Raw genomic sequence first — 141,849 nt, 5'->3', positions numbered from 1 at the left:
AGGCCCAACGGAGCCTGATTGTATTTTAAATTTTCCCCAGCACCTATAGATATTTAAATAATTATTTGCCACCAGATTCTGAGTCCTTGCAACTCCAGAATACCACTAGAGCTGAAATGGGTCAAATCCGATGTGTCTAGGTCCATCAGTGGGTTTTGACCAAAACCCACTGATGGCCCTCCCCTACTTGGATTTACATGAAATCAAGTCCCCAGTGAAGGTCTTGGTGGGGAGATGGTATATATGGTGTAAAACATAATTTATAAACCATGGATTAGGAAGTATGGCTCCGTGCCAGTTGGTACGGAACAGTGCCAAGGCCACTTTGGGCCTGATATGCTTGGATATCAGGCCCACGTTGGGCCTGATATCCAAGCATATCAGGCCCAACGGAGCCTGATTGTATTTTAAATTTTTCCCAGCACCTATAGATATTTAAATAGTTATTTGCCACCAGATTCTGAGTCCTTGCAACTCCAGAATACCACTAGAGCTAAAATGGGTCCAATCCGATGTGTCTAGGTCCATCAGTGGGTTTTGATCAAAACCCACTGATGACCCTCCCCTACTTGGATTTACATGAAATCAAGTCCCCAGTGAAGGTCTTGGTGGGGAGATGGTATATATGGTGTAAAACATAATTTATACACCATGGATTAGGAAGTATGGCTTCGTGCCAGTTGGCACGGAACAGTGCCAAGGCCACTTTGGGCCTGATATCCAAGCATATCAGGCCCAACGGAGGCTGATTGTATTTTAAATTTTTCCCAGCACCTATAAATATTTAAATAATTATTTGCCACCAGATTCTGAGTCCTTGCAACTCCATAAAACCACTAGAACTGAAATGAGTCCAATTAGAGGTGTCTAGGTCTATCAGTGGGTTTTGACCAAAACCCACTGATGACCCTCCACTACTTGGATTTACATGAAATCAAGTCCCCTGTGAAGGTCTTGGTGGGGAGATGGTATTTATGGTGTCAAACATAATTTATACACCATGGATTAGGAAGTATGGCTCCGTTCCAGTTGCCATTTATTTTTTCATAAGGAGCATGGTAGCACATTTTGAGTTTATAGAAAGGGGGAGATAGTATAAATTTATAAGAAAGGATACCATACCAAGGCCACTTTGGGCCTGATATGGTCTCATATCGGTCCAATGTTGGGCCTGATATGCTTGGATATCAGGCCCACTTTAGGCCTGATATACACTCATATCAGGCCATTGCCACCAGATTTGGAGTACTTGAAACTCCAAAATACCACTAGAACTAAAATCGGTCCAATCCGAGGTGTCTAGGTCCATTAGTGGGTTTTGACCAAAACCCACTGATGGCCCTCCCCTACTTGGATTTAAATGAAATCAATTCCCCGGTGAAGGTCTTGGTGGGGAGATGGTATATATGGTGTAAAACATAATTTATACATCATGGATTAGAAGGTATGGCTCCGTGCCAGTTGGCACGGAACAGTGCACAGCTTTTCTTTTCTACCGTATAGAAAGTGACTTTTAAAATTCATGTTATTTTATTATTTTGATCAGGCCCCTGTTAGCATGCTTGGAGTTTATATTAGGGGGAGATAGAATAATGCTTTATTAATTGATACTCATATCAGGCCCACGTTGGGCATTTATCTACTGACGTTCTGTCAGTATTATGTTGGTTGCTCTGAAGTTCTGTCAGTAGTTCCTCTCCTCAATTCTTGATCTAGTAGCTTCTTTTTTGTTTAAGAAGTAAGTTAGAAAGAGGTCACTGGATGCTTTAGCTGAATTCATCGGAATTGAAGCTCCTCGGTCTGCAATACCAAGCAGCAATGAAACGTCTCCTCTTGTGAAGCAAACCGGAACACCTGACCAAGTTAAATTATTATTAGACTTCTACCAACACATATAAAAGTATTAGGAACACCGTGGACATGATACGATGTCATATCAAGCACTGATACTCCATCGTATCAGGCCCATGTTGGGCCTGATACGATGTCGTATCAGGCCCACGTTGGGCCTGATACGGCATCGTATCAGCCCCACGTTTAGCAAAAGCTTACATTTTACCATACAACTACTTTGTAATTAAAATACAAAATTATAAATTGTACCTGAGAATCTAAAGGTTTGACTACTTGAATCCCAATTTTCAAATATATTTACCAAAATCTCACGGATGTGGTACATATCTTCTATGTCCAAAAAAATACGAAAGAGTGACTGTTTGATCAGCACTATGTGTCGGTCATGTAAAATAACAGAGCCTCCATGCGTTCCTTTCTTCGTGGATGGTTGAAAAAAACTTTTAAAGTGACCGAGGACACTGTTCCAATGCAGTTTCTGTCCAACATCAACTGAACCCTATACTTTATAAAAATAAAAATATTTAAATCATACTAGTTCAGCTTCTCAATATCACAGAGTTTGTAAAATGATAACCTTTACAGCTAATTGATGTGGAAAGGATGATGATTCACCCGATCGACGTCTTTGCGCCATTATGATACTAGCTGATTAATGTAATATAAACCCTAGAATCCTTCACTGATGGCTCACGAACACTCCTGGTTTTTAATTAAACTGAAATGCTAGCTAGATGTCGCTTGAGAAAAACTCGAACTGATGGCTCACGAACACTAAACTAGGGTTTCACAAGACCGAGCTGCACTCGCATGTCACGAAGGAGGGAGGTACCCTAATGATCGTTTTTTTTTAATATCAAAGTTTTTTAAAAATATGGTTCGGATGCCTGGGAAATGATGACTGATCAGAGGAGTTGGCGGTAGGGTTATATTCGGTAATAAATATCACTTACTTGCGCCTTTTGGTAAATACAAAACCGTGATGCGCTTTTTGGTAAATACATTAACCGTAGTACGCCTTTTGGTAAATTGCTAAATCTCTGTATTTAAACGGAGGTGGGTATGAGGATGTTATCTCTATCCCTGAATCCGTCCCGATATAACACGATGGGGATGTGGATGAAGATGAGGATGGAGATGGGGATTTCTTGATTAGTTTGGTAAATGTTAGATGAGAAATGGAAATGACTATCCTTTTAGGTTTGTTTTCGAGAATGAGAATTAGAAAACAGAGATGGAGATGTGAGATGGGGGATGATGATGAGTATTTAATCCCTACAAGTAGAGAATAGAGATTCTCTTATTATACATAATCGGAGATAGAAAAGGAGATATAATTTAAGGACAGGAATGAGGACAATAAATTTATTTTACCGTTCCTAATTGTAATGATGTAAATTTATAATAAAATTGAGCACTCTGTTTTTATTAAAACTCATTATTAGACTTAAAACACTCTAAACTAATTTTTTTTTTTATAAATTTAAGGAGATTATTTGAAAGTAAACAATATTAATTTGACAGACTTTTATATCCTTAATAAAATAACAAAGTTTTTATTTTATTTTATTTATTTATTTTATTTTACTTTTCTTTATTTTCTAATTAGATATTAAAAAAGTACTTTTTATTAATATTTTGTATTTTTAAATTTTTTTTTATTAAATTCTAAAATTAAAAAGGTTAAATTTAGAGACGAAAGTAAGTTTTTAAAATTTTTATTTGATTCGTTGGATTTAAATGGTTCAGTTTAAATAAAAAATGATTTTTTTTTAAATTTATGATTGATATAAGTGGATGGGTATTATTAAAATTAGGTGTACTTTTTTTTTTTTTTTTATAAAAATGGAAGTAGGATGTCCTAAGATAAATACCAGAAAATTAATATGTAAAATACCAGAAAATTAATATGTAAAATACCGATGATATCTTGATAAGGGTAATAACAATAAGAAGGAGAAGAAGAGGCGTTTTTTTTTCCCTAGGGTTACACTCTTTCCGGATCGACCTCTCCACCGCCGTCGAGCTCGCAGCACGTTACCGGAGATATGGCGTCGGAGTCTGACCCTAGCCTGGGTTTCCTGACGAAACGCGATACGGAGGTGAAACTACCGCGGTCTACTCGGGTGAAGAACAAGACACCAGCGTCCATACAGATCACCGCCGAGCAGATCCTGCGCGAGGCTCGCGAGCGGCAGGAGCCTGAGATCAGGCCGCCAAAGCAGAAAATTACTGACTCCCACGAGCTAGCGGACTACCGGCTCCGAAAGCGTAAGGAGTTCGAGGATCTCATACGGCGCGCTCGCTGGAATACTGGCGCCTGGGTAAAGTATGCCGCCTGGGAGGAATCTCAGGGGGACTTCGCTCGCGCTCGATCCGTCTGGGAGCGCGTCCTCGACGTCGACTATCGCAACCCTACCCTGTGGCTCAAATATGCAGAGCTTGAGATGCGGCATCGCTTTATTAATCACGCTCGTAACGTATGGGACCGCGCCGTCGGCCTCCTTCCCCGCGTCGACCAACTTTGGTACAAGTACATACACATGGAAGAGATGCTCGGCAATGTCGCAGGGGCTCGCCAGATTTTTGAACGTTGGATGGACTGGCAGCCCGACACTAAGGGCTGGCTTTCCTACATCAAGTTTGAGCTTCGCTACAATGAGGTCGATCGTGCACGTTCAATCTACGAACGGTTTGTTTTTTGCCACCCTCGTCCTTCCTCTTTCATTAAGTATGCCAAGTTCGAGGCCAAGCGCGGTGAAATTGCTCGCACCCGTGCGGTGTATGAGCGCGCCATTGAACTTCTCTCTGAGGACGAGGACGCGGAGCTGCTTTTTGTTGCCTTTGCAGAGTTCGAGGAATGGTGCAAGGAGACTGAACGAGCTCGCTGCATATACAAGTTCGCCTTAGACCACGTCCCCAAAGGGAGGGCCGAAGATCTGTATAAGAGATATTTGGCATTTGAGAAGCAATATGGGGACAAAGATGGTATTGAAGATGCGATTATCAGCAAAAGAAGATTTCAGTATGAGGAGGAAGTGAGGAAGAACCCTTTAAACTATGACTCCTGGTTTGATTACATAAGGCTGGAGGAGAATGGTGGAAACAAGGATATGGTGAGGGAGGTGTATGAAAGAGCAATAGCCAATGTGCCTCCAGCAGAGGAGAAGCGGTATTGGCAAAGATATATCTACTTGTGGTAAGCCATCTTTTAGCTTATCAGTGGGCACCATGTGATTCTTCAATACTAATAAACATCTACAACTTTTGTTTTTGTTTGCAATTGTTTGGTTGTTTAATCCATGACTTTTATCATATCATAGGATAAATTACGCATTATATGAAGAACTGGATGCGCAAGACATGGATAGAACGAGGGAGGTTTACAGGTAAGCATCAACCTCTACTAAGAACACTTCTTTTTGAATTCTTCATATGTACAAACAACATAAAATAAAACCTAATCTAAGGTATAACTAGTTTTATGGCAATGTTTTAGATAGAATTAGTTATTTAGATAGTGGTAGCCATGTTTACGATTTTTATGAGTATATATGGGAATGACTTCCAATATATTTCCTTCCATTATTCTACCTTACCCTCCATTCCCAAGTAAATGGTGGCAGGATTTTTTTAGTTTTTTAGTTTTTTTTACTTTTTCGTAGTAAACAAGATGAAACATAATTGAACTTAATTCCATTCATTATTATCTTTCTTTTTACTAAAATTAATTGCTTTGTCTGCTTATTTGTTCTCTTGAAGTATCTTCTTAGCAAAGTTCTGCTCTTGAACTTTTAATTCATCCATATCAGGTTTTGCATGCGATATTTTTATTCTTGATGATATGAAAAATGACTTAATAGTTAAATCATTACTTTTCATTACTTTTATTGCAATATTTATGATAGATAACATTATGATCGTTTGACAACATTCTGTATCATATGTTAATACATTTTCTAACATGTACTCTCTCCTTGTTTCAGGGAATGTTTAAAGTTAATTCCTCACAAGAAATTTTCTTTTGCAAAGATTTGGCTTATGGCAGCCCAATTTGAGATAAGACAAAGGAACATAAAGTCTGCACGACAAATCTTGGGAAATGCCATTGGAATGGCCCCAAAGGATAAGGTATGATGTTACTTGGAAATGTTTAGTAGATTTAGAAATGTTTATGGTGGTCATTTATCTAAGTATGTTTATTTATTTAACAGATATTTAAGAAGTACATCGAAATTGAACTCCAACTAGGCAATGTAAGTCGCTGCAGAATTCTGTATGAAAAGTATCTGGAATGGGCCCCTGCAAACTGCTACGCATGGTGTAAGTATGCTGAGTTTGAGAGGACATTGAATGAAACAGAGCGTGCTCGAGCATTGTTTGAGCTTGCAATTGCTCAACCTGCATTGGACATGCCAGAGTTGCTCTGGAAGGTATGCAATGTGAAAATTTTCTTGTTTAATGAGTGATTATCTCTTGCTTGAGTTGGTTGCATTGTTTAAAATCTCAAATCGTGCCCAGGTTTTGGTTTCGGACCGATACTGTATCGTGCCGTGCCGATATAGTTTTGATATTTTTTAAATCTATTATATATATATATTTTATATATATATATATATATATATATAAAGGGCAGCCCAGTGTACGAAGCTCCCGCTATGCGGGGTTCCGGGGAAGGATCCATTGTACGCAGCCTTACCTTGCTTTTTGCAAGAGGTTGTTTCCAGGATTTGAACCCGTGACCTTTTGGTCACAAAGTAACAACTTTACCGTTGCGCCAAGGCTCCCCTTCATATATATATATATATATATATATAATAGAATAATTTTATTAAGCATGGGGTGAAATTACATCTCCATTCTTATGATCCCAATCTGACAGCATTCCGGCCTATGACATAATGCAATCATATTAATTTGGACAATCACTATAGTTTTAAAGAGAATTGAATGGGTTGACTTTAGGATCTTTCATCTTCTTAAATCTTATAGAAGTCAAACAATAGGACTATGAAATCAATTAGAAAATGTTATAATTGAATCAGATTAGCAGTATGCTTGATTATTCATTTTTTCTCAAAATATGGTACTTTAATCCCCCGTTCATTTGAGAGAGGGGATGTGAGATTAAAATTATTGTTCGTGTGTTAGCCGCATGAACACTGTCAATGTATAAGATGTTATATAGTAAATAACATTATATATATACTATAAATAATGCATTTTTGGAATGGCATATAAACCTGCATGATGAACACTGTCAATATCAAAATTATTGCAAATAATTTTATTGAGAGAGATGTGGGAGGTTTATTTTATTGTTAATTTGTGAGCTGCTGGCTCTTTATAATAAGAAAACAACATTCTATATACATACAATAAATAATGCTGATATGGAATCACATATAAACCTGCATGATGAACACTGTCAAAATAAAAAATAATGCAAATAATTTTAACTCAAAACAATGGATGCGTGGTTATGTTACCTTCCCGTTAACACAAAATTACAACAAATATTATGGAAAAATTTTACAGGAACTTTAGCAATTTCAAATATAAGGAAATGATATACCAGATAAAGCAAAAAAGCTAATGGCAAAAAGTGTTATTATAAATTTACATGTACTTTTACAAGGACAGCTAATGAAATGGCAGTCGATCAAATGGGTTTAGTCCTAGTTTTTTAGGGTCAACAATATGAATTTTGTCCCTGCATTTAGTTCTATGCAAGGCTAAATGAAACCAAATAAAAAAATTTCAACATAAATTTTTTTAGAATGTGTAGATAATAGTAAAATAATTCTGGTCATTTAAGGCAATATGACTGATATGTTAAGGCAGATGAAAGAATTATGATATTATCAGTGGTTATTTTGAAAGTCATTTTTTGGTAAATTTTCTTTGAATTACATCTTGTTTTCTCTCACTCTTCTTTGCATCTTTTAAAGGTGTTGACATGTATCTATGTTACTATGTATAACTTTTTTTGTCCCTTGTTCTCAGGCATATATTGACTTCGAGATAGCAGAAGGAGAATTTGAGAGAACAAGACAACTTTACGATAGACTACTCGATCGGACCAAACATTTGAAGGTCTGGATTAGTTATGCTAAGTTTGAGGCTTCTGCTGGCATAGAAGATGAAGATATGGACAAGGAGAAGAATGATGATAATGAAGAGCAACACAGGGAGAGGATCAAACGATGCAGAGGTAACTCAATCCCCTCTCTCCTCTCTGATCAAAACTCCTTTGCAAGTGCATAGTTTTCTATTATGAATATAATCTTGATATTTATAATCTTACCATCATAATTTAATAAGTGATAACATCTATCTGTTCAACTCAAATAACCCATCATTTTACCATCCCAACAGTGGTTTTCGAGAGGGCATTTGACTACTTCAGAACGGGTGCGCCAGAGTTGAAGGAGGAAAGAGCAATGCTTTTGGAGGAGTGGTTGAACTTGGAGAGCAGTTTTGGTAATCTCGGGGACATTAGCGTAGTACAGAGTAAACTGCCAAGGAAGGTGAAAAGGAAGAGACCTATTTCATCAGAAGATGGAACTCCTGCTGCGTATGCACATCCTCTCATTGTTTTCATTTGTTTTTTAATCGTGGTGTGTGAAATTGAGCTAACCAAAGATGATGATTCTGGTACAGGTTTGAGGAGTACATTGATTACATCTTCCCCGACGACGTAGCTTTAGCGCCTAACATGAAGCTACTAGAAGCAGCTTACAAATGGAAAAAGCAGAAAATTGACGCAGATGAAGATTGAATGAGAACTTAAATTGAGAAGTATCATCCTATAGGAAGGACCTCCTCCTTAATGAAGTCTATTCTTCTATATGTTTAATTTCAGTTTTAGAATATTTTGGCTTTAGCTATGTATATGTATAACTTCCAAGGTAAATGTGCTGCCTTGTGGATTGAATAGCTGTTATGTTTGTGCTAGGGAACATGGAACATAATGGTGCCTGTTGTATTTCATTTTGTTTCATGCTATTTTCATGTCACTTTACTGTCATTTCGTTTTTTTCTTAATTTCATTTTCACGTTTGCGAGGATGTCGAATGTTAGATTAAAGAGGGAATTCGAACTGATTGTCATTTTAATCCAGTGCTGAAGGTGTATGATGTTTGAACTTGATCCATCAGTGTTAATTTTTTCAATTTAGTTGCCCTGTTTCTCTTTTGCCTAATCCCCTCACTCAATAATAACTTAGTCCTTAAACATTAAATTCTTATTCCACCATGTAGAGATATTTGTTGAGAATCTAACACAATCTTCCTTTGTCCGAAATTTGCACCGTTAAACATCATTTAAAAATTTATTTCCAATTATTTTTCAATAATTTTGAAAAATAAAATATAGATTTTTTTTCAGTTCTAAAATGATTTTAATTTTTTTAATGACTTGTTTTGTTTCGTGCATTTTTTTTCCTAATAAACTGCAAAATCATACAAATATTAATTTACTGAATTATTTAGAAATACGGTTCAGTTTACTAAGTTCATTTTTTATTAAATAATTTTTATTATATATATATATATATATATATATATATATATATATATATATATATATATATATATATATATATATACTTTTGTAGTTCAGTTATAAAAAAAATTCCATTACGTGGTCCGATTTTAATTGATTGTCCTCCATTTTTTTTTTGATAAAAAATTGATTGTTCTGGTAGGTTGTCCTGAGCAATGAGAACATCTTCCAAATTTATAGTCATTCAAGAATTGTCCGATAAATCAATAGATAATTTTTTAAAATAAACGATTGACAACGATAAGTTGATTGACCTAAGATCATGAGTTTAAAAAGATATAAAATATCTTTATTAATATGAGACTTTTAGGATAGAGTCTAAAAATAAAATTATAAAGATTTAGGTCCAAGATGAAAAATATTATGTCATTATAGAGATATATTAATTCTTTTTAAACACAATAAATGATATCAGAGCTATGATTCAGATCATATACCATGTAGGGTGACCTTGAACGAAGTTGTGGGGAGGTCCGGAGTAGGTCAGGGTGACCGGATACTTGTGGGGAGGTTTGGAGCAGATCAGGATGACCGGATGCTCATAGGGAGGCCGATACAGATCAAGAGTGACTGAACACGGATGCTTACGAGGAGGCCGGGAGCAGGTCAGGATGGCCGAATGCTTGCGGGGAAGCCTAGAGCAGGTCAAGGTGATCGGATACTCACGGGGAGTCTCGAACCATGAGAGTAATGATGATCCTTCATTTAAGGGGAGGATTGTTGGAAATGTAATCAAAGTCTCACATTATAAAGATATAGAAAAGAACATGAGTTTAAAACGATGTAAGATATCTCTATTATGGAGAGCCTATAAACAAAATCATGAGGACTTAAACCCAAAATGAATAATATTACGGTATTATGAAAATATATGAATTCTTTTTGGATACAACAACCATCCCACTATTTGTTTTGAGTATTCCCTTGGTTTGTGATCTCTTAGAAAACTTAAATTCCTTTGAGAATAGATTGGTTGAGATTTTATTCTACACCAAGTAATCATGTATATAAATTTGAACCCTAATTTTTTATTATAGAATTTTTGTTGTTGTTTAAGATTTTGTTATATATTTGTTGATTGTAGTTGTTAAGTTTTACTGTTGATCTCTCCAATTGATTGATTTTTTAAAATTATTTTGAGAGATAAGTTTAAATATTTTAAAAGAAAATGGGAAGAAGATGTATGCTCAAAAGGTAATGATTCTTCCAAAAAAAAATCATGTTAAATTCGATTTACCTGAACTTCAATCAGATTTAGAAAAGAGATTCAAAATTATTGATTTTGATCCAAATATTCGTGAAAGAGTCTAGATAAAATACTATTTAGATGGTGCTTTCCAACCTCACATACATGAATTTCTATAAACATTAATCCAAGGAACTTTTAGAAGATTTAATCATGCGTGGCTTGATGAATTTAAATGGTTGAAATATAGCTTAGAAAAGGATGCAACATTCTGTCTTTATTGTTATCTTTTTAAGAATGAGTTGGGTCACCAAGGAGGTGGTGATACTTTTGTCATGAGGGTTTCAGAGATTAGAAAAATAAAGATAAATTTCTTAAGCATGAGGGAGGACATAACAGTGCTCGTAAAAAAGCTTTGAGTAAATGTCAAGCTTTACTCAATCAAAATCAATATATTAAAACTAATTTAGCTAGATCATCTTAGCAAAGTAGACTAAATTTTAGAATTCAGCTAACTGTAGTAATTGATTGCATTAGATGGCTTTTGGCACAAGGACTCCCTTTTAGTGGGCATGATGAATCTCAAAATTCAATCAATCAAGGAAACTTTCTCGAGCTTTTAAAATTTCTCGCGCATCATAATGAGGAAGTGGGAAAAATTGCATTTGATAAAGCCCCTCGGAATGATAAGTTAATATATCACAACATTCAAAATGATATCATTAGAGCTTGTGCATTCGAAACAACCAATGTGATATTGTGTGGCATGCCTAAATCCATCAAATTCATTTGCTGCATTTGACAAACAACGATTGGTTAATTTGGCTTAATTTTATCCAAAATATATTTCACCTATTGAGCTTTTGTCACTTTCGGATCAACTTGAGAACTTTGTGATGGATATGCATGTGAATGTTGAAGATTCTAAATTACATGAGCTTGATGATATTTCTAGAAAGATGGTTCAAATAAGAAGAGATGTGGTGGCATATCCATTAGTTTATAAGCTTATGACTTTAACTTTGATTTTATCGGTTGCAATCGTTATAGTGGAGAGTACATTTTCTACTATGAAGATTATTAAGAATCGTCTTCACAGTCAATAATTACTTATATTGAAAAGGATATATTTTGTAGTTTATTAAATGAAGTTATTATTAATTATTTTCATAATATGTCAAGTGTAGGAGTCAATTGTAAGTTAAATTTAAAACTAAAAAATATTATTTAATTTTTGTTATTATATTTTAATTTTTGTTATATATATTGATCCTGTCCGAACCAGAAGTCAACGGACACTGGGCACGTGGCGCTCCCTGCTGGATCCTCGAGTGCTCCGGTTAACCTGCAGCAAAACCGAGCCGGGAGGGGTGTCCCGGCGACGGCCCTCCGACGCTCAAGTCAGGCGAGGAATAACAAAAAGGTGGCCTCAAGATGAAGACTTGCATAACTCCGGTGAAGAAATGGAGACCTTATATAGACCTCTCGAAGAAGCCTGGGCGCGCCAATCAAAGCAACCACCTGCTTTTGACCATGCCCAGGTATGGGTCTGCAGGACCATAGGATTCTGGTGCCACATAGAGACCGTCCATGAGGCCATACTGCTACTGTATCAACCTTTCCATGATGTGACGGCAAGATCCTCCATCGTGCACTCTTGTGTATGGCCTAATGCTCGAACACCTTTTCCCCTGTTTCCCTGTGGAACGGCCAGGCGGTCTAATCGCTTGGCCTCTGCCTTCTTTCCCTATGTCCCGGCCGAGCGGTCCATCCGCTCGGCCACTTAATTCCTTGCGTCGGAAACCCGAGCCCCTGGCCGGGTTATCTTTGGTTCCGCTCGGACCAGCCGGTCGGCTTAACCAGGCCATTAACCGATCGGCTTACCTTCGATTCATCCTCCAAGACCCTTCTTGAAGTGGATCCCCCTATTCTTACCACCGGATCACTTGCCTCCCTTCAAGTCTAGTCGAAGGAGGCGGAGTCCGATCGACTGACTATGTGTCCGAGCGGTGCCGCCGCCTTTCCGTAGCTTATAATATCCCTGGGGCCGTTCGGCCCTTCTGCCAAATTCAGCCGCTCGGCTCTTCATTTTGGTTGTTTTGTCGCTCAACGTGGATGTTTGCTTGTCTAAATCTTCTCGAAAATCACGCAAATCCTCTCCATTAAGCCGAAGCATGCGCGGTATGGGCGCCTTAATTGCACCTGGTGACAGAGCGCCACGTGGCTCCTCTTGCGTGGCGGTGATGATCCGTACGATGGGACGCCGATTGCTTTGAAATGGACGGTTAGATGATGACCTTGTCTCCCGTGACCTGCATCCGACGGCGGAGGCCGACCGACCTCAGCCGTATAAAGCCTCCGTCTCCTTCCTTCGCCGCATATTCGCTTGCGCGTTGTCCTTCTGCCTCTTCCTCTGTCGTGACCTCCGACGATCCAGTTCCTGTTTTTCGGCGGCTACCATCTCACCGGTGATCCTTTCCGTCCGTTTCCTTCTCAGTGAGTCTTCTCCCTTCGTTTACAAGGTCTTCCCAACTTGTTTTGCCTCTTTTGTTCCCATTCCTTCGATTTCTTGCTATCTTTTTGCTTCTTCGAGATGGCAAGCTCCTCCGAACCCGCTGTTGGTGTTCATGGCCCTTGGTACCTGACCATGGAGAGTCGATTTGATGAGGAGGGTGCTCGGCGCCTTGTTCGGACATATGGGATTCCTGATAACCATGAAATAGTTATAGCCGACCCGACTGACCGGCCCCATGACCCCCCGATCGGCACCATTTGTTTTTTTCTAGACCAATTCCAGGGCGGCCTTAGATTTCCTACCCATCCCTTTATTTTAGAGGTTTGTAATTATTTTCGCATCCCGCTCGGCCAACTTGTGCCGAATTCCTTTAGGCTGCTGAGCGGGGTGGTCGTCCTCTTTAAGCTGCACAGTATCCCACTCGACCCCAAGATATTCCACTATTTCTTCTATCCCAAACAATCCGAGTTGGGCACTTTTATTTTCCAAAGTAGAATAGGCTTCAAATTTTTTGATAATATGCCGACCTCCAACAAACACTGGAAGGAGTTCTTCTTCTACATACGACTTCCCGAGCGGCCAGCGTTTAGAACCAAATGGCAGACCACTGTGCCGACCCAGCCAGAGCTCGGCAAATTCAGAAGCAGTCCAGCCTACCTTCATGCGGTAAACTGGTTGTCCGGTCAACGGTACAAAATCGACCAGTTTCTTGTATTTTTGGATTATCTCCCGTTCGGGCCAACCTCCCCTACCGCATGGGTAAGGACTCTTTACTTCTTTCACCTTTTTTGTCTAACTGATTTTAATTTCTTCTGCTGCAGCTGAAGTCATGTGACGCTCCAAGGCTACCGACCATCTGAAATTGAAGGTCGTGGAAATTGAGGCGGCCACCAAAAGAGCTCACGAGCGGGTCTCATACCCACCGCCGGCGATGCGGAGAGGGGGGCGCATCGAAAGTTACCCCATCCGCCTAACGGAGGTTGAGGCGGATCTCGCCCCCGCCGGGAGTCCCTCAAGTCGGGATCCACCATCGGAAGTTCGCTAAAACGTCGAAGAGACTCCACCCTTCGCCGACCCGGGAGGGCGAGCCACATGAGCCAATCGGCGTCACTTCGCCTGCTCGGACGGGACCCCAGTGACCTCACCTACCGCACAACCCTCCGGCTCTCCTCCACGGACTCGCCGTCGCTACGGTTGGGTGAAACTTCCACCATAGGGAGTCCTCGTGTCAGCGAAGAAGCGCCACCGGCCACCCGACCATCAAGACCACCCTCCGATTCCCATCGGAGGAATATCTATTGTCCGCCGATCGGCCATCGAGCCCCGTTCATGAAGTAACCCTGACGGGTCCGCTTGCCAAGCTCTTCGAGGACGCCCAGATTCAGGTGGCCCTCATGACGCCCAAGCAGCTGGGCGATAACAACATGCAGCAGGCCACTCAGGTACGCTCATTTTTCTCCCCGTGCCATGTTACCGTTTGGCTCCTGATTTTATTATTTCCCTTATAGCGTTGGGCTGAGCAAATCGCCACTAGCCATCGGCTAGCCGAGTTGGAGGATCTCCTGGAAAAACTCCAAGTGTCGGGAGGTCCCACGGCCGAGTGGGAGAAACAAGCCCTCGAGGCCGAACAGAAGAAGGCCGCCGATCTGGCTGCAGAGGTAGCCCGACTCGAAGACTTGGTGAAGAAGCGTGACGGGGACGTGAAGCGCGCCAGTGGCCGGAAGAGGCGAACGATTGCTGATCTGGATAAGATGAAAGTTGAAGTCCGGGCTCTAGATCAGCAATCTAAAAAGCTGGAGTCCCAACTGGCTGCCGAACGGGATGGGCGCTCTGCTGAATGCACCAAAGCGGAGGTGGACCAGAAAGTTCTTCAAGATTCACTGATTGCCTCCCGAGCGGCGCTCAGACAATATAAGGAGGGAGAGTCGAGTCGCCTAGCAGCAGCGCGCCAAGAATACCTCCGCTCGGAACGGTTCGGCGCAAAGTTCGGCGGCAACGTTTCCTCAACTTTCGCCGAGGCGGTCAAGGTCACCATGGCGTACTTGAAGAAGGGTGGCCACCTTCCCGCGGGGATGCACATTCCCGCTTCCGACCTGGCGGCCATGATAGATGATATCCCGGATGCCTTTTTTAATTTTGAGGACCCGGAGTGAGGCGAGCTCTTCTAAGTACTTTCTGTATTTCATCCGCTTTTTGAATGTAAAACTTTTGTACATGCCGTTCGGCATAATTGCGTTCCTTTACTTGTATTTTTGGTTTGCCCTTCATTGCCCCTTTTTATTCTGTTTGATGCTCATTCGTAGAATCAATTAGGCTCCACGTGTTTCTCACTAGACGACCGACCAGGTTAATCAATTGGCTCGTTTTCCTCAAAATCGTTTAGCGATTGGCTGTACTGTTTGCATTCAGTGAATGCGAAGTATTGGCAAACCGATGGCCGATCGGACCTAATTAATTTAGTACTTGCGAACGCTCGTTATTTGGCGTCCTTAGTTCCGTCCAAGTTCACAGTCGCGAGTTCGGCACTCGATCTTTGACGGAGCTCGTCGGCCTTCCGCTCGGACGTTTATAGACGCCGGCTCGTCTCTCGATCTTTAACGTCGGAGCTCGACGGCGCGGATATTTATAGCCGATCGGCGGGGCTCTCGATCTTTAACGACGGGGCTCGTCGACCTTCCGCCGGATATTTATAGACGCCGGCGCGGCTCTCGATCTTTAACGACGGGGCTCGTCGGCCTTTCGCTCGGACATTTATAGACGCCGGCTCGTCTCTCGATTTTTAACGACGGTGCTCGTCGGCGCGGATATTTATAGCCGATCGGCGCGGCTCTCGATCTTTAACGACGGTGCTCGTCGGCGCGGATATTTATAGCCGATCGGCCCGGCTTCCGATCTTTAACGCCGGGCTCGTCGGCGCGGATATTTATAGCCGATCGGCGCGGCTCTCGATCTTTGACGACGGTGCTCGTCGGTATTCCGATCGGGGCTCGATCTTTAACGACGGTGCTCGTCGGCGGATATTTATAGCCGATCGGCGCGGCTCCGATCTCGACGGGCTCCGGCGCGGATATTTATAGCCGATCGGCGCGGCTCTCGATCTTTAAGGGGCTCGTCGGCGCGATATTTATAGCCGATCGGCACGGCTCTCGATCTTTAACGTCGGAGCTCGACGGCGCGGATATTTATAGCCGATCGGCGCGGCTCTCGATCTTTAACGACGGTGCTCGTCGGCGCGGATATTTATAGCCGATCGGCGCGGCTCTCGATCTTTAACGACGGTGCTCGTCGGCGCGGATATTTATAGCCGATCGGCGCGGCTCTCGATCTTTAACGACGGGGCTCGTCGACCTTCCGCCCGGACATTTATAGACGCCGGCTCGTCTCTCGATCTTTAACGACGGTGCTCGTCGGCGCGGATATTTATAGCCGATCGGCGCGGCTCTCGATCTTTAACGACGGTGCTCGTCGGCGCGGATATTTATAGCCGATCGGCGCGGCTCTCGATCTTTAACGACGGTGCTCGTCGGCGCGGATATTTATAGCCGATCGGCGCGGCTCTCGATCTTTAACGACGGGGCTCGTCGGTGCAGATATTTATAGCCGATCGGCGCGGCTCTCGATCTTTAACGACGGTGCTCATCGGCGCGGATATTTATAGCCGATCGGTGCGGCTCTCGATCTTTAACGACGGGGCTCGTCGGCGCGGATATTTATAGCCGATCGGCGCGGCTCTACGGTTTAACGTCTGGGCTAGACGGCTCTGGCTAATTTTGACGCTTCCGTTCGGCGAAGCTTTTTGCCCTCCTTTTTATCACTTTTGGTTCCTTTCACCCAACTTGGATAACGTACTCTTGGCCGAATGGCTCAGGGTCTGTTTCGTCGAGCATTTTGGCTAGGATAATATACCTCCGTCCGAATGGTACAGGGCCTTCAATTTTAGAGCGCTTGGCCCGACCCATTTACCTCCGGCCGAGCGGCTCGGGGCCTTCGTTCTTTTGTTGGCGATGCCTTATTTGTTCTCTTGATTTTTCGTTTATGCATTTCAAGTATTCAGTCGAAAAAAAGTACACAAGATGATTTACATAGGCACACCTTTCACCCCGCCCGGTAAGGCTGGAGGTGGTTCGCGCTCCACGGCCTATCTAGCTGCCGACCTTCCTCATCCTCCAAATAATACGCTCCCGAGCGGAGCTTCTCGATGATTTTGAAGGGACCTGCCCACGGAGCTTCAAGCTTGCCGACTTCGCCGACCGGCTTGACTTTCTTCCAGACAAGATCGCCAACCTGGAATGACCTGGGAATGACGCGCCGGTTGTAGTTTTGCTTCATCTGCTGACGGTATGCCATCAGCCGAACGGACGCCTTTGCCCTCTCCTCTTCTACCAAATCCAGCTCCATGTTTCTCCGTTCGGCGTTGTCATCATCGTAGCTCTGGATCCGGGCGGACTCAACGCCGACTTCAACCGTAATGACGACCTCGCCGCCATATACCAAATGGAACGGTGTGACTCCTGTCCCTTCTTTCGGCGTCGTTCGGATGGCCCACAAGACGCTCGGCACTTCATCTGGCCAACTTCCTCCCAAATGGTCGAGCCGAGCGCGCAGAATACGGAGAATTGGCTTGACCGTTGCTCTGAGGATAGGCCACGGACGTGAAATGTTGCTCAATGCCGTAGCTTTTGCACCAATCCTCTAACATCCTCCCTGTGAACTGCCGCCCGTTGTCGGACACTAGTCGGCGAGGGATGCCGAACCGACAAATGATGTGTTGCCAGATGAAATTTTTAACCATTTGTTCAGTGATCTTTGCTAGCGGCTCGACCTCCACCCACTTGGAGAAATAGTCTACCGCCACTAGTAAGAATTTCCTCTGCCCGACCGCCATCGGAAATGGACCGACAATATCCATTCCCCATTGGTCGAACGGGCATGAAACGCTTGACGCCTTCATTTCTTCGGCCGGTCGGTGGGAGAAGTTGTGATACTTCTGGCATGAAAGGCAGGTAGATACTGTCCGAGCGGCATCTGTTTGTAAAGTTGGCCAAAAGTATCCGGCCAAGAGGATCTTCTTGGCCAACGAGCGCCCGCCCGGATGACCCCCGCATGATCCTTGATGTACTTCCTGGAGGATGTAAGCTGAGTCCTCCGAGCTTACACATTTCAGCAACGGGCGCGAGAAAGCTTTCTTGTAAAGCTGATCTCCGATGAGTGTAAACCGACCGGCTCTTCTTCTGAGGAGCCGGGTTGCATATTCATCGGAGGGTGTGGTGCCCGAACGGAGAAATTCTATAATAGGTGTCCTCCAGTCGCTTGGAAACGTGAGGCCTTGCATCCGATCGACGTGCGCCACCAGCAGTACTTTTTCAATTGGTTGCTGAATGGCAACTGGCGTTATTGAACTCGCGAGTTTGGCTAACTCGTCTGCTGCCTGGTTCTCCGTTCGGGGGATCTTCTGTATAAGAACCTCTCGGAAAGTAGCTTTGAGTTTTTCAAAGGCCTCAACGTAGAGTTTAAGCCGAACACTGTTGATTTCAAAGGTGCCAGAAAGTTGTTGAGCGGCCAACTGTGAATCCGAATAGAGAGTCACCCGACCGGCACCCACATGCCGGGCTGCCTGCAATCCGGCTATGAGGGCCTCATACTCTGCTTCGTTGTTGGTAGCTTTGTAATCCAGCCGGACGGATAGGTGCATCTTCTCTTCTTGAGGTGAGAGCAACAATATTCCAATCCCACTTCCGAGTCGAGTGGAGGACCCATCCACATATATTCTCCACATAGCTTCCGGCTCTGGCCTTTGCACTTCGGTCACAAAATCAGCCAAGGATTGTGCTTTGATCGCCGAGCGGGGCTGGTATTGGATGTCAAATTCACTTAATTCTGTCGTCCACTTGATGAGCCGTCCGGACGCTTCTGGATTCAACAGTACTCTTCCTAGTGGACTGTTCGTCCGGACAATGATGGTGTGAGCCAAGAAATACGGTCGAAGGCGCCGAGCGGCTAGAACCAAAGCAAAGGCCAACTTCTCGAGCCCGGTGTAACGAGATTCAGCATCTTTTAAATTAGAAAATACACCGGCTGCTCTTCGCCGCTTGCCCTCACAAGTGCTGAGCCTACAGCATGCTCAGTTGACGACAAATAAATATAAAGTGACTCACCCCCGATCGGCTTGGCTAGCACTGGCAGAGAATTAAGATATGTCTTCAATTCTCCGAACGCTCGGTCACATTCTTCATCCCACTAGAACTTAGTAGCCTTGCGCAAGAATCTTGAAGAGCCCGCTCAAGCTGGTATTTCGAGTGAATTGGAGCTGTGGACTCTCGCACTTCTCTTGTATTCGGCATGTCTTGCCCCAACCTGCGGGATTTGCTTCATCTTTCTTTTTATGTCTAACAGCCTCCGTTTGCTCCGAACAGTTCGGGATTTAGCTTGACTCCATATTTGCGTAGCGTTCGGAAAGTTTCTTCCATGTCCTTAAAAAGCCGCCCGGACGGATTTGATAAGAATGTCGCCCACATAGACTTCCAGATTACGCCCGATCTGCTCCTTGAACACTTTGTTCATCAAGCGTTGATAGGTGGCCCAGCATTCTTCAATCCGAACGGCATCACATTATAGCAATATGTGTCGTCGTTACGAAGCTTACTTTTTCTTGATCTTCCCAAGCGGCACTGATGATATCCTTGATAGGCATGCAAATTAATCGCCGGCCGTAGAGTCCACCAATGATCTATCCGGCAGTGGATAGAAGTCCTTGGGGCATGCTTTGTTTAAGTCCCGAAAGTCGATAGACTCTCCACTTGCCGCCCGGCTTGAGACCAATACTACATTGGCCACCACTGAACTCGCACTGATGTGACCGCCTCCGAGTTTTTCTACTCCGCCAGATGATGGCATTCTCGCCGACATCGAAATCCCTTTTCTCCGCTTCACTTGCCGAGTCCCGGCCGGACATGCAATTCATGCTGCGCTAGGCTCGGCGAAATTCCGGGTAACTGTGTCGACGGACGAAGACATCATGATTTCGCTGGAGGCATTGGATCAGTTCCTCCTTCGCTTCCTCCGGATCGAGGCGATAAAGTTGTAGCCTCCGATCGGGTCGAATATCTCTTTTTCTTCATAAATTAAAGAGGGCGGCTTTTCGGTGATGGCATTTACCTTGATTCGAGGTGCCTTCCGAGCGGAGTTGGATCTCGGACCATCTCGATATAGCATCGCCGAGTTGCTAACCGATCTCCCCGTATTTCTCCCACTTTGTCTTGACGGAAACTTCATCTTCTGGTGGAAGGTTGAGACGACCGCCCGGAATTGGCCGTCCCAAAATGACGTTGTAGGACGATGGAGAGTCGACCACCACGAAATTTATTGTCCCGTCCTCCCGAGCTCCTCTCCGAGGTAGCCACCGGATCTGTCCGACCACGAACTTCGTTGTCAGTAAACCCGTAGAGGGGGTCGTTATGGTCGCGGCTCGATCAATTTACAGCTGATCGAACGCCTTCCTGAATATGATGTTGACCGAGCTCCCTGTGTCAACAAATACGCGGTGAATAGTGTAATTTGCTATTACCGCTTTAATGAGCAGAGCGTCGTCATGGGGCACTTCAACTCCTTGTAAGTCCCCGGGCCCGAAAGTGATTTCCGGTCCACTTGCCCGCTCTTGGCTACAACCGACTGCGTGGATCTGGAGCTGCCGGACGCCCGCCTTTCTGGCTCGGTTGGAGTCTCCTCCGGTCGGCCCACCAGCAATAACGTTGATCTCGCCTCGGGAAGTATTGCTTCTATTTTCCTCTTCCCGCGCGGATGGCCGGGATCGTTCTCTTGACGCTCGGCGATTCTCCTGCCTTGGAGATCGGTGCCGATCGGGCGTCTGTGGATGTCGCCTCTCGGTACGAGTTCGGTCGGCTTCATGGGTCCTTTGTCTCCTGTCGCTGGGAGGAGACCGTCGTTCGGCATTCCTAGGAACGGGGTTAGCCACGAAGGGAAGACTTCGACAATCCCTCGTGTTGTGCGTATCTGTCCGGTGAAAGAAGCAGAACATAGGGGTCCACCTCTTCTTCGGCTTGGGCCGAGCAGCAGCTACCTCTTATACTTGGGACCTCACCCGAATGGAGCGGATTGTTTTGGCCTTTGGTCCTATCGGCGGTTGATGAGTGGCGTGCTGTTTCCGTTCGGCATGAATAGGTGCCCGCTCGGTTGGAGTTTCCTTTTTCCGGGCGGCTTGTGCTTCTTCCACGTTTATGTATTCATTGGCTCGATGTAGCATGTGATCATAATCTCGGGGCGGCTTTCGGATGAGCGCCCGGAAGAAGTCCCCATCCACAAGGCCTTGTGTGAAGGCATTCATCATCGTCTCCGCTGTGGCCGTTGGAATATCCATCGCCACTTGATTGAATCGCTGGATGTAAGCTCGCAGCGACTCTCTCGGCTCTTGCTTGATGGCAAACAAGCTGACACTTGTCTTCTGATAACGTCGACTGCTGGCGAAGTGGTGGAGGAAGGCCGTTCGGAAGTCCTTGAAGCTAGTGATGGATCCGTCCGGCAGCCTCCGAAACCACCGTTGAGCCGATCCCGAGAGAGTTGTAAGGAAGACGCGACACTTTACTCCATTTGTATATTGATGGAGTGTAGCTGTGTTATCAAACTTACCCAGATGATCATCCGGGTCCGTTGTTCCGTTGTACTCGCCGATCGTCGGAGGCACGTAGTGCTTGGGTAGAGGGTCTCGTAGAATAGCCTCCGAGAATTGGCGATTGATCCGCTCGGGAGATGAGTCTGCCCGGGGAGCTTTCCCTTTTCTGTCATCCCGCCTTGGCATTTCGTCTGAAGAAGATCCTCTATCTCTTCGAGCTGGTGCGGCTTCAGGGGTGCTAAACAAGGCCCGATGGAATGCGACGGTGGCCTGAGGTGCTTCCGCTCGGCCACCCGACGCAGATGTTGCTTGTTGCTCCGGCCGCTCGGCCGCTGCTTTCTGTTTTTGCTCCACAAGTTTGGCGGCCCTCATCTCGACCAGAGCGTCGAGTTCTTCTGTTGAAAGCGCCACCGTGTGTTGTCGTCCAGCCTCGTCTATCGTTCCCGTTCGGATGCAGGAGCGTTCCCACAGACGGCGCCAATTTGATCCTGTCCGAACCAGGAGTCAACGGACACTGGGCACGTGGCGCTCCCTGCTGGATCCTCGAGTGCTCCGGCGAACCTGCAGCAAAATCGAGCCGGGAGGAGTGTCCCGGCGACGGCCCTCCGACGCTCAAGTCAGGCGAGGAATAACAAAAAGGTGGCCTCAAGATGAAGACTTGCATACCTCCGGTGAAGAAATGGAGACCTTATATAGACCTCTCGAAGAAGCCTGGGCGCGCCAATCAAAGCAACCACCTGCTTTTGACCATGCCCAGACATGGGTCTGTCAGAAAGACGTCCATGAGGCCATACTGTTACTGTATCAACCTTTCCATGATGTGACGGCAAGATCCTCCATCGTGCACTCTTGTGTATGGCGTAATCATCAGACATGTCGTTATTGACATCCCATATCCTGAGCCAAACGAATAGGTCGCTCGGCTAACCTTCGTACCCTCGCCCTTATCCTGGCCGAACGGACCACCCGCTCGACCCTTCGGTCCCAGCCGGGCAGACGCCCCGCTCGGCCATTCGGTTCTCCCGCCTTGGCGTCGGAAACCCCAGCCCATGACTGGGTTATCTTTGGTTCCGCTCGGACCTACTCAGCTGCTCGGCGCGGCCATTAACCGCTTAGTCAGCCCTCCATCTGTCCTCAAGCTGAGATGTGGATCTCCCATTCTTACCGCCGGATCATATATATATATATATATATATATATATATATATATATATATATATATATATATATATATATATATATATATCTTTGTCCCTCCTTGATAAAATTTTTGGATCCACCATGCGGTATATCAAAACTATATACACACACAAATGTTACCCTACATATATGCATGAGCACCCCTCACATGTTCGAGACGCCTTAGATGATCTAAGGGACCTCAATAATTTTTTTTTAAGTTTTCGGTTGTGCCAATAAGATTTTTCCTTTTTGAATTTAGGGGTTAAGTTATAGTATTACGCACAAAAAAAAATTGGATGTACACGGAGTGTATAGAATAAGATGTGTAGTGTATATACATATATACAGAAATGATAATATGCCGCCCAACGCTTTGTGTGTGACCGTGAGCGATGCGCATATGTGGCATTGCCAGCTCAATTTCTTTGTAAAAAAAAATATTCCAGCATATTCTCTCTCCCCTTTCGTCTTCTATTCAAAATGAGGACGAAGGAATTTTTTCAAATCTAAATTTCCCTCGCTCTCTCTCTCGCTCTCGCTCCTTCCTTCATCGTCGTCTTCTGTCGCAGCTCACTCCTACCGGGCAAGCAAAGTAAAGGCACTACAAGCTAAGCACAACTTACAGTCGCATGTTTGTTCTCGAGTTGGTTGGAAGCTCACCAAACTGCCACTGAACACATCTGACGTTGGTTTGTTTAACACCCCTCTCTATTCTCGATCGTAAGCCTTTCCACTCCGCTGTCTGTTTTTCAGCTTTGTATAATATTTTTTAACTCTGATATATCCTACAATGTACAAGCCCTAGCTGTTTTCTTACCAGTTTTTACTTATATAATTTACAGGAAACATACCAAACATCAATTCTCACATTTCATAACCAATGATAATGTTAGCTACTTCGACAGTTAGGTACTACAACATTATATCAGCTAATTAGAATGTTAGCTGCTACAACATTATGCAGTTACTTCGAAGGCTAGCTACTACAACATTGTAGCAGCTACTTTGACGACTATCTGCTACAACGTTGTAGCTACTTCGACAACTAGCTGCTACAACATTATAACAACTACTTCAATGGCCAATTGCTACAACGTTATAGTAGCTACTTTGACACTCCAAACAACCTTTTCATACCATTTTTTTGTTATATAATTTACAAAAAACTTGCCAAACATTATTTCCCACAAACCATTTGATGGTAAGTCTTTTCAATTTAAGTTATAATTCATTTTAATCCTAATATATATTATCATGCATGGTTGAAGAAAGTGAAATTATATCATGCAATTACTATTTTACCCTCATTGGCCAATGTTTTAACCCTAAACTGGGCGTGCGACAAATATTTTGAAAGATTTTCATTGAAAGTAGATTCGTGGAAAATGGTATCTTCGTCAATCAACCACACCATGACGAGTTATTTCTCCTCCAAAGCTTCGGCTCCATATCATAAGTATTTCATTAGGCTTTAATGTTTTGATTCTTCTCGTCTTGTTAAGGGGTTCATTTTTAGAGTTTTGATTCTTCTCCTAACTACTATAATGGTGTTTAATGATTATGTAGGTCCCTTGGCGGCCAGCTAGAGAGGAATGAATAGCCTGCACAATAAAAAAATGAACCTTTCTTGTTCTTTATAGCTTTATTAAACTAAACACTTGCATAAAAGAAATAATAAACTATTTAAAAAGAAGAGGGACAAAAGGGTCACTTGGTTTACAATCAGGGGATTGCTAATCCAAGGAAGTTGAAGCTCACTAAATAATCTCCTTCAGGCGGAAAAGCCTCTTACAACAGTTGAAGCACTTAATTACAGAACAAAACTAAAGAAGAGTCATTTACAAGTGTTGTTATGAGCTACTGAGACCAGGGTTATATTTATAGTCATGGTCAGGGCACCTGGAAGGGTTACAAGGGCCTGGAGGGGGGTAAACTTTTATCCCCATCGCAACGAAACATGCCACGTCGTGTTTGGATGAAGTTCCTAGTCTTGACAACCGGAAGGATTCCGGGCGCCCGGACTGAGACAGTCAACTTCCCATTGACTTCCGGTTTCAGCCTTCCGTTCCGATTTCTCTTGCATTGGTCTAGGTCTTCCGCTCCGGTTCCACTTGCTTGGGTGATTTCGGTCATTTGGAATAGGGCTCACCCCGAACCCATTTTCCGACCTTCGAGCAGTCTTCTACTCAGACTTCTCGTCCCTCATAAACGTCGTGCACCTCCTTCTCGTTCGCTAGCGTACTCTTCCACAGCGCCTTGTCCCTCAGACGCACCGAGCTTATCGGCTCTCTCTCGTACCGTCCTTCTCGCTAACTGTGCTTTCGCTCGACTTCCTGTACTCTAAAGTTCCTACACACTTAGACACAGAGGATAAATACCAATAGAACCTAACCTGATTTTGTTGATCATATCAAAACTACATTGGGATATTAATGATCTCCCCCTTTTTGATGTAAACAACCCAAGTTAAGTTAGGGAAAAAACATAAACCAATAATAACAAGGTAAATTTTGCAAATAATAATGTGCAAAAATTAATGATACCCTTTGATCCGGTCCGGAAGCTGAGTCGGACGGACCGTCAGGGGAGGTGGATGGAATGTTGACGAAGTCACGACGTCCCGGAGGGGGGGTGTGCTGAGATGGCTCCCGTGTTGACCAAGTCTTCAAAAGTCCTCTGGTCAACGCTACCTGCAGCCAGCGACCGGGTTAATCCGGCCCCGGTACCCCGATGCTCGAGGCAGATCCAACGAATGTATGAGTACAAGACTAAGCCATGAAATAATGAAAATGCATATGAAATATGAACGAGGAACGTACCCTGGCCCAGGGGGCCGCCCTCGGATGGGACGCGGATAGAATTGTCGCGACCCGGAAGAGTAGCTGACTCTGATCAGGCTGAAGAGCTGGATCTGACGACGAGAAGCTGAACGAAGCACGGACCCGGAGGACGATCTGCAGGTCTGGATATAATACCGGCACGCAGACTAGGATAAGACACCGACACGCAGACTGAGACACGACACCAGCATGTAGGTCGGGATATGAGGTCGGCACGCAGGCCGAGACACTAGGTCGACACGCAGGTCGGGAAACTAGATCGGCACGCAGGCCGGGACACGACACCGACGCGTAGGCCGGGATATGAGGTCGGCGCGCAAGCCGAGACACTAGGTCGGCACGTAGGTCGGGACACTAGATCGGCACGTAGGCCGGGAAACTTGATCGGCACGTAGGCCGGGACACGACACCGGCGCGCAGGCTGGGATATGAGGTCGGTGCGCAAGCCGAGACACTAGGTCGGCACGCAGGCCGGGACACTAGATCGGCACGTAGGCCGGGAAACTAGATCAGCACGCAGGCCGAGACCACAACAAAAGCAGAATACGATCAAATCAGTGATGCCGAAACATAACAACGACCGAAGGTCGGGAATGCCATAGTGGCCCACAAGTCGGAAGCACACGACGACGAGAAATCCAATCCTAAACAACGTCAGACTCTCAAAGATGGCCACAGCCAGCCATCATGTGGAAGAGGCAGCAGCTGCGACATGAAGGCGTCGACAGTGTCTGCACGACAAAGGGCATCTGGTCGGATCTGCCTAGCGCCAGCAGCGGCCCAAATCCAACGGCGTTGGCCGGGAGGTGGAGAGGAGGTTGCTGGTGCACCGAGAGGGAGGAAGGGGGACTGCTAGGGGGCGGCTCCGGCGAGAGGAGAGGCGAGAGGGGCTCATTGGCGGCAGTCGAGAGAACTCGAAGGAGGAGATGACATCGTCGTTAGTGAGGGAGGGCAGCGACAACGTCGACTCCGGAGAAAGGCGTGAGAAGGAAGAAAAAGAGGTGCGGCCGGCCGCGAGGGAGAGTAGAGGAGGAGAAGAGGAAGAGGAGGAGCTATGGTCGCCGACAGCCATCACTCGAGGGGAGGAGGAGGAGAAGAAGCGGTCATCGGCCGGCATCGGCAAGGAGCACGGGAGGAAGAAGGTCCTTCCTTCGTTCCTGTTGGCGGCGGCGGAGAGAAAACCAAAAAGGACCAGAGGAAAGGAGGTGGAGGAGAAGAAGTGAAAACTCGAGGCCGGCGGCCGGCGCCGGCGCCGACAGGAAGCAAGAGAGGGCGAGGGAGCAGATGCTCCTGTTGGCCGCGGCTCCCCCAACCCACGAACTCCTCCTCCCCCCTAAATCGTGTCCCCTCCTCCTCTAAATCCCTAAACAGTGCTTTGACGAAATTGCCCTTCCTCATCCCCCTATTTCCTCCTATACCCCTCAAGCCATATACGTATCACCCTCCCTTAGACTTAATCATCACTTTCCTCCTTTGATCACATTAAAAATGGAGTACTTGTAAATCCTTTGAAAAATAAATCTAAAACAAAGTTTAAGGGAGACACTATTTTCCAAAAAAATTAAAAAAAAAAAAAGTTGAAAAAAATCTAGAATCTTATAACGAATTTTAATTTTTTTTTAAAAAAAAATACTAAGGGTTGAGTAGACATAAAATTTTTCAAAAAATATCTTTTCTAGAAAGATGATATTTTTTCATAGAAAAATAAAGTTTGAAAACAACTCTGCAAATAAAAAAAATTAATAGAAAACATTTTAAAATTTTTATACAACTAAAAAATAAACTTATAAATAATTTCTAACAGAAATTTTGACAAACAATTTGTTTGAAAGCATTAAATCATTTTTAATTATATTCTTAACAGTTTGTCAATAAAATATTCATTTCAGTAATTGGCTTCCAAGCCGTGGTGAGACACTAGACCTTCTTAGTTATTAGAACAACAACCACTTCTAGACAAAATCTTTTAAAGAAATTAAATATTTAATTTTCTTTCTAAAAGCCCTAGGTCTAACTTTAAAACATAACAATTTAATCTAAACATATTTTTGGAACCCAATATAAATTCCTACCTAGTGGGTTAATTAAAATTTTTTTAGGGATATATTTCTCTAATATTTTTTAAAATTGGCCCCATGTGATATCTAAGATGTCACTTAAGTCCTGAATTATTTCTAAATTTTGAATAAATATAAGTGGTGTTGGTACCCCAAGGTTGTTTTGATGTGATCAAACAAGTTATGTTAGATCCTGTTGTGTTTAACCTTATCTCTAAGTGTACAGGAACTTAGGAGCACAGGGCGTTGAGCAAAAGACGCAGCTAGCGAGAAGGACAGCATGAGAGAGAGCCAACGGGTTCGGTACGTCTGAGGGACGAGATGCTGCGGAATACGCGGGCTGCGGAATACGCGGGCTGACCAGAAGGAGGCGCACGACGTTTCCGAGGGACGAGAAGCCAGGAGCAGAAGCTTGCTCAAGAAGGCCGAAAGTTGGGTTTGGGTAAGCCCTATTCCGGATGGCCGAGATCACCCAAGCAAGAGGAACTGAAGTGGAAGACCCGGACTGAGGTGAGCAAATCCTGAGCGAAAGGCCCGGACTGAAAAAGTCAACTTGGTTGAATTTCCTGGTTCGGGCACACGGAATCGAAGTTTATTCAGATCGCATTTGGCCGTAATCCATTGAGAAGGATATAAAATTGTATCCCCCTCTAAGCGCCTGGAACCCTTCTAAGCGCCCTGAGCAACGCTATATAAGCAGCCTTGCTCCCAAAGCTTTACAACAACGTGAAATACAAAGAAACAACACTTGTGCGCTTTAGTTTTTGTTTAGCTTCTTTTCTGTGAGTTCATTGTTGTAAGATACTTTCTTACAACAATGAAGGGAGGTATCCAGGAGCATTTCTGTGTCCAACAGAGTAAATGGATTGTATCTCAGGTTTGGGATGTGGAACGTGTTTTGTTTCTATTGTACTTTGATTCACATTATCTTTGCTCAGATATGATGATCTGATTAGTTTAGTTTGCTATGTTATTTCTGTTTTGAATTTGTCATTTCAGTTATTGCAATTTTTTTCTTAATTTCAATTGTCATTTTAGCAAACCCCTATTCTATGAAATTGATATGTTGTGATTGGATATGTGATCTGCATTGGAATAGGAGATTTAAATGTTTTGACTTGAGCTATTAATTATTTCAGTTGTCGAATCTAAAATCTTAGGTTCAAATTTAATGATGAGACGAATCTGAATTTTATTGTGTTAATTTGATGAAGTGATAGTAAATCATGAGATCTTTTGGATTTGATATTAGAGTTAGATGAAGAAAAGCTCGATACTGATTATAGACTTGAATCTAGAATTCACACTTATTAGTTATCCTTGGAAAAAAATACGACTTGAGACTCCTTACTACAACTCTTCTTTTTAGTTTAATGGGTTTCCAATCTTTATTAATTTTGAAGTACCTAATAACATGCAAAAAGGGCAACATCAAAATTTTGACGCTGTTGTCGGGGAACCATAACTAGTAGTGTGTGTTTATTTTAGATTGTGCATTGGTTGGTTTTCTTTGTTTAGCATCTCTATTGATTTGATTGTTTATCTTTTTATATTTTCATGTTGACTTATTTTTGAATTGTCAAGTTTTTTAATGCTCATATATTCATGTGTTTGAAACTATATGCTCTTAGGTCTTTTTAATATTAATTGTTAGTGTTGTAGTGTAAGAATAGGAGATTTCTTTTAGCATGGATCCATATTTTCAGTAATTTAGAGGTGGAATGGAGAATCAATATTTTCAGCTTGAGCATCAATTTTATCCAACCATGGATCAACAAAACAAGTATGAGCCATTTTCTAATACATATAATTCTAATTGGGTGGATCATTCACATTTTATATATGAAAATGCACAAGGACCATTTATTGAGCCAAATACAGCCTACCAGAATTCATATGAGTTTCAGGAGGTTTCAACATTTACTTGGTCATACTCTTTTCAACAGAACGATCCTCAATTTGAAGAGTCGACATGGAAAGTCAATGAGGTTATGCAACAAATGAAATAGCATCAAGAGCAATAATTTGCAAGGATACAGAATGTACAAAGTCAATTAGATCAAATTACATCAGTCATCAACCAACTACAAACACAAAACTCCAGTGGGGAGATGGAAAGTAGATATTGTATCAGGCCTGACCCTACTTCCATTACTTCACAAGATTTTTCTAGTATTTTTTGTGATGATGATGTAGATGTACAGATTTCTGATTCTACTGATATTGTTGCTGTAGATGTTGTGAATGATGCAGGAACTAAACATTTATTTGTTGATGATATAAGTATAGGGGATTGCTTATTGGAAGCAATACCCAAAAAATCACCTGAACCATAGTTTGAACCATTACTTGATGATGAGGAGATAACAATCACCATTCTAAAACCTACAGGTACCTCTCAACATGACAAGGTTAGTGCTTCTTGTGATTTTTTAGAAAATTTCTTTAAGGTACCAGTTTTAGAATTTATAGAATGTGATGCTCATTTTGATACATTTAGTGTAGACATTAATTGTGTTTTACTATTCTTTTATCATGAAAGTGCTCGGGAGGGGTTATTTTTATTTGCTTTTGCAGGATACAACAGATGTTTAAAATGGGTATTTAATTTGTACCGCCTTCGACCTCTAGAAAGAATTTTCAAAGAAAAAAAATGATAGATGAAAAGGATTTGATTGTAACCATAATTACTCTAATACCGAAGTGGCTTCTCTTACTAAATCTTCTTCAACCATTGGGAATAAAGGGAAGTTGGTTCCAATTTGGTTTTCTTTTGCATTTTAATTCATGCTTTGTGTTTAGTTTTTTCTTCAATAAATTCCTTATGTGAAAATGTTGATTTTGGTTTTGAGAAATTAATTCTTTACTGTAGGAAGTTTTTTTTATTACATTTAGTTTTGATTTTGAATAAGAAAATGACACCCCTTAACATTTTCCTATAATATGTTAGAAGTAGAGAAGGTGAGCTAGATTTGAGTATCTTATTTGGAGCTTAATGTCATAAATGGACTTTTAAGTTTCTCAAGGTTTCTACTTAATTATGGACACTTGATTGGTAAATTGAATTGATACATTTATACCTAGTAAGGATGATCCTTAATTGAGTGATGCACCTATGTTATTGTTACTCTAGAACTTGTTTTGCTTCTTTCAAAACCACAATACCAATAATTGAATCATGCTTATGAAGGTGAATCTATTTGTTTCTTTTTCTTCCACACAATATCTTGCTATATTTTTTTGTTAATCATCATATCTTTTTATTGTATTTCAATTCTTACTCTTTTGATGTTCTACATATTTTGGATGTGGATACATTAAGTGTTATTTGATGAATGATCCGGTCAAGACATACAAAAGTTGAAGTGTGGAGGAAGTGCATAATGTTTTGAAAGCTTTGGATTTTCCACAATTGATTTGTAACAAGTTCTGATTTCAGAAGTTGTTGAAATGCAAACTGTAAGTTGTTGAAATGTAATTGTAAAGCTGTTTGGAATCTGAATAAGGACTGGAATTTAATTTAGTGAGTACAATTTCATTCAAGAAGCACGTGGTCCTGATATTTTTTTTTCAAATCAGCAACCACATTAGGCATGATGTTATGAATATCAAGCCCAACAACAAAATCCTAGAAATTGAACAAATGGGTCTCTACTGGAAACCTTGTGATTATTTGAATTAACATGAAAATAATGAGATTAATTCCTGAAGCTGAAGTTAGATGGTGTAGTATAATAAATTAAGGAGCTATGCAAATTCAGAAATGGAATGGATAGATTGTTGACATTAGGCTTGATACGCAGTATATCAGAACCACCTTAGGCCTGATATTTTGCATATCAGGCCCAACATGAGGAGAATTGGAAAGAAGACATTAGGCCTGATATTTTATATATCAGGGCCATGTTAGGCTTGATATGCTAAATATCAAGCCCAGAAGAAATTTTACAAGATGTAAATGAAGGAGCATATAAGGTCTTGATGCTCAAAATTTTGGAAAGAAATGTCAAGATATTTCAAGTTTTAAACTGAGAATAGATTGATGAAGTGTTTAAACTAAGATTCTGTAATAGAAATTGTGATGTTTGAGAGCTGCTGTTTGGGAATTTAAGTTGAAGATTTCTCAATAACAACACTAAATGAGGATCATACTAGGCCTGATATGAAGAAATGAGATTAATTCAAGAAACTGAATGCAAATGAGGCTGAAATGGAGATAGGCCTGATATACAAGATATCAGGACCACGATAGGCCTGATATGTTTAATATCAGGCCCAAAGGAAAAATTCTGGAAATTGAAACCATGAAGCTAGAAGTGAGTGGAAAAGAGTGAAATTGAGTGTCAAGATGTACTCAAATGCAGGAGAAGCACCAGGAATCAATCTGAAACTTAAGTGAATCTGGAAAGGTCGGGAAAAAAAAGGAGGCATTTGAGACATCTGAATTGTATCAAGTTTCATTAATGCATTGAGGAGAATGCTCAACTAATCAAGCTTGCGTATTTTTGAAAACAAATGTGTTTATAGGTTTTTAATATCAGGCCCAACATCAAAAGTCTGGAAGTGAATTTATAGTGTAGTGTCAAGAATTTTGAATTTGGAGTGCTTAAATGGATTTTGTAATGTGCAGTAATTATATAGCTGAAGAAAAGAGTAGGTTCAGAATTGTTGTTGTGGAGGGAAATCAGAAATGTTGAACAGAAAAAAATGTAGAAAATTGAACTTTCAATGGATGGAAGGAAGATCAGCGGTTGAAAATTTAAAAGATGAGTTTTGGCACGTTAGGCCTAATATATAAGATATCAGGACCATGTTAGGCCTGATGTGCCAATTATCAGGCCCACCAGCAGATTTCCAGAAAATGTATGGTTTTAATCTGTAATGGAATCAGAAGTGATCGACAACCTTGTAGTTGTATAATTTTGTGAGAATAAAAAGCATCTAAGGGATTTTCTATCTTAATGTTGGTTGTATCAACTTGGAGTGATCTTGTTGAGTTTTATTGCTCGAGGCGACCAATGGCGTACAGTGAATGAAAAGCAATGTTTAGTGGAGAATTTGTTTTAACAAAGGCTAAAATGGAATGAAGGGAGGTGTCTACACTATAGGCCTGATATGCAGAATATCATGATCAATTTAGGCTTGATATGCTAAATATCAGACTCAATAGCAGAAAAGGAACTGAGCATAAGATTTGTGCAGTAAAAAAAAATTGTTGCTTAGTTTTCAGTAACAGTGAATTGTGATTTCTGAAATGTTTATGCTTCTATAAACGGAATCAGTAAAAAAAATAACAGTATGCAAGTTTTGGATTTTTGAGGCTGTGCACATGATCAGGGATTGATGAAGTCAAGCTCTTATTATGGTAGTGCTTAGTGGAACCATCTTTTTGAGTTGAATTTGTATAGAGCAAGCTAATTTTATGAGAATTATAGAGATATATACTGAGAATTTTGTGTTGGAATTTGCAGAGCTGCAGTAATTGCAGAATTTGATTGAATGTGGAATCTAAATTCCATATATAGGAGCTAAGATTTGAATGAATCTTAGGCATTATGATTAATAGGTGTTGTTGCCTTGATTCCCATGAGTTTACATATTGGATGGACGTATTTTTAAGTGTCGAATCTACTGAAATGCAGGACTGGGAAGTGAGGAACAATATATCATTTGAAATGGACTGGAATGTTGGAATGTAGAATTCAGAGTTACATGTAATATGTTTAATATTTTTCCATGTGTTCTTGAGTTGTATTGAAAAGAATTTTTGAAAATATCAAGTGTCTGAAAAGCTTACACAGCAGCTATATTTCACCATAGTTAGGCCTGATATACAAGATACCAGGACCACATTAGGCCTGATATTTTAAATATCAAGCCCACGTTGAAAAATTCAGCAAAATTATTCCAATTTAAATGAAGTATGCATTCAGTTTGCTACACTACTATTTAATATGTCCAGGATGGACAAGTCTTAAGTATGGGGGATGTTATGATCCAGAACATGCAGTTTCAGTAAGTTAAATAGTAAATAAAAGAAGTATAGTGAAGGTTAAGTTTTGAATATGTAAGTGTAGTTTTGTGCCAAGGTTTGGAAAGGGTTAGCACTGAATTGAAGTGAGAGTAAATGACATATTTTCCTAGGTTCATAATTAAGGAAATAAGAACTCATATTTTCAGAATAAAAAAATCAGTTTACATTGAATTTTGGAGAAGAGTTACTGAATGAATTTGAAGTTGAAATTGCCAAACAGAATTGATACAATTGTAGTTAAGTAAGGAAGAAGAGAAATAAGGAAGTGTGGCCGGAATTCATTAGATAACATTTTTATGTATCCATATCTTCCACTAGAATTTATTGCTATTTTTTTTTATTCCTTATCTATTCCTTGAGCCAATTTTCCAAATGGCATCTAATGCATGCCTTCTTTTCCTTTCTATGATAAACCTTCATAATTGTGTATTATAATGCTTTGGATAGTGGTAGAGAGTAGAAGATAAACAAATATATGGTAGTGCAAGAAGCATAAGTAGCATGAGTGCCCTCTATTTTTGTAATTACATGTGAAATAGGATGAGGGTCACCGAAATTAAATCTTGTGAGGTTTTAGTGTGAAATTATTTTCAATTTATTCATGAAGGATGGAAATTATTATGTAGTTAACCAAGAGTAAAGTTTGAGATCCATGAATGCTTGAGATTTTGAAATGTGATAATCTTAGATGATTTTCCTTCTTTATTTTTCTAATCATGTTTAAGATCTTATTTAGGGGTGTCATTTAAGTAGGATCTTTAGTTTTCCTGACTTGCACGGGACGTTCAAGACTAAGTGTGGGGGATTTGATAATCATAATTTTGCTACACTATTTTGATTCATACGTGCATGATTTGATGCCTTGTTTATAGATGGAACTTATATTTACATCACATTTTCATGTATTGCATTTATTCTTGGACTTATTTGTAAATTATCATATTACTGCATTATCTGATGCTAATATTTGATTGTTATTTTTGTAAGCATCAAAGGATCTTGGATTCAAATTAATTTGAACCAAATTTGTGCTCGAATCGGAGTTTAAACAAGATGATCAAGCTTCGGAACAGCTTGGACTGTCCATCCAAGATCAAGAGAAATATGAGCTATACATCGAAGATCTACTCCATCCGAGCCAAGAGAAAGTAGATCACAGCCATTGATGAAGATCTAGTGTATTTGATCCAAATCTGAGATATTTGGACCGTTGATCAAGATGGAAGAATTCTAGACTATCCGATCAGATTGGAAGTTGATTTAAAAGGCGTGAGAAGCTACCGTTAACAGGGAGCTTGGGCATTTTCTCTTCTCTCATGATTTTTCTACTGTTTATCTTCTTCCCCGATGCTCCCATCCTCATTCCAGATCCGAGAGTAAGTCTTATTCACCGACAGCGATCTCTGAGCTACCAGCGTTCATCATTCGAGGTCAGAAAGCGGCAGAGGGAGGTACCCCAATCCGCGAGTTTGGATTCTGAACACTGCCGCGTTCCAGATCGAGGGAGGCTCCCGATCTGTGAATTTCACCATCCAACGAAGCTTGAAGGGAGGTACCCGAGAGTTTCCGATTCAATTCCGATCTTCATTCCGCAGCGATACTCGATCAATTTGATCAATTGATCTAGTTAAGCGATTTACAGAATTCATCCTCTATTCTTCGAGTGATGAGATTGCCAATTGATTGTGAGCTTGAAGGGAGGTACCTAGGAGCTATGAGCGTCATCTAATAATAGTTGAGAGCTTGGACATTCTTTGTAGGATGCTTAAAAAGGAAGGTGCTCAGGAGCATTTATGTGTCACAACAGAATGAATGGATTGTATCTCGGATGTGAAACGTGTTTTGTTTCTATTGTACTTTGGTTCACATTATCTTTGATTAGATCTGATTAGTTTAGTTTGCTATATATTTCTATTTTGAATTTGTCATTTTGGTTATTGCAATTTTTGCTTAGTTTCAATTATCATTTCAACAAATCCCTATCCTATGAAATTGATCTGTTATGATTAGATATGTGATCTGTATTGGAATAGGAGATTTAAATGTTAAATGTTTTGACTTGAGCTATTAATTGTTTTAGTTGTCGAATCTGAAATCTTAGGTTCAAATTTAATGATGCGATGAATTTGAATTTTATTGTGTTAATTTGATGAAGTGATAGTAAATCATGAGATCTTTTGGATTTGATATTAGAGCTAGATGAAGAAAAGCTTGATACTAATTATAAACTTGAATCTAGAATTCACACTTATTAGTTATCTTTGAAAAAAAAAATATGAGTTGGGACTCCTTATTACAACTCTTCTTTTTAGTTTAATGGGTTTTCAATCGTTATTAATTTTAAAGTGCCTAATAACATACAAAAAAGACAATATCACAAGGGTATTAGGAAAGAATAGAAGAGGAAAGAGATCAAATTTGTGATAGAAAATTGAAAAGATGGGAGACAATTTACTTAAATTGCAAAGTTTGATGAATAACAAGATGAAAAGGAAAGGATAATAAAAGTGCAGATATGTTTTGTCCGATCAATTTGATACACGATCACCTATACACCTTTCCTTATTATATAAGGATGAGTAAAAGTTAGATTAAATTGAATAAATTGAATGATTTTAAAATTTTGATTTCTTTCTGTTATTATTTTCTAAAAAAGATCAATTATATCAATTAATTCAGTTTGTGTTCGATTTTAAAATATCTTATTTTATTAAATTAAATAAATTAAAATAAAAAATGAACTGATAAAAAGTTCTATAACAATGAATTTAATTTAAACGCTAGTGTAATTTATGATAAATGGTTAGACAGAAAAATTCAAAGTTAATGTGTATTGCTATCTAAAATTAGGTGTATAGTTTGTGTATGATTCATGATTTTTTTTTAATGAAGGCTTGTATTTGTATCTAATTGCACATCGAAAGGAAGAACTATTTATGAATACTATTATCTTATAGGATATCCAGTTGGTTAAAGGATAACCACTTTATTATAATAAAGTAAGAGGTCAATTTTCAACTGACACATGTCCATAAGAAAAACACATCCTCTCATGCTTTAGTCACTTGACGGTCAACTATAAATTGACCCTATAAGTTACCTCCTTTCACATAATTTGAAGACGGACTACAATAATTATGAATACTATTTTCCTATGTCTTAGTTTTATACTAGTACATAGCCTCACTATCCCAAGGAAAGTTCCTTTTGTCTCCCTTAATTACAAGTGTAGCCAGTTCAATGTATTCTGAGTATCCACTATCAATGTATTCTGAGCCCGTGGATACGTACATAGACCATGAGCATCCCAGTTGATCTAATTTCCACATCTTAAGATTCTGTTTTTCTGTATTCTAAAGTTCTTAAATTTTGGTTCAATTTAGTAAGTTTAGCAAATTAATTTGACGTGATCCTCATTTTTTTAGGTAAATTTTCTTTGAATTAACATTTATTTTTTCTTTTATCTTAATTTTTTTTATCTGAAAAGTAGGAGTGAACAAAAATTTAATTAAATCGAATAAACTGACTTAACCGACTCAATTTAAATTCAGTTTAGTTATTTTATAATTTTATATTTTAAAAAAATCAGTTATATTGGTTAATTCAATATTTTAAAATTTTTTATTCAATTAAATGGAATAAACTAAAATAAAAAAATTAATCAATATATTTCTACATAAGTGAACTTATAAATTTCTAACTAATCCACACATCTATCATAAATTCAATTAATTAGGTTAATTCAATTTTCGATCAAAATAGATATTTTATTGATTCGATTTATTTAGTTTTTATTAGAAATTCACCGATTCAAGTAGTCAATAAAAAAGTTTAGTTAATTTAAGTCAGTTCAATTTAAGTTTAACTAAATACTTAATTCTATTTGAAGTCATGTTGAAACATGTATTTGTCTATAAATCATCCATTATTTTTATGCATATATTGATTTTGAGATAGCAAGAGAATTTGAGAGAACAAAACAACTTTATAATAGGCTATTTTATTGGACTAAGCACTTGAACATCGAGATTAGTTAATGAAGAGCCACAAAGGGAGAAGATCAAATGATACCGAGGTAATTTAGTTAATTTTTTTTTTATGATTTCTTATCTTTAGTAATTGTAAAATCATAACAGCCGCTCAATTTCCTCTTTTATAAAAACCTCTTGGTAAGGTTTTTTATTATGAATAATTTTGATATTTATATACTTATGGACAAAATTTACTATACGAGGACATTTAGTTTTTTTTTCAACTTACCCTACAAGGAAAAGTTGGTTTATGAGTGGAAATTTTTTGTCCAAATTGAATTTGACAGATAATATTTAATTTTTTTATTGATAAAAGTTAGATTTCATCATTTTAATTTCTATATTAATAAATAATTATTATTTGATTAGTTTTCCTACCATCCAGAGGTGAATAAAAGTTCAGTTAAATCAAATAAATCTAATATTTTTAAAATTTCAATTTGACTATTTAATTTTTTTATAAAAAAATCAGTTCAATTCAGGTTTAATTTTAAAATATCTTATTTGATTTTGATTGAATTGAATAAATCTAAATAAAAAATAACAGTAAAAAGTTTAGTTACAATGAATTCGATTTAAGGTGATTTATGATAAATTTTTAGATTATAATTAGAAAATTTAAATTAGCAAAAGAAAAGCAAAATTAAAAACAAAAGTTAATTTGTATTGCTATCTAAAATTAGATGTACATTTTGTATATGATTCAAGAAATTTTTTAATGAAAGTTTGAATTGCTATCAAATGAATTGATTATGAATATTATTCTTCTATATGTCTTAGTTTTACAAGTAAAGTTCCTTTTGTCTTTCTTCATTGCAAGTCTAGCTAGTGCAAGGTATTGTGAGCCAGGGGAAACGTACATAGACTGCGAGAAATCATGAGTATCGCAGTTGATCTAATTGCACATGTTAAGATTGTGTTTTTCTATATTCTAAAGTTCTTCATTTTGGTTCAATTTTATTAAGTTTATCAAATTAATTTGATGAAGACGGATGGAAAAATTATGATATCATCTGTCCTCCTCATTTGTTTGTTAAATTTTCTTTGAATTAAAACTTGTTTTATCTTTTTTCTCATTTTTTTTTAATCCTTTGAAGTGGGGGTGAACAATATAAACTGATTAAATTTAAAATTTTAATTTGATTATTTTAAAATTTTATTTTTTTAAGAAAAAAACAGTTATATTAGTTAATTCAACTCAATTTTCAATTTTAAAATTCGTTATACAATTAAATTAAATAAATTAAAATTAAAATTAGTCGATAAATTCCTAACTAATTGATAAACCTCTCATAAATTTGATTAATTAGATTAATTTAATTTTTAACCGAATTAACGAATATTTTATTGGTTCATTTTATTTAATTTTTATTGAAAATTTGGTCAGTCTGGTTACTTCAAAAAAAATATAATGATTTATTCGGTTTCAACTAATTTAATTCAATTTAATTTAATTTTAATCGAATACTTAACCCTATTGAAAGTATGCTAAACATGTATCTATGTATAATTCGTTCATTATTTTCAGGCATATATTGATTTTGAGATAGTAAAAAAATTTGAGAGAACAAAACAATTTTATGATAGACTACTTGATCGGACTAAGCTCTTGAACATCTGGATCAGTTATGCCAAATTTGAGGCTTCTAATGGCACAAAAGACTAAGATATGCACAATGAGATGCAGAAGAAAACGATGACAATGCAGAGCAAAAAAGGAGAAGATAAAACGGTACAAAGGTAATTTAGCTTAATTTTTCTTGTTTGTGATTTTTTATCTTTAGTAATATCATTATTAATTGGAAACTCATAACAGTCGTTTAATCTCCAACATATAATTTTTTTTTCAACTAAGAAAAGTTGGGTTTATGGGTGCTTACGGGCAAAAGTTAAATTTAATTGGTAATATTTAATTTTTTACTAATTAAATTTAGATTTAGCAGTTAATATTTAATTTTTTACTGGCCAAATTTATTTGACCGGTAATATGTATTTTTTTAGTTACATTTGTAATATTTAACTTTTTACAAATCAAAATTAGATTTGGTCGGTAATATTTAATTTCTGATTGTTGGTTAATGTGACATCCTCTCCTATTTAAAGTTAGATTTGGTTGGTAATATTTAATTTTTTATTAATCAAAGTTAGATTTTACTAATATTTTAATTTTTTTAATTGAACAAAGTTATATTTGAGTGATAAATTATAATTTTTTTGGGACTAAAATTAGGTTTGATCTATAGTTTTTAAGTAGGGGTCTAATTGAATCGAGCCGAGTTGAACAACAAGAGATTTGAGCTCAACTTGGTTGGTTTTTCCCTACGCTCAAGTTCGGCGTAAGCTCGATTCGAACTTTAATTTTATATAAAGAGAGATTTAATAGCCTACATATCATCTCATGGTGCACACTTGAGACACCTCGGATTACCTTACTTATCTTAGGTGAGTTTTTTTTCTTTATTTTTATCAGTTTAGAATTTAGAATTTAAGATTTATATAGATATTGTATTTAAACTAATTTTTTTTAAAAAAAATTACACTTATTCTCATAAGATAATTAAGGTAACGACCCTCTAGTTTTATAACAGTAGGTTCATTGTCCCAAGTTATAATTTAGGTGGATCAAATCGGTTTTAGGTTGAATTGATTTTTTCCCGAATTTAACTTGAAATCTTTAAATTCAAATTTGATCCCAATTAATCTGAACCCGACCTGAATTATCTGAAAACCCAATTCAAAATGATTTTTCTAAATTATTTTTCAAATAATTCTTTACTTTTATTTCAATACTCCATCATTATCATACTAAATATTAATATATATAAAAGTATCTTAATTTTTAAAATAAAATTTAATTTAATCCTACAAAATCCATTAAACCCTAAATTTGGATCCCTGGTCAATCCTACCCGAAAATTTTCAACCCAAAATCCTTCAATCTGAACTCGACTAAAATATGAAAATATCCAATCCGAACCTTTTTTTTTTTTTGATCGACTTAGGTTAAATCATCAAATCGGATTTATTTTTGATACTTCTATTCTATTTAGGACGTAGAAAAATATTATATATCATTTGCATAAAAAACAATGCAAATCTTGGCTCCTCGTCGATTGATTCATTTTTGGGAAAAGAAAATGAAGTAAAAAAAAAACCAAAAAAGGAGTAGAATTCCAAATCGATGCAACTAATGAAGAGTATGTTGGTCAATCCATAGGGAGACGAACTCTAGGAAGCTTGCAACCTCAACAACTCCTAAAGCTTCCTCTTCTCACATCATTTTTAAGTGCAAATATTTCAAAATTCAATAGATGAGGTGGAATTCATTCCGATAATGTTGTTAAGCGAATTCAAAACTTTACATGTTTGGCCATCACCCTTCCTCTCCTTTAACGAATGAGAAGTTCAAATTGTACCTTCCCTTTGAATGCCTTCCTTACATGTAGAATCATCTTCCCTTTTGTCCTTGGTCCCTCCTAGCAAGAGGCAGCCATATACCAACCAAAATTGTACCATCAGCATAACCTAATGACAAGTCATGTTGTCACTCTTCGAAACACATTGATCTTAGCCTACCAAGCTCAATGCCACCCAATTGAGCATGGAAGGTGTAAGGATTTGGAGACGGAAACCGAGTAACTGACGTGGCTCTAAATTCGACTCCACCTCGCCCAAAACACAAACAAGATGATGTTTGTAGATCAAATGCTCGTGTGGGATGATTAGTGCCAAGTATAAGTGCAACAAAAAAAAAGACAAAACTAAAACACATTAATGTTGTGCTTCAAATACCCACTATTACACTATGATCATAATCCACCCGACGGGCACTCTTAAAAGTTTGCTACAACCACCCCTTGATAAGGGGCCACGGGGCAAGTCAATGCACACTCAAAAATAACAAAAGAAAACTACGAGTAGCTAGATTTTTGGGAGCTTGAGTTAAAGCTTTTAACCTGAATTTAAATCCTTAGAGTCCATTGAGCACTTGATGCAAAAGAATTACATATTGTTCAATAAATGTCGAGTGCTAAAAGCTCTACAATAACTTTTATAATAGAGGTTTCGACAACAAAATGGAAAAGACCTCTGATCCATTGGATGATTAGATATAGATGGGTAGAAACTTATGGTTCTTTGGTTAGTCAATTGGTCAATACACTAGTCTAGTCTCTAATTAATGAATTAGTGCAATAGATTATTATTTAAATAAAAATATTATATTCATCAAAACTTGAATTGAATCAAGTTCATATGATCAACATGTTCAAGTCTGTCACACATTTATTCAGCTTAAAATTATAGTAAATCTAGGTGGTCGGCAGAATATGAATTAAAATGAATAATTTCCTTGTTGAAGATTTTACAACCAACAACTCATTCCGTAGGCTACTTCTATGTTAGAAAACAATTTCATTTATAAATGATTTTGCTAGGGAATATAGAACATAATGGTACGTTTTATATTTCATGTTATTTTCATTTCATTTTACTGTCATTTCATTATATATTTTTTTCTTATTAGTTTTTGTATTTATTTATTTTAATTTTATTATAGACAACAGAAGATTGCGGTTGATCTAATCGCACATCTTAAATTTTACACTAAGTTTGTTGCTGCAGTTAATCCTATCGAGCTTTTCCGATACCGTTTTCATCCTCGGCCTCGCCTCCGGGTCCGCCTCCGCGCACGCTAGTGCCACGTGGAACGCCGCCGCCACCTCCTTCCTGCCGTGCACGTCGTGGACCGCCACCGTCGGGTCCACCAGCTCCGCCAGCGGCCTCGCCTCCTCCAGCGCCTTCCTCGCCCACTTCACCACCCCCGGTTCCCCCGACGATGAAGCCGCCTCCGGCGGCTTCCCGGTCAGCATCTCCAGCAGCAGGACGCCGAAGGAGTAGACGTCGGACTTCTGGGTGGGGCGGGAGGCGGCGGCGCGTGTCTCCGGTGCGCTGTAGGGGTTGGTTTTGTCGAGGAAGGGGGAAGAGGGCAGCCCGAAGAGGCCGCCGCCGCCAGCGGCGGCTGCGACGGAGGAGGAGGAGGGGGTGGCGGCAGATGAGGATGGGCGGGTGATGAGTGAGATTAGGCGGAGGAGGCCGAAGTTGGAGACGTAGGGGTTGAAGTTGGCATCGAGGAGAATCTTGGAGGGTTTGAGGTCGCCGTGGACGAACTTGCGGGAGCTGCAGTCGTGGAGGTGAGCGAGGCCGCGAGCGGCGCCGCGGGCGATGCGCAGCCTCACTGGCCACGTCAGTGCCGGCTGACCCGGTCGACCTGCCCATTTCCCGACAAAATCAATTATCAATAAATCCAATAAGCAAATTTTAAAAGAAAACATTCAAAAACTATTTTTCTATTAATTATCCATCAAAAGGCAATCTTGTCCGATGATAGAATCCGGATTTTGACATCTTCTTCACGGAAATGTCACTGGGCTTAGCTAAGCAATAAAAATCCGATTCTGTCCCTCGATGCCCTGTCCGAAGAGACTCACCTCCTTTTCGACCCCACTATAAAGAACAAAAACCAAAAGCCCCCAGTTTTGCCGCACACTTCAATCTTCCTAAAAGTTCCATTCTACATTTCTAAAAAATTCTTCGCACGCGTTGTAATTAAAATGATTCGTGTCATAGTCTTAACGCCGGACAAGACATGCACCTGCGTTTAGTCGCTTTTGTCGACTCAATTAAATGGCCCGTGTCAATCCGCTTCATAAATGAGAAAGGACCCACAGCCACCTTTGCCCTCACGACGAGGGCAGGAGAAGGACGAGGAGAAGAAGCCTGAGTCCTGACCCAAATAATTAATTGAACAGCCAAACTGTGTTGGTAGGTGCGGTTTCGTTTAATTGGTTTTTATGACGCGTAATTAACCAACCGTAATTAAATGGGAGTTTTGACCTAGAAGGTTCGGTTGCTAACCTCCAAGGGCGGTGGCCAGATTGCCGTTGGCGATGTAGTCGGCGATGAGAAGTTTCTCGTCGGGAGCCCAGTAGTGGGCCCGGAGTCGCACCAGGTTCGGGTGCCGGACTCGCCCCATCGCCCTCACCTCCGCTGCGAACTCCTTGGGCCGCCCCCCGCCGACGCCGCCCTGCCCTAGCCTCCGCACGGCCACCGCCGTCCCCTCCCCAACCACCACCTTGTAGACGATCCCCTTCGGGCCTTTTCCGAGCACGTAGGCCGACGCCCGCAGCAGCTCCTCTAGATCTACCTTGAATTCCTTGTCCATCGCCACCAGCTTCCCCTCCGCCGCCTCCGACGACGACGATGACGACGCCGAATCTTCTTCTTCTTCTTCTTCCCCCTTCTCTGCTGCCGCCTCGCCGCAGCACGTGCAGCGCTGGATCCGTCGGCCGGATAGGTCGCTTCTTAATTTGGCGCACCCTTCGTTCCGACCCTTCATCTTCCGGTACGCGCAGACCACCACCAGCCCCACCAGCGCCACCCCGGCCGCGTCCGCGACCGATATCAGCACGATCAGCCCCGCCTTCATTCCCCTCTCACCCTCCCTCGCTGCCTCCTTATCGGTGCTCATCGCCGCCGTGGAACCCTGCACCGGGCCGGGCGCCTCCGCCTCCGGCGCAGCCTCCACCTCGCAGGGGATCAACAGCGGGACGCCGCAAAGCCCCGGGTTGTTCAGGAATGCCGTCGGGCCCTGGTTCGCCAGCGATCCCCCACCGGGGATCTCCCCAGAGAGGTTGTTGAAGCGCAGATCGAGGCTGACCGTGGTCGGCAAGTCGCCGAGCGTGCTGGGGATTTTGCCGGAGAAGCGATTGTGGGAGAGGTTCAGCGTGCCTCCGAGGGAGTCCAACTCGCCGAGATCGGGCGGGATGGGCCCCTCGAAGGCGTTGGAGGAGAGATCAAGCTGGGTGAGCTTCTCCATTTCGCCCCAGATCCCGGCGGGGATCACGCCGGACAGCCGGTTCCCCATAAGAATGAGCCGCTGCAGCTGGCGACACCGGCGTAGCGCCGGCGGGAGCGGGCCGGCGATGGCGTTCCTGGAGAGGTCGAGATTCTGGAGACGAGGGACGTCGCAGGCAGCAGCGGGGAATGTGCCGGAGAGGAGGTTATCGTTGAGCAAGACCGAGCGAAGGGATGTGGCGTTGAAGAGCTGGGCGGGGACGGGGCCGGTGAGGCGGTTGCCATGGAGGTTGAGGCGTCGGAGGAAGAGGAGCGTGCCGAGCTCGGAAGGGATGTAGCCGGTCAAATTCTCGTTGAAGATGCGAATGCCGACGACGCGTGGGTCGGCGTATCCGGTCACATTGGCGCAGGAAATGCCAGGCCAGCGGCAGGGGTCGTCGTCGACCTCCGTCCACCCGGCCAGGGAGGATTCGGGGTCTTCGGACACGGCCGCCTTGAAGGCGAGGAGGGAGAGGCCGTCCGGCGACAATGCAGCTATGTGAATGGTGCAAAAGATGATAGTAAGCAGGTACGCTCTTATTCTCTTCATCTCGCAGTAGCACTTACCCGTCGATGCTAATGGTAATGGTGATGGTGATGCAGTAGAAGTTGAGTCGTATATAAGAATACTGAGTGCAGGCATTTTGGAATGGAAGGTGAGTGGTAGGTGTCGGCGTGGTTTTCAGCGCCAGTGGGATTTTATTGCTGGGGCCAGAAGAGGAGACGAAGGTGAGAGCGTGGGAATTTTGGAAGGGGGATCCAACTCAGGTATGTATAGTTTTTTTTTTTTTCTTTTAAAATATCTGATTAATATGGTCCGGTCCCACGTATTTATCATTGGTAAATTTGGGAAGTTTAGATGAGTCTTGGCGCCTTCGTAGAGGTATTGCATGTAAAAAATGATAATTCTTATTTTGGGTTTTTTTTAGGATTATCCAATCTAAAGGAAGGTAAATCACATAAGATTTTACCTTAACATCACATACAAGTATAAATTGTATTAACCCATGGAGCTTCTCCATAGCATATGTTTGATTAGCAGATGATATTGCTCATCTCAAACGGTCCAATATCACTAGCCTTATAAATCATGGAGTTAATTTACCTTAACACATCCGCTCTTTGCACGTGGAGATCAGACATCTAATAATGTATTTTACATTCGCTAAGAATTGACCCAGAACCTAAACATGTATGGATCAACTTTATGAAATAATAATAATAATAATAATAATAAAGCTATGGATTTATGGAGTCCAATTTGTGCCAATCAAATCTTGGCTGTTCTTTGTTAATCAACTGGTTGAGATTTGATTCGTCTGGATTGGCCGGAATGAAGAGCTTATAGAGGGAAATCATAAGGAGGAGCCATTTTCCTCCGTCTAATTAGTTGGATGAGCTTCTGGTGTAATTTATGTGTGGGTAGAATAACGGTATAATAAAGTGCAGACAAAGTCAAGGTTAGAGACGAATTTAAAATTATCTGGTAAGATACAGTAACTTTTATATCATGATAGTAGGTATACAAATCACAAGAACTTAGAAGAAAGATGCTTTTAGAAGTCTCCAGAAATGCAAGAAAGGATGAATATGGAATGATTGGATGATTCTATTGCACTCTAATTTATGAAGAGTTTGAGGGGCCTTTTTCATGAATACTTGAGTCTCTTGGATCAAGCAGGTTTGGTCATCCATCTTGAATCCAAGGATCACAATGTGTAGATTGTGCCCTTTCCTCTGGGCGAATCAAACGAATGCCTTGATCGTGTCCTTTCATCAAGCCGAGTCTGATATGCTCATTTTGAATCAATTCTAGGTAAAGAATGACTCCTCAAGAAGCTCCTCGCCTGCAAAGTGCGCTCTAAATCGCCCAATGCGGCATGCGCGGCCTAGCAGCCTATAGCACTTTGTCCTAAAAAACACAATCATTTACCTCAGCTTAACGTGGTGGTGGTTGGTGGGGTTTATTTTTTTTTTTTCTTGGTCGGGGATAAGTGGCTTTTTAGCCTTCATGAGTAAGCATCATAACGATACATTTTAGTAGCACGCGTTATATTTTATTGTCCAGAACGCAACTACTGAATGCCATGATCTACATTGCGTGTTCAGAGTCCTACTTTGTTATTTTGTTCGACCACGAGCTAACACTTGCAATGGCACTCGAATATTTATTTCCAATGGATTGAGGTTTTGGTGGACTTATCCTACGACAGGGGACAACATGAATCGAGTAAGAGTAAATGTCTCATATTCTATTTGTTGCATAGTTACAATTTCAATGGGGGTTGATCTTGGTCGGAAGCTAAGTCAGATGGAGCCGGTGACAAAGGCAAGCATTGACAGAGGGAAGACTCAGCTCTAAGACCTGAAGATGCGTGACGGACTTTAGGTTTTCGAGCGAAGCAAGGTAAGACGATCGAAAATGGTACTTATGGACTTACGTACACCACAAAGAGATCACATGAGAGCGTTAGGTCGAGAATCAGGGAAAGAGTCCCTAGTATAGATACTTCGATGCTCAAGTCAGTACGGTGGTCGAACAAAAAGTGGAGAAGAAGATGAACAGTAAAATTATAGTAGATGCGTATGTGCGAGCGTATTTGGCTAAAAGACAGAACCCTTTTTTATACTGCCTTTTATAATTTTTGCAATAATGAGGTGTCAGAGAATGTCGGGTGTTGGAGGATTACAATGGACTTCCATTGGACAGAGAATGTCGGGTGTCGAGAATCAGGGAAAGAGTCCCTGGTATAGGTACTTCGACGCTCAAGTCAGTACGGTGGTCGAACAAAAAGTGGAGAAGAAGATGAACAGTAAAATTGTAGTAGATGCGTATGTGCGCGCGTACTTGGATAAAAGACAGAATCCTTTTTATACTGCCTCTTATAATTTCTGTAATAATGAGGCGTCAGAGAATGTCGGGTGTTGGAGGATTACGACGGACTTCCATTGGATAGAGGAAGGTTCCGTGGTTTGTATGTGGCAATGTATCAGAATATTTTTTGACGAATATCTATTATTCTCTGATAAGTGGTGACGATTTCCTTACAGCGTTGTCCTCTGGTGATAGCATAATCAGCACTGGGGCCGACCAAGAGTACACTGAGAGTTATGCTTATGAAAAGTGATGGGTTGAGCCTTGGGGGTCCGGCTGGTGCTTGAGCCTCTTGGGAGGAAACTAAGAGTTGTGTCCATGAGAAGTGAATGGGCTAAGTCTTAGGGTTCGACTGACATATGAGCCAATCGGGAGCAAATTGGGAGTTGTGTCCATGAGAAGTGATGAGCTGAATCCTGGGGGTGCGACCGACGCTTGGACCGCCCGAGAGGAGACTGAGAACTATCCCCAAGAGAAATGATGGGTTGAGCCCTAGGGCTCGGTTGGCGCAGGCGTCGATCGGGAGTAGACTGGGAGCTGTGCTTATAAGAAGTGATGGGCTGAGCCCTCAGGGTCCGACATGCGCTTCGGCTGCCTGGGAAGAGGTTTTGGTGGACTTATCCTACAACGACAGAGGACAACATGAATCGAGTAAGAGTAAAGGTCTCATATTCTATTTGTTGCATAGTTACAATTTCAATGGAGGTTGATCCTGGTCGGAAGCTAAGTCAGACGGAGCCGTTGACAAAGGCAGGAGCATTGATAGAGGGAAGACTCGGCTCTAGGACCCGAAGATGCGTGGCGGGTTTTAGGTCTTTGAGCGGAGCAAGGGAAGACGATCGAAAATGGTACCCATGGACCTACGTACACCACAAAGTGATCGCATGAGAATGTTAGGTCGAGAACCAGGGAAAGAGTCCATGGTGCAGGTACTTCAACGCTCAAGTCAGTACAGTGGTCGAACGAAAAGTAGAAAAGAAGATGAACAGTAAAATCATAATAGATGCGTGTGTGCGTGCGTACTTGGCTAACAGACAAAACCCCTTTTTATATTGCCTCTTATGACTTCTGCAATAATGAGGCGTCAAAGAATGTCGAGTGTTGGAGGATATACGAAGGATTTCCATTGGATAGAGGAAGGTTTCGTAGCTTGTATGTGGCAGTGTATTAGAATATTCTCTGACGAATATTTGTTATTCTCTGATAAGTGGTGACAATTTCCTTACAGCGTTGTCCCCTAGCGATAGCTCGATCAGTATTGGGGCCGACTGAGAGTAGACTGAGAGTTATGCTTATGAGAACTGATGGGTTGAGCCCGGGGGATCCGGTTGGCGCTTGAGCCTCTTGGGAGGAGACTAAGAGTTGTGCCCATGAGAAGTGATGGGTTGAGTCCTAAGGTCCGACGGGAACAAACTGGTAATTGTGTCCATGAGAAGTGATGGGCTGAGCCCGGGGGGTCCGATCGACGCTTGGACCGCCCGGGAGGAGACTGGGAACTATCCCCATGAGAAGTGATGGGTTGAGCTCTAGGGCTCGGTTGGCGCATACGTCGACCGGGAGTAGACAGGGAGTTGTGCTTATAAGAAGTGATGGGCTGAGCCCTCAAGGTCCAACAGGCACTTGGACTGCCCGGGAAGAGATTGAGAGTTGTGCTCATGAAAAGTGATGGGCTAAGTCCTGGGGGTCTAGTCGACACTTGAGCTAACTTGGAGCAGATTAAGAGTTGTGTCCATGAGAAGTGATGGGCTGAGTCCTGTGGATTAAACAGACGCTTGGGTCGCTCGAGAGGAGATTGAGAGTTGTGCCCATGAAAAGTGATGGGCTAAGCCTGGGGGTCCGATAGGTGCTTGGGTCATCCGGAAAGAGACTAGAAGCTGTGCTCATGAAAAATGATGGACTGAATCTTGGGGTCTGATCAGTACTTAAACTATCCAAGAGGATATTGTGAGCTATGTCTATGAAATGAGGAATTAAATCCCGGAAAAATGATCCGCATATACTTTCCGACCTTAACTACCGTTTCTTGACTCTTAACAATCATATTTCCTTAATTATTGACCTCACATCATTATTCCTGGACCATCCATTACTCGTATAAGTGGTAATTGTGGAAACAGCAGCATAAAGGAAGATCATCATGCTTGTTGCCAGTGGAAGAAGGGAGCAGCCCTGGCACTGGCAGCTCCACTAGTTGCTTCATGATGAAACCTTGCTTGGGAATTTAACCATACATGTTAGTTCCTGATCCTGTCTGGAAGTTGAGAAAATGAATCTGTCGGTGTGACGTGTCTGGAAGGTTGACCGCATCCCCATGACCCGGTTGATGATCTGTCCGCTGTGTTGACCAAGTCGTCTGAAGTCCTCCTCCGGTCAACTGTACCTGTATCCAGCGACCGGGTTCCCCCGGTCTCTGGTACCTCGGTGCTCGAGGCGAATCCCACAAATGTATGAGTAACCACATAATAGTATAGCAGAATAATTAACTAAATGCAGAAAAGGTACGAGAACGTACCCTGGCCCAGGGGGGCGCCCTCGGATGGATGGATGAGCTGGTCGAGCTACTGATCAAGTCGTCGTGGCCCTGGATCCGGAAAGCGGCATGTAGGCCGAGACATAATGGCTCGTAGGCCGATACGCGGCACGTAGGCCGATACGCGGCACGCAGACCGGATCACACAGATAGCTCGTAATCATAAGAGAGATGCACAGAGTAAAACCCAACGACTCAATGGCCGGAACAATCTCGGCTCGATGGCCGAACCCAACCTCGGCGCGATGGCCGGAATAACCCAAATAGTATCGAGCTGCGGCTATCTGGAAGGTGACGATATCCACTAAAGACAGCGGCAGTAGATGCGAGAGGGGGAAGCTGCGGCTGTCGGCGGCGGCTGTGGCCGCGGGAAAAGGCAGCAGTGGCTGCCGGCGGCGGTTGTGGCCGCGGGGGAAGGCAGCGGTGGCTGCCGGCGACGATGGTCGCAAGAGATGATGGCGGAGCCCGCTGGGGGCGGCGGCGCACGCTAGCGGCAGCGGTGCTCACTGGCGGCGACGGCGCTCACTAGCGGCGACGGCGCTCACTGGTGGCAGCGGCGCATGCTGACGGCGGCCACGGGATTCTGCAGCTGTAGTCGCCGGAGGCGGAAGCAACGCCTGTCGGAGGCGGCGGTGCGTTCTGGTGGCAACGACGCTCGCTGACGGCGGCCACGGGATTCTGCAGCTGTAGTCGCTGGAGGCGGAAGCAGCGCCTGTCGGAGGCGGCGGTGCGTTCTGGTGGCAACGACGCTCGCTGACGGCGGCAGTGGTGGCGCTCCTCGTCGCCGTCCACCGGGTCTGTCGGGTGATGCCGTGAGGAGAAAGGAGGGTGGTGGTCGGAATCGCCAGGAGGAGAGGAAGGCAGTGGTGGCCGGCACCGACGAGAAGCGAGAAGGGCTGTTTGGCGGCGGCCGCTCTCTCCCACGAACCCAGCCCCCCAAAAACGCGAGCAAGCCCCCCCCCCCCCCCCCCCCGTTGCTGTGAACGGCGATTCCCAAAAAAACCCCTGCCCTAGCAATCCTCAATTACCCAAATGCCCTTTGACCTCCCATTAATTCCTCCCATGCCACATTCATATCCGGAACAGTTCCTTAGCTTCTTCATTTGCCAGTTCGTTAACCATCCTCACGGTACATAAGGCAAATCCTTAAAAATGTCCAGTAATTGTAGATACCTTTGGGGTTCGATCACTTAGACAGGAGATATACAATCGAGGAGTTAACAATACATACAGATACATAACATGGTACTTGTAGTCTCTAGACATGGAACTGACAACTGCATGCTTGTGCAGGGCAGAAAGCCATAGGTATAATGACATCCGATCTATCTTCTAAGAACAGAAGGCCACAGAATACTGCCTTTCTGACACCAATTATATGTCGAAGAATACTTTCCAGATTAGTCATGGTTACATACAAGAACTGAAGCTAATGAATACTTTCCAAAATTCCAAAGCATGATTTTGTGTATACCAAGATTTTGACAAACACTGATTCTGCCAAGGTTATGTCAAAGTGTAGCTCTAAATTGGTTTGGTAAAAATTTATTTATGAATAAGTTTAAATAATCAGTTAAATTAAATATGCATTCAATTCATTAGTATTCATTAACAAAATTATATATATATATATATATATAAACAAACAAATATTCAAACTAAATTTGAATTAAATTAGCTCTTATAAATCTGGAATATAATATAATTTATATACATTAAGAAGTTAATCTTTAAAATATTTATTTTATTTGAAATTCAAAGTCACTGGAAGGCTGTGTTCCAAAATTAAACTGATTGGGTGTGATTTTGAGCTGCCTTGTGACTGACGAGTTCTCCGATCGCTCATCAACCTCAACAGAACTCAACCGTTTCCAACTCTCTCCACGTCAGCCGTCACTCGGTTCAATTTGAGTTTATTTTGCCCCTTCGCCACACCAGAAAGAACGAGGAAGAAGAAGAAGCAGCAGCAATGGCGGCCTGCTCCTACCACCAGCACCTCGAAACCCTACCTACGTGGATCCTCCTCCTCGCCGGCGTCGGCCTCCTCGCGCTTCTCAGGATTTCAATCCTCCTCCTCCGTTGGGCCTTCGTTACCTTCCTTCGGCCCGCCAAAGACCTCCGCGGCTACGGCTCCTGGGCCCTCGTCACCGGCTCCACCGACGGCATCGGCAAGGCGTTCGCTTTCCAGCTCGCCCGGGAGGGCCTCAACGTCCTCCTCGTCGGCCGTAGCCCCGAGAAGCTCCGCGACGTCTCCGACGCCGTCCGCGCCGCGAGTCCGGACGTCCGCGTCGACACCGTCGTCGTTGACCTCGCCGGAGAGCTCCACGACGGCCTCGCTCGACTCCGGAAGGCCGTTCGGGGCCTCGACGTCGGGATACTAGTCAACAACGCCGGCGTTTCCTACCCCTACGCCAGGTTCTTCCACGAGGTGGATGAGGAGCTGCTGAGGGACCTGATTAAGGTGAACGTGGAGGGGCTGACCCAGATCACGCAGGCCGTGCTGCCGGGGATGCTCGAAAGGAAGAAGGGCGCCATAATCAACATCGGTTCTGGCTCCGCCGTCGTCATCCCATCTGATCCACTATACGCTGTTTACGCTGCAACGAAAGCGTAAGATTTGTTCCCGTTTAAATTCCAGATCTGATCTCTGTTTGCTTTGTTTTCTAGGCAAAATGCACATCTTTGGTCAAGCGAATGAAGATAAAAAAAAATATCATGCTGTGTTAAATGAACAACAAAACGATTTGAAGACTAGTTCATTCAAGATTAGTTTAAGGCATAATAATAACAAACGGTGCAAGGTGTAGTTCATCTTTGATTATTAGCTCAGTTGCTTTTCTTGGACTAACATGGAAATTAACTTCACTTTTTTTCTTCCTTTTTATTTTCTGAGTTTAGCTGGCTTGTAGCCTATATGGTCTTTTGCTTGAAAATGATCTTTGCTATATTGTTCAGGTACATTGATCAATTCTCAAGATGCTTGTACGTTGAATATAAAGGCAAGGGGATAGATGTGCAATGTCAGGTAGTATTCTATCTGTTTTGTATGTCCTAGATATATTCTTAAGACTAAATCATTTCATGCTCTTCTCTGGCCTTACCTTTTTACAGATGACATGATATGACTCTAAATATTGTCTATGATACTTGACATTATTACTTTTCCGCATGTACATTATACTTGTGCTCTTACAAACTTAAAGTAAGAATTATGGGATCGAGTTACATTTTAGTTAATGTTGGCTCAATGAAGGTTATGGTACATTCTACGACGACAATAACTTTGTGAAGTTTTCTGTTTAGAGAGTAACTCAGATGATATATTGTGAAGATTTGTGCCTCTACTTAGTGTAACTAGTATATAGTAGGATTCGGTATCATTAGTACCAACTAGCAATGTTGCTTTGACCAATCACGTCTTTGACAAAGTGATAATGGACGCAATTCGCTTGGTCTCTTCCTATGGAACATTTGATCCTCAGTCAAATGAATGACACTGACTATCACAGCAACCAACAGTCAGTTCTTAATTCCTCTAAGTTTACAATCTTAACCTCTAAGCCAAAACAGCCACTTTCATAGCCTCAAATACAGCCACTTTTGATTAACTGTATTAGTGCCTAAGGCAAAGTATATTACTCGCGACTCTCTTTGTCCAAATCTTCTGCAAATAACAAGGATTTGCAAAATCTTTCAAGTATCTGAAAACACATTTCATTATTCGCCATTGATTTTTCTCGAGGTTTGCCATTTATATCTAACTCATTGCATGGGGATATTAAGACAATTACATACCCTGACATACATGAGATCTCCTATAACATTGGAGTATATAACACAAGCCATGTAGTGTCTCTTCTCGTGAGTCTATATGGTGATAGATCTGCTGAAAGCCCAAAACGAATTAAAGTGTACTAACAGATTTGACATCTTTCATGTCAACGTGGCTCAAATCTTCTCAATGTATCTCTTCTCGGTCAAACAATACATAAATAATCCTTTGTTCAATTCTTGGAATAAACATAAATAGCATACCTAATTCTTGAGAAACTATGATTCAATATAAAGATTGCTTCAACCAGTAAAATGGTCTTCCTTGCCTTGAACAACAAATCCAGCAGGTTGTTGTATGTGAATGTGTTCTTTTAGGTTTCCGCCTAAGAATGTTGTTTGATGTCTAGTTCTAATTCCAAATCATGCATAGCTATTACAGATTGCAAAACTCAAATGGAATAGTGCTTTACAACAGGAGAAAACACATCATTAGAATCAATACCTTGTACTTGATTGTATCACTTTCCAATAAATCAGGCATTATATCTAAAATATACTTGATCTTGAACACTCAATTGCAGCCAATTATCTTCTTCCACTAGGACTTGGAACCAACTCCCAAATACTACTCTTATGCAGAAATGTCATATTTTCTTCAATGGCAACTAACCATTTCTCTGAATTATCACTTGAAATGGCTTGAGAATATGTATAAGGTACACCCTCTTCTCGATATCCTTAATAACATCAGTAAAATATAGACAACCAAACTTTGAATTGATGGTATATTTTCTTGGTTTCTTTCTTCTTTAACCCTAGTACTGTAATATGATTGTGGATTATATAAACTGTAGAGACCATTTGAACTTAATGAAGGACCAATTTGAGGAATGGATAATGTTGTAGAATGTATGTCTTGCTGTATGCCTTCTAACTCCAAATTTAGGAGACTTAAGATCATCACACTGCAATCGATAATCTTTTAACTTCTGAAGTATAACCTCAAAGCAAACATTATTTAAATCTGGATTATGTGGAATGTCTTTCTATCTTCCAATTTTTCTCAATTACAAATGCATGTATACTTTAGTGATATATGAGTTCCCAACATCTTTGTGAAAGGCCTGTAAAAAAAAAACTTGGAAGTCTAGAACACTATCCTTGTTCTAGAAGAGACAAGTTGTTGCGCATATCTTTTCACTGATTTTGGTCTGTGCATGATTTAGTTTCTACTATGAACAGGTGCCCTTGTATGTGGCTACAAAGATGGCATCCATCAGGAGATCTTCCTTGCTTGTTCCATCGGCAGACACTTATGCTCGTGCAGCTTTACGATGGATAGGCCACGAGCCAAGATGCACACCCTACTGGCCTCACTCACTCATATGGTGTCTGCTTTCACTGATACCGGAGTCCCTGATCGACCAATGGCGCTTGGGCTTCTGCATGAAGATTCGTAAGAAGGGGCAGCTCAAGGATGCTAATAAGAAAGATCAGTAGGAGAATGTTAGTGAACTTTTATGTGGTACTTCGTTTCACTATTGTTTCACCTTCATTTGAGGTTGCCTACTTCATATTGAAATTTCTATTTGTAAGTTATACAAAGACACCGGAAACTCCTTGGGCAACTATTCGATTGATATCCTTCAAACCAATTATTATTTTAATTTTTAATGTTATTTTTTATTAATTAAATGCCTTTGATGAATGTCTTTCTTTCTTCATATTAGAACCGAATATCAATTTCATAAATTATAAATTATAGAAAACAGTTCAATCAATTTACAGTCTTAATCTCAAGATTAGGATTTTATTTCATTATTCTAGATTTCATTCTGATTCTATTTAATTTCATTTTACCGTACCAAACGCCCCCTTTCAAGTTTCAACCGGTAGTAATTCACCTAGAAAAGTATTTCAAGGCCATGTTCAATAGAGTTGATCAAATGTAATATCAAAAATAGTTGACCTAGAAAAGCAATTGAATGTCATGTGTTGTAGTGTCGATCAAACGACATCATGACGGTCAGGATGGACTTCCGTATGCATCTTTCCGATTTATCCATTGTCAATGAAAATTAATTTATCCTATCAATAAAAATTTCTCTAGGATAAGAATGATCGTACCAGATTTGACGTTAATATATAAAATCATTGCCCTAGTCGATCCTGTGCTCAGCACGTGGTATTTAAAATCTACAAGTGGAACGTAATGTCTCGCCTACGGATGGGTTGTACTATTCTTATTGTTTCATGCCATCTAACGGATTAGAGAGTGAAATATTTATTATAATAAAAAAGAGATTAATTTCTAACAGGTACATATTTAGAGGAAAAACTTCTTGTACTCCTAACCACTTGAACGCAGGATATTCACTGTCATTATTACTTCATAATTCATATCCCTACATCCATAGTTGAAAATATTTTTAAGGTGGAATTTTACTTATTTCGTAAAAATGAAAGGAAGATTTTTTTTTTTTAAGCAGAGAACCACGATCTATCTATTTCAACTATTATTTATATAGATTTGTGCTATCATTCACCTACAATTATGTTTGATAATACTAAAGAAAACAATATTTAGTCAATATCCCTCTCATTTTGGGGAAATATTACCAGGGAAATCTTTTAAGAGTAAGCCGAGTATTATGAGTGATCAAGGTGATAATGATACTACAATTATTATGGAAGCACAGATAATTGCTCTAGCATCTCTGCCCCAGAAAGCAAATATTATTTTACCAAACTGGTACAAATTGATTGTGAGTTTAAAACGAAAGGTTGAACAATTAAATCAAAGCTTACATGCTTTAAAATTGATACAACCTAGGGAAGTTGAGTTATGGCAAGTTCTTGGCAGCAATAATTATGGATCCACCATGAATAGGGAAAGCAGATAAAAATTCAACTGACTCTGACACTCGAAGATTACAGCTGTAAGAAAGAATATCTATTCCTCTTTTCTACAAAAAGAAAAGGAAGAAACTTAGACAATGCGCAAGTTTTATATGGTCATTAGATCATTTCCTCAGTGAATTGACATTTCAGGGGCATTGTCCGGTGACTATGATACCCATATTGCCATCCTCAGTTCGATCTAATATTGCGAGAACGTAACCGCAAGCTAGGACTAACACCTCCCGAAAGAAAATTGTTGCAGTTGTCTTAGGATAAACTAAGACTATGCTGAACTAGCATTCACTTTTTTCCTAACGATTCTCTTGCGGCGAGGTTTTGTGGGTGTGGATTCAGGTTCGCCACTTTGCTTAATTCCAAGCAACCCAAGACCAGAAATTACTGCATTCTTTGAGATGAACCATTTCGAAGGTGAGCTTTCCACTGAATCTGAATGTCTGCTGTACGCCTTCAACAAATCCTCTGATTCAACAAGAGGATCTGGTTCTAGGCCAAGCCAAGCGTGTCGTGATGTTTCTCCCAGCTGAGCATTCAGTATTCTGCAAAGAAATTTTTAGGAAAAATGTAACCAACCAGTAGACAGTAGCCTCTCTGCTATGTTATCTATAGAAGTTACTCTTAAAGTTGACCTTCAGAAACTGTGAACTGATGACATACTTTATTTAATATAATATTTAAGAACTTGGTCTTATGCATAGCCACAACACCCGCCAAAGTGGTTACTTATGAAGTGTTTAGTTAATCAATTTCAATTATAGTTGAAAGAAATTTAAGAGAAATTTTCGGATTTTCTTTATTTGGTTTACTTTGTGAGAAAATTGATTAACTATATTTAGCAATTTCAGCCAAGCAGAAGATTTCATTTGGTCCATTTCAATTTTATTATGAAACTGCAGTTGCTTAACTTGGATAAATCAAGGAAAAAATAACAAATAAAACCAGAGTGATGATGTCAAGACCATATATTAGCTATTGGAAACATAGAGAACAACTATTGAAAAAGACTAAACAAGGAGAAGTTGGAGGCATCAAACTACTATATTGAACTATGGTAATGTTAAGTAATGTGCAAGCATCCATTAGTAAGTTGTAATGGTATCATTAAAATAAAACATAGTACTAGTACTTTAAGATACTATATAGAAAAAACTTAGAAGTTCACAAAAAAAAAATTCAAGTGCATCAACCAGATAGGAATACCTCAATGCTGTACTAAAGAAGATTGCAACTCCAAGAACATCGAAGTGGTTGAGCATAGTTCTATCAATCCCATTTAAAAGTTGATAGCGCATGTTTGCATATAATCCTAAAAAGGCGCCATAACCAAGAGCATTGCTACTTACAGAAGGAATTGTCACTGATAACCTACCAGAAAATTGAGTTAAGAAACCATATAATTAAATTATCTTCAAAGAGTTATTCACAATAAAAGGGGGGAAAATAGAAAACACCAACCTTCCCTCCTTCTTGGCAGCAAAAGCTTTTGATATAGCACCTTGAATTGTCCCTGCAGCTAGTCCCAGTAAAGAAAATTCTGCTGCTTTGTAGAAGAAAGAATAAATTCTCTTCTGCAAGTCAAATTCTCTCATAGGATAGCTATTCTCAAAAATATTATTGGGAAGTTTCTGAATTGTATTTTCCAAGTCAAAACGGAATGTATTCCCATATGAACGACAAGGTGCAAGGGACCAAACAATTATTCCATTACAAGTCATTGCAGTAAGGACATTGACGAGTGCCAATTGCCATTCTTGCTTGATTCTACATCACGGAGGAGAACAGATTAATAATCAGAACATATAAAAACATCTCCCTTTCGTGTGATTAAGGTAGTACCTCTCTTTGCGATTTTTGAACTCCCACCAAACAGAACAAGCACAGGTCATTGTCTCTTCTAGCAATAATTTAAGTAAGAAAGCTGGATCTGCAATCATTCTGCAAATCACAATAATCAAACCACAAACATGAGAATAGTAGTTTAACAGATATTGATAGGTAGACAACTGATTGAGAAACCAATAAACCATAAACAACTGACATTTAGGCAACGACTATCAGCTCATTCTAAGATATTCTGCTTAAACTTTTACTCAGCACTTTAGCAACTATGAGTACACGGATTCTAGAAACTTTAGATGTAACTTTAGTATATATGTCAATAAACAAGCGTTGGCAAATACAAAAAAAAAAGATATGTGAAATTCACTGCCTGTGAACCAAAACTATGGCCACCATTCATGTGTGCAACTCATTAGCTTAGAAGCAAAATTTACATGATGGTACTTCATTTTTTTTTTTTTTTTTGAGAAAAAGGATGATTTGCACAGAAGAAAATCACAGAAAACAAGAAACATGAGTAACACAATGAAATTTGTCTAGAACATTAGCATATTCTGTGCCAAGTCAGTCATATCATATTTATGTAAATCCAGATGTGCAAATATATGTCATAAGGCACATCAAAATACTACAAGGGCCATATGATTTGTTAAGATTTCACAAGTACAAGGAAACACCACAGATGATAATCATTTAGATGACATATACTAGTTGATATCTGTGCGTACTCAATTGGGAGATAAAAAAGAGACAGAGCAAGTCCATGGCTATATTTTAATGCTTACCTATGTCAAGGAGAAAAAAGTTCCAATGTATACTAATTTGTCTGAAGGGCTATCAAGATTAAACATGATAAAAGAATATCTAATTACAATCATTCAAAGTGTTATACAAAATGATTAGATTTATCATAAAATTAAAAAGAAATATTGGTAATATAGAGCAAACAACATATTAGATGAATAACCTCCATCACCTAAACCAAGCAAGAAAACCATCAATATAACTCAGGAAGAAATGTTCTTAAGGAGTAACAAACATCCACCCCCACTGGCATTGCAGATACCCCTGGTACCTGTTACAATTATATGCAGTTTCCTTCTTTTAACTACGAAATATTGCCGAAAGTTCTGCATATTCTTCTCCAGCTTCATCTTAAAATAATCTATTTCAAAATGGATAGTTAAAAAGGACTTTGTTTGCAAGTCAATTAGACCACTAGTATTTATTAACATAAAAACTAGCATAATTGTAAAAGGTTGAAGGGGGGAGTACTTCCCAATCTGTTGCATAAGGACAAAACAACACAACTTAGAATAAAGAGCACAAGATAACAATTTCACAATAATTGTTATAGTTTATCAACATGTAACATTTATACTAAAATATCAGGAAGATATTCTTCCCAAGATAGTGAATTCATACTTTCATTCTTTGAATATGAGCCGGTGCCTAATTATAGTATTCTAGGATAATTCAACCGACCAGAAGTTAAGACTTAAAACATTATATGAAGAAGAGGATGTGTGTTCTTTTTACCTTGCAGTTGATTATTCATTTACAAACAAATCAAAAAACTTTTAGATTAAAATATCGAATCAAGAATGTTGAATTAACTCATTAAATTTATATGCTTAGTAAATACTGTTGCATCTCCATACAACAAACATCATATAAGAATCGATGAGATTAGCCATTGGTAGCTCATTAAAATGAAGCACTAAAATCAACAGTGCTATTGTTCATAAAGTTATATAATTATTGTTGACATTAAAAGTTAAATACCTTCCAATGAAAGCCCTAGATAACCATTCGGGAACCGTTCGAGAAATGGCTCTAGAAACAGTTGGTCTTGCATTAATTGCCAAAAAGCGCACCATCTGGGCAGAACTCACCAATCCCTGTGGCATTCATAAATTTAATACATTTCCTTTCAATGATTAATATACAGGATATTACCAATTCATAAGCTTGTCTAAGACCAGCTGGCAAGTTTGTCATGCTCTTGAACCATTCCTGAAGCACAGCATCCACGAACTTCTTGTCAAAAAGCTACATGAACGAAAAGGCCATTAACTTTGAATATGGACGTGGAAAAAATGCATTGCTCTTAAATAAGTGGTTGCTCTACAACATATGTGACAAGTAAAATTACAGATTTTAGATTACATCAGATGCTCAATACAGTTGTTTATGAAAAACAGTCAAAGGGAAAAAAAATTTTGAATTTCAAAAGAAATTTTAAAGAATTTACAAACCTCTTGAATAACTATGCGTCTTCTGAACAATCCACCTTCCTCTCCATCATCCTCTTCATCAAAATCATCAAAGTAATCATCATCATCACCATCGTCATCTCCTCCATCACCTCCTCCGTGGAAATTCTTTTTTCCTATATCTCCTCCTCCACCACCAATTTCTAACTGAATAACACCGCAAATGAACAACAAAGACGTTATAAAAAGTGAAATATTGTTCTTATGACAAGGCAATCATTTAATCATCTAAAAGCACTGAAAATCAGACCTCATAGGATTTACAAGATTCAAAGCAGTGACAATGACATGTCCTTTACAAAGATAATGTAAGAAAAGGCACATAAACGTTCCAATCTTGCATCCTTAGATTTAGTGTTTCCAAATCAATATAGAGGGAACTTGAAACATTTTGTAAGATAGTGATGCAGACTGAGGAAAGGAGAATAGGTGGATAGAAGGCAAAGACGAGATAAACCAAGGAGTAAATATTAACTATAATAATGAAATTACGACATCCATACGCCTATATATACACTTCGAATCAAGGAAAACATGGGGACGGAGAGTCAGTGAAGGTCATGTGAATCCTTACCAATGAAATTACAAGTTTACCCAAATGACATATAATAAAGTAAAATATGAATAGGTGGTCGAGTCAGTTAGTTTACCACTTCAACAAAGATTATAAAATTTTCAGATAGACAAAGATAGTGCATGCCAACTAGCAGTTATCACAGCATGACAGTTGCATTCAAGATCAAGCGTCTGTAAGTGGGGTAATTGAACTCTGTTGGAGAGGAGAGAACACAAGATCTCCTGAAGAGAAAGGAAACTGAGTCCTAAAATTTATATACAAATGAGAACTAGACTGAAGTATTGGATAAAATTGGCAACAATTTTTGACAAAGATTGAAGACAATCCAAAATCTTTCCCAGAAACAACGCAGCAAAATTTAACAGGTTTTATCAACTTCGTCAATTATTTTATTTTTGGCTTTAGGTAGTGTGACAGTTTGGACATCCAGATTTTACAGTGACAGTTATAATTTCCAAAAGACAGACAATACATTCTGTAGGCCTCAACTCCAGATCCACATATGTTTAAACAAGCAATAGAAAGAGCAACATTACAAGAAGTACAAAGCAATGAAAATATGATTCTTTTTATAACTTTACACTATCAAATAATTGCCAAACGTCGCTAATCTCCATCAATATCTGCATAAATTGGATGGAACATAGCCGACATTCCCAAGCTAGAGCTCACTTCCTTAATGAAGGCAAAACATCCGCAGCGAAAGGATGGTATTAAGCAAAAGCATCGCTGAGCAACATCCAGAACATAAAATAATACTAGAGGGTGAAGAACGAGAGGACAGAACAAAGGGAGAAGTTAATACTATCCAAAAACGAAAAATTCTGGAAATTCCACCAAGAAAAAAAAAAGAATCCTAAAATTACTCCAATACCTGGGGATTCGACTTCCTCGTCTTCTGCGACAGATCAAGCTTCGACTTCTCCAGCGTCACAGCGCCAATAGCCCCATACTTCTTCCCCCCTTTCATCACCGTCGAGGACCCAGAACTTACAGAGGACGAGGAGCAGGATGGCGTCCCGGCATCTGGCGACAGAGAGAGACACCGCTCCATCGATTCCACAGGCGACAGCGAGAAGCACCGCTCCAGCGCCTCCCTCCCGTCGGAATCCACAGGCGCCGGGGCATAAGCGGACGCGACGACTATAATTCCGGCGCGATCCCTACCAAAGCCGAGTCCTAGGGGAAAAAGAGCGAGGCGGCGGCGGTGACGGCGGTTGAGATTGGAATTCTGGAGCCGCAAGAAAGAGAGGGCTCTGGGCGGCGACGCGAGGTGAGGGCGATGGAGAGCCATGACAGGCCGCGGCGACGCCGAGGACTGTAAGGCGGCCTGGGAAGCCATCATCTCCGCCGCCTCCTTCCTTCCTCCCTCCTTCCTTCCTCCGCTCCTGTCAGCTGTTATCCCCTTTTCCCCTATCACCAATCTCCGCTTCGCCCCCTCCCTTCCCAACTGCTGTTATTATATCGTAACCCTTCTTTTCCTTCCCTTCCAAATTCCGCACCGTGACCTAAATCCCATTGGACAATTTTAATGGACCCACGACGACATCATCTTGACAGCCACTCACAACTCTCGTTTATGTGACTTGTAAACTCGACAGAATACGGGATTCTCCACCGAGGCTAGGGATCGTTGAACCAGTCCATCGACCGGAACACAAACCGACTGAAACGAGCCGAGACCGGTCTCGATCACAATTTAAGTGTCTAATTATCTGATATTAACTCGTGGTTATTCTCATTCGCACAAGAGAAAAGAGTAATTAATGTAAAAGAGGATGATCATGTCTGGAAGAAGGAAGGTAGAAAGTTGAAGATGTGATGATTTGTTGATCGATTGTAAATTTTATTTTGCTTTGTAAAATAAGTAACGTCAGTGCTAGTTAGGAAAGGGGTCTCTGGTGTTGACCCTCCGATGTTCAAATCAGTCATCGGAAGTGTAGAAGAAGTGGAGTAACAGTAGAACTAGTACAGACAACAAATAATGCATACCTCTGTCGGTGATGGACCCCCCTTTATATAGAGTCATGGTGGACGACGTACACGCTTCTCGAGGTATGGACACATTCTCCAATATATTTTATGAAAGGACCTGTTAAGAAAGTACCTTTGACACCAATCTTAATAGGGCATGCATATCCCTGACAAAATAGTAGAAACTTCCGTCATACAATTCACCTGTCGACTATGTCTCATGTCTGCAGCACTATCTCCCAAAAGGATGTCAAAAGATACTACAATAATCTCGTTGCTTGGCCGAGCGGGGTAGCCGCTTGGCCGGGACTCCTCTTCGTCCATGTCCAGGCCCCATTGCTTGGTCGAGCGGGGTAGTTGTTCGACCGTAACTCCTCCGCTCTGTCGACCTCAGTTGCTCTTCCTTGTAATGACTGTGTAGTAACATGTTCTCCCCATTTCAAACAAGCTATCTGGTCTCCTTTAGCGTCCTGCTGCTCCGTACTGAGCGTCGGCTGTCTTACGCATCATCTTGAGCTGGACAGGTGGTCTGCTCAAATATGTCTACAGCCGGTTGGGTCCTGACTAACCCGACCGGCCATTGCAATTGTCCTCCGTTCGACCCTTTGACACCCGGGTGTTGACCACCTTGACTTTGACCTCCACTTTGGCAGTTGATCTCGTGCCAAGTGGGCCTCCCTCTATCGTCACATCACAATCCTCCCCCTCAAGTCTAGTTGAAGGATGCTGCAAATCCAATTGACTGGACCAGTAGAGTCTTTGACGGCTTCCACATTTTCGCCATTCGGCTTCGTATCACCAGGTTGGGTTTGTAAATGCCGCTCGGACCACATCTTTCAAAGCAGATTGTGCCTCAGTCGTTCGGCTGTGTGATAATCCATTATCTGTGTCTGGTCGGGATGATGAGCGACAACACTTGGCGAATTTTCTCATTTCCTTGCGCCTCCTCGGCTGAGCGTCCCGAGACCATCCAAATTTCTTGAAGACCGTGCAAATCTCTGATCATTATGGCCGAGCACGCGACCATACCTTTTAATTAAGCCTCATTAATGTCTTCTGCTAGCGGAACGTCATGTGTCCCACTTTCTACCACTGCACGTTTGACGTAACAGGCGAATATCCACAGGCGAAGTGGCAGGCGTTGTTTCAAAAACAACGATTAGATCTTCTCCTAGTTTTTCGCAACCCTAGATTGAATGACTCAGGTCAATCGACCATAAGGCTTATAAACCCCTCGTTTGTCGTCGTCTTCTTCCTTTTCATGCTTTCGTCTTCAAGCTTTCTCCGTGACGCTCTGTTTCTTCTTCTTCTCCGACGATCTTTCTGTAAGCTCCTTCACTGTTTCTCATTTGAATATGTTCATTGTTCTTCCTCGACCCCTTTTTCGATGGCCAGTTCCTCGCAACCTCCTGTCTCTATCCCGGGCTCTGGTAAACTTCGACTGAGTCTAGGTTCAATGAGGATGATATTAAAAGCCTGAAATCCATCTATGAATTTCTGGCTGACTACTAAGTTGCTATTCCTTCTGCATATGATCGGCCGCATGAACCACCCCTGGATTTTTTGTGTTTCTTTAAGAACCAGTTTATCATCGGTTTGTGATTCCCTGTTCATCCGTTCTTCTCCACTGTTTGCAAATATTTCCGTATTTATCTTAATTAATTAGTGTCGAACTTCTTTTGGCTGCTATGCTGGGTCGTAGTTTTGTTCTGCTTGCACAACATTCCATTAACTTCTCGGCTCTTCCATTACTTTTATTATCCAAAACTGTCTGAGCCAGAGACCTTTTTGTTCCAAGCCCGAGCGGGCTTGATCTTCTTTGATAAAATGTCATCCTCCAATAAGCATTGGAGGGACCACTACTTCTTTGTTCGTTTTCCTGAGCGGTTAGATTTTCCAACCCGCTGGTAGCTGGAAGTGACAAGTCCACCACCGCTCAAGAAGTACAAAAGCCGATCGGACTATTCCCAAGCAGCTTCAAGCTTGGCTGGTCAGAAGTACCATATTCATAAGTTGCTGCTGGAGGGCGTCCTTTACGTGCTCGTCTTGAGTCCGATCGGCACGAAGCTTCTGTCCAACCTAGGTATGCTTTTTCTTTCCCCAGCTTTGAATTTAACTGATTTTTTCTCCTCTTTTGCAGTTTGAATCATGTTGCGAGCACATCTAGCCAGCAAGTGCAAGCTCATGGACGCAGAGATCAACGCTGCGATCGTGGGCGAGTTGGAGAGTCGCGGTCTGCAACTGGTTGACCCCCACGAGGATTCACTCGGTGACGAAGAGGGAACACACGCGTTGGGGAGTGGAGGGGGAGCCAGCCAGATGGCTGCTAGTGGAGCGGCATCTACAGTTGACCTTCCGCCCAAATGGCCTTCGATGATTCCGATCGCGGTGGCTTCGGAGTTAGCTACTTTCGGTGAACCCCTGCGACATTGCAAGAGACGTCGCGCGGAAGCATCCTCTCGTTCTGCCACTTCCGCATTGCAGACTCCAGCACGAGGCGGTTCGTGACCATCCTCTGAGCGGGGCGAGACATCTACACCCGCTCCCCCCGAATTCGCAAAGGCAGCGTTCCACACCTCCCTTTCATCTGACCGGACATCGTCCTTATCCGGACTGCCGCAAGGGATCATTTGTGCACCGCCGGTCACCTTCATGCCGCCTCAATCCTTGCCGGTGGCCCAAGTGTCCCGTATTCGACCAGTTCCCATGTCCCGATCTACGGGCAAGGCGACCTTAGACCCTTCTAGTCCAAGCAGCCAGAGGCAAATAACTGCAATTATCTATTTGTCGACCGACGAGTATCACAGCACCCCAGAGCACCAAATAAGGATCCAAGGGTCGCTCGAACAAATATGGGCCGATGCCCGGGCCTGTGCGACGGTCATATATCCGAAGGAGCTCACTAATACTCATACGCAGATATCCACTGGGGTATGTACACTGCCTTTGCACTTACTTTTTATCCGTTAAAATCTTAAAATTTTCCTATTGCTGCAGTTCTGGGTAGAGAGTTTGGCTATGTGCCATAGGCTCGCCTATTTGGAGCGCGAAGTCCAATAGCTACGCGTTTTGAGTGGCCAATCAGTAGCTTCGCAGGCACACTTGGAGTAGATGAGCATCGAGGTGGCCCAATTAAAGGCTGATTTGCAAAGGAGCTCCGAGGTGCTAGAGGTAGAAAAGAGCAAGAATGCCGAGCAGGCAACACAGCTGGCGAGGCTCAACAAGCAGGCCACCTCATTTGAAGCGAAGTTCCACTCAGCCAACAGTAGGAAGCTCTGAGCCATTGGGGATTTAGAGATCAAGAACAAAGAAGCTCGGGTCCTGGCTTAGAGTCTGAAGGAGACGGAGACCACCCTAAATATCGAGCGAGAGGATCGGTCAGTTGAGCAGTCTACAGTGAGGGCCCAGCTCGACGCAAAGGACAAGGAGCTGGCCACTCTGAAGGCGGACTTAGAAGCATCTCGATCGGCTTTGGAAGTTTACCAAAGCACGGAGTCTAGCCGGTTCGTGATGCAGAAGCAGGCTTACCTCCGCTCGGACCCCTTCAATGACCGACTCACCGACCGGGCACTTCGCCTCTTCAACCTGGGCATCGATAGGACGCTCGACTAGTTGAAGGACGACGACCATATCCCTGCCACTCTAAGCAACTAGGTCATCAGTCAGGACAAGTTGACCGAGTCGCTGCCTGATGATGTGTTGGATTATCTTGAGTGAACCAGCCTCCTGTGGAGTTGCCTCTTTTTTGTACTGCCCTCCTTATCCTATATAAACCTTTGCAAGTGTTAATGCAAGGTCGCTCGTTCGTCACACCTTTTTGTTTATTGATATTCCATCATGCTGCGTCGTTCGATGCTTCTTTGTTTAGCTTTTGTTGCAACCGCTCATGCAATCATCACTGCTATGCTGGAATAGGGCTACGAGCCACTTATCATTTTGCGGAAAATTTCTAAGTGTGGCTCCATGGACTACCAATCGGTGATGTAACTAATCACTGAGATGTCCAAGCAACCACTTCAACGTTGCCGAACGACCTCATTTTATTGAAAACTGTTACTTCTTGAAGAAGCACGTTTCCTGGTCGGCCATATCTTCGGCTTATATATTCATCGATCATCTTCATTTGTAGTAGACTCGGCTTTAAAGCGGTCGATCAACCTTTTTTCATTGTAGCCTAGGGTTTAAAGTCGCTGCTAGATTGTTGACAAAGACCAGGGTTTAATGACGTCGCTTGACGGTTAAAATACGTAGACAAGAGTTTAAGGTCACCGCTCGACCGTCGATGAAGACCAGGGTTTAACATCGCCGCTCAGCGGTTGACGAAGATCAGGGTTTAAGGTCACCGCTCGACCGTCGATAAAGACCAGGGTTTAACATCGCCGCTCAGCGGTTGACGAAGATCAGGGTTTAAGGTCGCCGTTCGACCGTTGATGAAGACATAGGTTTAAGGTCACCGCTCGACCGTTGGTGAAGACATGGGTTTAAGGTCGTCGCTCGACCACTGACGTAGGTGAGGGTTTAAGATCGTCGCTCGACCGTTGACGTAGATAAGGGTTTAAGGTTGTCGCTCGACCATTGATGTAGACAAGAGTTTAAGGTCGTCGCTCGACCACTGAAGTATACTATGACTTATAGTCGCGCGCTCGACTTTTAACTTGGTCGATTGACTCAAGAGTTTGGAACACTTGTGATTTTATTCATATTTATCCTGCATCCAAAAGACATACATGCACTTATATAGGTACATCTATATTTATTCACGCACCTCTCACCCGACCCTATAGGGTTGGAGATTGTTTGCGCTCTACGGTCGCTGGAGCTGTCTTCCGTCTTCGTCCTGCAGGTAGTAGGCTCCCGAGCGGAACTTCTGTAAGACCTTGTAAGGTCCCACTCATGGGGCTTCAAGTTTGGTGACGTCTCCGACCGTCTTTATTCTCTTCCATACCAGATCGCCGACCTGAAAGGACCTCGGGATTACCCTCGGGTTGTAGTTCTGCTTCATCCGCTGTTGGCACGCCATCAGCCAAACGACAACCTTATCCTGCGCCTCTTCCACCAAATCAAGCTCCATAAGTCTTCGCTCGGCGTTCCCCTCATCATAGAGCCGCACCTAATCGGATTCTACTCCGATTTTCACCGAGACTAACGCTTCACCGCCGTACACTAGATGAAATTGTGTTATGTCGATCGCCTCCTTTGGAGTCGTGTGAAGAGCCCACAGGACACTAGGGTGCTCGTTGACCCAGCTGCCTCCTGCATCGTCGAGCCGAGCTCGTAGACGTCTGAGGATCTCCCAGTTGGTGACTTCCGCTTGACCGTTGCTCTGGGGGTAAGTCACAAAGGTGAAGGTTTGCTAAATGTCATAACCTTCACACCACTCCTTAGGCTTCCAACCGGTGAACTACCTCCCATTGTCTGGGATGAGCCAACGGGGAATGCCGAACCGACACAAGATGTTCTACTAGACGAATTTGATGAACATCTATTCGATTATCTTTGCTAACGGCTCGACTTCCACTTATTTTGAAAAATAATTCATGGCGACGAGCAGGAATCTTTGCTGAGCGGTTGCCATTAGAAATAATCTAACGATGTTCATGCCCCATTGGTTGAATGAGCAAGACACTGTGGACGCCTTCATCTCCTCGATCAGTCGGTGCGGGATATTGTGATATTTTTGGCAGGGCAGATAAGTAGTTACTGTCCGAGCGACGTCTTCCTGAACTGTGGACCAAAAATATCCGGCCCAAAGGATCTTTCGGGCTAGTGATCGGCCACCCAGATGACTTCCACAAGAGCCTTGATGTACTTCTTGAAGGATGTATTCTATGTCTTCTAATCTGACACACTTGAGTAGTGACCTCAAGAAAGTTCACATATAACTGGTCTCAGATCAGCGCAAATCGTTCGACCTTCTTTTTCAATAAATGAGTCGCTTCCTGATCGGATGGGGTGTCGCTTGATCAGAGGAATTCAATCAACGGTGTCCTCCAGTCGCTTGGGAAGGAGACTCCCTCCATTCGATCGATGTGTGCCACCAGTGAGACCTGCTCGATCGGGTGGTTTATCATGACCGAGGATAATGAACTAGCTAATTTAGCTAGTTTGTCTACCGTCTGGTTGTCTGATCAGGAGATCTTCTATATAATGACTTCTTGGAAATTTATCTTCAGCTTCTCGAAGGTTTCTGCATATAGCTTGAGTCGAGTGCTGCTTATTTCGAATGTCCTTGATAGTTGTTGAGCGACTAACTGAGAGTCCAAGTAGATGAGGATTTTTGTAGCTCCGACATGCTGAACTGTTTGTAGGACGACTATCAAGGCTTCATATTCGACTTCATTATTCGTCGCCCGATAATCTAGCTGAACGGACAGCTACAGCTAATCCTCCCAAGGTGAAATCAACAGAATGTCGATCCCGTTGCCTTGCCGAGTGGACGAGTCATCGACCATATTTTTCAAATTACCTCTAGCTCGGTGTTTTGGACCTCTGTGACAAAATCAGCTAAAGCTTGGGCTTTAATCGTCGTTCGGGGCTGATACTGAATGTCGAACTTATTGGATCGAAAATAATTTAGATATCTCCACAATGGTATGATATTATCCACTTTGGGCCTAGGCTCTCATGACTTTGCTCTTGGGCTCTCCCCAAAAGACCTCATGTCAATGGAGATATCTTTTTTCTTATAGATCCATGATCTTTCCCATGTGTTTTCAATGTGGGACTATGTTTGCAAACTTGCAACCCCAACAATCCCCCCCTCAAACAAAGGACTATAGGCTTCCCACGTCCAATCCTCGACCCACCAGGTCTTCCTGTCCCTCGGTCCACCCGACCTACTAGGACTTCCTGTCTGATGTCTGATCCTCTTGATTTGAACATAGAAGCCCCCACTTTCTTTGTTCAAGGTACATATTGTACCCACATGACTCAATCATACCATAGCTCTTGTGCACAGTCGACGGTTAAATCTTCTGACAGTCCGGGCTCTGATACCAATTGTTGGATCGAAAAGAATTTAGATATCTCCACAATTGTATGATATTGTCTACTTTGGGCCTAGACCCTCATGACTTTGCTCTTGGACTCTCCCCAAAAGGCCTCATGCCAATGAAGATATCTTTTCTCTTATAAACTCATGATCTTTCCCATGTGTTTTCAATGTGGGATTATGTTTGCAACCTTACAACCCCAACAGAACTTACTGAGCTTGGTCGTCCACTTGATCAGCCGTCCGAATGCCTCTGAGTTTAGAAGGACCCTTCTCGGGGCGCTGTTAGTCATCATGACGATTGGGTGCACCAGGAAGTACGGACGGAGTCTCCGAGCGGCTAGCACCAATGCATATGTTAATTTCTCAAGACAGGTGTAGCGGGATTCTGCATCTTTCAATATATGACTCAAAAAATACACGGGTTATTGTTCGTGACCATTCTGCTTTACTAGTGCCGAGCCAACCGTATACTCGTTGGATGACAGGTAGATCCAGAGCTACTCACCAGCGCTTGGCTTAGCCAATACCGACAAGGAGTTGAGGTACTCCTTAAGCTCTTCCAACACCTTGTCGCACTCCGTGTCCCATTGGAATTTCATCGCTCGGCGCAACACCTTGAAGAACGGATGACTTTGGTCGAATGACTTAGAAATGAACCTTGATAGTGCGGTGATCTGCCCGGTCAGTTGTTAGGCCTCCTTCAAGTTGCGGGGTGGGGGCATGTCTTGTAGCGCCTTAACCTTGCTCGAATTCACCTTGATGTCCCGTTCGGTGACGATGTATCCGAGGAAATGACCACTCTTTGCGCTGAACATACATTTGCTTGGGTTCAATTTTATCCCATATGCCTTTAAGGTTCGACATATTTCTTCGATATCTACACAAAGATCAGTAGCTCAGAGGGATTTTATTAATATGTCATAGACATATACCTCCATGTTACAGCTGATTTGTCGACGGAATACTTTATTCATTAGCCTCTGGTAGGTAGCACCGACGTTCTTCAATCCGAACAACATAATGTTGTAGCAATACATTCCGTCTGTCGTGATGAAGCTGACCTTCTCTTGATCCTCCCGGGTGAGCGGCACTTGGTGGTATTCTTGGTATGGGTCAAGCATGCAGATCAGCTCGCAGCCTGCCGTAGAGTCCACCATCTGATCGATCATGGGCAGTGGATAGAAAACCTTTGGCCATGCCTTATTTAAGTCACGGAAGTCGATGCAGACCCTCCACTTGTTGCCTGCTTAGAGACCAACACGACATTAGTGAGTCAACTCGGGAATTGGACTTTTCGGATGTGTCCGGCCTCTGCCAATTTTTCGATCTCTGCTCGGATGATCAGGTTCTACTCCACGCTGAAGTCCCTCTTTTTCTGCTTCACGGGCCTAGAGTCCGGTCGGACGTGAAGCTCGTGCTGAGCCACGCGCAGCAAAATCCCAAGGAGCTCATGTGTCGACCAGGCGAACACGTCATGAATTTGTTTAAGGTAGACGACTAGATTTGCCTTCTTCTCGCTTTCCAGGTTGGTGGCGACAAAGGTAGTTACATCCGATCGGCTTGGGTGAATCTGCACCTCTTTCTTTTCGTCATAGACCAGCGTAGAAGGTTTATCTGTGATAGCATTCACCTTCAAGCGCGGGTTCTTCCGAGCGGCCCTTGCTTCAGATTTGACCATCTAGACATAGTATCGTTGAGCGGCTAACTGGTCGTCTTTGACTTCACCCACCTTATCGTCCACCGATAATTTGATCTTCCGGCAGAAGGTGAACACTACCGCTCGAAATTCATTGAGTGTCGGTCGACCCAATATGACGTTGTAGGTTGACGGCGCATCCACCACAATGAAATTTGTGGTCCTTGTCCTCTTTAGCGGCTCCTCCCCGAGTGAGACGGCCAGGTGGACTTGACCGACTGGTAACACTTTTGTTTCCTGTGAATCCGTAGAGTGGAGTCATCATGGGCAGCAAATCGCTTCAGTCGATTTGCAGCTGATCGAATGCCTTCTTGAATATGATATTCACCGAGCTCTCTGTGTCAACAAAAGTTCGATGAATAACGTAGTTAGCGATTACCGCTCGGATGACTAATGCGTCATCATGAGGGATCTCCACTCCTAAATCTTTGGAGCCGAAATTGATCTCGGGTCCTTCGGTCTTCTCCTTACTGCAACCAACGACATGGATCTCGAGTCACCGAGCATGTGACTTCCTTGTCCGGTTGAAATCACCCTCGGTCGGCCCACCAGCGATCATTCCTATTTCTCCTCGGGTGGCTTTACTCCTGTTCTCCTCCTCTCGAGCTGAAGGTTTGCTCCGATCGACAGAGGCTCAGGCAGGACTCTAGTTGTTCCCCATCTGAGATTAATGAGGTGTGGTTCAGCCACTGTCCTTTTTTCCTCCCTTCGCCCGGTTGATCGACATCTATGTGGCCGATCAGGAGATGAGGATCGACGGCGATATCCTTGCAGAGCCGACCTGCTAGCTATTGGCGTGAAGTCTTAGCAGTCCCGTATGTTGTGCGTTGCCGATTGGTGGAAAGAACAGAACATTGGCGTCCACACTTTGCCTTTTGTAGCCTTTGGGTGACTGACCGCCACATGCTGCACGACATGCGTCCTGGGTTCGTTGTGTGGCTGCGCTCCCCTCGATCGAGGTCCCTTGGGAGGATGATGGATGCTCGACGAAAGCCACTCAAGCGCTATTGTGGGTTCGTCTGGGGATGACAATGGGTCGGGTTCGGGTCGGATTCTATATCCTCCGTACCCATACCCATCAGGTATAGGATATCCGATGGGTATACCCATACCCATTAAAGGAGCGGTTATCTTCTCTACGTATAATTTTTCTTCTTTCTATCGAATTATTTTCATTCAACAAAAATATATTAAAATTAACATCCTATTAAAATATATATATATCTATCTATATATATATATATATATATATATATATATATATAAAATTAAAAAATAGATTAAACATCTATATAGTCTTCTACTAGTATAAAAAAAAATAGTAAGTTGATTTTAGAAAAAGGAAATTTTCTTTAATATATGTATATATATTATTTAATCGGGTATTCGGGTCAGGTATCGGGGTATTGATATTCCCTCCATACCCTCCTCCATTCGGGTCGGATGTCGGATCCTCCATCGGGTTCGGGTGAAATTGTCATCCCTAGGTACCTCCCTTCTTCTAGCCGCTTGAGTTTCTTCCACGTTTAATTATGTACTCTGTGGCCTTCCTTTGCAAGTGGTCGAAGTCCTGTGATGGCTTCCGAATGAGCGATCGGAAGAACTCCCTTCAGTGAACCCCTGGGTGAAGGCGTTCACCAACACATCTGAGGAGACCGCTAGGATGTCCATTGCCACCTGATTGAAGCGCTGGATGTAGGCCCTCAATGCTTTCCTGGACCCTTACTTCAGTGAGAACAAGTTCACGCTCATCTTTTGGTAGCGACGGCTGCTAGCAAAATGGTGTAGGAATGTCACTCGGAAGTCCTTGAAGTTGTGGATAGAGTTGATCGACAGTCTCTTGAACCAACGTTGCGCTGATCCAGAGAGAGTGGTGAGGAAGACGCGACACTTCACCATGTCGATGTACTGGTGAAGTATGATTGCGTTGTCAAATTTGGCCAGATGGTCATCCGAGTCGATAGTTCCGCTGTATTCTCCGATCGCCAGCAGAGTGTAGTGTCAAGGTAGAGGGTCGTTTAGAATCCCTTGCAAAAATTGTTGATTGATTTGCTTGGGCGAATCATCATTCCTCGGCGCCTTCCCTTTCCTTGCATCTCAAACGGGAGCATCATCTGAGGAAAACCTCCGATCTTTGTCCGCTCGACCCCGTTCCTCCGATCGGGTCCTGAACAGCGCTTGATGGAAGGGGATCGGCGCATTGGGCGCTTCCCCATACGTGCCTGTCAGCTTCTTGTTATTCCCTCAAGAGGATATTAGGTCTGCTCGATCACTGTGTTCAGCCAATAGACTAGTGGCTGATGCTGCGGGTTCTTGCGCTTGACGCTCGACCATCGCCTGTTGTTATTGCTCCATTATCTTTGCCGCTCGGTCTTGTATCAGCATGTCGAGCTCCTTTTGTGTCAGCGTCACCGTGGTGAATCGTTCAACATCCTCCATCTTCTCGTTTGGATGTAGGCTATGTTCCCACAGACGACGCCAAAATAATCCTGTCCGGAAGCGGGAAGGTAGAAAGCTAGGGATGTGGCAGCTTCATTGACCGACTATAGACCTCGCTCCGCTTTGGCACATTCTCCAATATGTCCTATGAAAGGACATGTTAGGAAAGTACTGCTGACACCATACCTTAACAAAGCATATATATCCCTGACAAAACAGTAGAAGCTTCTGCCGTACAATCCGCCTGCCGACCATGCCTCGTGTCTGCATCACTATTTCCTAAAAATACGTTGAAAGATACTACAATGATCTCGTTGCTTGGCCAAGTGGGGTAACCGCTCGGCCGGAACTCCATTCCGTTCATGGCTAAACCCCGCTACTTGGCCGAGAGGAGTAGTTGCTTGGCCGAGCGGGGTAGCCGTTCGGCTGAGACTCCTCTGCTCTGTCGACCTTAGTTGCTCTTCCTTATAGTGACTGTGTAGTAACATGTCCTCCCCCGTTCAGACACGCTATCCGGTCTCCTTTAGCATTATGCTGCTCTGTACTAAGTGTCAGCTGTCTTACGTATCATCCCGAGCTAGACGGGTGATCTACTCGGACATGTCTCCAGCTAATTGGGTCAGTCACATGTCTCCAGCTGATCGGGTCATGACTTACCCGACCAACCATTTCAATTGTCCTCCGCTTGGTCCTTTGACTTATGAATATTAATAACATTGACTTTAACTTCCACTTTAATAATTGACCCATGTCAGATGGACCTCCCTCTATCACCATATCAGAGGACAAGAACGGTTATGATGCCATAATCTGGAAGCCTCAGGCACGGAGCTCATCTCCAACGATAAGGCACCTCTCCATCACCAGCATAGACATGCGAGGACAAGAATCCCATAACAAAGTAACAAACTCCTACTACATCGACATTAATCTCTTCACACTGTATTAGCAGCCCAGCCAAGGCCTATATAAACGCTTCCATGCAGCCTATTCCCTGCGAAGTAAGGAAGGAAGGGAGGGATGGGAAAGGCACTGCTCGTGTTGGCGGTGGCGATAGCACTGGCCTCGGTGCGAGTCAAGAGCATCCCCTTCACCGACGAGGATCTCGCGACCGATGACAGCCTGTGGGAGTTGTACGAGAGGTGGTCGAGCCACCACAGGGTGGCTCGAACCCACCGCGAGAAGCACCTACGCTTTGATGTCTTCAAGGAGAACGCCAAGTACGTACACGAGTCCAACAGGATGGGAAAGAGCTACAACTTGAGTCTGAATAAGTTCGGGGACACGACGAGGGAGGAGTTCAGGCGCACCTATGCCGGGTCGAGGATTAACCCCCACGGCTCGTTCGGAGATATTGGCAGAACCGGCAACGGGAGCTTCATGTACGAGAATGCCGTCGACCTCCCTGGCGCCATTGATTGGAGGCAGAAGGGCGCGGTCACTAGCGTCAAGGATCAAGGCAAATGCGGTGAGTTTGATTTATAAGCTAGCTAACATTCAAAACAGAGCATGACTCTCTGAAGTACGTACTTCATTCAAACATCAATTCTAGGGAGCTGTTGGGCCTTCTCGACCGTGGCTTCGGTGGAGGGGATCAATCAGATCAGGACGAATAAGCTTGTCTCCTTATCGGAGCAAGAACTCGTCGACTGTGACACTAACACTAACAGAGGATGCGACGGAGGCCTAATGGGTGATGCCTTCGACTTCATCAAAGAAAATGGTGGGATTACAACGGAGGAAGTCTACCCTTACGTAGCTAAACAAAACAAATGTGACATTGAGAAGGTACCTAGCTAGCGTACTGCATATAGCTAGCTCCAAGTCGAGATATATATATAGCTAATTCGAGAGCATACACTGTTGTCGACGCAGAAAAACTCTCATGCAGTTGTGATCGATGGGCACGAGGATGTTCCCATCGACAGTGAGGATGATCTGATGAAAGCCGTGGCAAAGCAACCTGTATCGGTCGCTATAGAAGCAGGGGGTGGCAAAGATTTCCAATTCTACTCTCAAGTAATTTGCACGCTCCATTTGTTTTTCACAATGATCTTTGCGTGATGTAATGTGTTCTAACCAACATGGTTGCCTTCTTTCCTTCATTGTAGGGTGTCTTCACTGGGAATTGCGGAACCGATCTCGATCATGGAGTTGCGATTATCGGGTATGGAGCAACTTCAGATGGGATGAAGTATTGGATAGTGAAGAACTCATGGGGATTAGAGTGGGGTGAGCAAGGGTATATGAGGATGCAAAGAGGGATCTCAGCAAAAGAGGGGTTGTGTGGCATTGCCATGCAAGCATCTTATCCTATTAAGACATCTCCCAACCCAATTTAACTGCAAGTCTCTTAAGGAGCTTTGAAGATGTTGTTTGCCAATGCCTAAGAAGAAATTTAGTTGCTATTTTATAAGTTTTCGACATGTAGAACTTTGTATTCTTTAGGGCTGCAACATCTTGGTGCAAACAGCTATATCAATAGTTTGAATAAGATAATAAATAAAATCCTATATTATCTTCTTCGCAATCCAATGAGGATAGAACAAACTACTGCTTCATAATGATGGAAATGCAATATGTCTCAATAAAGAGAAGAACTACTCCCAATCAAAAGGAACTTTTGTTAAGTGACAACCTTTCAACCAGACCACAGATTGCAGATGCATGAGAAAGATCTATAATGAAACTAGAGCACTTGACTCGTGAGGCAATATGCACTTTTCAGTGAATTCAAACAAGGAAAAGTGCTTGTTCTTTTACGAAAGAGAACAATCGATCAGGTCCATTTGTTCAAGATCCGAAAACCAAGCAAGAATTTAACGATTCCAAGTCGATCATCAATCATAGCATCTGATTGGGTCATCTTCTGCTATGTACAACTTCTTTGCTGGAAGAATCTCTGTCTGAATCTTATTCTCCTTTTGTTTTTGCTCCAAAGGTTCTCTTGCCAATTTAGCTTGTTCCTGATCAATACTGAGTGCGCACATCATTTCCCTGCCAAAAGAGTACAACATTAGCAGAAGCTCAATCCTAAAGCAGTTTTGTTTTTCTGATGCATTGGCTTGTTTAAGACATTTTGGCTCTGTATTGGGAAGAAAAGGTTGATGACCAACTTAAACCAGTGCCAAGTATCTAATTCTATTGATCTCATCTAGAGTCAACCTCCCAACCAGCGAAAAAATATACCAAATTGGATGAAACAGAGAGACAATTATATTCTAGTAGTGAGTCTTATTAGGGTTATTGAATATTAAAAGTGGAAAAAAATAATGATGATGATGATATATATACAAATATTTTGCATAGATTTATTGCTTCATACAGATTAACAGTCATGCTAGGGAATTTCCTTGCTCAACTGCCATGAATTGAGGAAGAAACTTTCTCAAGATTAGGCCATTTACTTCCCTATTGCTTCTTACGATACTGAACCACTGGCTGTCAGGATTGCAAGTTCCATCTAAGCTTAAACACTTGCAGAGATCGGTCACGATAACACCTCTGTCTCCGATGTCCAAACACATAATACCGCCATGGTCTGTAAGATTGGATGAAATGTGCAATTTCGAGTCGGATATCGGTTCCCATCTCGATCTGCTATCCTTGCAACTTGTCCCCAGTTTCACTGGTTTGCCCACACCTCCAGCTCGCAAGCAAAACTGTGTTCCTTTCAGCATCAGTTTTCGCTTTCTTGTGTAGCTCCAGGCTTCGGATTCAGAACACTGTCCCAGCTGAATTTGCTTCAGTTGAGAGTTCATCACAATGCAAAGGCCAGTCATTGGATGAAATATGACATTGTATGGTGAATTTTTCGAAAGGCCAGGACCTGTGGTACAATTAAGCTTCATGATGATCTCATACTAGAAACTACAAACATTTGGAAAAGTTAGCATATACCTAGGAATGGATATTGGATGGCAGCAAGTCTTTGAACAAAGCTGGAATTCCTGGGCTTACACCAGTCCCAGCTCAGAAGTCCATATGTCTCATCAAACCCTAATTGCCCTTCTCTCACATAGTAACTTCCTTGCAATGCCCAAATAGCCCAATCTATGTCCTTCTCAGCTGCATAACTCAAGAAACAGTTGAGGAATCTGTTATCAACCTCATTTGCCCCACTTTGATCAACCCCAAACTCAGACAGGAACAATGGCCAGCCTTGCTCCAGCAAAAATCCTACTTTTCTGGTGATGTTTCCAATTACCATCGCGCAAACTTGGTTAGGGTTGTCGGCAGTCCAGTTGCCACCATCTGAGAACCCATACCAATGGTACTCAAACACAAGCTTTCCTTTGAAGCTTAGATCCACCTGGTTTCGAGACAGGAAGCTGAGGTCTTTGTCATAATCTAGACCAGATAGAATGACAAGGATGTTTGGATTTGCCGAATGCACGATCTCTGCACCTCTTTGCATATACCTGATTTGAGATGACAAAGACATGTATAGCAAAGTTTTGAGCAAACAAGAGAAGAATTGTTGGATTTTGTACCTGTACCAGAGGCTGATGTTTTGCTTTGGCCCTCGGAGCTCGTTCCTCAAGCTCATGCCGACAACACTGGATGAACCATTGAAGATTGTTGCCATCATCTCCAGGCCTTTCAGCCATTCATCTGGGTCGAAGTACTTGTCCCCGAAGAATCCATTGCCGTCGTACCGACTACAGCACCAACCTGGTTTGCTTATCTGGTTGTCCAGTATCACCATCAGCTTGTTGCTTGCTAGATTTGACACAACAGCCTGTTCAACACGGATGAATATATTTGGATGATGAACCTATCCAATTCAATGTGAAATTTGTATATGGAAAGGAGAAAGGGCGAGATTTGGGGGACCTGGAAGGCCTGGAGGAGGGTGAGATCGAGCAGGGCGGGGTTGTTAACGCGGACGCCGGCGGTGGACTCGAAGAGCCCGAGGCCGTCCAGCGAGCGCCGGACGGTGAGGGAGGCGAGGGAAGGGTCGGTGAGGAGGAAGAGGGGCCAGGTGAGGCGGACGCAGTTGAAGCCCATGGCGGCGACGCTCCTGGAGATGGCGTCCAGAGGCTGCTTGCTCAGCCCCTCCGCCACCGCCGGCTCGAGGTGGGCCGCCCAGTTGGCGCACGCCAGCTTCACCCGCCGCCCCGCGCCGTCGACGACCCATCTGGAGCTGGTGGAGAGCGGGAAGCCGATGTCGGCGCCAGAGGAAGCCGGCGTGCACGGTAGGAGGAAAAAGGAGAAGAGGAAGAGGAGGAGGAGGAGGCAGTTCGTGGCGGATGCTGCGACCATCGATCCACTCTGGTGATTGCGCTGCGACGAAGAAGAAGACAACCAATTTATGGTTCGAGTCATGATCAGATTTGCTGTAATTTAGCAAAATCGACGCCTTCACGCAACAGCAACAAACCGCTTCTTTAATTATTGTTTTAAAAAAATAATAATAATCAAGATCTGTAACATCCGATTTGGAAGCTGGAATCTCCCCCAATTATTGAGCGCGGAAGAAAGAAACAAGCAAGAACAAACAAAGAACGCAGAACATCAAATCGATTTCCCTCAGTCCAGATTCGCAATGACCGCATCCACGACTTCCTGGGTCGTGCTGCTCCCTCCCAAGTCCTTGGTCCTGCATTTGCCTCCGGCGATCACGAGCTTCACGGCGGTCTCCAGTCGATCGGCGAAAGACGGGAACCGGAGATGCCTCAGCATCATCGCAGACGACAGGAGCAGCGCCACCGGGTTCGCTTTCCTCTGCTCCTCTATTTTCTCATTCCCCACGTTGCCAGCCGAAGCACCTTGCTCGAACACCGCATGATCTTGTCCGACATTACCTGCGATCATTAAAAAAAAAAAAAAATCAACCAACCAACCACGACAATCCGGCAGTCGGATCTTCGTTCGAACCAACCAACCAACCTCCTGGCATGACGCCGGTGCCTCCGGCGATCCCTGCGGCAGTGTTTGCGATCAGAGTGCCATAAAGATTCGGAGTGACCTGCAAAAGATGGTGTCAGCGAAGTTCTTACAGGGGCAACCGACAAGAACACACGTACCATAACATCAAACTGCTCGGGCTTCGAAACGAGCTGCATGCAGCAATTGTCGACGATGATCTCGTTATAGTCGATCCCTGGATATTTTGTCGCGACCTCACGGCAAGATTCCAAGAACAATCCGTCTGCGAGTTTCATGATGTTGGCCTTGTGCACGGCTGTGACTTTCTTTCTGTTGTTGAGGTAAGCATACTCAAAAGCATACTTCGCAATTCGCTCAGAACAGAACTTCGTTATCACCTAGCAAATGCATCAGCCAAGATTACATTGTCTTTTCTTTTCTTAACTTTTTTTTAATTTTTTTTTGAATTATTTCGATTCATCAGATTGTTTGATCAAATTAAAATAGCTTGATGAACTGAAATAATCGGCAATGTGCAAAAGGTGAGGAAGGTAAATCAAAGTTCACGTGTTCAATGAGTAAACCACCATCATCACCTGACCATCTCAGCTAGTTGATGGGAGGCATATGATTGGCAAATTACCAAGTAATGTATATAAAGTTTCAGAATCATGTATCCTATATCCATTTTGTCCCTCCAATCTCAATCCATTGTTACAGTATCATAGTAATATTCTTAATGACAGATATACTATACCAATCGATTATAAATTAATTTTATATTAAAAAATTAATATTTTCAATATAATGTGTTAAATTGATATTTGAATAATGTATATAATTATAAAAATTAGATGAACACATAAGACTTAATTTTATATCATTCCGAACTCTTTAAGTCTATCAATCAATTTTGACCAAAATAACGTACATAAAGAGTTTGGAATGACATGGAACTATATTATTTGTGTTTGTCTAATTCTCCTAATTATATTCATGCTATCAAACATCAATTTAAGATAATCTATTAAGAACAATCATTTTTTTAACACGAATTAAATTTTTTTAAACGTATTCGTATTTAAAAAAATTACTGCTCTCAATATAGTTGATCAAATTAATATTTAAAAATATGAATATAATTAAAAGAATTAAATGAACATAGAGAATCTAATTTCATATCATTTCGAACTCTTTATATACTTATATATCTCAAAATAATATAAAATCTATGGATAAATAATATCTTCACCTGAATCAATTATGTGATTGATTTAGTAATTTTAAAACTTAAATACCTAAATATTCATTTACATGGTTCTATAATTTATATAATAATCTATATAATCTAATATATAGTAAAGATATAAATAGAATCATATCAAGTCTGATATGATTGCATATCAAGCCTACGTTAGGTTTGATATGAACGTATGAGATTTTTGCTGATTCTTTTTTCTTATATTTTAAGATATAGATGTCAAAATAAACAATGAATAGTATATTTGAACTCTTTGCAACATCAGAAATCCAAAAAAACTAAAATGGGCGTAATCAAAGCTCTTTAGGTGCATCAGTGGATTTTGGTCAAACACACTGATAGACTTAGAGAGTGACTAAAACCCACTGATAGACCTAGAGAGCTCCGATTGCGTCCATTTTAGTTCTTGTGGATTTCTGATGTTGTAAGGAGTTCAAATATGCTATTCATTGTTTATTTTGACATCTATAAGGTGTTAAAATGTAATAAAAAATTAGCAAAAAATTTCCATGTTAGACCCACGCATGAGGAGTTTTGTCCATTCATCATTATTATAATTTTATACCTATGTAAAAGTTTAAATAAATAATGGATCGATTTCTGAGGTTACAAAGAGTTTAAATATGCTATTTATTGATTATTTTAACTTCTCTAAATGTATTAAAATGTTATCAAAAAATTAACTAAACTCTAAATTGCGTGGGTCTGATATGATTTATATATCATGCCTATGTTATGCATGCACGTATGAAAAAAAAAGAGAAGAAAAAAAAAAGAGAAGGAAAAAAAAAGAGAAGAAAGAGAAGAGAGAAGAGGAAAAATAAGATTAGTTACATGCATAGGAGAGGGGAATAGAAGAGAGAGTAAGAAATAACAAAGACAAGTAAAATGTAAGATTTATCAGAAGAATAAAATGAGAAACGCACTTAAAAAGATGTGTTCTTTAGTAAATATTAAAGTAGTATGTATTTTTTTGATAAATTCAATAACCTACATGCGTCCTTTGATAAGTTATCATAATATTTAAAGATATAAATATAATCAGAATAACTAAATAAACAAAAAAAAAATTGATTTCATTATTATTTTGAGCCTTTAAGTCCATTGCTATAATATGATTTTGGTTGAAATCAATCGATGAACTTTGATAACTCGAAATGATATGAAATTTATTCGGTATTTGATAACTCGAAATGATATCAAATTTATCAGTGAAGAATATCTTGACTTGAATCCATTGCTATAATGTGATTGATTTAGTAATTTTAAAACTTGAATACGTGAAATATTCATATATATCTATTTTAGCATATTTTGCTAATTTAGTCCTCAAGTGAAAAAGAATGAAAGAACTTACCTTGAGACTCTCCACGACACCAGGGACGACCTCGTGCTCTAGACCGGAGTACTCCCCTTCCGTGTTCTCCCTGATCACCACGATATCCACCTTCTCGTGCCTGGTCGGCAGGCCCTCCAGGCTGAAGCAGTGGACGAGCGAGGCGTAGAGATCGAGCTCCTTCCTCAGCTGCACGTTTAGCGAGCTAACCCCTCCGCCCATCGGCGTCCGGAGGCCGCCCTTGAGGCACACCTTGTTCCTCCGGATCGATTCGAGCACCTCCACCGGCACAGAGGTCATGTCGCCGTGGACCTCGTAGGTCTCGAAGCTCACCGGCGCATGCATCGCCTCCATGACCTGCTGTACGGCGCCGGTTACGAGAGGCCCGATGCCGTCGCCAGGGATCAAGGTCACGCGCCTCGGGGAGCCGTCGCCCGGGCGGGGCATGTAGGTCACCGACCGACGGAAATCGGTGGGGGCATGCAGTTCGCGGCCGGTGCTGGCGCCGCGGAGGAGGTGGCGCAGAAGCGGCGTAGACCTTGCCATCGAGATTTGGGATGGGGATTAGGGTGCAGATTAGAGGCGTAGACCTTGCCATTACTAAATATTGGTGTATTAATGAGATTTCGAAAATACCCTAAAAAATTGGGTTTTTGTTACTTGTGGAAAGGTCAAGCTTTCCTTTTTTTATGAACCTTAAAATAGTTTTTTTTTTTTTTTTGTTAAATTACCCAAACCCTAAACCTCTCTGATGACCGGGGATGGCCGACGTTCGCGCTACCCTCCACGTCTCCAACATTCCCCACACGGCAGTCGCTGCAGAGCTTTTCGACTACTTCGATGCTTCCGTGGGTTCCGTCTACGCCTGCAAGATCGCCACCGCCCGCAGGAACTGGAAGTCCAAGGGTTTCGGCCGCGTCCAGTTCGACACCTTTGCCGCCGCTGAGCGGGCTCGTCTCCTTGATGCCGAAGGCCGCCTGCCCTTATTCCAACACGCCCGCCTTACCGTCTCCCCTTCCCACAACGACATTGTTGTTAGGGCCTCTGAGGGCCAGAACCGCCTTGAGGCAGCCGCGCTTCATGCCGGTGTGCTAGTGGGCGAAGGCCACATGGAAATCTTCGAGGCTTGGGAGCAGGTGAGGGTGGAGATCATGCCAGAGAGGAAAAAGCTGGAGCTTTTTGTGGACTATGGCGGTGAGAAATATAAGCTCGAGGTTTTGTTTGGAGACATTCTTGAATCGAGTAGCTGTTGCTTGGATGGACGAGAATCAATTCTTCTACAGGTTTGAGTTTTTATTTGACCTATTAGTTTGTACTTTGGAATTCTATAGATCGGATATTTCTATGTTCTACATGATTACATTGCGGAAATGTTTGTAATAATGGTGTTTGATATTGGTTATGACAAGAGGAACAGGGAGTTTTACCTGTAGAGGATGTTTAGTATGAAGTCTGTAGAAAAAACTAATGGAAAGCTTATTTTTGAATTCCCTTGTCAATTAGATTTTACAGAACCTGGTTTCTCATTCATGCTTTGTTGATGAGATGATAAAATTCAAAACAAGGTGGATTTTTTTTTTTTCAAATTCCACATATTAAAGCTTTTAGGATAAGATAATATTGATATTTATGGCATAATTCAATCGACTTTGCATATAATATGAGTGCTTTTCTCATTACTGCTCCAAATATGGTTAATCTAACAACAAGGTATTGGGTCATTGTAAATATTTCTACTAATTGTTGTAAGCCCCCACTATTAAATGGATACTTGTTTTCGATTGTCTCTGATCACGTCTTACCAAAGATGTTTATGGAGTTTTATCTTTGTTAGGAAAGGACAGAATAAATTAGGAGAGATCTGGAGGCTATTCTTTTACCTTTTTTTTATTTGTATTTTAGTTTATACTTGCCAACAATTGCTGTTGAATGAATTCTTCAATCTGTGAAATTTCAGCTCCAATATGCACCTAGATGTTTTGTAAGGATCCATGGACTTGAGAAGGAGTCCAATGATCGTTTCCGAGTTTGCAGAGAGGATATCCAGTTTTTATGGGTCCGGACAACAGATTTTTCTCCAAATGGCTCTATTGGGAAATCATTTTATTACTGTTTGCAACTTTCGGATGGACTCTCATGTGCAGAGATCCTTAGAAAACTGCCCTTCTCTAGGGCACTCGGGGAACTAATCCTTTCTAAAAGGAAATCATCTTCTTCTTCCTCCTTAGTTTCCTTTAATTGCCTTAGTGATTGCTCTGTGCCATATGAGATTCTTTACCAGATAAATTCTCTAGTCCATATGCAAAAAATAACTTTCAGACAAGTTACCATTGACCTATTTGATATTCTGAAAGGATTGCCTTCAGACGTAGCTATTAAGATCCTCATGAAGATGCACAAGTTGGTTTCAACTTGTTATGATCCTGTACAGTTCATCAAAGATGAGCTGTCTAGGATAAAAAGATCTAGCACTTCTCCATTCAGCAAGAGTAATATAGCACAGAATATGATGAGTTGCTATAGAGTTCTCGTTACCCCCTCTAGAATTTACTGTTTGGGTCCAGAACTTGAGAAGTCAAATTATGTAGTAAAGCATTTTTCTGCTCATGCATCTGATTTCCTTAGGGTAACTTTTGTTGATGAAGATTGGAGCAAGCTTCCTTCTGATGCAATCTCAGCAAAAATTGACAGTGGTGTGTTTTCTGAACCTTTCAGAACTGCTATCTATACTCGTATACTATCTATTCTCAGAGATGGGCTTCCCATTTGCTCAAAAAAGTTTGAGTTTTTGGCATTTTCTGCTAGTCAGCTTCGGTCAAATTCTGTATGGATGTTTGCCTCTAATGATAACTTGACTGCAGAAACCATTAGAAAATGGATGGGTCATTTCAATGGCATTCGTAGTGTTTCTAAGTGTGCAGCTAGAATGGGTCAGCTATTCAGTTCTTCGATGCAAACAATGAATGTCCCACCTCCAGATGTGAAGATCATTCCAGATGTTGAAATCACCACTGAAGATGGGAAGAAATACTGCTTTTCAGATGGTATTGGGAAAATTTCATTGCCATTTGCTAGACAAATTGCTCAAAAGTGTGGATTAAGTAATACGCCTTCAGCGTTTCAAATTAGATACGGTGGATATAAAGGGGTAATAGTTAGTGATAGAAAATCTTTTTGGAAGCTGTCCTTGAGACGAAGTATGCTGAAGTTTGAGTCAGCTAACACAATGCTTAGTGTCACAAAGTGGAGTGAATATCAACCATGCTTTCTGAATAGGGAGATTGTGTGCCTTCTGTCTACACTAGGAGTCAAGGATGAAATATTTGAATCGATGCAACATGACCAAATGCAGTTGCTAGATAAAATGCTTACTGACACGGAAATTGCCTTAAGGGTACTGGATACACTGTCTGGACCTGATATCAGAACTGCTGTAAAGATGCTCATTCAAGGGTATAAACCGAATTCAGAACCTTATCTGTTGATGATGCTTAAAGCTCATCGAGAATATCAGTTATTGGATATCAGAAGTAAATGTCGGATCTTTGTACCAAAGGGTCGTGTTCTTATTGGATGTTTGGATGAAACATCTGTGTTAGACTATGGCCAGGTATATATCAAGGTAACAATGACAAAGGAAGAGCTTCAAAAGGAGAATACAAATTTTATAAAAAATGCTGACCAAATAACTGCAACAATAGTTGGCAAGGTTCTAGTTACAAAAAATCCATGTCTTCATCCTGGTGATATTCGAGTCCTACAGGCCGTTTATGATCCTCTGATAGATTATTTGGGATTAGTTGACTGCCTTATTTTCCCTCAGAAAGGTAAAAGGTATGTTAACATGTGACTTTTAAATAAATTAAACTTGAGGAACACAATATTATATAATTATACATGATAACTTACAAGTCTTTGATTTGGGACATGCGTTCATAAATAATTTGGAAGTTATAATTCTTTATATATGCCAAATTGCTTTTGGGACAAAAGCATAGTTGGGGCATGCTATAATGTTTTACTACTATTTGAGTGACTTTGAGTCAATTAATATGATGCTTACTAAAGACAGAACTTTACTTTTTCTTTCATTTTGAAAAATAATTTTGTCTCTGTTTATTTGTGACTTTGATTCTGTAACTTTAACAGCAATGCACGCTTCAGTGCAAAATTAGATTTATCACTAGCTTTCATGGAATTGAAAGAATCCTTTACATGATTTCAAGTTCCTTGTTTACTATGAATACATGATAAGAAGCATGACATTATTTCAGTATGTCACCGTTTAAAATTGTGTATTATGGTGTAATAAGAATGCATATGATTTGCAGTAGTTTGTATGAATAAAAGATTATCCATGGTTCTATTCCACACAAATATAGCCTTTAAGACATATAACGACTTCATTTTGTTGTCTTTCATTGATCTTTGATCAATGAATTGAGAGTTTCTTAAACTGGTTTGCATGTCAAAGTCTGAACTTTATTTAAGAATCCCGAGAAGAGGAATCAGGGTTTTATTTGATAGGAGAAAAACATTTTCTCTTGGATATGGAAAATTGTTTGCTCACTTTATAAATTTACAAATTCTTCTTTGAATTCGTCAAAAGAACGGTATTAGTCGAATCATGGTAATACTATGTAGTATAGATATCATTCTAGAAATTCATCATTGAATTGATAATTGATGATAGAAGTACAAATTATTATTTCTTTTTGAAATTTCACATTGTGTTGACTAACACAATTGAAATCTATTATTCTAATAAATTATCAAACATGGTGATCTCTTATGTTGTCCTTGCTGCCCATGGGAAGGTATACGATACTATGCTGATGCTCGACACACTGCTTTGGCATGCACTGAAATATGCTAGGATGAATTAAGTTGACTAATGATATCTTCATTAACAAACTTTTATTGACTTGATGTTTGTTATATTTTTTATTTTCTCTAAAACTTTAATTCAATTGACTATCTAATTGATATAGCCTTTTCTTTAGACAAAAAATTTAAAGTGGAAGGAGATTAAAGGTGTAAAACTTATATGAATTCGTAGCAGCTTGATTTAATGTGTGTTGGGTGTTGCCACGATATGGTGCAATAAAATTTTAATATTCATAAACTTATGTTTACATGTAAAAAAAAAAGTGAGTATAGGAGAAAAAGTAGGCTGTTTTCAGTTTTGGTACGCTTTGATACATGCCGAAGTGAGTATATGTTAGCACACTTTGACACATACTTATGTCCGGTGTCCCTTTAATATATGCCGAAGTTTGTTGACTGTTGGTACAATAGAATTATTATTTGTAGAATTAAATCAATTGAGTGGTATAATGGAATAAAACCTATCTTAATTCATTTTAATATGCTTCAACGTGCTGAGTGTCAACACATTTTGGCACATGTTAAAGCATTTGGAGTTTTGGCAAGGTACAATATCAAGTTTGTATCATATCATTCTTGGTTGAGGGTTGAAATCCTGATACAGAATGATACTTTAAAACTTGATTAATCTATTCTGTACTGACTGTCAATATCTTTCACATAAAAGTTGGTTCTTAGGTCATAACTATGCTCAATAGTAATAATGCATGACTCCGTGCATCTCAAGTCAATCATAGTTTTAAGGGAATTTTAAATAGTAGCAAATCTTTTTTTTTTTAAACAAATATCTGAACCCTATGTATAGAAGTTTCAAACCTAACCAAATAAAAAGAATAGCTTGTCTTTATCCACTGCTCGTTTGTTTGCAAAAAGAATGTATTTTGTTTTTATTGTAGTGTATGTCATAAACAAGACAAAGAAACTTATAGGAATATATTTGTAATGATGTATTTACCTGATGACTTTCTAGTAATAACATTTCATTTGATAACTCTATCAAACATACATGATATTCATATCGTCTTTCATGTGATTTTATGATGCATGATTTTTTTAAGAATGCACAATTTTCTGTCAAATTTTATGAGTACATTGAAAGTTCTGCTTTCAACTCATTTCAACTGCCTAGTTCTTTTTCTACCTTTTAACTGCTAAGAGTCATTGTAGGAAACCCAAATGAAAATCAAAATGAACTAAATGCAGTGGTTCTTTATTTTCTGCTAAACATGCTCATTTGTATAACATTTAAACTAAATGATTGTGACATATACTTTGATGTTCACCTGCATACCCACCCAGCATTTGACACCACACCTATATATCCATCAAGAACAAGCTGGATTATGTGCAAATACTTGAAATAATCAGATCCAGCTGGAGTATGCTTGTTTAAGCTAAATTCTTTATACAACACATCTTGGAGTTATCATATGTATCGGTCTCTCTAGTAAATGTGTCATATAACATGTTGCTATTGGCTACACTCTTTTTGCAGGCCCCATCCAAATGAATGTTCAGGTGGAGATCTGGATGGTGACCTCTACTTTGTTTGTTGGGATGAAAACCTAATACCTCCTGAGACTGATGCACCCATGGATTACACCCCCACGAGGCCTCGTATAATGGACCATGATGTGAAACTAGAGGTATGAACATAGTGATTTATGTTACAATGGACACTTAGTATGCAAGTGTGCGACTAATCTGAGAGATCTTATATGTTTTCCAGAGTCGGATAGCTTTCATTTCTGCAGCATAGACAAGAAAATGTATACGGATTTTACAAAATTATCTACAAAAGTTTATCTAAATGACTAGTATCTGTCGTAAAAGAGAACATCTTTTGGCAAGTAATGAAGTTGTAAACATGTTTGCATGCTGCATGTCTTGGTTCTGAGTTCAGCCATCATTTGAATTCGTACGATGTTCAAATGTAGGCAGCCTTGCATCGAGTTTGATGATAAAGGGACATAATGCATTTGATCAATCTGAGATATTTACTGTGTTGATGACGTTGTACAATCTCCTAATTTGATGCATTCTTTCATCTACCAATTGGCTAACTAGTGGTACAGAGGATCTTTGTACCTATTTCAGGATGATGCTTAAAGATATTTACAAAAGAGCTGGCAAATTATTATTTTAGTAGAATACATGAGAAACCAAGTTTGTGGTTTTCTATCCATTATATAGTTCACAGTTCATTATTGAATTTTAAAATATCTTATGATCCATTTATGAATATGAATGAACAATATATTTTGTGTGAAAATAAGCTCAGGCTGTGACTCAGGCTTATAGTTCTAACACCTGCAGTTATTCCTTCACCTAAAATATTTTTGAACTGTTATGTGCTGCCTTTTGAGTTCCGATTTGCATTTCACCATGCTGAGTGCACCTCTGATTAGCTTTTTACACTTCTTTTCCGAATGCAGGAAATTCAGAAGTATTTTGTCAATTACATGATCAATGATAATCTGGGCGCTATATCGACCACTCACCTGGTTTACGCAGATAGCGAACCGAGCAAAGCAAGGTGTTCCAAGTGCCTCGAACTAGCAAATCTTCACTCCATGGCAGTCGACTTTGCAAAAACTGGAGCTCCTGCAGAAATGCCAAGAGCACTACGACCCAAAATATTCCCAGACTTCATGGAAAGATTCGAGAAACCCATGTTCAATTCCCCTGGAGTCATTGGGAAGCTATATCGAGCAGCATCAAGTTATCATGAAGATTTAAATTCTGAAACCATCACTTCTCAATGGGTTTACGACTATGATCTACTAGTTGAAGGTTTTGAGGCATTCCTTGGTGCTGCAGAAGAATATTACAGCCGGTTCGCCGAGAAACTGGGCTCACTGATGAATTACTATGGAGCAGAACATGAAGATGAGATCCTAACTGGCAACTTGCGCAATAAGTCTGCGTACTTACAAAAGGATCGGAAGAGATACGGAGAAATGAAGGACCGGATGTTGATTGGGGTCAAAAACTTGAAGGAAGAGGTCGATGGTTGGTTCAAGTGCAGCTGCCCGGAAAAAGACTTATTCAAGATGGCATCGGCATGGTATCAAGTGACCTACCATCCGGACTATCGTCCAGAAACTCGATTCCTTAGCTTCCCTTGGATAGTAAGTGATGTTTTGCTGAGGATAAAGGCGGCAAAGACTAGGAAGAGTTGAATGTCATGGCAAGTGTGTGTTCATATGTATTTCTTGTGCATTATCTAAACAGTACATTGTCTTACTCTGGTCCACCTAAGTATAATGTTAAGTTTGTATGATAAAGATGGTGTTTTCTCTGTCATGTGACTTGGAGTGTTATTACACTTATTAGAAACTGCTTCAATTTAATTAACAGAGAATCAGATCGCAACGCTGATAGTCGGTTAACTAGCTAAATGGAGTCGAACTTCCGTTCTAATTGGAACTGTCTTTTAACAATGGATGTGTGTTAAATCATCAGCGTAGAAGATGACTAACCGTAAGGGTGCATCAACTAGTCAAAGAACTAAATAAATAAATAAATAAAAGCATCAAGCTCCGGTTAATGCGGAACCTCAAGCAAAAATTGACTTCGGACAGGACGAGGAGAAAATCATTATTTATTACAAAGAAAATTTTATTAATAATTAAGAGATAAATCTTTATACAACTAAACTAAATAGGTATTTATATAAAATTTAAGTCCTAAAATAAAGAAAAGATAAAAAAAATCTAATTTATGACCTCAATTCCTAACTTATAGGACACATATAGAGAAATCATAACCTATTAATACGAGAAATATCAAAAATATCTTAAATATCATAAAAATAAAAACTATTAAAAAAATAGTAATAAAATATTCGGAGACTCCGACGATGGCCTAAATGTTACTTTTTGGACTCAAAACTTGATGGTTACGGATCCCAATAATAAATATAGATCTCTAAATTTTGTACGTGGGCTAGAGGGGGGATGAATAATCCTGAAAATAAGTTAATCAAATCTCTTATTTTGCTTAGCAAGGAAAGTCAAATTAATTAAGCACAAATAATTAACATTAAAAGCATAATAGATATAAAGTAAGAGGATAAAAAGATTTACTTAACTATAACCTAGGTAGTTGTTAATTCAAGACAATTGAAAGTTCCATTAAGAAAAATCTCCTTCGTGCAGGCAGAGTAGCCTCATACAAACTTTAAACGCTCAGAAAAAGCTAGAAAAATGAATACAATGATTGTTGATGAATTTCTAGCTCCATAGGACTTTTTATAGCCTCCTAGAATAAGTTATCACTGGTTGGATGTACCTTCAAGAAAATCCAGGGCGCCTCCAAGAAAATAGAAGTTTATCGTCTTCTGAATGATAGCTTAACAACTATTGTTCATGGGAGACGTCTCCAAGCTCCTATGAGGGCACCTCCATCAAAGCATTAGGATGCCTCCATCAAGGCATGAGGACACCTTCATCAAAGCTTGAGGGCGCCTCTATCATGCAGTGGGCACATGACATCACTGGCGTAATGATCAGAGGTCGATTCTTAGGAACTGACGACCTGGAGTTTACCCCACCATGCGTTTGACGCCTGTGTACCTACATGTACCTCCCTCCATATCCGTGGGGTCGACACTAGGAGAGCCATTAATGTAGCGGATCTACATTTGAGGACGCCTCGATCAAGAGCATGAGGGCACCTTCAAGCTTCTTTGGATGATGCTTTGGACATCCGGATTTGAGATCACCCAAATCCAACGCCGATTTTTCTCCTTGAGCAGGTTTTCTCCCCATCTTCTCGTCCCTCGGATGCGTCGTACACTTCCTTCTCGTCCGCTGGTGTACTCTTCTGTAACACCTCATCCCTTGGATGCACTGAATCCGTCACTCGCTTCCTGTGTCATCCTTCTCACTAGCTATATTTTTCGCTCGACTTCTTGTGTTCCTAAATCTCTGCACACTCAGACACAAGACATCAAAACCATAGGACCTAATTTAACTCGGTTGACCACATCAAAATTAATCCAGTGTACTTACAATCTCTACCTTTTTGATGTGCATCAACCTAAGTTAAGTCATGGTAAACAAATAATAAAAAATTTATATCTTAAATTTGGCAATAAGTACAAGAAATAATTTTGCAATAAATACAAAAAAAACTTACTACCTCCCCTTAACTTATTTCCTCTCCCCCTTTGATTACATCAAAAATTATTAAGGAAAATATGAAAAAAAAAATAGTACAAATATAGTGGGAAATATTCTTAGGGTTTTAAAAGAATTTTAAGTAAATATGTCATTGTACCATAATTAATTTTCAAATGAATAATTTTCAAGAATTCTATTTGTCTTTTAATTTAATATTTTTATTTTTAACTCTATCAAAATCTTCTAATGGACATACTTTAGTTAAAATACTTTTCAATTCTGTATTTTTTTTAATTTAACATATTTATATCTTAACTTGCAAAAAGATTTAGTCATTACTTTAATATCATAATATAGCTGATTAGGAGGTAGAAGACATACCTCACTTACCATATCGGACTCATCATTCGAGGCTCCTCCTTCATCGATGTTCCCGATGCTCATCTCGAATGAGGTTTCGTTATTTTCTTCATTTGAGTGATTTGCCATTAACATAAGTCCGACATATTGCTCTGTCCAAGATTTGGATGATGACGTCTTGTCCCAAGTCGTCTTGAGGTTCTTGTGCTTTGACCGGTTTTGCCCTTTATCCTTCTCTTTCTCCCTTTTTTTCAGCTTCTCTAGCGTACTTACATTAAGGTGCTTAGAGATATAGTAGGACTCTACTATAGATATCCATGTCGGTGTTCTTAGAAAAGCATTTAGGGTATACCTCAGAGAATCTCGGTTCATTACTATTTCTCCGAGATTGGTAAGTCTAGTGATCAACTCTTTAAGCTTTGAATGCAGTTGAGCGACTAACTCTCGTTTTTCCAGCTGTAGATTGCTAAGCTTGTTCTAGAGCACATCTCTTTTCGCCAACTTGGTCTCCGAGGTTCCTTCATGCAACTCTAGGAATTTTTTCCAGAGTTCTTTCGTTGAGTTGTAAGCGCCAATTCAATTGATATTCTTGAGGTGATAATACGCTCAGGAGGTGGAATTTTACCTTACCATTTGCCATGAACTCGATCTATTGTTTTTTATTCTAGTGATGCTCTTCCATTTCTTCTCCATTCTCATCTATAAACACTTCAAAATCATATTTCATAGTTAGTAAAATATTGAAATCAGTTTTAAAGTATACCTCCATTTTTTGTTTCCATAACACAAACTCCCCCTTAATTTTTGGCAAGTAGATACTAGATCTGGCCATCGTCTTCTTGCTTTAGCAGGCGGTTGGTTGGTCTTTTAAAGCGGTTAGACTCTGATACCAATTGTAGGTCCACGTAAGCCGAGCTAGAGGGGATGAATAACCCTGAAAATAAGTTAACCAAATCTCTTACTTTTGCTTAGCAATGATAGTTAAATTAATTAAATACAAATACTTAACATTAAAAGTAAAATCAAAGTAAGGGGACAAAAAAATTTACTTAGTTACAACCTAGGTGGTTGTTAATCTAAGACAGTTGAAAGTTTCACTAAGAAATATCTCCTTAGTGCAGGTGGAGTAGCCTCTTACAGACTTTGAACGCTCAGAAAAAGCTAGAAAAATATATACAATGATTGTTGATGAATTCATAGTTCCATGGAGCTTTTTATAGCCTATTGGAAAAAGTTATCGTTGGTTGGAGGCACTTCCAAGAGGGTCCAGGGCGCCTCCAAGAGGATAGAAAATTATCTTCTTCGCAATGGTAGTCTAACGACTACTGATCATTGGAGGCACCTCCAAGCTCCTATGAGGGCGCATCCATCAAAACATAAGAGTGCCTCTATCAGGAATGAGGGCACCTTCATCAAAGCATGAGGGCGCTGCCTTCAAGAGCATGAGAGCGCCTCCAAGCTTCTTTGGGTGATTCTCCGATCATCCAGATTTGAGCTCGCTCAAACCTAACTGCGATCTTCTCCTCGAGCAGGCTTCCTCCCCAGCTTCTCGTCCCTCAGATGCGCCATGCACTTTCTTCTCGTTCGCTGATGTACTCTTCCGCAGCACCTTGTCCCTTGGATACACCGAGTCCGTCGACTCGCTTCCCGTATCATCCTTCTCGATAGCTGTGTTTTCTACTCAACTTCTTGTGTTCTTAAGTCCCTGCACACTCAGACACGAGGCATCAAAATCGCAGGACCTAGCTTAACTCGATTGACTACATCAAAACTAATCCGAGGCACTTATACTAACAATCATGTTGTACTAGACAGCTAACAAAATGGCAAGTCGTCATTTAAAAGAGATAATTATAGCAAAAAGGTGATTGTGTTCACCCTAGACACCCCTCATAGTATGTCCCCAGATATGTGAAGAGAGATAAATTACAGAATCAGCTTATAGCTAACCACCAAGTTGACTAGAAGAAATTTTTTCCCCGAGGACATACGTCTGTCTGTTGGAAATTGATCCCTTACCCCTTAATAGAAATGAATCACCCTCTAACCAACTCACATTAAGTGAGGACAAATCTACATGGGTTACTGGCAAGCTAGGCAACAAAAAATGTTGCCACACTGTTATTAACTACATTTCAATACAGAGAATCACGAATCAATTTGTATATCAAGAGATGGACTAAGTTATTCAAATACTAAAGTTTTTTGAGCCGGGAAAGTATTTCTATAAGCAAGATTGAATGACCTGCATAGAGTTTTTCAGTTCACAGGATAGAATCACATCGGCACCTGTCCTTGGATGCTAATACAACACAAAGCAATTTAAACTTCTAGCAAAAACCATTCATTAAGATAGACTTGTGATATAGCAGCCGCAGTTAACATTGGAAACTATACCGGTTCATTAACAAGTACATGAATTTCAGTTCTTGATCTCAAAAAATTCTCAACAACTTAAACAAAAATGATTCTCCAATACAGATATAGGGAAGTATAAAACACTCCTGAAACTCTTTCATATCGTTGGAACTAAAAGGACCATTTTAACAGCAGGATAGCTTACTCGAAGTTTGCTTTGTCTCATCAGTCCCATTGCTTGTAAGGGTTACCCTGTTGACGGACAATTCAGCTTTGTAAGAATCAGAGTTTAGGACCTTCCTGCTCACATTATTGTATATCTCTTTGATGACAATCTCGAAGGCCTTCTTCACGTTTGTGGAATCCAGAGCTGAAGTTTCAATAAAAAACAACCCTTCCGCTTCGGCAAGGCTTTTTCCTTCTTCAACCGATATATTTCGTATGTTCTCCAAATCACATTTATTGCCGACAAGAATCTTTGCCACAGTGGTGTCACAATGTGCTGCATTACATTCTCAGTCAGTGTTAAGATGCATAAAGGCATTATATTTGGAAGTAAATTTGTCTATCTTTGATTGATGAACAAGAACTAATTGGCGACAAGGTAGAGGTATTAAATCTTCATGGCCATTTGATATGCTTAAGGGAATATGCATATCAACCTACTAGGAAAATAGAAAAAACAATATTTTTTTGCCACAAACATTACTATAAATATATGAATAGTACACAGAATTTGGTCAGTTTACAGAAGGAGGAGGGTTCAGAATATTAACATAACCAAGCATTCAGTTTGCAAAAGTAAGACGTGAAAAATATTTACATAGCCAACCAGTCAGTCTCTAGAAGTATGAAGGTCAAGAAATTTAGATAAACAAGCAACCCTTGGACAAGCAAAAACGCCTTAACCAATAACATACAGGAGAAATTATGGTCATTCTGAAGCAAACTAATTTTAAGGTAACAACAAGAGCAACACATGGATAACTATAATGCATAGCAGTATGCAGAGACATAATATGCAGGAGCATATAGAGTCAGAATTAAAAGATATATGTGGTCTGTGGAGTTATTGCACCATGCCAAGTTCTCGAGCCCACCACGGCACATAGATTTGATAGTGGGACAGGAGAGCTGCTCTACATGGGACAAGCAACTAGATTTTGTAGCCTAGTTTGATGTTTTCATAATAAATTACCCATAGTGTGTCCCTTTCACCTAAAAAATAAACAAATTGCTACTTAAATAGGGTAACTTATGGTTTTAATTAAATTTAGTTGAGATTATATTAATTTGAATAACCAAATAAGGTTTAGCCACTTGAAAGGAAAGATCTGACAGCTATTTTACTTTCCTCTAATGATTAAAAATCCAAGTCAATAGGTAATAACAAGTTCTATTCTTTCTTAATACCTGCATAAATTTCGCTAATAGTTATTGCTTGCCATGCCATTCTGGCTTGATGAGCATATTGCAATTACCAATCAGGATCACTTGCTTGTCTTTTAGCATTTTGATCCTAAAACTAAACTCATAAGCATGCAGTCCAACCACAAGGATAACAGGATGATGTTTGACAGAGACAGAGTACATACCTGAAGTAGTAAATATCTAACCAAATTCACTTTCAGGACTATTCTTTTGGATAGAAATCTATCAACAATTCTTTTGTAGCAAAAGGTGAGTACGCTCATCCCAGACGCCCCTTACAGCCCGCCCCCAAATTCACATGTGAAGGGAGATAAATCACGAGGCCAGCTTATAGCTGACCGCCAAGTGACAATTCTATGCTTTGGTGTAAAGTTGACAGATAAATCAGAGAACTAACTAAAGATAAAGAGAGTGATTGTTGAGTCATTCTCTAGGTGAAGAGATTTACACACTCTAGGTGAAGAGATTTACACACGACTAAGATGATCCTTAAAAAGATTACGTGCATTTAGCCCTACATTGCTAATTCCATTTGCACACACCCACTGTCTTTATACCACATTGGACGAAGGGTTTGTGACGGGAGCAGATCCGGATGGGAGCGAACTTGCTCACTATTTTAGAACAGCAAATGTTTGTACATCTGTTCTTACGAGGCTTCTCAAACGATCGAGGTGGACAGAGGCAATTTATATTGGCACTACCTTTGATAGTCAATTCTCACTTTGTGGTTCAAGCGCTAAATAAATTGTAGCATACTGCAAAAAAAGTTAGATCTATCGCAGAAACAAGCCACCCAATTTATCGTCAAAATCGAGCGAATCAACATCAGATCCAGAGTAACAATCGCGAAGATCAAGAAAGTTAGCGGGATCTGAGCACATACTGTTGAGCTCCTGCAGCCATCGAGGGATACTGTCGAAGGTGGTGCGGCGTGAGATGTCGTAGACGACGAGCGCCCCGACGGCGCCGCGGTAGTAGGCGGAGGTGACCGCGCGGAACCGTTCCTGGCCAGCGGTGTCCCAGATCTGGGCTTTAACTTCCTTTCCGTCGATCTCCATGCTCTGGGTCTGGAACTCCACGCCGATGGTGGCCTTGGAGTGGAGATTGAACTCGTTGCGGGCGTAGCGGGAGAGGAGATTGGACTTCCCCACAGCGGAGTCGCCTATGATGACGATCTTGAAAAGGTACTGCTCGCCTTCGTCGCCCTCCATTGCTGCGATTCCGATCTTTCCTCTCCCTTTGCTCTTCTACTCGACGGCCAGTGAGTGTTTGACTACGAAGGGAGTGGGCGCTTCGTGGACACCTTGTTAGTGGCTTTGAGCTGTAAATAACAATTATTATTATTATTAATAAATGGGATTTTCTATTTTTTTCCTGTCCAAATATAGAAATCAATAGTGAAAAAATTGTTCGCACGATTAATATACATAAATTATAACACGTGCCAGTATCTAAATTAATAGTGACACGTGTAGCTTTCGAACGCAATAATCTCTCTTCTCCACTCCTCGCCGATGAGCTTTCCCTTCCTCCTCCTTCGTCTCCTTCCCCGCCCCTCGCTGCGCCTATTCCATTCTCCACCGCTAGAAAAACTCCACATTTCCTCCGGACACCGCCTGCACTCGCGCTTTTCGTCCCCCCATCGCATGCGACGCTGATCATCTCGAAGTAAGGAAAAAAATGGTGGAGCGGAAGGAGCACCGCCGCCGCCTCCTCCTCGCCCTCTTCTTCTTCTTTCTCGGCTTCCGCCGGATCAAATGCCGATCGGACACTTCCTCCGAAGACGCAGACGCCATGTTTGCTCTTGCGCGAGCCCTCTCCGGTCTCCCCTCCTCCTGGAAGCCCGGCTCCGACCCCTGCTCCTGGGATGGCGTCAGCTGTTCCGCCGGCCGCGTCACCGGCATCAACCTCGCTTCCCGCGGCGTCTCAGGCTCCCTACCTCCCTCTATCGGCTCCCTCTCGGCGCTTACCACCCTCAACCTGCCGCGCAACCGCCTCTCCGGCCCTCTCCCGCTCCTTCCCAACCTCTCCTCCCTCCAATCCGTCTCCTTCGAGGACAACGCTTTCGAGTCGCTCCCCGACTCCTTCTTCGCCGGACTCATCGACCTTCAATCCATCACCCTCGACAACCTCCCCCTCGCGCCGTGGAGCCTCCCCCGCGACCTTGCCTCCTCCGCCGGCCTCGTTGAGCTATCCGCCGCGAATTGCTCTCTCTCCGGCTCCATCCCTGTCTTCCTCGGCTCCCTCCCCAGCCTCCGCGTTCTCCGTCTCGCTTACAATCAACTCTCCGGCACCCTACCCCCTTCTCTTGCTGGCTCCGGCCTCCAGCAACTCTTCCTCAACAGCCAGCAGTCTTCCAGCTTGCTCTCTGGTCGCATCGACGTCATTGGCGCCATGCCTCAGCTAATCGTCTTCTGGATTCAGTCCAACGCCTTCACCGGCCCCATTCCCGACGTCTCCAACCTCACCGCCCTCGAGTCCTTCAACGCCCGCGATAACGCCCTCACCGGCGTCGTCCCTGCCTCCTTCGCCGCCTCCCTCACCCTCAAGAACGTCTCCCTCTCCAAAAACATGCTCCAGGGCGCTTTCCCGCAGTTCGCCAGCAAATCCGTCTCCGTCGACATCGACAAGGGCAATCAATTCTGCAGCCCGGCACCCGGTCCCTGCGATCCCCGCGTCACCATGCTGCTCGACATCGCCGCCGGGTTCGGCTACCCCCTCCTGCTCGCCAAGTCGTGGAAGGGCAACCAGCCCTGCGGCGCCAACTGGCTCGGCGTTACCTGCGACGCGCAGGGCAACGTCATCGTCCTCAACTTTGCTAACCAGCACCTGGGCGGCGAGATCTCGCCGGCCTTTTCCAATCTCACCTCGTTGCGGCAGCTGTTCCTCAGCAGCAACGACCTCGTCGGCTCGATTCCCGCGAGCTTGACGCAGCTCCCGCAGCTCCAGCTGCTGGACGTCACCAACAACAGCCTCTCGGGCAAGGTGCCCACCTTCCGCACCTCTGTCACGCTCAAGCTCGAAGACAACCCCAAGCTCGGAGACGACTCTGGCTCTCTGTTCAGCTCAACGTCGTCCCCTGCAGCCCTGATTGTTGGTTTGATCGTCGCCTTCGTGGTTCTCCTTGCTTGCGCAGCAGCATTGCTCTTCCATTGCCGCAAGAAGAATCAAAGCAAGAAATTTGAGCGCATAGCGTCCGATTCAACGTCATTCAAGATCGGATTGGATGGATTGAGCAAAGGCAGTGGAGGCATTTCCTCGGGAAGCATCACGAGTTCGGATCAATACTCCACTGAAGCTCAAAGCATGCACATCTCAATTCAATCCCTTCGAAGGGCCACCGACAACTTCAGTGACGCCAATATCTTGGGCAGAGGAGGGTTTGGCTTAGTGTACAAAGGCGATCACAATGGAACGACGATCGCCGTGAAGAGAAATGGATATGACAGTATGGGCAACAAGGGACATGAGGAATTCAAAGCAGAAATTGAAGTTCTTAGAAAGGTTAAGCATAAGAACTTAGTCGCACTTGTTGGTTTCTGCGACGATGACCGTGAGAAGCTTTTGGTGTATGAGTACATGGCCGGAGGAACCCTGACGGAGCACCTGTTCCAGTGGGAGAGTAGCGGCGAGCCACCGTTGAATTGGAATCAGCGGCTCGTCATTGCTCTGGATGTTGCTAGAGCAATAGAATACTTGCATAGCCTTGCTCAAGAAAGTTACATACACAGAGATCTAAAACCTTCTAACATACTCTTGGACAAGGATTTGAGGGCCAAGGTTTCGGATTTTGGACTAGCGAAGCTTGCCGCCGATGATCAAAAGTCCATGCAGACCCGACTAGCCGGCACATTCGGGTATCTTGCACCTGAATATGCAAGTAAGTTAGTTCAACTTCAATGTAGAAAACAGTTGTTGCTCTATTCTAGGTTTTAGAAGTTGCTCATGATTCTGTGTTATAGTAATCCTATAGTTGTTGATGATAGAATCTTATTGTAACAGCCACAGGAAGGGTGTCGACTAAGGTTGATGTGTATGCATTCGGCGTGATATTGATGGAGCTAATCACCGGAAGGAAAGTTTTAGACGAATCGCAACCTCCTGAGGACATCCATTTGGTGGCGTTATTCCGCCGGAGATTTTCCCATGAAAAGGACAAGTTCTTAACTGAGATGATGGATCCAACTCTTGAACTCAATGAGGAAGCTAAAAAAAACTGGGCAGAAGTTGCTGATTTAGCATGGCACTCGACAGCCCGAGAGCCTCACCAGAGGCCCGACATGAGCCATGCTGTCAATCGACTAGCTCCTCTAGTCAACCACTGGCAACCAACTAACTATGTCGACGAAGATGATGATGATGAGCCAAGCATGAACCTGACAAAACGGATGGAGCAATGGCAGTATAACGATACCACTTCAACAAGTACATTCGACTCCAGCTTGAAGTGAAAGTCCAGCTCTAAATCTGAATAGGATTTTCTGAAAGTTTGCAATACTAAAGTTGCAAGAGGAAGAAGATAAAGTTTGAGACGAAGTCATGGTAAACTATACACTGCCATGACTAACTAATTAAATTTTACTTTGCAAAAAAAAATTTTGACTTGTTTTTTTCGTAAGAACAAATTTTGTTCTTGTCATTTTCCTTGTATCAACAATGTCTCTAGGAGTGTACTGGAAATTTAAAAGTGGGAAATGTTAATTTTGTTAATTTCAGTGGAAAAGATTATGAGGGTTTGCAAGTAATGGGCCAAACTAAACCTTTGGAGCCAAATTCATCTGTATTTATAACTTGTATGAGTTACTACAAAAGAACGAAATAATAAATGAATATGGAAAGGGATGCTTACACTACTAGATCATACATCGACCTATATGGAGCTCGAGAATGGAGCTTGCCCTGTTACAACTTGCAAAATTGGTAAAGGATGGATATTCGCAGAGATATCATCATCTCATGTCGCAACATTGAGGGTTCCCTGCCTGCAATTTCTCCCACATGCACAGCATTTGCCTGGGAGACTGGTAATGAGCGGTGTAGTAATCTTCAATGCAACCGAACTGGCAGAATTTGAGGTTGTGGACGTACTCCACAGGCTTAGAATTGTTGAACTTCTCCACCCACATGCCCATGCTCACGTCTTCCATCTTGAATAACTGCACAAGAACAAACAAGTTGAATTAACTGCACAATATTTTGCAGGCATATTTATAAGTCTGAGCAATAAAATAAATAAAATTCAAGAGGCCTTCACATTTCAAAGAAGTCGGAAACTATGCTAACCAGCGCTTTTAAAATGAAATTGTATGCATGGTTGTTTCTGTAGAAAACCCTTGTTAGTTGTTCAAGGTACAAGTGTAAGAGTCCGTTTCCTAGAAACAGTGAGTTATATATCCTGTGCTGAGAGAACTCGAAGTGTGAATTGAATTGATCAACTAGTCTCACATTGTGGATGTTAGAATATCTGATACAAACTATAGTTTAGATATTAATGGGAATTACGAGTGACTGCACCAGAGGAAGTTCAACAAAACCCTGATGCCAATCTGAAACAATAGGGCTCGTCTGTCTGTATTGTACACGAAGTGTGTCTATTAAGAATTGTGCCGAAGTCAGTTAAGTCTTCTCTTACTTGGACAACTAACTTGTTCATGTAGCTGTTAGGTTGCCTTGTATGGTCAATGCCATGTGGACTACAGATGGCTACTTCAAAAGTTCTCATATTGTTTTAGCTTTTTCCTCGGTCCATTCTCCCAGTTTTCAATTTAAGTATGAGGATGAAAGAAAAAATTCTGGAGTTGAGATATTTAGAGAACTAGACACTTGGTAGTCCATGAGGCATATTGAAAGGCTAGCTTTATAAGCAAATCACTCATTCATGACTTAAGAATTCATTTAACAGAGTATAGCAGAAAGAGGTTTGCAAAAAAATAAAAAGTAATTAGTACACAATTTGCTACAAAATGAAGTATTGGACTGATCTGTTAAAATCAAGAAAGGATCTTACTCTCAGTGTGTGCTTCTCAATCTCAGAAACAACATAATTTGCAATATCAGAAGATATAACATAGCCTGGACCATTAGCATAATGTGGGTAGTTCTCCTCTGGCCATTCCTGAAAGGAAGAAGTTTGATGTTACTAAACTTAAAAAGAACACACCGTTAGGAACTCAGAGATAATATTAACAAAACTATACTTGTTACATTGACAAAAACAAAGAAACAAATAGTATAACTAGATGGTTCAACTGGACTAACCAATCCCTCATCCCACCTTGTGAACCCAAACCATACTCCTTCAAACTAGGAGACAGAGGAAGATACAATCAAGACAGGATCAAATTAACCACAAATTTGATAGTTCTCCTATGTATCTTCTTTAAAATGTAAGCATGCCCTCTGTGTGTTTTCCCTAGGGGAACCTATAGATGTGGTTTATATTTTAAAAATATTAACATAATAAAATTCGAAATTCCAAATAATGAAATTTCCAAGTGCTTTCCATTAATTAGAAAGCCCAAATTACTATGAACATCTAACACGACATTAACTCAACAGCATCAAAGCACTATCCTTTTTAACCAACATCTTATTGCCCCAGCATTTCCTCTTAATCCAATTTTTGAAAAGCTAAGTTAAGATTACCAATTCTTATTAGCAAGTATAAGAGGTCAATCTAAAGATGGGAAAATGAAAGAAAGGAGAGCCATGTTTGAAAACTTAGTAAAAGAATGTGTTGGAGAAAAGAAAACTAGTAGTCCTGTTTAATTATTTTGAAATTTTGAAAAGTTGTTAGCTAAACATATATATGAAATGTCATGGTTGATTAGCTAAACATTCATTATTTACTTTGTGTATTGAGTTATATCTGTTGCTTTTATTCATATACAAAATGCTGATATGAACTTCAGTTAGTTAAGATGATTAATTCAATTATTGAATCATAAATGTAAATTTGGTTTACCATAATTGATTGGTTGATTAATCTGATGTATTGTATGGTATATGCAAACCCATACATTAACACATGATCTTGTGCATTGCTGCAACATAATCAATATTATTTTTTTAACAAAAAATGGACCAACTCAACCAACCATCTTTGCATATGCTTTTTCAAACCCTGAAAAATATAATAAATAGTGTATCTGTCTTCTTCCCATAGGCATAACTGGCATATGGAAGCCTGTTAGGAGGTTGTAAATTCTAATCTACATAGAAATGAAGCATGAGCAGCAGAAAGTAAGTACCTCATATGTCACAGCCCATTTCCCAGAGCGCAAAGGTTTGTGGTAATAATTAATGTTCCCTATGTAAAGACTTCTAACAGATGGGATTTTCTTCACTTCCTTGAGTACTGAGTCAACCCTCACAAATGTGTCATCGTCACACTTCATTATATGTTTAGCAGACACCGTTCGAACCTATTTTGAAGAACACAAATGAAGTATAATCATCACCAACCAATGTATAATTGTGATTTCAGCTCCAGCAGTAAATTTTAGCACCGAATGGTCAGGTTTTACTTACCCCATATTCGCAGATAGCAACAGTCTTCAAAACAACTAGATCATAACTATCCATGTAAGGTACTATAACAATATCTCCAAAGAATTCTGCCTCCTCTTTTAATTGCATGTTCACCTCCTTTCTTCCATTCTGTCCAGAAAACGAGTCAGATTCAGCAAAAACCTAAAATAACTGAATTTCACAAAAAGCCATAGCACAATAATAATAGTAATAATACCAGCGCAACAAAGAACCTCGCCACCACATTAGATGATCTAGTTAATGCAGACATCCATGATTTTCTGACCGCCATACGTTCTGCAAAGTGGTTTCCTGCCGAAAGTATGCCAATGAAAAGATCTACAGGTTCATCAGCAAGTGGAGGAGCTTGCCACTGAGCAGACATCTCCAGTTCCCTTTTCAGGGCAAAACTAGGATGTTTAGCAGGCAATGAAGCAGCATATATGGACTCAATGTCAAGATCTCCATTCATTGACAGGCCGGTGGCATCTTCAAGAGTGAAACTCTGTAGGAAAAATCAGATCTTAGAAAACAGAACTTATAATAAACCAATTAAAAGTTAAAGAGAAAATTTTAAGCTAAACTCACAGTGCGGTATGGAAAGGATGTTACATGCCTCCCGCCAACATTAATATGATAACCCTCTAAACCAGCAGTTAATGTCAAAACAAACAATTTGTCCTCCACAAATGGATATGGCCAATCAAACGAGACTTTCACCCGGCCAATTAATCTCTTGAACCACCATGACTTCTTTGGTTCTTCCACGGGGCTATCTTCATCTCGAGTCCACCCTTCACACTTAACCAGACCATCAACTGTAATGTTTGGCAATCCAAATCAGATAAAGGATGAAATTCTATATTCATATTGAACATAGATAATTTTTTTAGCATAAAAAAAAACTGATCTAATACTCCTAATATAATTCACAAATGGGATTTGAATATTTAGGTCGACGAGAATCCTAAATGCTGATACCTGTCTCCTCACTAGACTTGGACTTCCAGCCCTCGCACCGCTGAGCGGAACCCCACTGCATGCGGTAGCAGGAATTCAGCTCAATCACTGGCTTACCGCTCCAATCACCCTTTAACCTGGGATTAAAGTGGAGAATCCTGGGAGGATCTTCGCCATCCGCATATTTAAGCCCCTTTAGCTCCATCATGAACTGAGAAACCATTGTGTCCTGCTCCCAGTCTTTCAAATCCGTTATCTTTGGGGCATGGTCGGGGTGTGCCCTTCGCGGCCTCGCCACCAGGGTGATATGGGACCCCAACGTCAGCCCGCAAGGAAGCACCATCAATCTCCCTCGCTCCTGGAGCTCCGCACCAGATATCATGATCGAGTTCGGGCAGTTCTCTTCGGCCCGAATCTCCTGCGCTGGAGACTCCGCCGGTGGGGCCGGAGAAGCCTTCAGGTCTTCAAAAACCCTCCTTCCTACCTCCCACGCGTCCCACGCCGATTTATGGAGCTCCGAAAAAGATCCATTACTTCTTGAGTTAAGCTCCAGCTGCGCCAAACCGGAGACAACCAGCGATCGCCGGCTCGGCCGCGAGCGATGCGGGAGAGGAGCGGAGGCGGAAGCGACCTGCCGATAAGGGAATAAAAAGGGACGAACTGGGGCATGCGTCTCTTGGGTCTCCTCCTTGCTGTGTAGGGAGATTGGACGGGCCACCGCGTCGCCCCCGCGGAGGCTGCCAGCGGCGGCCAGTGGCGTGAAGCGGCGGGAGACGAAAGGGAACTCACATAGGAGGAGGAAAGAGAAGTATAGCAGCCCGAGAAGGAGGAGGAAGTGCAGGAACCTCTTGCGGGTAAAAGGATAATAGGTCGGCTCCAACTTCGATCTCCTCATCATCACACCTACCTATCCTCCACTGATCCACCAACAGAGAGATTGCGAAGACCACCAAGTAGAGGAAAAGAAACGAGGAGATCGCCAGCAACTCGAACTCGAATCCTAGAAATCGGAGCGACGCCGACGAGGAGGAGGTAGGAAGGAAAATAGCCGTTCGAGGCGGAATGCGTGGCATGGAGTCGCATTGTTATATCTCCTTTTTCAATGAGCGCGTGGGTCCCACTCGAGAGGAATGGAGATTTCAAAGCGTTTCTTGTTTTGTTTTGCTGTGCTTTGTAGACGTGTGCGGACGGAACAGTGACGAACGAGGAGGGAAGGCCAGGCAAGAAAACAGGTGGTTCGGTGCCGGCTGGAGTAGGGTGGCCCACCATGCCATTCTTTCCTTCCATATTACCGTTGCAACTAAAAAATGCAAGGAGTGTTTGTGATGTTTTTTTCGTTTCGAAATAGAGACCATTCCATTAAAATAAAGGATAAGAATTAAAAAGTAAATTAAAGTTATATATATATATATATATATATATATAGATAAGAATTAAAAAGTAAATTAAAGTTATATATATATATATATACCGGCTAAAAAAATAATTTATTTTAATACATTATTATTATTATTATTATTATTATTATATATAATATCGGCTAAAAAATTAATTTATTTTAATACATTATTGCTCTCGTCTAGAAATCAAAAAAAAAATATATATATATATATATATATAATACATGTTAAAAATTTAATTTAAAATACATTATTGCTCTCGTCTAGAAATGATGAAAAGTAGACCATCGATAATATGGTGTAAAAATTGACTTGTTTAAAGAACTTCAAGAATTATCTAGTTGAGCAATTCCAAGGGATCTCCGGAATACATAAATAAAGAGAATGAAGATAAATCATAAGTAAATAAGTAAAAAGGGGTCCCTGGTATAAATACTTCGACGATCAAGTCAGAAGGTAATGATGGTGCAAAAATAGAAAAAAAAAAATATAGATCTGTTACATTAACGGTCCCTCTAGTACCGGTCCCATAGATATAGAGGGAGGTATATGCAGGTATACAGACGTCAGGTGCATGGTCGAGAGGCTGCCCACTTTTCCCACAACGTATGCACGGATGGTCACCCCGCCTACCTCTCTGCACCACGACCCCTGTTTGGTCGAAATGTTGGATCGATGACAACTCTACCACTCAAAGGTCGCCACTACTCTCGAGTGACTGAGTTGACAGGTGTTGAGTAGTTATTTAGCTACAAAGCGAAGAGAGTCTCAGTTACTCACAACTCTAGCTACCACTACTCATGAGTGGTTGAGTGCGATACGACAGGACAAGCGGCATCTCCACCAGCTATCATGCCCATGAGCAACCCAGTGTGCAGTGCGGCCCGACGACTCACTCACCCACAAGGGAGACGTAGTCGGCGCATGCATGCAATGACATGATGTGAAAGATGCAGCGGTCATAACATATATAAACATAAATTAGGTATGCTACATGAAGCCAGCATGCTCAATAAGATACAATCACAATAGGTAAATATATATATAGTATATATATATATATATATATATATATATATATATATATATATATATATATATATATATATATATATATATATATATATATATATATATATATATATAACAACGAGCGACTGTATAGATACGAATTTGATTATCACAAAGATCGAGTAGATAAGTATCAAGTACAGGAAAAACATTAGTGGAGTCAAGGGCAGCAACTATCCGAATATCGTTCATGCACTAAAGCCAAAGTACTAAAGAGAAACAAAGCAGAAGTACCCGCCTTTATTTGTCGTTCGTGATAAATAATCTCATGTCGAGACGCTCGTCTCAAATCAACGTCCTACAACACACACGATATACAGTTTAGCTAATCACATATAAAACAATTAGCTAAACCCAAATCCAATACTAATTCGATTAGGTAATCATGTTTAATTCCACCTAATGATCTAAATCCAATTAGATGATAACTCCATCTATAATCCATCAATCAATTCCTTATTACTCACCAATCAATTACTAATCAAATCCCATCATAAATCATTTTAGATCAACTAATTACTAATTATCCAAGTAATAACCAATTACCAAAATTCTCAACATAATCTGATACACAACATACCCTAATGTGATTACTCCTCTGTTGACTCACGGCCAAAGATCTTGGTGTTGGAAATTTATGGCCGGAGTTGTGGATTGCCCATCGATCCCCACATCAATCACCCTAAAATCACAATTTGTAAATTAACCTTGCAATCCACTTCAAGCTCAGTTCAACAGCCTTACCCCAAATGTGTCGGCAGATTCCTCTAACCAACTCCCGGCAGCCAGGCATGCGGCCAACGATAGTCCTAGATCAGAGATTGTTGCTAGCAGCCGACAATGACTGCTAGTATGGTGGCAGCACACAACAACGATGGTGGTTCGTGGAGAGCAGCAATGAGTCGGCGGAAGGAAGGGACACCGGCGTTGATCTAGGGCTAGTTGCGTCCGATCGAGACTGAGAGGAGGTGGCGATACCCGATGATGGCCACGAGCGACAACATCGAGTAGATCAGGGGTGAAAAAGGGAGTCGGGTGGAAGTTAGGGTACGGCTCAGCCAGTCAAAGGGAGGAGAGGGTAGCAGCGGGGGTCGACATCGGCTGATGGTTGGTGTCGAGCCGTGGCGGTCATCGGCGATAGGATCAGTGTCCGTCGTGCTCATGTGGGCAGAGAAAGAAGGGAAGCTGCACGAGAGGAAGAGAGGAAGAGGGGATCGGCGAAAATGAATAGGGTTCCAATCTAACTTAGGCTTTTATACATTAATTAAGCATCACCTTAGTTTTAATGAAATTAATCAACTCTCATTTTAATTGGGTATTCTAATCAGACCTCCTCTATATCTATCAATTCATCCCCTTAAATGTGTCAAACGAACTCTATTTAATTCCCGAAAAATTTCTAAAAATTCTTAGAAAATCCAATAAGGTTATTACTCCAATAATCCTTATTATTTAATTATTATTTTGATACAGTATTTTACAACTTCAAAATTTACAATAACAACTTTAATGATCAAGGCATCATAATAGGGAAGCTCCACTCCTTAAAGATCTTTAGGTTTGAATCTGATCTGTGGGCCCTTCGCTTGCTCTCGGCTGGAGTGGACCACATGGATTTTTAGTTGATGTTCATGGGCTTTTCGTGCTCTATTGGAATCTCCATCAGTGGGTCCTTTAGAAATCATACCCGGCCACCCTTCTTAGTTCTTACTACGACGTTACTTTGATTCTCCTCCTATCTGATTGACACAATGCCCCACCTTCACGAGGGGTGAAAAGATAGTGGTCGCATATTAACTAGCCAGCCGACCACACCAGGGCTTGACACTGGAGGCTTAAGCAGTTGTGGAGTAATTTGGGGAGGCGATTGTCCTTGCTCAAGTGTACTATTGGCAATTCTAGGTGTTGTGCATCTTGGTCCGATGGTAAATGCAGAAAGTAGGGATCCATCGGCATGGCTCGGCAAAAGATGTTTGCGCCATTTATACGTGCTGCACCACTCACCCTATCCTACCCTGAAGGACGGGAGCTGGGGGGATGGAAGTCGGCCAGTGCTTTTTATTCCACAAGGGGCTTCTGCTAGGCTTGAAAGGGAGGAATTGAACTAGCTACTTCCTTTTTCTGAACGACCTGAGCTTCTTCCACTTTGATGTATTTACCCATTTAGCCTAATAGGCTGGCAAAGTCCTTTGGGGGCTTTCTGGCCACGACGTGAAAGAAGTCTTCTTCCAGGAGCCCTTGTGAAAAAGCGCTCATTAGAATCTTAGAAGTGTCGGATGGAACATTCATCATCACCTGATCAAACCTTTTTATATAAGCTTTCAAGGACTCCTTAGGTCCTTGCTTAAGAGTGAATAGGCCCAAGTTAATTTTGTGGTACCTTCGGCTACTAGAGCGAAGTGTTAGAGGAAAGCCTTCTTGATGCAGCAATGCGACATTCTTGAACTTACGGAGATGATCTTCAAGATCAGTAGAACATCCATAATCTCTAATCGATAGAGGGTGGAATCGTCGGGGCAGCTTATCCTCCAAAATTTCTCGCTAGAAGGGAATTTCTAGCCGCTCGAGCGAGGTGCTAGCGGTAGGAGTCTTGCCACGCTTCGGATCGTGGGGTGGTGAATCCTTGGTAGAGGACCCTTGAGACCGCTTGGCTCCGGTGCAATCTTCTATTGGTGCTCAAATTAAGGTCTTGGAAAACTCCACGGGGTGCATAAGTTTGGATTGTCAACCCATCATTAGTGGTCTTTTAGATGACATGGCAGAGCAGTGAGTTCTTTCAAAGGGGAAGGAATTGTTGCTTGCTGCTTTTTGCATTAGTGCCTGTGCTTTGGCCAACACAAGCACATTGAGATCTTCTTGTGACAAAGTGACGATTGCTTTTTCAATATCGTTCATCTTCATGTTCTAGATAAAGCAGAGAGGTTCTTACAAATTGTGTCAAATTGGATCCCATTTGGAAGCAGTGGAGAGTGGACTAATGGTGATGTGACACAAAATTTGACTTGTTTAAAGAACTCCAAGAATTGCCTAGTTCAAGAATTCCGAGGACCTCCTTTATACAAAAACAAAGAGGAAAGAGAGAAATCATCAATAAGCAAGCAACAGAGGGATCTATGATGTAGCTACTTCGATGATCAAGTCAAAAGGCAACGGTGGTGCAAAAATTTTAAAAAATGAAGGCAAGTATGTGGATGTGCGTGCTCGTTCGTGCGCATACTTGCATTAGTGGAGAAGGCCCCCCTTTTATAATGTCCCTCACAATCCCTGCATTCAATGAGGTATTATCTTGCTGTCAGACAATGTGTCTCCTTACCATGCTTACACTGTATCCAATAGTTACATCACAAGTATGAGGAGGGTATGTTGCATATCTGTACATGAATATTATCCTCTACTTTTCTGACAAGTCCATATTCTATATTAACGGTGAGGCATGCTCATGGGCTGAGAGGCCTATTGGGTTGTCTAACTATAATATGAGCTCTCTATAGAAAGTCCACTCTTTTATGAGGCCCAGATGGACTACAAATATTTTACGAGGATAGCATAAAGTTCCAAGAATTACCCATCATGTCAGTGTGGGACCTTTTATAGTTAGTTCTATCGGCTGAGAACCGATCAGGAGAAAATGGGGAGAGGAGTCCCACATGGGTCTAGCAGAACTAGGAGTGGGGCTCTTAGAGGGTTGCCCAATCGATAGGACTGATTGGAAAAAAGAGGTATGATAGAACCAGGAAGCGAGTCCAGTCCTGTTGGTTGCTACTCGGAAAACCTATAGGTTCCACTGTACAAAATTTTTGTACAAAGGTCTGAACCTTTTCCTAGCTACCATGTGTTCTTTTAAATTAAATTTTGGATCGCCTGCGGAACTTAACACGTTTGATCCAAAACTTAATCTATTTGTTCTTTTAGGTTTTGACTTGAATCTCCTGCGGAACTTAACACGTTCGACCCAAGTCTCCTTAAGTTATTAATTCCATTAAATATTAATTTCCATAATTGGTTCCCAGTACTGACGTGGCGAGGCACATGACCTTCTTGGATATGGGAGCAACCACCACCGACTAGACAAAACCTTTTATAGAAAGCTAATATTTAATTTCCTAAAATAACTTTAGGTTAACCGAAAAGAACAATCAAATCACAAGGAAAAATAAAACAAAAGAACACATCATCGAAAACCATATTCGAAATACTAGAATCGTAAGCCTCTTGTATTTGGTATTATTTCCATAAATAACTAGTATGATGCGGAAAGTAAAATTACTAGTTATACCTTGTAGAAAAACCTCTTGATCTTCTACCGTATTCCTCTTCTAACATCGGACGTTGTGTGGGCAACGATCTTCCGAGATGAGAAACCACCAACCACCTTCTTCTCCTCCTAGCTAGGTTCGGCCACAAAAAATAAAGCTTCACCAAGGAAGAAGAAAAACATCAACCGAGCTCCAAGAGATGCAAGCTTTCTCTCCTTCTTCTTCTTCTTCTTCTTCAAGTAGTATCCGGCTTCCACAAGAGCTCCAAGCAATAGAGAGTTTCGGCCACCACAAAGAGGAAGAAAGGGAGAAGATGTTGGCCGGCCACACCAAAGAATAGGAGAGGGAGAATAATAGAGGTTGTGTCTCATGAAGGCACTCTCACCCCTTCTTTTATATTCATTGGCCTAGGCAAATTAGGAAATTTAATTACAATAAAATTTCCTTAATTTCCTTGACATGATTTAATTAAGAAAAATAAAATAAAATTTTCCAATTTAATCTCTAATGGCCAGCCACATCAAAGGAGTAAAATTAGACAAGTTTTAATCAACAATTAAAACTTCCTAATTTGTTTCCGAAAATTTTAAAATTAAAATTTCTCTTTAAAAATCTCTTCATGGTTGATAAAAGGAAATTTCTATAATTTTAATTCTATCAACATGTGGATAATTTTAAAGAGAAAATAAAATATCTCACCAATCTACAAATAAGGAAAGAGATCTAATCTCTTTCTTTAATCTTTTGTAGATCTTTTACAAGAAAGATATTTTAATTTTAATTCTCTTTAATAAATTATTTCTTCCACATAATAAAAATTAAAATTAAAATTCCTTTTTAATTTAATTTGGCCGGCCACCCCAATTTATACCTAGGTCGGCCCTAGCTTGGTTCCCAAGCTAGCTTGGCCGGCCCCTTATTGGTGGGTATAGAAGGTGGATATAGGTGGATATAGTACTCTATAAATAAGAGGCTACGATAGTGACCGAGAGGAGGAATTGGTTTTGGTCTCCCGATAAAATTAAGCATCCCGTGTTCGCCCCGAACACATAACTTAATTTTATCAATAATAATTCATTCCACTAGAGAACTATTATTGAACTACCGCACCAATCCCAAATTACATTTTTGGGATCCTTCTTATTATGAGTGTGTTAGTCTCCCTGTGTTTAAGATATCGAATGTCCACTAATTAAGTGAGTTACTGACAACTCATTTAATTAATATCTAAGTCCAAGAGTAGTACCACTCAACCTTATTGTCATGTCGGACTAGGTCCACCTGCAGGGTTTAACATGACAATCCTTATGAGCTCCTCTTGAGGACATTATCAACCTAGTATCTCTAGGACACAGTTTCCTTCTATAATCAACAACACACACTATAAGTGATACCATTTCCCAACTTATCGGGCTTATTGATTCATCGAATTAAATCTCACCAATTAATAAATTAAAGAAATTAATATCAAATATATATGCTTGTTATTATATTAGGATTAAGAGTACACACTTCCATAATAACCGAGGTCTTTGTTCCTTTATAAAGTCAGTATAAAAGAAACGACCTCAAATGATCCTACTCAATACACTCTGAGTGTACTAGTGTAATTATATAGTCAAGATAAACTAATACCTAATTGCACTACAACCTTCTAATGGTTTGTTCCTTTCCATTTTGGTCATGAGCTACTGTTTATAATTTATAAGGTACTGATAACATCATCTTCTGCATGTGACACCACATACTATGTTATCTACAATATAAATTAAATGAACAACTATAAACAAATGTAGACAATTTGACCAAATGTGATTCTTTATTCATAATGAATGTTTACAAAGCTTAGGCTTTCAGTATACACTCCAACAAGTCTGAATCGGGGTGGGACCCTTAGAGGGCTTTCTAATCAATAGGGATGATCGGGAGAGTGCGAGGAGCAAAGCCCCGAGCGGGTTTAGTCCAAACCAGGAGTGGGGCCCTTAGAGGGTTGTCTAATTGGCAGGGCCGATCGGGAGAGCGTGGAGAGCAATGCCTTGAACGAGTCTGGTTTGAGTTAGGAGAGGGCCCTTATAGAGATGTCCGATCGACAAGGCCGATCGGGAAAGTGTGGGGAGCAGAGCCCTGAGTGAGTCTAGTTCGAGCCGAGAGGGAGGCCCATAGAGAGCATGTTCGATCGGCAAGGCTGATCGAAAGAGTGTGGAGAGCAAAGCCTTGAGCGAGTCCGGTCCGAGCCGGGAGTGGGGCCCATAGAGAGTATGTCCGATCGGCAAGGCCGATTGGGAGAGGGTTGGGAGCAGAGCCTCGAGCGAGTCCAGTCCGAATTGAGAGTGGGGGCCTATAAAGAGTTTGAGAGAGTATGGAGGGCAGAGCCTCGAGCAAATCCGGTTCGAGCCAGGAGTGGGACCCAAAAAGGTTGTTTGATCGACAGGGTCGATCGGGAGAGTGTGAGGAGTAGAGCCCTGAGTGAGTCCGGTTCGAGTCGGGAGTGGGGACCTTAGAGGGTTGTTTGATCGGCATGATCGATTGAGAGAGTGCAAAGAGCTGAGCCTCGAGTGAGTTCGGGCCGAGCTGAGAGTGAGGCCCTTAGAGAGCTGCCCGATTAGCCTTGCAAATTAGAAGAGTGTGGGAAGCAGAGCCCCGAGCAAGTTCAGTCCAAGCCAGGAGTGGGGCCCATAGAAAGCTTGTCCGATTTAGAGAATGTGGGGAGCAAAGTCCCGAGTGAGTTCAATCTAAACTGGGAGAGGGACCCATAGAGAATCTATCCGATCAGTAGGTTGATCAGAAGAGTGCAGGGAATAAAGTCCTGAGTGAGTTCAGTCCGAACTAAAAGTAGAGTGAGGCCTTGCTAAATCAACTATTCGACCTTTTGACCCATCATATATATATATATATATATATATATATATATATATATATATATATATAAAATAAGTAATTTGAGCATTTGATCAATCTATTTATTAGAGGTAATCGTAAGTTCTGTATGCCCTCGCATTATGATCCTTCTTAGATAGTAGATTTCGTTATCATAGAATTTAAGAAAAAAAAACCTTTCGTAGAGAAGTGTAATAGAGTTATTTAAAAAAAATAATCTTTTGACAATTTTAATAATTAGAAATGTTTTTTTTAAATATAAAAAACTAATATTTATTATTTTTAATTATAAATACAATATTACAATTCATTTTAAACGCATATCATAGTTCATTTTAAGCTAACAACTCAACTAACAAAATTTAATTGTGAAAAATACTCCCACGAGTATGGAATATAGGTAAAAATACTAAAAAAAAACTAAAAGAACTAAATGTTAAATCCCACCAGTATGATATTAATTAAATTTTAACCTTTTGAGCGTAAAAAGTTATAATTTATTATGTTTAGAGTCACTAAAATAAGAGTTGAAAAAAAAAAAACTCATGATCTCTTGCATGTCAACCACAAAAACCGATCCATTTGCAGATAATCTTAGCTTTTGAGCTTTTTTGTAAATAAAATTCTCTTAATTAAATTATACAAGGAAGGATTGCATCATTATTTTTTATTTTATTAATGGTAATAAAATCATCAACCCGATCAACTACACTGTCTGAAAGACAGATGACAGATAAATTATTGAGATTTCACCTAATAATAACAATATTGAGACAATCAGCAAGATATTTTATATTTATTAGGAGTTGATCTTTCATCTACTGATAATAATATTTTTATATGAACCAATTGTATCATTGTATCAATCCATATAAATTATAAATTTGTATAAATTGTGATAGAAGGTGAATATGTTCGCCCCCAGTGCTCCTGTCAACTTGTTCCAGGGTCAACACAGAGAAGGTAAATCATGAGCGGCTACTAGCCTTTGGAATAGTGACTAACACATAAGGGAGGTATTTACCTCGACTTTACCGATATTCGAACCCCAAACCTCATTGTGGCAACACCTCATACACTAGCCACTAGACCTATCCGAGGGGACTATAAATTTGTATAAATGTATATATAGAAAGTGGCAGTATAATGTTATCTGATCGTATCTGAAAATTTAAAAGATGATTAGTTGGGCACGTGGTTCTGCGGTTGATTAAAAGAATACTTCACGCGGTCTTACACAATTAAGAGTGTTAGTCTTGGGTCAGGAAAAGGGTCCTCGACGTTGACCCTCCGACGTTCAAGTCAATTCTCAATTCAGTGGAGAAGAATAGTAAAAATAACTATAGCAAAGAGCGCGTAGAATAATGAAACATCGTATACTTCCGTCTATGGATAAAGATTTAGCTTTTATAGTCTCACTGTAGCGTCTGTGCACGTATCCGAAAGTATATACATATTTTTCAAAATGTCATAGGAAAAGACAAGCCGAAAAATATCCCTAACACTTTTCCTTAACCAAGTACGTAAATATATGATATGATATACTAAAAGCTTCTAAAGTACTGTTTGTTTACCGGGCATTCGTTATTGTCAGTGATACAAACTTCTAAAAGAGTACGATAAAATATATAAGTGAACCCCACTATATGCAGACCGAAAGCCAGTCGGTCGGAACGTCACCAGCTCGACGGTACTACATGGAACTATCAGCCTGTTCTTCACTCGATCTGACTGTTGTCGGAGAGTCACATTATACCCGATCAAACCTAAGATCTGATCGGTCGAGGCAGTGGGCAGGGTAACTTAGCATTTAGTTTTGTACCTCGACTGCAAGTTGCAGAGGACGACTGCTTGGATGGTCCGATTGACCTTTCGCGTTCGACCGGCTCTAAAGACTCGCTTGGCCACCCCAGTCCACGATTTCGTAATCCACCCGACCCTATAATTTTGACCGTTTGACTTTAAGCCGCGGGTTTTTACTATTTTGATCCACTTTTAGGGGGTCACCTTTATTACCATATTATTATCCTAGGTAGTTACTCATTTATACTAGGTAGTTGCCCATGTTTGATGACGTGTCATGTCCTAAGTAAATCCTTAGAGATGTGTATACATGTATTTGTATTTTCTTGAACATCACCTCTACTTCAAAACTCCGCTCCCTCAAACATGCTCGTATTGCTTGTTCGTCATACAATATGAATTATATATGACATGGCAAAATGACGAAACTTCACAAACTATTGATCGTCCTCCGATAGTGGAGCTGAAAGACTCTCAACATCTTCGTGTACACGATCATCTTATGTCGCTTATTCAGTTATATGCGTCTGTCTCCTCCTACGACTTCCACACCGTCTGTGCCCAAGACTGCGACGCTCTAGCTCCTCTGCATAAAATCACAATTCTATCAGGGAAAACTGCATCATTAGCGAGGATGGAGGGAGGAGTAGGTATTGGCATTGCCAGTGAGGAGGAAGTGGGTGAGGGTTAGATGCCCTTCTCATACCTATCAGCCATCATGCACGAGTTGCCCATCACCAACAACACCCTTTTTTGCTGTTTCTCCACTTTCAATTTCATTTCCAAATTAAATTAAATTGCACTTTTTTAAAACTAAAATAGTTTGTCTAATACACTTTTGATAAAAAGAATATCTAAATGTTTTAAAATATTTTTTTTAGATTCATAATGCTTTTTTAAAAATAAAATAAAATTAAAAAATGATTTTAAATTTAGAAGCGCCATTTTCTTTTCTTTTTCTTTTTCGGGGGGTTTTTTTTAACCCTTTTTAACAATCGTGGGAAGCCAGCAAAAAAAGATCACGGCGGAAAAATCCAAAGCAGTAGAAAATCTTTACGACACCGTCGCTGTTCTCCCAACCGAAGCAAACAAGTTGAAGGAGCGACCGATTGAGGGCTTATCGTCTAGATCGATCCCCCTCCAGATCGCGTCGCTACTAGGGGGGATCGAGCAAGATCGGACTTGGTTTTTGGTTGGATTCGGTCAGAGTTGGTGTTGGTAGATCGCCGCTCCGAGGATGGCCTCCGCCAAATCGTCTCGATCTAGGAATTCGGTGCCGTCCGGGCTTGCCGCTCCTCCCGGTGCGCTCCAGGCGAATGGCGGCGGCGGAGGGCAGGAGGCGGGAGTCCAGCTCGCCGACAAGTTGAAGATTTTCAAGACCGATAATTTCGACTCTGATGCCTACGTGCAGTCCAAATGCCAGACCATGAACGAAAGGGTTGGATCTTTTCTAATCTCGATGTGGAAATAGGTTCATGCTCGAGATGCCCCTCTTTTGGGGCGTATGAAGTTTCTTCTGGTTTTGTTAGTCTTCTTTGATTGACAATATCAACTTCCGCTTTCTTTTAGGGTTATCGAGTTTGGGTAGCTTTAGGCAGTATGCTCTTATTGACTGATGGTTGATTACTGTTATGTTGGAATTTTATTTTGCTTCATGTCTTTACCACCTTGATACTTCTCCGTCAAACAACCCATATATTGTTATTTAAGGTGTTAGTTTGCATAAAATCTCGGTTTGTAGCTGCTCTTGTAATAAGTTTTTAGGGAACTTAAGGAAGAGTCTGCTGATTACTTTTTTTACCGTCACTATTGGAATATTTTTCCCCTACAACTTATGCTATAGCATTAAGCTGACATATTATCGACGCTAACATATATCTTGGGCTATAGCATTAATCTGACATAATATTGACACATTAAGCTGATATATTATTTGGGACACTCGGAGAGGGTAGAGTGCTACTTGATGAAGAGGGGAAGATGTGTATGTGTGTTGGGGTGTGTCTTGTGGCAGTTGATTTTAGCTGGGGAGAACAGAGCGAAGATGAAGGGAATGAGCCATATGCTTTTGACTAGAGGAGAGGACACAGTTTGGAGGGAGCTCACATGGGGTAAGAGGTAACTTGCGGTCTTGTGTCTTGCAGGTGCCTATGTGAGGAATGGGAGGGGATTGGTGGGTGCTTGTGCAGGTAAAGATAGGGGTCACTAGGTGCCTGTGCAAGGGAGGGAGGGGGTAGTTAAGAACTCGGTATAAGATGGTTAGATGGAGAGACAATGTATCAATGGGAAGAAGTTGAGAGGGTTACTTGATGTTAATAATTGCTGCTGAAATTATATAGTATTATCAAATAGGATTACATGTTTATATAAAAGTTAGGCACGAGACTAGATTATACCTATTTTATCCGACATTTTACATGTTTGTTGTACTAATTTGTCTATATTTTTGTTTGAAATTGCTAAGGAAATTTCATGTGGTAATTATAAAGCAAGCCCATATAAATTAGAACCTAGAATCCGCATTGCTCATCCTACTATGTTTACAGGAAATCAAACAGTTGTGCAATTATTTGCAAGATCTAAAGAAAGCATCGGCAGAAGAAATGCGCAAAAGTGTATATGCAAACTATGCATCATTCATCAGGTGAGTTAATAACTTTTGTGAATTTTGAATTAAAACCGAATGAAAAATGTAAAAAAAAAAGGAAAAAAGAAAGAAACAACAGTTTGGTTAGCTTCAGTTTCTAGTTTCAAAAGCCCAGCCATATCTTGTGGTGGTTATTATGTAAGCTTTATCTTTTCATCCCTAACTTCTTGAATCTTCTCTGAGGTATATGTAAATCAAGCTAACCTTCATTTGACTACTTAATATGGGACAATTCGCATATGAATACAACAACAACCAAGCCTTATCCCACTAGGTGGGATCGGCTCAATACACATATGAATGAATTCAAGAAATCATAGGAGAAAGAAATCATACTTGTGTCCATCTCATGAGCTCATTTTTATACTGCAAACAAAAAGTTGTAATTCATTATTGCTAATTTGTTACTGCATTGTTCTTAAAATAAGTGAAATCAGATATGTAAATCGGCATTCTAAAGATCGTTAATGTTACTTGAAAATAAAAGACATACCATAGAAAATGGTAGTATAATATAAAATCATGAGATCAGATATGCAAATCGACACAAACACTAGAAAAGATTTAAGTAATAGTAAACAGAAGTTTAAGTCTAGTTGGTATAATATGAAAGGATTATATGTTAGTCATACTAACAGAGTAAGGAGATTCTTACACTTAAAATTCAGAGATGTGAAAGTTCAAAAAATAGTTTCATAAATGGCATGGTAAATATTGGCAGAATTGTGAAAGATGGTTTTGACTGTTTTATACGTTACTGAGAGATCTACTGGTGAGGATAGATGACAGACCAAATGCCCATGGTACTTCTGATGGCTTGTTCTAAAATGTGTACATGGGCTGTTGAAATATTCAGTTCAATCTGAGCCTTATGAGCCTTAGATTTTTTGCTACTATATGCTTATGCTCTTATATATCTATCTACTTAACTTATATATATATATATATTTTATATAATAGATTCTTCCTTGAGGCAAAACTATCACTAATGGTAACGAAGAAGGTTACGATTTGTTTCAAAGTAGAGATAGTAGTAATAGAGTTCACATTTAAGGTCTTAGAAGGTGGTTATTGAATTTTCTTTGAAAAGTTAATATATGTACTTTTTAAATTGTCTCTGGGTAATACAAGCATTTATTTTGCATGTAGGACATTAAATATTATCAAAGGAAGTTTAAATTAGGCATAGAGTTTCTTGAGCCCCTTGAAACATTATTCGAAGAGAAAAATAAGATGATTTAATGAGGTGACTAGTCTGTTACATATTTTTTGTTGTTTTTTCTTTCACTATATTATATGCTTTACTTGATAACAATATACTAAGTGTCTTACATGTATTTATGAGAACTTCATGCATTTTACAATGTAAAATACAGAACATCAAAGGAAATATCAGATCTTGAAGGAGAGCTCTTATCCATCAAAAATCTTCTAGGTGCACAAACGGGACTAATTCGTGGTTTAGCTGAGGGAGTAAATATTGATTCCTTATCTGCTGCCTCTGATGGAGGCAAAGAAGATGACAAATCAAGAATTGAGGATCAAGAACCTTCAGATATGGAGAAATGGGTAGTGGAATTTCCTGATTTGCTGGAAGTTTTGCTAGCTGAAAGGAGAGTTGATGAGGCTTTGGATGCCCTGGATGAAGCAGAACGAGTAGTTACAGATGCAAAACAAAACCAGACTCTGGGAACTTTGGCTCTTGCATTGTTGCAGAATGCTGTGTCAGAATATCGTCAGAAGTTAGCTGATCAACTTGCTGAGGCCGCTTGCCAGTCTTCTACTCGCGGTGTTGAACTTCGTGGAGCTGCTTCAGCTCTCAAAAGGCTTGGTGATGGTCCTCGTGCACATACTTTGCTGTTGACCGCTCACGATCAGAGACTCCAGTACAATATGCAAGTTATTCATCCTACTAGTACTTCTTATGGAGGAGCATACACAGCTGCAGTATCACAGCAAGTATTTTCTGCCATTGCTCAAGCTTTAAATGATTCTCAAGCTGTCTTTGGCGATGAATTTGCATCAGAGTTGGTTATCTGGTCCACAAAGCAGGCAGAGTCTTTCGCACATCTTGTGAGGAGGCATGCATTAGCTTCATCAGCTGCAGCTGGAGGCTTAAGAGCTGCTGTGGAATGTGTACAGATAGCTATTGAGCATTGTTCCTTGCTTGAAGCTCATTGGAAGTTGTCACTTTCTTCTGTTCTTCTGAGATTATTTAGGCCTTGTGTTGAACAAGCACTTGATGCTAATTTAAGAAGGATTGAGGAGAGTACCTCTGCCTTAGCAGCTGCAGATGATTGGGTACTTATATATCCATCTACAGGTTCACGTACATCCAGTAGATCATCTACTTCAGTTATGGGTATCCAACCCAAGCTTACTAGCAGTGCACATCGATTTAATTCCATGGTTCAGGTAGCAGCTTTTTTCCATTGAAATCAATCTAAGCTTCCTCTTTCTGGTTTTATTCCAACAATATCAATTTCAGCCACATGTTCTTTAAGTTCATTTGATATTGTTTCAACATGCTACACACATTAAGAACTTTGAAACTTATATACTCTAGCATATTTCTTTCAAGCTGTTTCTAATTTTTAGGAATGAAGTGCACATTGTCTTTGTTTCCTTTCTGTAGGCAATCTGTGAGAAACATAACAAGATGTTCTTGTGTCTAAAACATGTAACTTAATTATTAGAATGAAATAAAAAAAAGAATGCACTTCATAACTAAAAGTGTCATTGCTCATAGCCTCATATCAGTAAAGATACACTAAATATCAAAATCATATTTGTTTTAAATGTTGTTATAGTACACCATTTTGTTGATTATCGATTGTTTTTTCTCAAGTCAGCACAGATGAAAAAATAGTGCTACCTATCTGCCTAAAGAAATTGTGATACCAGGTATTCTCATTGAGGGATTACGTTTCAATCTTATTATTTTGAGATTTCAGATATCAAAATAAGAAAATGCTGGCAAGATTGTTAATTTCATAAACTTTCTAATGTGATTTCATGGGATAAAGGGGAATGTGTTAGTGTATAGAGCATCTATCACCATTTATTCATTTCTGTAATGATAATTGTTGTACCAATGCTATCTAGAAAATAAGTATCAAATCTGGAACCACTTAAAATTTTGAAGAATTACATGGAGTGAAGGATGCACTCATCTGTACGTTTATATCTTTGGTGCTTGAATTATACCGTCTTCTTAGTTGATCTGTTTGTTGAATAATGGGGTCATGCTCACCAATTGAATATTCTTGTCTAATGGCCTAATGAGTCATATGCATGGCATTAAAGGTTTCGATGTTAAAATGTTGGTACATGGAAGATTTTATTTTGCCATTGGTGTGATGATATGATAAGTGAACAGGTTCCACTCGTCACTTTACATTGTTGCATTTGCAAACATGTCAATGATGGACTATTTGTTTTGCATAGTTATCATGAAGTCGAAAGATGATAGATGGGATAATTCAAATGGAGATTGAAACTCATGACTAGCTGAATTGTCATCATACTAGAAGATCAGTAATCCAAATATATATATATATATATATATATACATACATAAATATACATAAATTCATCTTCACATGTAATGGAATTTCAAATGGTTTGGCAGGATTTTCTTGAGGATGTAGGGCCACTCTTAAGTATGCAATTAGGTGGTTCCACCATGGATGGTCTACTCAAAGTCTTCAACTCATATATTAATCTGCTCATAAATGCATTACCAAGTTCAATGGAGGATGAGACATATTTGGATGGTCCTGTGAATAAACTTGTTCAAATAGCAGAAACTGAAACTCAACAGTTGTCTTTATTGGCAAATGCATCTCTCTTGGCAGAAGACTTGCTGCCACGGGCAGCTATGAAGCTTTCTCCACATTATCAGGCTGGTCGTATAGAAGATACTCGTCAACGGGGGTTAGACAAAAACATTCGTGTGCCTGAACAAAGAGAATGGAAAAGAAAGCTACAGCGCTCTGTGGATAAATTACGTGATAGCTTTTGTAGGCAACATGCCCTTGATCTTATATTCACAGAAGATGGTGATACTAACTTGAGTGCAGAAATGTACATAAACATGGATTATAATTCCGAGGAGCCAGATTGGGCTCCTTCTCCAATATTTCAGGTATTTTTGTCAACATGTTAAAATCATGAATCTGGTAGTTCCTACAGCTTGCCATTTCACATTATGCAGTTTCTGCAATGTAAACGTGCTCTAGGAGGCAATTCTCCTTTCCGACTGAATTTCGACTAGAAAAGCTCTAGGTTTCTAGTTCATTGGCATAAGTACCGGGTCAAATAGTCGAATTGCACACGGAATTGATCCAACAAAATAAGTAGTTGGACCAGCCCTGATTAACCATCCCAATTGCATATTTTTTTACAATAATTCTATATTTTAATGATAAGAATCAGATATATTTATTTATCAATAGAAATATAACTAGTTTACTTGGATAATAATAAGAACTAATGAAAAAACTAATTTTTCCTAGTTAAGCAAGACAACTTTCTAACAAATCATACATAACTTAATGCTGGAGGTGGTTCATGGCTGCAAAATTTGTTTTTGGTGTTATAGATTTATGTTAGGATGAAATTGTAAAAGACCTTTTTGCTATCTAATATTTGAGCAATTAATATATTTTGTAAATTTATGGGGAAATGGCAAAACTGTTCTTGCTGGTTGGTTGTCCTAGTTTATTGAAAACCAGTGGATACAACTAGTTTTTACCCTGCTCAATTGCACATTTGGTCTATTTAGATGACTAGACTGGATCTGGACCCAAGACTGGCATGTTCCAGTCCAACCAGCCAATCCAATACTGTGTTTTTGTAACTACACTCTCATTTGTTTGACTAGATCCCAATAGCGTAGAAGGATACATATAGCTGACTCAGCCTAGTGGGATAAGGCTTGTTTAATTGTTGTTGTTGTACTCTCATTTGTTTGGCTCTTTGGTGATTTTACAATACAATTTGATTATTTCTGGAGACTCCTTATATTGCTAAATTCATGAAAAACTTTTATCCTACGTCAGTAGGTGCTGCTGAAACTACCTTCAGTCCTTGCTGCAGGGCAGAAAAGATGCTGTTCACAATTCACTTGTCAAATTATTCATACTTTCAAGTAATTTTTTTAGCCCTTATTTGAACTGGAAAGTCCTAAGGGAAAAAAAGTCTCATCATATCCCATTTATGAACCCAATTACAGATGGGTCTTAACGTCTTCACCATTCAAAAAAAATTACATCATTTTTTTCTTTTGTGTTGTGTGTGTGATATGCGCGCGCGCGCGCACACACACACACATATATATATATAGTTTGGAATTTAATTTTACAATGTTTCATAGCAATGCGGTTAGTTAACAAATTCCACAGTGAGGAAGAGTTTGATATTCTTGACTAATATTAGCTCCCCCTCAAGAAGTTGCAGCAAGACATGAAACCCATCTTCTTAGACTATGATTCTTTAATCTGGTTCTTTTCACATTTATTTTCCAGTAATTGTTGGAGACAAGAGAAACTAAATAATGTCTTGAAGTGGACCTATAAGTTAGATGAAGAACCTTGAGTTACCCTAGGGACTTTTATGTATCATGCAAGAGCTTTGTAGATCATGAATATGCAATCATGTGACTGACTGAATGTAATCACGATCTTAAGAGCAACTTCACAATTTCCTAAAAGTATTCTGTGTCAAGACACTTGCATTACCTTTAGGGAATTTAGAGCAAGATTAAAAGTTCTTGGTAGCGTACTGGCTTTGTTCTTGCGTCAGAATGATATGGCATTAGCACTGACTCATACATTGTATTCTTTGTAAGGAACCCTAATTTTCCTTGTCCACATTTCATTTTGGTAATGATTATTTTTTGTCTAAAGCTTCTCATTTGGAAAAAGTATCGAATAATTTGATTTGATTGCTGTTTACAAAGTGGACTTGGTCAAATGGAAATATTCTGAACTTTGTATGATTCATGAAATTATAAAATCAATCATGTTTATGCATGTACATAATGCATTATCTTTCAGGTCGTAATATCTTCCAACAGTTTGTTATTTAGTTGCAACATAAGATTGAAGCACATCAGCTATCCTTGGATATTTAATTAAGCTTTAATTAGTACTCCTTTAGTCCTTTGAATGTTATTGGTATTAAATAATCTTTGTATGTTTTAATGAAACTTTGAGAATCTAGATCCTAAACCTGTATGAAAAAGGTGGATTGATTAGGTCATCCCAGCGATCTTTACTGTATTTGTTGCAAGACTTGGTCATGGTTATTAATAACTATATAGCCTACAGTTCAATTGTGAAGTATAGTCCTTGTAATTGATTTCAAATAATTGAAAGTTATTCATTATCAAGGATTTCCCTCCCTAAAAGTTAGAAACATACTGACCATTTTTTGTTATTAGGAGCTGTATGCAAAATTGAACAGCATAGCAACCATAGCCTCAGATATATTTGTTGGTAGGGAAAGATTCGCAACCTTGCTACTGATGAGACTGACAGAGACAGTCATATTATGGCTCTCAGAAGATCAGAGCTTTTGGGAGGAAATTGAAGAGGGACAAAGACCTTTAGGCCCCCTTGGCCTGCAGCAGGTACTTTAATCTCTTTGCAGTCATCGGCCAATTGGAAATCACTTTTTTTTTTGGTAGTTATTGATTCTTTTCTTTTTCGCTTTTGTAGTTTTATCTGGATATGCAGTTTGTTATTCTTTTTGGACAAGGTCGATTCTTGTCTCGGCATGTGCATCAAGTTATTATTGACGTCATTGAAAGAGTTATGGCTGCATTTTCTGCTACTGGAATGAACCCAGACAGGTATTTTTTGGTGACTACTGCACAAATGCTATATGTTTAACTTGATTTATTTAACCTACCTTTATATTTCTATAACCTTTTTTGGAGCATAACATATTATTTATCTACCTATGGGTGTCTTTATCCCATTTTTTGTTGTTGAAAATAAATCTAATATGGTTTTTCGAATGTATTCCATCTTTTTGCCCCTTATTTGAATTTATTTTTTGAGTTGACTTTTGCATGATGTGTGTTCTAACATATGAAGCAGAAATTGATGAGATAAACACAGTTGCAAATATTACATTATGCTAAAATCTGCTTCTATTGAGAAATGTTGCTGTCCCTCACGCGATGATTGCAGCTTGCAGTAGAATTCAGTTGTGGCATAGGAGAGGCGCTGGAGTGAGAGACAAGGGAGAGGGAAGGAAGATCACACTGCTGGAAGGGAATGTGGAGAGGCCACTGCCTCTCATTGTGGCAGATCATGACAAGCAGCATTGGGATTAGTGGCTGGAGCAAGAAACATGAGATCAAAAGTGGGGTGTAGGGAAATTGGGTGGGCTATGGGGAAAAGGAATAAATTGGGATCTCATCCTAAAACTTCTCCAACTGAATCGGAAACAATGACTAAATCTGTCTGAACCAAAATAAGTTTGGTTTGAACTTAAAATGGTTGAATTGATGCCAAATTGAACTCGATATGAACCCACTCGACTCAAATGACAAATTTTACCTAAAATGCTCAACCACACCCTATATAAACTTCAACCAGGGTCCCTAAGGCCTAACAATCAGATTGGTTTAGCTTAAATAACTGATAAATTTAAACATTAAATAGCAATGAAAATTTAATCAGAAATAAAATATGATCTATAACATATCTAATACAAATGTAATAGTTTTTTAGCTCTATTTAATTAAATAGATATAAAATGCTGATTTAATTTTTGCTGTATTGCTTAGTTGTCTCCAACATCACTTTTGATTCCACACTTCCATCTCGACCTAGCTCTGCCAAGATCTCCATGTTCTACTCAGCCAATCGTCTCATTGTCCAGCTTCTCCTCATGTATCCTTCTTTCCCAAGCTTGCATCAAGCATCTGCCTCTACGTAAACCGAAGTTGCAGCAAATCACCTCTGCTGCAAGTTCAACATCACTGAGCATCTTCTATTTAGCCTCTATGCGACCACATTATCAACTCCTTTGCCTTGCTAATAAATCTTCAGCACATTGATAGCACAGTGAACTCTTCTAGTTTATGTTCGGTGTGCCTTAATTTGTCTCCGTAACATGACCCTGGAACCCCTTTTCTCCTCTATTTGATGACTGTCGTACAACATGTTTACAGATGGCATAGTTCTGTTGGTAAAATATGGAGGAGTTGAATCTGTTGAGATTTTATAAGCACATAATTTTTATAAACATTGCTCGTTCCATCTGATTCTCTTACATCATACTATTCAGCTTATGACACGATGTTTTCACTCTTGGCAGTTTTTTTACCTGACACTACAAAAAAAAAATCTTTTTAATTTCATGATCAGCTGATGCTGATCTCATCCAACTGTACCAATTTGGATCAACTGTAAATACTTGATAATTTTGATCAGATTCTGAAGTTCGCTACATTTGCATTTTGTGACTCCCAGACTTTGATCTGCCGCCCCTCAATTTACAATTTATTCTTGCTTTGATCACATCATGTTTCTTGTCAATTTTTAGGCTGGAAATGCTACTTACTAGCAACATTTTTGTTGGTTGGTGCGGTGCGATTTTGATCCAACCTGATTGAAAATCTGATTGAGGGCGAAGTGAAGGCATATTTCAAACATAGGATTAGGAAGTTAGTCTGACATTTTTTTCCTGAAATCTGAGGTGGGATTTAATTTGCAACTTAGCTGTTTACTATAAGATTGGAAGAATAAACTGATGCACACTATTTTAAAATCAGATGGAAATGGACATACTGAGAAATTGACTGAACACTGAAACTGCATTTAACATTTCAAAACAATGGAAATCATAATTAAAAGGATGGTTGCATGATGTCAGTAAGATACAGATGGAGTTTGAATTACAGGTATCCCCTTCTCTACCTAGCCACAACCTTACATGAACCTTTACAAAATCCTCGATAGGAAATTCATGTGAGGTCTTGGATAAAGGTCATATGGGAATTCATATTCCTTACCGCACATGATCTGAATCGAACACCGTCTTTTTGTTCTTTATACCCCACATGTAATTTAAAAACTTGATGTTGGTTTTATTTTTCCAAGTAGACTGGATAACCGAAACTATGTTTTGCGTGCAGTGTACTTCCAAGTAATGACTGGTTCTTTGAAATTGCTCAAGAAACCATATTTAGGATTAGTGGAAAAGCAAGATATGGAAATGGTGAGAGAGAACTTAACAGTCCAACTGCATCTGTCTCCGCACAATCCATCTCATCTGTCAGATCTCTTGGTAGCTCTTAGTGTGCAGCTTTCTTGTATGCCCTTGTATAATAAGCAGCAGTTTAGTTGTATCTTTTATTTTGCCTTGTATCTGTATCTGTGGTTTTTATCAGGTTGTAGTGGTTCATGCTTAGCCAATCATCAACTTTTGGAGTTTCTAGTCTGTATGTACTTCGTTGTTATGCAGTCCGATCTCCAGCTTGTTCCATTCTTTTCACTTGCACTGAAGATTAATTTTTCGTTTGTCATCAACTATTTGTTGTATTTATTTTAACACATGTGCATCTATGTACTCTGTTCAATTCAACTGTTAATTTTATTTATTTATTTATTTAAAAAAGAATTGTGTTTTGAAGAATGCACTTGGTTTAGATTTACGTTTACTAGTGAAAGAGATCCTGCCTCTATAAACAAATGAGCACTTCAAGTAAATAACTCAATGAAAAGTTCATTTCTTTGACATCTTTTACCTTTGTTCACTCCTCGCAAATAAACAAAAGCCTCTATGCGACGGTGGGGATGGAACCAAAAATACCATTTCAATCAGCATCTGAAGTTACTGTTTTCTTTCCATGTCTCTTCTGTAGATGACTAAAGTTTGTCTACACCAAAAATCAAAATCCAACTGGACTAAAACTCTGTTGTCTGTATTATTATTATTATTATTATAAGCATTTGGAGTAGCTATAGTCCTAGGCATCAATGTACAAAGGTTAATCAGTAGCTATAGTCCTAGGCATCAATGTACAAAGGTGATTAAGCTTCATTCAGGTGGTGTTCGTTATAATCAGTCTCATATTATATAAAAATAAATAAATTATACGATGAATTTATAATCGGCTGTCAAATAAATAGGAGTAATAAAAAAAATTCTCTAAAGTAATCTGTTCTTTAATTAACTGGGCATCCAAATCCATAGCATTTATTGATTCCACTTCATGTCACTTGTCACTGAGAAATTCCTGCCAAAATCTTAGCCTGTGTCTTCCTGTGGTTTTGTCAGTCATAATTTGTCATAAAGTATGTAAATCTGACTTTATTTACTTATTCTCCACTCAATCAACCAAATAAAAGGCAAACAAAGTATCTAATTTCTGGTGTTTGATCGATAGGGCTTCAGTTTTGATCTAGGCTTTGCCCTTCAGTCCAAACAGAGACATTCATCCACAATTCACAAACATAAGCTCTCAGTGTTAATATTTTTTTTTTTAATTATGAAATTTAGTAGTTGAAATTTGATCTTGTGCATTGTTTGGTTACACATCATTCAAATATTAATCTTTATCAGCTCAAATTCAAATTGAGAATCGATCAAGACTTCCAACTCGACTAAACTCTCTTTTTACCTACTATTACTCGATTGAACTAAACTTAGTTCGACCAAAGTTCTAGCGACGCAGTGAAGGTAAACCAAACCCTTAACTCATCCAATTGGATCAAAGTCTCCCTCTACTTCATTCTCAATGGTGTTCTAAGTTCGAACCTTTTTAATTTTTAAGAGAATCAGTCACAACTTCAACCAATTAATAGATGGATACTATGAACGCTTCAGGATTTATACCTGATACGGCAATGAAAGGGAACCTCACCAATGGATCGAAATAGAAGAAAAATAGTAGGCGTGGAGGTCAAAGTCAGAGTAGTCAAAGGCCACAATCTGAAAAGCAAACTAATGAAGCCAAGCGGCACGTCGTCTGGCTGACCGAGTGTGACGATCTGGTTGGCCCAAACCGTGTCCGAATGTCCGCTCAGAAAAGTCCGTGATTATGACCCATAACCAAGCAGTAATTCTACCGGATCGATACCCTCTAAAGGGAAGTGTGTCCGGTTGGATGAAGAGCAACCCTACGACAATAACATAGCCGAGCGAAAAACAAGACAATATCTCATGGTAGTACGCCCGGACAAGAACTATCCGACCGAGCAGAGGTCGGTCAGTCACGTCAAAGAATTACATACATAAGATGTTTTAGAAACTTTCAAGCTGTCACGTCAAAGAATTACATGACTAATTAAGGAATGTGTCTTTTCCTAAGATACTTAAGGAAATATGTTTATGCTCTGAGATGTATATATAAATACTACAATAACACTATAAAAAAGAATTTCATCTACCAGATGAAAATATGCATAACTTTATTTTCTACAAATTTTTACTATAATTTTTTATTTTTCTACTCATCGAAACTAATTGAATATGAAAGGATGATCACCGAAAATCCCTTCATGACCCGACAGTGATAACTTTGCATTGTAGATTTACGTGGAGTCTTTCCCTTCGTCCACTTTTTAACCACAATTTTAGTTTATCATTATCTCTATTTTTAAACAAGTCAATATTAATCGATATATGTTGGCTATAGTCTCGTTGTATGTTTTTATCTTCCGCAGTCAAAGACTCAGCTCTCCTTCCTCCCTTCCCAAATCCGTCGGGTTTCTCCTTCCCGATCGCCATGTCCTCCTCCCTCCTCCTCCTCCTCCTTTCTCTCTTCTTCCCTTCCTCCCTCTCCGCGGCGGTGACTGCCCAATCGTCGGCCTCGCCGTCCAACAGCTCCACCGTCTACGACATCCTCCAGGAGTACAACCTCCCTCCCGGCATCCTCCCCGACACCGTCAAGTCTTTCTCCGTCGCTTCCGACGGCTACTTCGTCATCGATCTCTACGGCGAGTGCTACGTCGACTTCGAGTACGTCGTCTACTACGCCCCGCGCGTGTCTGGCTTCCTCGGCTACGGCTCCGTCTCCAACCTCGAGGGTGTCCAGATCCGGAGCTATCTCATCTGGTACGGCGTCAGCTACATCAAGGTCGACCTCCCCTACTCCGATTTCGTCTACATCCAGTTCGGCTGGGTCACTCGCAAGCTCGGCATCGACCAGTTCCAGCACATACACTCTTGCAGAGGGAATCTCTCTCTGTTTCAGCGCGCCAAGAAGGCTGTCCGTTCAGCGTTAGAGGTAATGCCACTGTGTAGTTTCTGCGTTTACAATCGATTTACTTTGGTCCATGAGTCAGAGAGACTTTCCAAGTAGCAAAGGTTGCAGGGAGAATTTAAAAGGGCTTACTTTATCCTTGCTTGATAGAGAAACTAAAAAGAATCCAGCTGGACTTCATTGATTCAATGTATTTGCGAACAAGTGGAACGATGTCTTTTGTAGTATGAGAATTACAGATTCCGTCGGTCTAACTTTGAGCTAAATCTTGCTAACAAAAAAAAAAGAAGAAGAGAAATAGATAACCCTAGTAGTTTTTTCAATCTTCTTTTTGTCATTTAGTATAATTCAGGGAAATATTGAAGTATAGTCCTGAAATTGGTCAAAGAGAATCTCTTCGATAGATCTTGTTTCTTACAAAATGTTTTTCTTTTCATTAGTGTTATTATAGATCTATCAAAACTTTTATAGGGATTTTTCTTATCTTTCATAATGTTTAAAAAAATCAAATTTATCTCAGCATATCCCATAACTGTTAAGTCGATGATGTAGAAAATGTAGATCAGCCTCTTTAACTACATTGCTTGCCGACTGACGATAAACTTGCAACGTTAAATTAGTGGAAAATGGAAAAACCTAACTTACCCCTGAATCCCTAACCCCAAGTCTAACCCCACAGCTGCTGAAACCCTCCCTCGACTTCGCTGGTGCCAGCCTCAACAACATCTAGCTTGACTCCTCCCTGCTAGCGTATTACCTCAATGGTGACTTTGCCTTCCTTGCCAACTTCACAAATCATTTATTAATGAACTCTTTTTAATGTTTTCATAGATATGGAATTCCATAGGTTGTAATAGATTTATTAATTAACCCTTTATTTTATGCAAGTATGTCTATGATGGGGAATTTTGTTATTGGTTATATATTGAACCATTTTTTTCCATTTCAGAATATTTTTGTTCCCCAACTTTGAGCAAGTCGTGTGAAAGAAAGAACCATCTTGGCAAACAAGGGATTCCCCAAGGTAATTTTGTAAAAGATTTCTTGTCCTTGTTTTTTACTTCTTTTTTTTTCATATCTTGGATTATTGATTCTACGGAATTTCTTCATGATAAGAGTTCAAAAGTGATGGCATTCAATTCTTTGTGATATGTACCTTTTAATAGTTTTTAACTACCAAAATGGTATATGAACATTCTAACCAGTGGCAGATCCAAGACTCGAAGGGCAATGGGCACAAAATTAATTGACGTAAACACTCATGTGATACAAACTTCACTGGTTCCACATATGATGCCATTAATTAGATCTTTGAAATATATTGTATTTGCACAATGAAGTGAAAATGATTATGAAGAATAAATTATAAAGAAACCAAAAAAGTAAATAATTTATTTGTCAAAAAGATATGAGATGAATAGCAATATCTATCCTTAAATAAATGAGATCAGACCTTTAAATATTGAAGTTGAATGGATGCAATGAGATACATTAAAGAGCATCATAACATTATTGTGGGGATAATAACTATGCTATCAAGATAATCAGGGATAAAATATACACTATCTTTAATAATATTTGCCAAGTGGGTGCAATTGACCCCACTGGTCTCTTCCTAGATCTGCCTATGCTTTCAGATGTTATATGATGTTTTAAAATATTTATAATATTAACCAGAATCTCATTATTGTGGGGTTAACTATTAAATGACTGGTTTTCTTCATGATGTAGCATTACATGGTGTCAATTAATAGAGAAGATTCATATAACCAACTATAGATAGTTGTGACTTCCATCTTCTTTTTTTTTTGTAGAAATTTTGTATTTGTGCCCTCCCTAAAATATGCATGAACCATATGTTCTATTATACCTTTAATACTTCCTTTATATATGTGGATCAATATTTTCACTTGATTGACCCAAAACTTGTGAATAGTTGCCAATTTTGTATTATCATTATCATGTTTTATATAGGTGGGATTTGAACCCTTGACCTCTAAAATTGATTGATTAATCACTTATCCTATAAACTAGAACCCTTATGAAGGGATGAGGGATCAATTATAAATTTATAGCCTTAATATGGACAAATTGAATTTTTCTTCCTCAAGCGACAAAGATCTAATCATTCATATGTGGAACTACTGAGTTGATTCCTAATCACTTTGTAAACTTTTGGTTTTCCCAATTTGTTAAATACGGTTTCAGCATCCACCCCACAATTCTCTCCTGCACTTATTTGTATTCTCATTGTTATGTAAATCTAGACTCATGCATATCAAATGTTTCCTAGGTAAATCCAAGTCAAATAAGTACATCGAAAACATTTGTGAAGAAGTCATCACAAGTGAAATCTGTCAGTTGAGCTCAGAATGTTTCATAGCCAATGATGGCACACGTGCCTCAGTTTGTGAAAAAAAAAATGCATATTACCCTTTCTCACTTGTACACCTAGATGGTAAACGAGTAGAAGTTTACCATAACTATATCGCAAATGTGCTAGAAAATTTTTTGTGTGTTCTTGTTTAATTGACATGTTGATTTATTTTGTGAACTTTTGAAATATGCAGCTCCTAGAACTCATCTGAGATTGGCTGGTAGCACGTTTGTCAAGGACTTGTATTAGTTCATGAAATAATGGTATGTGGATGTTGATTTACTCTATCCATACCTGTACTTTTGTCGATTTATTCTCTGTACCTTCAGTTTGATCACTAGAAGTTACAGAATATATGTTTAGTTTTCGGGAACCCAGAAGAACGAGTCAGTATCTATGAGTTTTGTGATGCTAGTTAATTTTATTTTGAATTATTATTACTATCCCCTTACTGATTATTGCGAGCTTATTTATCTCTCCATAGCAAACTGAGTAGAAGAAAATAGTAGGAATTCACAATTTGTTGTGCCTTTCAATGACAAATCTCCATGGTATAGAATAAATGCAAACATGCATCTATTTATTTCTTTTGTTTTCTCTACTTTTCTATACATGAATAGGTTGGTCGTGGCTCAAAATTATATAGAAGGATCGAAATATTTAAATTCTAAATAAATTCTTTAAATAAAATGCCTATTGGGTTGTCGGAGGACTAACGCAGGTGCAGAAAATGGCTGAGAAGCCTCGCTTTGCCGGTTTCTTCTCGGCTGGCACTGCCATGGCATCGGAGCCAAGCTCAGAGTCCAAAGCTGATGTGGATGCCGACGCTGCATCTGTGGCCCTGGGCATGTCATCGTAGTTGCGCTTCATTCCATCCAAGGGATCTTGATTGTTCCATATGCTTCCCGATGATCCCTGTCGCCGGAATGATACCGTGGATCGTTGCAGCTTAGACATTCATAACATGCCTCTTCTTCTCCTTGGTCTGAACTAATTGATTTTGCTTGGCTCTGGTATTAGTTTTTTTATCTCTCTGGATGGCATTGATCGATAAGAAGGCATGATTCTAGCCATGAATATTATTGGCAACCAGAGCTGCGGTTCCCGCGTTTGCTGCCCTGTAGATAGATAATAACTAAATGTGTCGTTGGTCCTTTAATTTGTTCCATCCCACTTGTTGCGCAATTATTTAATTGTAGGTTACTTGAATATATTTTTTAAAAAAACATATATTATGACGATATGTTCCATTTGGGATTTTAAATCTTAATTCATAGTTTCCAAATCTAGGGTTGTAAACAGAGTCAAGTTTTATAATGTTCAAGTTTGTGTAATAATAATGAAGTCGAGTTGAGTAATTTTTTACATTGTAAAGTTGTTTGGTTGATTATTGAATTTCATAATATAAATTTATTTGTTCATTTTAAAATTTTCTTAGTTTATTTAATATGTTGATAAGAGATTTATTGATGAATATAGTTCACAATTATTATTTATGAATATTGTTAACGAATATTATTTATGAATGTTTTTTACGAATATTAACAAGAGAAATATATATGTGTTTGAGTTTGTTTAGTTTAACGAATTGTTTAAACTTATTCATTTAATGATCTTGTATGTATTGAATGAATATAAATAAATTCTTATTAAATCAAATACTAAATTTATTCATTGTAGTAAAAGGTGAATACGCTCGGCCTCAGCGTTTCCGTCAACATGTCCCAAGGTTAACACGGAGGAGGTAAATCACGGGCGGCGGCTACTAGTCTTTGAAATAGTGACTAACACAGAAGGAAGGTATTTACATCGGTTTTGTCGATATTCAAATCCCAGATCTCATTATGGTAACACCTTATGCGCTAGCCACTAGACCCATACGAAAGAATAACACTAAATTTATTCATGAACATTCAATTTATTTACATTCCTATTCAAATCCACCCTTAAACCGTGAGAAAAATAGATTAAAAAAAAGGTGGTTTGAGGTTGGTAGTATGTGAGGAGCACATTTGCACCGTTCTTCTTCCTTAGATGTCGCCTCACCTTATTGTTGCTATTGAGATTTGAATTCTCATCCTCCTAAGTATTTTATCATTGCACCGTGCCGAGAGTAGGGCATTAATTTTATATTATAGTAGAAAGATATTTTGACAAAAATTGAATAATAAGGGATGTCATTTTGATGAAAATAATAACAAAGAGTGCCTTGATTTATTCTAATAATTTTATATAACTGAGCTAGAATTATCTAGTATCTTTGATGGTAAAAATAAATTCTTAATAAAAACATTGTCATTGGTCTCATATTTGTAACCCTCACAGATTTACAATTTCTATATTGTTCTTACAAAATGGTATTTGTTGTAAGACCCTACCATTCATTTTTTTTTCGTCTCATCTTCATTTTTATATTGGTATCATATATCAACGTTACAAAATATAGCATGTAAATTATGATGCTATTTTATTTTAGCACATCGGTTCTTTGTGTGGGAAAAGTCAGACATTTAACAAAATATTTTATATCGGTTAAGAATTGACCTCAAAATTTATTGAAGCAATGACCATATAACTAACTTCATAAAAGAATATTGCACTATTATGAATTTGTTCAACATAACACATAATACTTGATGAATCTTCTGATTTTAGTGTCTATTATAAAATACTATATTAGATGTTTGTCTTTGATAAATCTAATTTTAACTTATGTTATCAAACAAAATGAAAATTAAGACCTTTGATTCTCCACAAAATGTTCTTAAAAAAAACCATCACACATAAGTTTAATTTAAGAACCTTTTCCTTAATTAGAAATTAAAACATGTGAGCATTTTGTGCCAATTTTTTTTTTTTTACAAAAAAGGCAAACTTTTAACATATAATAATTATAAAAAAAAAAACAAAGTATTATAACTTCATTACAAGATGTTGTAAGAGATGTCAATTTGTGGCAAAGGCTATATTTGTTCCAACAATGAAAATAATAGGGCATTTATTAATTTTTTTAAAAAAATACTTTAATGTTTTACATAAAAAATTGATCTAGATGTTTACTATTATTATTTGGACAAATTTCACTTTTTACTTTATTAACGTGAGATTAAGTGGATAAAGAATCAATCCTCTTTATTAAATGTGAGATACAAATAACAAATGCATGAAACATTTCATTCTTAGTTATAATTCATCTTTGAGGAATTAATAAACATAAAATAAAATAAGGTTGCAATTTTAAATGATTGAAAAAATTATTGTTGACGACGTTACAAGATAAGTTAACACAATAAATGAAATAAATTGTAGATAAATTTGATACAATTGTATCAAGAGAGCATTACAAACTCGAGAATTACACAATCAAAAACAAATTTGACGAGAAACAAATTATTCAATTTCATAATATAGGCCGGCCTTTACGGCTATAATTAGTTAACTTGGTTCATTCCTCCGTTCCTAGAGCATATTGCATAAGAACTTCACCGCAATTAGAAAGTGGCTTGTCCTTCAAGAATCCCAAAGAATTGGCATATCGAACATTAGAAGCAATTCCAACATTATGAGTCACGACGATAGGAGCACTGTTCCTTCCATCATTGATCTCTGAACAATCACTTTGAGAACTCTCCACGAGTTGCATCGCACAAGTTTCTTCTTGATGATCATTAGCTACCGATACATGGTAAGTTCCGGTTGTATCGGTCGTCGCTTCGCTTGTGTAAGTAACTTCGCCGGTGGTAAAATTTTTACATTCTAACTTCACTTTTGCTCCTAGTAGAAAAATAGCAATAACCAGTATTAAAATTATAATAGTTCATCTTAATTTAGTAAAAGTAAATGTCATGCCTTATATTATAGAAAGTCATAATTTTACCTTCAACATATGTGGTCACAGTGGTTTCGAAACCGGCACGGCAAGTATCGCAATACACACGCCCTTCTATGACAATATCGTGAGAAGAAACAACATTCTCAACGAAGCTAATGAAGGTCAAGAAGAAGCAAAGGGTAAGGAATGCATAGGAACGATTTGCCATCTCGAATCAAATTGTAGAAAATTAAATAATGAGAGACAAAAGTGATCGATTAAATTGTGAAGCTTTTGTCCCCTTAAATACTAATGACTTTTCCATCTAATGACCGGTGGCGCTTACTTCTCGCAACAAATGAAGGATGACTTTCTCTACCAACACATGAATAGGAGACTTAGAAGTTGGCTTGCGACACACATACAATTATTATTATTTTGAGAATGAAGATTTATTATTATTATTATTATTTTCTTTTATAGCATCTTAATTTCATCTCCTATATATAAGACTGTGCGCGTGAGATCAATTAATAGGTTTTTTAATTTTTTTTTTATTTTTTTAATATTTTAAATTAAAAAAATTAATTAAAAAAATTAATATTTCCTTCTATAAATTTTTAATACATTAATATATCCCCTCAACATATTACAATACTCAATAAATATTTAAATTAATTTTATTTTATTTTTTTTTAAAACCAAACACTATAACCTAATTGGGAAGCATGAACCCTAGAGGTAAAATTTTAAAAAAAAAATAGCTTTGATACTATAACCCAAAGTCTGAATCCTAGAGGTAAAATCTAAAAAAAAAAAATAGCTTTGATATTATAACCCAAAGCTTGAATCCTAAATAGTTTTGATACTATAACCCAAAATTTGAACCCTAGAGGTAAAATCTTAAAAAAAAAATAGCTTTGATACTATAACACAAAATCTGAACCCTAGAAATAAGATTTTTTAAAAATATTTTAATTATTTTTTTTAATTCAAAATTAAAAAAAAAAACTAAAATCAGTGATATCCTGCGCGCGCACAGTCATGCACTGTACGGGTGCGCAGGATATCAACAGTATATATATATATATATATATATATATATATAAACAAAATTGTCATCTATCATTGCACAAATATACAATTTCTATATTTACTTATTGATACGGTGTCAAAGGGGAGGTCCATCAAGGATGAGTCAAAGATGAGAGAGTCAGAGTTAACATAGTCGGCCGAGCTAGTCGCAACGGGCCAATTGGGCCTCAAAATGCCGAGCGGCTATGGTTGTCCACTCTACGAAAGAAGGTCCCGTAACCAAATAGTTATCTAGTGGCTTGTCCGGCCAAACCGCTAGTCCGGCCAGACGAAGGTAGTGCCTTGATATTTCGGCAATCAGAGAAAGGAAACCATGTTCACAGCTACGACGACCATATAAAGGTAAGTTCGACCAGACCGCTTGTCTGGCCGGACGGAGGGCGATCTACTGAACCAAGTGACTATAAAGGCTAGTCCAACTGGATTTCTTGTCCGATCGGACGGTGATGATCTACTGAGTCATACGCCTAAGAGGAGAACTACTCTGAGCGAGAGAGTTGGGAGACCCAGCCCAACGTCTCTTGTTCGGCCAATGGTGGGGCCCCTTGTCTAGCTCATCGTATCTTTTTGGAAGCTTGTGCCACTGACAACAGAGCATGGTCAGTAGGCAAAGCGTACGATGAGAGCTTCTCATTGTCACATCAGGGATTTGCACGCCCCATTAAGGAACAGTGTCAGGGACACTTTTTTGACTTGTCTTTTCATAGGAAAAATAGGAAAACATGCACACGCTTTGAGAAGTGTGCACGTACGCTACAAGGTTACTATATAAAGGAGGATCCATGCATTGGCGGAGATATGCGTTATTTGTGATTACGTTCTTGTTGCGATTACAGTTTTTCTTGTTCTTCACTATTGTTGGTGACTAACTTGAGCATCGGAAGACCAACACTGAGGACCCCTTCCCTGATGTAACACTAACATTCTTAATTTTACAAAACAGAACAAAATCTTCATACATTCAATCACGGAGTCACATCTCCAATCAACTATCTTCATCCTTTTCGGACATGATGACTTATAAAAAAATATTTGTACTATTATGAAGTAGTCAACAAACACTTTGACCTATATCATCAACCATTAGCAATATTAGAATTTCTTTGATAATTTTAACTAAATGAAATCTAAAGTAAAAGTAAAATAATATTCGATTCTATATTTTTTTTAATGGAAATATTATATTTGGCTTTTCATCCATGGTAACCCTTCATAAGCTTCAAAGCTGCCCTAATTAAAATATATCAATCAATTCAATCCCTTCTAAAGTACTCAACCTTCATATAATTACTTGTCAACTACATGATTAGCATAATATATTAGAGATATTTATCATATTAATTAGTACATACCACTACTGCCAAAATAAATCATCCCATGAATCCCATTTATGATTGAATTAAGAGGCATAGATTTCATACGAAAATATAATATTTAAGACCCACAAAAATTAAAAGGAGGATGATCTCACTCTCCCCCAATTCAATTTTTGCTTCTCGAATTATTTATTGGCATTCCACTTATTCTTCTTCCCCGAAATAAAGAATTTATTAAATTAAACAATATAATTCCTCTATTGCGAGGCCTGCTCGATCTGTATAAAAATTAATTAATTTTAAGTTTGTTTAATATTGGCGTTAATTTGCACGCGTAAGCCGGCAGAAAATATACATGGCAAGCCGTCACTTTTAAACATTTTAATGGCTTTTTGTTTAATGCTCCTTAAAGTTTTAGTATTCTCGTTTCTAGTAAAGTAAAAGATCACAATCCGTTTCTAAATTATATAAAGAAAAATAAATCTCTATTAAAATAAAACTGTCACTTTCTAATTAATTGGGCATTAGGTAGGAACAAAGTTATAGCATTCTCAATTTGATGCCTAGCGTTTTAAATTTTGTAACATTTATTTTGAACTAAGATTCAATCAAAATTATTAATAATTTTTAACCTAAAATATGTTTTATATATAGAGTGAACTGGAATATCAACATTTTCATTTAAGTGGTTCGCCCTCTAATTTAAGATGATAATGGGAGTAACAAGATGATAATGGGAGTAAGAAGAAGTTGTCATTTTAACGATTACGCTCTCATAAACTATGGGAGAGTATTTATCGAAAATTTTTAATCTATTTGTATAGACAGTGTCCTCACTTCTCACATTTAGATAGTTGGCTCCACTAACCCTGAGTGACCCATCATCCCAAGATTAAATTAATTATATTTATCTTAGTGTAATAGTCTTTTGCATAAAAAGATTAGATATTCAATAACATATTTTATAGCCGCTTAAAATTAATCGGAAAGATCTATTCCGAATTGTATGTTTCTTTTGTTGACCTGTCAGGTATGAAACATTACTCGAAAATCATCAATTACCTAAATTAAATAATATTTTCGTTAATAATCTTACATGAATAATCAAGATTATCAAAAATAATCTCCAACTAAATATATCCTTAGAGTAACTATGGTACAACTGTATT

At 40.3% G+C, this 141,849-nt stretch overlaps 13 protein-coding genes and 1 pseudogene across 18 annotated transcripts; 7 read left to right on the top strand and 7 right to left on the bottom strand.

Moving 5' to 3' along the window:
• Positions 1-3,816: 3,816 nt before the first annotated feature.
• Positions 3,817-8,884, top strand: LOC122055651 (crooked neck-like protein 1). The gene is made up of 7 exons (XM_042617186.1): positions 3,817-5,053; positions 5,178-5,243; positions 5,841-5,985; positions 6,069-6,287; positions 7,861-8,068; positions 8,233-8,431; positions 8,518-8,884. The coding sequence occupies exons 1-7, from the start codon at positions 3,903-3,905 to the stop codon at positions 8,633-8,635; spliced, it is 2,106 nt and encodes a 701-aa protein (XP_042473120.1). The 5' UTR covers positions 3,817-3,902; the 3' UTR covers positions 8,636-8,884.
• A 33,428-nt stretch (positions 8,885-42,312) lies between these two features.
• On the bottom strand, positions 42,313-45,335 carry LOC122055649 (receptor protein kinase-like protein ZAR1). Its single transcript, XM_042617184.1, has 2 exons — positions 43,808-45,335; positions 42,313-43,160 (listed from the first exon to the last, which is right to left on the bottom strand). The coding sequence occupies exons 1-2, from the start codon at positions 45,333-45,335 to the stop codon at positions 42,472-42,474; spliced, it is 2,217 nt and encodes a 738-aa protein (XP_042473118.1). The 3' UTR covers positions 42,313-42,471.
• LOC122055650 (very-long-chain 3-oxoacyl-CoA reductase 1-like) lies at positions 45,156-55,654 on the top strand. Its single transcript, XM_042617185.1, has 4 exons — positions 45,156-45,553; positions 52,049-52,800; positions 53,146-53,215; positions 55,207-55,654. Exons 2-4 carry the CDS (start codon positions 52,160-52,162, stop codon positions 55,462-55,464), a joined length of 969 nt encoding a protein of 322 aa, XP_042473119.1. The 5' UTR covers positions 45,156-45,553; positions 52,049-52,159; the 3' UTR covers positions 55,465-55,654.
• Positions 55,655-56,862: 1,208 nt separating this feature from the next.
• On the bottom strand, positions 56,863-63,030 carry LOC122055647 (protein RETICULATA-RELATED 1, chloroplastic-like). The gene is made up of 8 exons (XM_042617183.1): positions 62,450-63,030; positions 60,981-61,145; positions 60,682-60,774; positions 60,508-60,623; positions 58,720-58,818; positions 58,339-58,644; positions 58,084-58,248; positions 56,863-57,422 (listed from the first exon to the last, which is right to left on the bottom strand). The coding sequence occupies exons 1-8, from the start codon at positions 62,918-62,920 to the stop codon at positions 57,149-57,151; spliced, it is 1,689 nt and encodes a 562-aa protein (XP_042473117.1). The 5' UTR covers positions 62,921-63,030; the 3' UTR covers positions 56,863-57,148.
• Positions 63,031-75,698: 12,668 nt separating this feature from the next.
• On the top strand, positions 75,699-77,163 carry LOC121967984 (annotated as a pseudogene).
• Positions 77,164-77,213: 50 nt separating this feature from the next.
• Positions 77,214-80,006, bottom strand: LOC122055645 (glycosyl hydrolase 5 family protein-like). Of its 3 annotated transcripts, none has more exons than XM_042617180.1 (5): positions 79,515-80,006; positions 79,172-79,419; positions 78,579-79,099; positions 78,004-78,507; positions 77,214-77,675 (listed from the first exon to the last, which is right to left on the bottom strand). In XM_042617180.1, exons 1-4 carry the CDS (start codon positions 80,004-80,006, stop codon positions 78,014-78,016), a joined length of 1,755 nt encoding a protein of 584 aa, XP_042473114.1. In that variant the 3' UTR covers positions 77,214-77,675; positions 78,004-78,013. The 3 variants fall into 3 exon arrangements, with proteins under 3 accessions (XP_042473114.1, XP_042473115.1, XP_042473113.1); XM_042617181.1 differs by having other exon boundaries at positions 78,086-78,507; XM_042617179.1 differs by having other exon boundaries at positions 77,214-78,507.
• Positions 80,007-80,047: 41 nt separating this feature from the next.
• On the bottom strand, positions 80,048-83,692 carry LOC122055646 (isocitrate dehydrogenase [NAD] regulatory subunit 1, mitochondrial-like). Its single transcript, XM_042617182.1, has 4 exons — positions 83,168-83,692; positions 80,708-80,947; positions 80,571-80,649; positions 80,048-80,485 (listed from the first exon to the last, which is right to left on the bottom strand). The coding sequence occupies exons 1-4, from the start codon at positions 83,690-83,692 to the stop codon at positions 80,211-80,213; spliced, it is 1,119 nt and encodes a 372-aa protein (XP_042473116.1). The 3' UTR covers positions 80,048-80,210.
• Positions 83,693-83,708: 16 nt separating this feature from the next.
• Positions 83,709-91,339, top strand: LOC122055644 (probable RNA-dependent RNA polymerase 2). The gene is made up of 4 exons (XM_042617178.1): positions 83,709-84,429; positions 85,104-86,980; positions 89,529-89,679; positions 90,469-91,339. Exons 1-4 carry the CDS (start codon positions 83,908-83,910, stop codon positions 91,213-91,215), a joined length of 3,297 nt encoding a protein of 1,098 aa, XP_042473112.1. The 5' UTR covers positions 83,709-83,907; the 3' UTR covers positions 91,216-91,339.
• A 4,501-nt stretch (positions 91,340-95,840) lies between these two features.
• On the bottom strand, positions 95,841-98,625 carry LOC122055643 (ras-related protein RABA5c-like). Its single transcript, XM_042617177.1, has 2 exons — positions 98,195-98,625; positions 95,841-96,379 (listed from the first exon to the last, which is right to left on the bottom strand). The coding sequence occupies exons 1-2, from the start codon at positions 98,520-98,522 to the stop codon at positions 96,063-96,065; spliced, it is 645 nt and encodes a 214-aa protein (XP_042473111.1). The 5' UTR covers positions 98,523-98,625; the 3' UTR covers positions 95,841-96,062.
• Positions 98,626-98,875: 250 nt separating this feature from the next.
• LOC122055641 (receptor protein kinase TMK1-like) lies at positions 98,876-102,029 on the top strand. The gene is made up of 2 exons (XM_042617174.1): positions 98,876-101,191; positions 101,314-102,029. Exons 1-2 carry the CDS (start codon positions 98,992-98,994, stop codon positions 101,760-101,762), a joined length of 2,649 nt encoding a protein of 882 aa, XP_042473108.1. The 5' UTR covers positions 98,876-98,991; the 3' UTR covers positions 101,763-102,029.
• Positions 101,086-106,856, bottom strand: LOC122055642 (hydroxyproline O-galactosyltransferase GALT6-like). 2 transcript variants are annotated; one of them, XR_006132909.1, is made up of 8 exons: positions 105,823-106,856; positions 105,430-105,659; positions 105,059-105,346; positions 104,842-104,970; positions 104,562-104,735; positions 103,319-103,426; positions 102,161-102,467; positions 101,086-101,179 (listed from the first exon to the last, which is right to left on the bottom strand). XR_006132909.1 is itself a non-coding variant. In XM_042617175.1 (7 exons), exons 1-7 carry the CDS (start codon positions 106,697-106,699, stop codon positions 102,261-102,263), a joined length of 2,013 nt encoding a protein of 670 aa, XP_042473109.1. In that variant the 5' UTR covers positions 106,700-106,856; the 3' UTR covers positions 102,073-102,260. The 2 variants fall into 2 exon arrangements, 1 of the variants encoding a protein (XP_042473109.1); XM_042617175.1 differs by lacking the exon at positions 101,086-101,179 and having other exon boundaries at positions 102,073-102,467.
• An 11,355-nt stretch (positions 106,857-118,211) lies between these two features.
• On the top strand, positions 118,212-129,362 carry LOC122055640 (exocyst complex component EXO84B-like). The gene is made up of 7 exons (XM_042617173.1): positions 118,212-118,646; positions 119,755-119,852; positions 121,232-122,270; positions 123,487-124,002; positions 126,301-126,489; positions 126,578-126,711; positions 129,010-129,362. The coding sequence occupies exons 1-7, from the start codon at positions 118,446-118,448 to the stop codon at positions 129,170-129,172; spliced, it is 2,340 nt and encodes a 779-aa protein (XP_042473107.1). The 5' UTR covers positions 118,212-118,445; the 3' UTR covers positions 129,173-129,362.
• A 2,152-nt stretch (positions 129,363-131,514) lies between these two features.
• LOC122055638 lies at positions 131,515-135,696 on the top strand. 3 transcript variants are annotated; one of them, XM_042617171.1, is made up of 4 exons: positions 131,515-132,105; positions 133,031-133,105; positions 134,652-134,721; positions 135,180-135,696. In XM_042617171.1, exons 1-2 carry the CDS (start codon positions 131,524-131,526, stop codon positions 133,052-133,054), a joined length of 606 nt encoding a protein of 201 aa, XP_042473105.1. In that variant the 5' UTR covers positions 131,515-131,523; the 3' UTR covers positions 133,055-133,105; positions 134,652-134,721; positions 135,180-135,696. The 3 variants fall into 3 exon arrangements, with proteins under 3 accessions (XP_042473105.1, XP_042473104.1, XP_042473106.1); XM_042617170.1 differs by having other exon boundaries at positions 134,652-135,696; XM_042617172.1 differs by lacking the exons at positions 134,652-134,721; positions 135,180-135,696 and adding an exon at positions 134,375-134,635.
• A 2,207-nt stretch (positions 135,697-137,903) lies between these two features.
• LOC121967983 (major pollen allergen Lol p 11-like) lies at positions 137,904-138,498 on the bottom strand. Its single transcript, XM_042518511.1, has 2 exons — positions 138,336-138,498; positions 137,904-138,232 (listed from the first exon to the last, which is right to left on the bottom strand). Exons 1-2 carry the CDS (start codon positions 138,496-138,498, stop codon positions 137,904-137,906), a joined length of 492 nt encoding a protein of 163 aa, XP_042374445.1.
• Between the last annotated feature and the right edge of the window lie 3,351 nt (positions 138,499-141,849).

This window comes from Zingiber officinale, chromosome 3B (genome assembly GCF_018446385.1).
Source record: "Zingiber officinale cultivar Zhangliang chromosome 3B, Zo_v1.1, whole genome shotgun sequence".
Lineage (NCBI taxonomy): Eukaryota > Viridiplantae > Streptophyta > Magnoliopsida > Zingiberales > Zingiberaceae > Zingiber > Zingiber officinale.
This window is presented reverse-complemented; position numbering and strand designations above follow the sequence as displayed.

Bases quoted from the DNA above. Each gene is read 5' to 3' on its own strand.
- LOC122055641 (XM_042617174.1), top strand. From the start codon at position 98,992: ATGGTGGAGCGGAAGGAGCACCGCCGCCGCCTCCTCCTCGCCCTCTTC. The intron at 101,192-101,313 runs GTAAGTTAGTTC...TTATTGTAACAG, and splicing joins TCTTGCACCTGAATATGCAA to CCACAGGAAGGGTGTCGACT.
- LOC122055651 (XM_042617186.1), top strand. From the start codon at position 3,903: ATGGCGTCGGAGTCTGACCCTAGCCTGGGTTTCCTGACGAAACGCGAT. The intron at 5,986-6,068 runs GTATGATGTTAC...TTTATTTAACAG, and splicing joins GAATGGCCCCAAAGGATAAG to ATATTTAAGAAGTACATCGA. The intron at 8,069-8,232 runs GTAACTCAATCC...CCATCCCAACAG, and splicing joins GAGGATCAAACGATGCAGAG to TGGTTTTCGAGAGGGCATTT.
- LOC122055644 (XM_042617178.1), top strand. From the start codon at position 83,908: ATGGCCGACGTTCGCGCTACCCTCCACGTCTCCAACATTCCCCACACG. The intron at 84,430-85,103 runs GTTTGAGTTTTT...GTGAAATTTCAG, and splicing joins GAGAATCAATTCTTCTACAG to CTCCAATATGCACCTAGATG. The intron at 86,981-89,528 runs GTATGTTAACAT...CTCTTTTTGCAG, and splicing joins TTCCCTCAGAAAGGTAAAAG to GCCCCATCCAAATGAATGTT.
- LOC122055647 (XM_042617183.1), bottom strand. From the start codon at position 62,920: ATGATGGCTTCCCAGGCCGCCTTACAGTCCTCGGCGTCGCCGCGGCCT. The intron at 61,146-62,449 runs GTATTGGAGTAA...GGTGTTATTCAG, and splicing joins CGAGGAAGTCGAATCCCCAG to TTAGAAATTGGTGGTGGAGG. The intron at 58,645-58,719 runs GTACTACCTTAA...TCCGTGATGTAG, and splicing joins TTCAAAAATCGCAAAGAGAG to AATCAAGCAAGAATGGCAAT.
- LOC122055642 (XM_042617175.1), bottom strand. From the start codon at position 106,699: ATGATGAGGAGATCGAAGTTGGAGCCGACCTATTATCCTTTTACCCGC. The intron at 105,347-105,429 runs GTGAGTTTAGCT...TTTTTCCTACAG, and splicing joins CATCCTTTCCATACCGCACT to AGTTTCACTCTTGAAGATGC. The intron at 103,427-104,561 runs GTACTTACTTTC...TCTTCCTTTCAG, and splicing joins AATGGGCTGTGACATATGAG to GAATGGCCAGAGGAGAACTA.
- LOC122055645 (XM_042617179.1), bottom strand. From the start codon at position 80,006: ATGACTCGAACCATAAATTGGTTGTCTTCTTCTTCGTCGCAGCGCAAT. The intron at 79,420-79,514 runs GTCCCCCAAATC...CGTGTTGAACAG, and splicing joins CCCTCCTCCAGGCCTTCCAG to GCTGTTGTGTCAAATCTAGC. The intron at 79,100-79,171 runs GTACAAAATCCA...ATCTCAAATCAG, and splicing joins AACATCAGCCTCTGGTACAG to GTATATGCAAAGAGGTGCAG.
- LOC121967983 (XM_042518511.1), bottom strand. From the start codon at position 138,498: ATGGCAAATCGTTCCTATGCATTCCTTACCCTTTGCTTCTTCTTGACC. The intron at 138,233-138,335 runs GTAAAATTATGA...TTTTTCTACTAG, and splicing joins TGTGACCACATATGTTGAAG to GAGCAAAAGTGAAGTTAGAA.
- LOC122055638 (XM_042617171.1), top strand. From the start codon at position 131,524: ATGTTTTTATCTTCCGCAGTCAAAGACTCAGCTCTCCTTCCTCCCTTC. The intron at 132,106-133,030 runs GTAATGCCACTG...TTTCCATTTCAG, and splicing joins CTGTCCGTTCAGCGTTAGAG to AATATTTTTGTTCCCCAACT.
- LOC122055646 (XM_042617182.1), bottom strand. From the start codon at position 83,692: ATGGCAAGGTCTACGCCGCTTCTGCGCCACCTCCTCCGCGGCGCCAGC. The intron at 80,650-80,707 runs GTACGTGTGTTC...CATCTTTTGCAG, and splicing joins CCGAGCAGTTTGATGTTATG to GTCACTCCGAATCTTTATGG. The intron at 80,486-80,570 runs GTTGGTTGGTTG...TAATGATCGCAG, and splicing joins CACCGGCGTCATGCCAGGAG to GTAATGTCGGACAAGATCAT.
- LOC122055650 (XM_042617185.1), top strand. From the start codon at position 52,160: ATGGCGGCCTGCTCCTACCACCAGCACCTCGAAACCCTACCTACGTGG. The intron at 52,801-53,145 runs GTAAGATTTGTT...TATATTGTTCAG, and splicing joins GTTTACGCTGCAACGAAAGC to GTACATTGATCAATTCTCAA. The intron at 53,216-55,206 runs GTAGTATTCTAT...TACTATGAACAG, and splicing joins GGATAGATGTGCAATGTCAG to GTGCCCTTGTATGTGGCTAC.
- LOC122055643 (XM_042617177.1), bottom strand. From the start codon at position 98,522: ATGGAGGGCGACGAAGGCGAGCAGTACCTTTTCAAGATCGTCATCATA. The intron at 96,380-98,194 runs GTATGTGCTCAG...AATGTAATGCAG, and splicing joins ATGGCTGCAGGAGCTCAACA to CACATTGTGACACCACTGTG.
- LOC122055649 (XM_042617184.1), bottom strand. From the start codon at position 45,335: ATGAAGAGAATAAGAGCGTACCTGCTTACTATCATCTTTTGCACCATT. The intron at 43,161-43,807 runs GTTAGCAACCGA...GGAAATGGGCAG, and splicing joins TCTGGCCACCGCCCTTGGAG to GTCGACCGGGTCAGCCGGCA.
- LOC122055640 (XM_042617173.1), top strand. From the start codon at position 118,446: ATGGCCTCCGCCAAATCGTCTCGATCTAGGAATTCGGTGCCGTCCGGG. The intron at 119,853-121,231 runs GTGAGTTAATAA...TGTAAAATACAG, and splicing joins AACTATGCATCATTCATCAG to AACATCAAAGGAAATATCAG. The intron at 126,490-126,577 runs GTACTTTAATCT...TCGCTTTTGTAG, and splicing joins GCCCCCTTGGCCTGCAGCAG to TTTTATCTGGATATGCAGTT.